Here is a 144,179-nt window from a genome sequence, read left to right on the forward strand (position 1 = left end):
ACATCGTTCTTGTGCAACGCAGCTAGCTCTTTATTCGCATGAAGTAATGGCCGCTATCGACAGGGGATCTCAAGTTGATTCCGTATTTCTAGATTTCCGGAAAGCTTTTGACACCGTTCCTCACAAGCGACTTCTAATCAAGCTGCGGGCCTATGGGGTATCGTCTCAGTTGTGCGACTGGATTCGTGATTTCCTGTCATGAAGGTCGCAGTTCGTAGTAATAGACGGCAAATCATCGAGTAAAACAGAAGTGATATCAGGTGTTCCCCAGGGAAGCGTCCTGGGACCTCTGCTGTTCCTGATCTATATAAATGACCTGGGTGACAATCTGAGCAGTTCTCTTAGGTTGTTCGCAGATGATGCTGTAATTTACCGCCCAGTAAGGTCATCCGAAGACCAGTATCAGTTGCAAAGCGATTTAGAAAAGATTGCTGTATGGTGTGGAAGGTGGCAGTTGACGCTAAATAACGAAAAGTGTGAGGTGATCCACATGAGTTTCAAAAGAAATCCGTTGGAATTCAATTACTCGATAAATAGTACAATTCTCAAGGCTGTCAATTCAACTAAGTACCTGGGTGTTAAAATTACGATCAACTTCAGTTGGAAAGACCACATAGATAATATTGTGAGGAAGGCGAGCCAAAGGTTGCGTTTGATTGGCAGGACACTTAGAAGATGCAACAAGTCCACTAAAGAGACAGCTTACACTACACTCGTTCATCCTCTGTTAGAATATTGCTGCGCGGTGTGGGATCCTTACCAGGTGGGACTGACGGAGGACATCGAAAGGGTGCAAAAAAGGGCCGCTCGTTTTGTATTATCATGTAGTAGGGGAGAGAGTGTGGCAGATATGATACGCGAATTGGGATGGAAGTCATTACAGCAAAGACGTTTTTCGTCGTGACGAGATCTATTTACGAAATTTCAGTCACCAACTTTCTCTTCCGAATGCGAAAATATTTTGTTGAGCCCAACCCACATAGGTAGGAATGATCATCAAAATAAAATAAGAGAAATCAGAGCTCGAACAGAAAGGTTTAGGTGTTCATTTTTCCTGCGCGCTGTTCGGGAGTGGAATGGTAGAGAGATAGTATGATTGTGGTTCAACGAACACTCTGCCAAGCACTTAAATGTGAATTGCAGAGTAGTCATGTAGATGTAGATGTAGATGTAGATGTAGGACAAAGAAAAACTGTTTGCAAGACTATGTTTCTAAATACTTTGTGCTTAGGTGAATGGAGTGTCAGAACATGGGCATCTAGTGCATCAGCAAGAACGCTTGCAGAAAGGGCCTCAAATGCAGGAGAGACCAACGAAAGTTTCAGGTGGACGACAATCAGCATCAGATTTTTTTGCGTAGTTGCTGAAACTGGAATCGCATTACTGCTGTCGTGCTTCCACAAAACTCTACTTGGAACCTAGCTGGCAGAGTAAATCAGAACTACACAGCGAATATATAGAATTATGCAAAAAAGAGGACAAATCCCAGCTGCATACAAACAGCTCTGCGAGGTATTCGATAAAAATAATCTTAACTCATTTTCACCTAAAAAGGACCAGTGCAATCTTTGTTGTTCTCACCAGACAGGCAATCTCTCAAACAATGAATGCTCTTTGCATATGGCCCGAAAAACTGAGGCAAGGGAAGCAAAAAACAGTGATAAATTAGGATCAGTTAGAGTGTTTACTATGGGCCTTCAAACACTTCTGCTTTCTCCCAGACTAAAAGCACCTGCACTGTACTATAAAAGCAAACTAAAGGTCCACAACTTTACCATCTATGATTTAAAAAGTAACGATGGTTATTGTTACCTTTGGCACCAGAGTGAAGGTGGACTAACAGCTTCGGAACTTGCCAGTATACTCGTGCATTTTATAGAAACGTACGTCCAAAATTATTCAGAAGCTATTTTCTATAGTGATGGATGCACGTACCAGAATCTAAAGTCAGTCATGAGTAATGCACTGGCTCATCTCACCAATCAGAAAGGCATAATAATAGTGCAAAAATTTCTAGAGAAAGGTCACACTCAAATGGAGTGTGATTCTATGCACTCCACCACAGAAAGGAAGTTAAAAAACAGACACATTTACACTCCTGCTGGCTATGTAGACGCTTGTACTACCGCAAGACAAAGTCCTAGACCTTATGTAGTCAATTATTTGGATCACACCTTTTTCAAGTCCTATGATAAACTCTCGTTGTATTCGTCTATTTGGCCAGGATCCAAAATTGAGGATCCAACAGTGACTGATACCCGGTGTCTCAAGTATGATCCCTCCGGAAAAATGGAATATAAATTGAAATTCAGCGACACATGGGAACCACTTGCAAGAAGGATGTCAAACATACCCAGCTCATTTACAGTGCCCCATCTCTACAGTTCGCCACTAAAGATCAGTGCAGAAAAGTTTACGCATTTGCAACAACTAAAGCTGGTCCTTCCGAAGGATGTGCATTCATTTTATGACACACTGCCTCACATTTGTAATGAGAGAACGTGTCCGTGCCTAAAAAAATGTAGCCGAAATTAAACTTGTTTACAGCCACCTATGACTGTGATTGTGATACTAGCGGTAGCAGTAACAATAATAAATGTTAATAAACTGCACAAATGTTTACAGTAATAATAGTTTAATTAAAACTAACAACATTGATTAAAAACATTGAAACACTGTAATTTATTAACATCCAGATTCCAATATTTTGATCAATGTGAAATTATTCATTTCACTTTATATCTGTAACAATGTATCCTTACAGATGTTGCATAACACACAAATAATGCAAAGTTTAAGTAGATATTTTTTAACATTCATTCATTTCAGTTCTTAACCGTGCACTCGTTACATGCCTCTTATCTCCATCACTACCAAAAAAATAACTGTGAAAACCTCGTAACTCCAAAAACTGGCCGACAATTTGAAGTGCATAATCAAGTCTTATGTACCAATGACCGGATCCATATTGTGTAGCAGAAACCACTACATCTGACTTATCAGGTCCCCATGCGATTTCTATGATTAGTTTTTTGTTCCTCCTGTAAACTTCGACTAATTTGAGTTACGAGGTTTTCATTGCTTAGCGACGATATTCACCTACTACTTTCCCTTCTCTTCCTTTTCCTACTATCAAATTCCAGTCTTTTATGACTATTAAATTTTTGTCTCTCTTAACTATCTGAAAAATTTCTTTTATCTCATCATACATTTCTTTAATCTCTTCCTTATCTGCAGAGCTAGTTGGTATATAAACTTGTATTACTGTGGTAGGTGTGGAATTCGTTTCTATTGTGGCAACAATAATGTATTCACTATGCTGTTCATAGCAGCTTATCTGCATTACTATTTTTTTTTATTATTATTATTAAACCTACTCCTACATTACCCCTATTTGATTTTTGTATTTATAACACTGTACTCACATGACGACATGTCCTGTTTTTCCCACCACCTAACTTCACTAACTCCCACTATATTTAACTTTAACCTATCCATTTCCCTTTTAATTTTCTAATGTACCTGCCCAATTAAAGGAACTGACATTCCATGCTCCAATCCGTAGAATGCTATTTTTGTTTCTCCTGATGATGACATCATCCTGAGTAATCACCACCCGGAGATCCGAATGGGGGGACTATTTTACATCTGGAATGTTTTACCCTATAGGATGCCATCATCATTTAGTCATGCAGTACAGTTTATGTCCTTGGGAAAAATTATAGCTGTAGTTTCTGGTGTTTTCAGCCATTCGCAATACCAGCACAGCAAGGCCATTTTGATTGATGTAACCAGGTCAGATCAGTCAGTCATCCATAATGTTGCCCCTGCAACTACTGGAAAGGCTGCTGACACTCTTCAGGAACCACATGTTTGTCCAGAATGTCAACAGATATCCATCTATTGTTATTGCACCTATGGTATGGCTATATGTATCACTGAGGCATGCAAGCCTCCCAATCAGTGGCAAGTTCCTTGGTTTTGGGGGGGGATAATTACAAGAAATAATTTCAAAACATAGTTTTTTATGAGAGCACAATAGATTCTGGGTTCATTATCTTTCAATAGTGAACCCATCAAAAAAAGTTAAGCATGTATTTGTTTCTCATATCTTAAAACGAGATAGACGTCATATACTGTATATTCTGTTGACAATACAGAAGGTTATGCAAAGGAAAACTACTTTATATGTTCTCTCTGAGCCGACTGTCAAATGAAAATTATTTGAAAAAACAAAAAGGTTGTAATGTCCCACAACATCAAAAATCATAAAATGGAGTGTTCAGTGCACTGTTCAGTAATGTATAGGTCCTCCACAAACCTGCAGGCACTCCTGAATGCGACGGGGCATCATCCGTACTAACTCATTGCAGATCTCTTGAACATATCGCCCCACTCCTCAATGGCAGCATTCCTGAGAGCTTCAATCAGTAATGGAGGATGCTTGGTCTGCCACAGGGATGTCAAAGTCAGGGATGAAAGTATAATCAAAGCCCTGATGAAGGAGATGGTTCAGTTGTTCCAGTCTAGGGTGATATTGGGTGACAAGGAGGGTGCTCCTTTGTAGTTGTACCTTGGGATGGTGTGAGGATTGGGTGTGTGTGTGTGTGTGTGTGTGATATGGCATGGGATGAGGTTTTTTTTCTTGGGGGGTGGGGGATTAGTGCCTGTCCATGATGGCCTTCGTGAGACTTTCAGCATATTGGGAAAGGGTTTTCTCGTCACAGCAGATACTTTGTCTACAAGTGGCTAGGCAGTACAATAAGGATTTTTTGGTGTGGAAGGGATGGCAACTGTCTAAATGCGGGTACTGTTGGTGGCTGGTGGGTTTAATAAAGACAGAGGTATGGATGGAACCTTGAGAGAGGTGGTCGTCAACGTTCAAGAATGTGGCACGTTGGGCTTAGGAGGACTGGGTGAAGTGGATGAGAGAGAAGGTGTCGAGGTTGTGAAGGAATGGTGTTCGGATGTCTTAGCTCTTATACCAGATTATGGAGATATCATCAATGAACTTTAACTAGACTAGGGGTTGGGAGTTTCATGAGGCTAGAAAAATTTCCTCTCGATAGGTTGGTATAGGAGGGTGCATTGCAGGTGTCCATGGCTGTGCTGCAGATTTATTTGTATACCTTCCCTTCAAAGGAAAAGCAGTTGTGAGTCAGGATATTGTTGGTATGGTGTACGAGACGTGAGATGGTGGGTTTGGAGTCTGAAGGACATTAGGGGTGGGGGAGAGGGGGGGGAAGAGGGGGGGGGGAGAGGGGGAGAGAGTGAGTGTTAAATAGTGGCAAGGCCATGGGCACAAGGGATGTTGACATATAGGGAGGTAACATCAACAGTCCCTTCACAAACTGTAATTATCCTCCAAACCTTGTACAAAAACAAATTTCCCACACCTTATCTTTCCAGTCTCTCTCTCTCTCTCTCTCTCTCTCTCACCGTCCAGACACAGAGGAGCATTCCCCTCGTAACTCAGTACCACCCAGGACTGCAGCAACAGAATCACATTCTCTGCCATGGTTTCGACTCCCTCTCATCGTACCCAGAAATGAGAAATGTCTTGCCCACTATCCTCACTCCTGCCACAGTGGTATTCCACCGTCAAACCAAATCTACACAATATACTCGTTCATCCCTGCACAACCCTTGCTCCCAACCACTTACCTGATGGTTCATACCCCTGTTATAGACTTAAATGCAAGACCTGTCCCATACATCTTACCACTACCACCTACTCCATTCCGGTCACAAACATCTATCCCCCATCCCGTGAAACCAGTCAATTGATCTACAAGTTAAGCTGCAACCACTGTGCGGCATTCTATGTGAGCATGACAACCAACAAGCTGTCTGTCTGCATGAATGGCCACCAACAAAACAAGTGAACCACACTCTTGCTGAGCACACTGCCCAGCATGACATCCTTCATTTCAATCACTGCTTCATAGCATTTGTCATATGGATCCTTCCCACCAACACCAGATTTTCTGAACTGCTCAGGGAGGAACTCCCTCTGCAATATATCCTATGTTCCCTTAACTCCCCTGGCCTCAACCTTCGTTAGTCATCGTCCTCACCCATCCCAGCACCACACAGCCCACATTCCATCATCACACCCAGTTATTTCACTTCTCTCCTTTCCCGCTACTCCCCCCCCCCCCCCCCCAACCCTCTATCCACCTTTGTCCCTGCACACATCCCAACAGCACATCACTGTCCCTCACCCCTACCCTCCTCCTCCTCCTCCTCCTCCTCCTCCTCGCCCAGGCCACCTCCTTATCCCCAGCCTGCTGCTGCTGCTCAGAGTGGCTTCAGCTGCCAGAGACTGCAGATGTGTGCGTGTGTGTGCGCTGCCTATTTTTGACAAAGACCTTGTTGGGCGAAAGATTATTCTGTGACAAACTTTTTCTTGTGCTTATATGTGACTCAGCATCTCCACTATATGGTGAGTTGTAACTTTCCTTTTCATAATTTGTTACATTCCATCCTGGATTTTCCAGTGTTTAACATTACAATTTTCTAGTAGAGAAACCCAGCATTATCCAGGTATTTATTTATTTATAGCTGTGCAACCACACCTGTAGCATGGAGCATATGGTTTTGTGCTGAATGTCTATGATGTTCCTATCTCCTGAACTGTATCATACAACGACATATCTTTGCACTTCCATTCAGAGATATATGTGCATACTGTCTGCAAAATCTATTGGGAATAAAGTTAGTAGTAAATAAGTAAAAAATTATGTCATCCCTCATGCGGTACTTTTACTGCACGGAAAGTGGAAAAATAGCAAGCAAGAAATGTGAAAATGAAGTCTTTTGCAATGGCACTGATATATAAAACATTCTCAGTTTTCTTGCCACGTCAATTTAGGATAAAATCTTGAGCTTTCGACGAAAGCCTCCATCATCATTGTCACGAGCAACTGACTGTCTTCACAGCTGCTGTGGTGGCCTTATACAGGGTGGTCCATTGATAGTGACCGGGCCAAATATCTCATGAAATAAGCATCAAACGAAAAAACTACAAAGAACAAAACTCATCTAGCTTTAAGGGGGAAACCAGATGGCGCTATGGTTGGCCCACTAGATGGCGCTGCCATAGGTCAAACGGATATCAACTGCATTTTTTAAAAATAGGGAACCTCCATTTTTTATTACATATTCGTGTAGTACATAAAGAAATATGAATGTTTTAGTTGGACCACTTTTTTCAGTTTGTGGCAGATGGTGCTGTAATAGTCACAAATGTATAAGTACGTGGTATCACGTAACATTCTGCCAGTGTGCACAGTATGTGGTTCATGATACATTACCTGTGTTGAAATAGACAGTTTACCAATTGAGGAAAAGGTCGATATCGTGTTGATGTATGGCTACTGTGATCAAAATGCCCAACGGGCGTGTGCTATGTATGCTGCTCGGTGTCCTGGACGACATCAGCCAAGTGTCTGGACCGTTCACCGGATGGTTATGTTATTTAAGGAAACAGGAAGTGTTCAACCACATGTGAAACGTCAACCACAACCTGCAACAAATGATGATGCCCAAGTAGGTGTTTTAGCTGCTGTCGTGGCTAATCCGCAAATCAGTAGCAGACAAATTGCGCGAGAATCGGCACGGCCGGGGCGGAGGCGAAGCCGGCAGGGCCGGGGCGGAGTTTCACAGTTGGTGTGGAGGTGGGGGTGAGGGTGAGGGTGAGCCAAGAGGTGGGATGGGCAGGTGAGGAAAGAGATGGTTACTGGAGCAAAAGCAATTTTTCCCCCCATATGCATGGGATATATGCTTCCAATATTAAGTTTGTATGTACTGTTATATTTTGAAAGAATAGCATGCACTCCATTTGTAATGACAAATTTATTACTGGTTTTATTTTGTACACTTACATGTAGTAACTCCCATACATCAATAACTTTATAACAATTGTAATAAAATTCCATTATTTCAAAGATATGAATGATCTGCTTGTTTAACCAGTTACATTATTTCAGACAACAGAAAATTGCAGAGGAAGTTCATAAAGTGCATACACATGTACAGAGCCATAATATTTTTTTTGTAAATTAACAAAACTTCTGTAAATTTCTTCCCTATGGTTGAATTTCCACACAGTCTTTCAGTCTTTTTTTAAGGAAACAAAGTAGAGTAACTAACAAAAATTAAATGCTGCCATTCAGTGAGTCTTGATAAGTGAGCCACCATGTTCCATGTGGCGCATAATCATGAGCAAGCAGCTTTTTAACACACAAAGAAAGAAACAAATTTAACATCAGCAACAACTATACTGAATCACTTAACGGTATTAAAATTTCTTTGATCTATTAAGATTTCCAGAATGTAAATTGTTATTTACCCTAGATAGATACACGCAGAATTTAAACAGGTGTGCTATGTGAACATGATAGTCTGTACTTGAGCACTGACTATTATCAAAATAATCACACAAAATGATTACTGTTGCATTATTTATAAACTCTGGCAACCATAAATTTAACATTAAATAACTATGGCCTCTTAGTTAAGTTTGGCTTCAATGCCACACCTTCAGTGTAATTAGTTAATATAACTGACAAAATGAAAATATCTGTCCTGTGCATTCATAACTTCTCAAACACAAACCAGTCAGCTAATAAAGTTATACAATAATATTTACAGTTATCCAAGCAACTATGAGGTATTCAGTGGAATCAGGTCCTTCATTTCTACCCAATTCCTTTTAACTTATACCAAAACAAGTTTTATTTACTGTTTAATATTTCATGGGAAAAAGCTAATACTATATTAAGCAACACCATTTAAATTTCAAAACAAAATGGAAATCTTTAGCAACAAACACACACACACAAACACACATATTGCTGTTTTACCAGGTTCCATAGCAGTACTAAACCATAACAATGCAGTATTTCCTGGCTTCTTCCAGACTTCTGTTTCACTTCATTACATGAAGTTCTCTGTACATGTTTTTCTATTAGAATATATTACAAGGAAATATTTGTTTTTGAAATTTGATTTTGACAAATGGTATCTTCATGTATCACATCATGAAAGCCCTTGAGCAATAAACTTCACAGATATTTTGCAACCAATACAGTGTTCCATTCACATACCACACAATTGGCAAAGAGGAAAAGAACATTATTGAAGGACAAACACTTCTGTTCCACTTTTAAACATTGTGGAAGTCTTATCATTCATAGAATAGTGAAATGAAATTATGCAATGCCAGGAATAGCTCATTTAATAATTATACCATCGATTAAGAAAACCATTTTTAATGAATTGTAATAGATGATTTTGGCAAATAAAGAGCACTGGAGATATTCTCACATGAATAATTAATACACAAAGATAAACATTAAATAAGAGGAGAATATGTTTACGAAATTTAAGACAAGTACTTCAGCATTTAGATGACTAAACCCCTGTTGTGTATAAATATTGATATGGATATGCTATTTTTGCATTTAACGAAGAAGCAGGGACAAGATGAAGGAATGAGGGAACAAGCATAGAGCCATCTTCCAATTTCTGTGTACCACTAATCAAATTCTGAAATCTGGAAGTAAATTTTCTAAGAAGCATAATTTTTAACATTTTCTATAGTATATTCATTTTCACATTTAGATGACCAGTCACAAAGCAGTACTTACTATAATCTAAGTATGAAAAGCTGACTTTATTGCACAGTGCATATAACTTCATTTGGTTGCACACTCTTAAAATCACCAATCTCGTGACCAAACAATCCAGTTCAGTTGAAAATCCTTACAACTGACTTCTGCATAATAAATAGAGTGAGAGTTTGTGACAATTGTACTATTGCAGAATTTTGTTCTCTCACATTTCACGTGCCTGCTCCAAGCAGGGAATACCCACTTCCCTCAACAGACGCATGCGGACCTCTGAATCTTGTGGATATTCCTCTTCCTTCTCTGTGTTTGGTTGGAAGTATGTCACACAAAAACGATCAAAGTACCGGCCAACTTCTGAGTGGGGAATGTAGGCTGGCTCCATACAGATCTCAAGATTTTCTGTAAAGGGAATCATTACATGAAAATTTGGAGACTAATAACATAACTCCCTAAATATTAACATTTCAAGTATAAAGATGCTCAATATAAAAGTGAGTGGTTTAGAATGTACAAGAAAATTTGCAATGAAAATTTACTTCAATATTAATTTATTATTTTCTTCATTCAACTACTAAGCCATCTAATTTTGAGGCTGCTTAAAGAAGGAAGTGAGGAAAGGGAGGGATGAGTTAACATTGCATACAGCAATAGTTTCTATGTAAGACCGGTTCAAAAAATTGCCAATAGCCAAAACTAAGTGCGCTAATAACTGACTAAAGTTGTAAGAATAATATTGTACATAAATGTTTTTCATTACACACACTTCCGCCTCATTTGAGATGTGCTTATCCAGCATATACAAATCAAATGCTATTCTTTATTGTCAGGGTGCCTTTTGTAACACCACCCTTGGGCTTGCTTACGGTAAAATTAACAACAGTATTTCAATTAATTACATTTTATTTAATAAAGTGCTAATACCACTTACCACCACCAACCAATATTTTGATTTTAGTGTTACCTCTGCAGTTTTATATTTTAAATTCTTGTTTCACATATGAAAATTCAATGATTTGTTTCTCTTCTCACACAGGTGGCAATGATGTTCGTTAACAATAAACAAAGAGCTAGAGAAGTAACCTTCACTCAAGACAAACAGCAAAGTAACACACAATTTTTGTGTGTCTTCATATTTTTGTGAAGGTATTGACTAATCCATCGAATTTCAGATGTGCAGCCAAAACAACATTCTTCAACTGATATTTCAGCTATATACCTTTTGGCTATCTTCTGACTGAGTTGGTGAACTGAAGATACAGCAATCAGTTCCATACTTTAAATGTAAGAGCCATGTCATTAATCTTGTAGCCACAGAATACACAAAGTCCAGAGGTGATGCTTGGTGGCAAAGAGCTTTGTATTAACTGAATCAGTGGTTAGATATTCCACCCACACTGGAATATTAATGCATCAATAGGCGTTGCACTGTAGCAACATATTTGTGGTTGATCAAAGGCATTGCCACATTTCAGGCTTTGCCCAGGGTGAAAACGCCATCTCTGTTAATTCAAACAATGGAAAATCCCAGATGAAATGTAACAATATTACGGAAATTTGCTACCAACCATATAGTGGAGATGCTGAGTCACAGATAGGCACAACAAAAAGACTCTCACGGAATACGTTTTCGGCCAACAAGACCTTTGTCAACAACAGATGACCACACACACACACACACACACACACACACTTCTGTCTTGTTTAAAATGTGTCTATGTTTGTTTATCCAGCACATGCAAATAGAGTACTATCCTTTATTGTCGGGTTACACACGCAACCCCAACTCTCACACGCAACCCCAACTCTCACAGCTTAGAGTGGTCAGTGCCAATGTAGTGCTCTGTTACTATCAATCTGTTGCATTGTAAAAGCTGGTGTTCGTTGCATCTCATGAACTATGCACATCAGTTGTCTGATGTCAGAAAGGCCACACTTAACGGTAACTTTGTAAAACATAGCATTTGTTCTCTTTGTCACAGTCCCGAAGTCCAGCTGTCTTTAGTGGAGGGCAAATGAATTATCTTTATAATTGGTGAGAATCTGAGCTATTTTTGTTAACTCACTTCCAAAGTATGGTAGGAAAGCCACGGATTTAATCATCTGAACTATGTCTTCCTCAATCCTTTCACCCACCTTAGGTTTTAGCTATCGTGCCTTGTGTATCTGTTGAGTGTACCCATATGCTTATAAAACTCTTCTAAGTGTGAAAACTCAAACTGTAGATTGTTCTTGTGAGTAATGCTATGTGCCCTATGAGCCAAAGTTTTAAAAACAGCCGTCATCTGGTGGGAGAGGCTGCTGTTATTTGCATGTAAACACAAGACCTTATCAGCGTACTTGTGAAAACTGTATGTTCCAAGGTCCATCATCTTTACATAGAACCGAAACACCCTAGAACGGAAGGCAGCTCTCCTTTTTGATTTTTACTGTAAACTGAATATGTCAATGGATGGAATTTACAATATTCAAAAATTGACGTAACTCATTCTCACCGTGGGATCACACTCCAGAGGTGTCAACATTTCTCCAAAATACTGTGGACTGTATTCTACAAAATTCAGGAGCATTTCCCTCAAAGCCTTCCATAAACTAATTTGATGTAAAACAGTCTGCCTTACTGCAAATAAAATTTTTGGAAGAGAGTGGCTAAATATTCTCTTTCACAAAAATTTTTCAAAGCAACATATTTGTTAAGAAGTACAAATGTCAATTTGGGTTGCCATATCACAAACATTCAATTTTGTCATTGTTGACAGAGGGCGGCATTTTCAGTAAGCAACCATTTCAATCTAAGGTTACAAATACTTAACCAACAACAACAACAACAACAACTAACATATACTTAAACACCTTATGGCATAATCCATACCACTTTAGGCGGGGGAAGGGGGGATGTTACCTTCATAGTCTCTGATGTTATTGAATTTAGCATACGTTAAAATTAAGGAGTAATAAGAAACACACATTTTTTTGTTTTCTCCAAAAAAAAAAAAAAAAAAAAAAAAAAATGCTGCCCCGAGATGAAGATGTTTCCGGTGATGACTTTTTGTGTTCTAAATGTTTTGGCAGAACAACAACAATGATAGTATTTGAACAAGGTGAAGCCTCCCATGGTGCAGATGATTCAGATTTTACAGCAGTAGAGGAAGAATTAAATACCCTGAGCCAGTCAACTACAGAGGTAGGTGTTAGTCCTGTTAAGAAACCATGGTCAGTGAAGTTGAGTCATAAGCTTTATGCATCAAGAAAGCGCAGAGAAATTACTAAAGCTATGGATGAATACACTACAGCAAAACTGACCACACTCTTCAAAGTAGAAATTCTATCTTCAGAATAAAATGAACCAAAGCACTCCTGCCAGGAATTTTTCACAAATATCAATTCAGCTGTTGAATATTGTGCATCCTACAGTGAAAAGCTGCAAGTTTTAACTTTTATTCCAGAGACTTTTTCAAAGAAAACAATTTTGAACCACGTTCCACAGTATCAAAGTACATGGTAGACATATCAAGAAATGTATGGTCTGTAAAAGGAGTCTTTGAAAGACCAGATCCCTATTATGGTCATCCTGTAGAAGCAGATCAGATTCAAAAACTGCAGTTACCTTATCTGGAAGATAAATGGAACTGTTCTTGCCAGAGTGCCAACAAGAAGGATACTATAACAGTAATAGCTGAAGGCCAGACAGTTGTGAAAGTGAAGAGGTACATTATTCACAGTATTAAAGAAACTTTTGCAGTTTATAGGAGCACCTATACAACTTCACATATTGAAAGATCAAAACTATATGCACTACAACCTAAGTGGGTAGTTCCGTGCCCACCTAGAGGTGTCTGTTTATGTGTGTACTGCATGAATTTTGAACTTTATGTGGTAACTTGGAAGAACTTCCTGGAGCACATGACATATGACATGACATCTTGATCGGGTGTGTGAAGTAATTAGTAGCCTGTGATGTAAAGTGAAAGACTTGTATGTTTCAAAAATGTGGTGACTGCCCTGGAAAGAAAAGACTGTCTTTACAGACATTTGGCCTGAAAGACATAGCAAAAATCACACATGAGACATAGGAGGAAAATAAACTAATTAAAAAAAAAACTGTTGCCTTTGACAGTTTCATTGACGAACTTGGTAAATAGTCAGTGAAAGCAATAACACACCAGCATCTGAAGAAATTGCAACAACACATTGCAGAAGTGAAAGAGTGTGTACAGGCTGAAGAACTATGTTTACTGCTTCATTGTGAGTTTGCTGAGAACTGGTCTGTAATTCCGCTACATGAAGTACAAAGGTATCATTGGAGACCAGGTTTCAATTTTTACAGGAGTGACATATTTTCGAAACAAGACCACAAGTGTTGCAGTTATAAGTGATGACAAAGTACATGATTCAGCACGTGCTTTGGTAGCAATGCACCAAATTCTTGAACTGCAAACAGGAGCAGAGAAGATAATCGTTCTTTCTGATGGTGCTCCTAGGCATTTTAAAAATCATTACCAGATGTTTGAATTAAGTAGCCTGTGCCAAATGGGTATAAGTGCTACTGGTCACGGGAAGGGGCCTCGTGATAGTGGAGGAGGCCTGCTGAAGCACCATGCTACAAAACAAACTTTCCAGATCAAATACAGCTGCAATTCAGAATGCTTGGGATTTTATGAGAGTCATGAAGTCTTACAGATCCACAGCCCTCATTTGTTCATCCAAAGAGGAAATCAAAGAATTTCGTAAGCAGAAAAAAGAAGAATGGTCCAAACAAACTACTCCTGTGGAAGAAATTCAGAAGACACATTTTTGGACTCAAAGTGATGGACAGATTAATACTGCATGCACTTTAAAGAGCAAGAAAGAAGAAATTTTGTTCATTTGGCCTACACCTCAGAAATAACACGATAATATTCAGATTCACAACCTGAAAAATGGATGTTTGTAATATGTGTGTATGACTCTGACTGACGGATTGCAGAGATTTTAGACATCAGTTATGAGTTAAGAAAAATTGTAGTGAACTTGATGCTGAACATGGACCAACTGCTGGATATAGGTTTCCAGCTGAAGGACAGCAACAATTCCATCAGTGCTCACTTCCTGTTAACAATGTTTTGAAAATTGTAAGTGCTCCAGTTCTTATTGGTTGAACAGGAAGGCATCATTCTATATCAAAGGAAGATAATGAAGCAGAGGAACACATTTTTAATTCAATGACTGGCTAATTTCAGTACAAAACAGAGATCACAGAGGTTGTATAAACTGAAACATTTAAGTCTTTGGACCTTTCACATACATCTTGGAACCATTTAAAATGATTGAAAAATGAGCCTCTTACTCATCTTTCAAAACTAAAATTATGTTAAATAAGGCTAGGTTTTGATTTTTGTGACCCCATTATGTGATAATGTGGTAATAAAACAGATTTTATGTATGGCAAAATTTCAATCATTTATAAGACATGTTCAACCTAGAAATGGAAGTTCTCCTTTTCAGGGAGATTATATATATAAATATGTACATACTTTTTTCTCCCCTAAGGTACATTCCCTCCGTAAACATGCCTTCGCCCTAGCCAGATTACGCTCGCATATTTTATTTTCTCAGGCTTGTCTGACATTTGGCATAACCCCCAAAGGCCTCACACTTAAAGTTCCCATCTCTGGCTGCAACCCTTCTTTCCATCAGTCCCTATACCAGTTCCAAACTGAACAATCCATTGCCCTCACCCACCTAATCCTTCACCTACACATCAACTCAGCCAATGAACACACCCGTCAACTCCTATCCCTAATAAAAGTCCTCAATCTTTCCTCTCCCGCATCCACACCGGCTGTTCAAAGCATCCTCCTACAGGCCAACCGCAAATTAGAACAGCATGCCACCCTCCACCTCAAAAAACTATCCAATCTCATGGTTTCCCACCTCCGGAAAGGCAACTCACTCACCCTTCACAACCTTTCCAACAAACCTCAACCTCCTCTCATTGCACACAAACCCAGTCTCTCCCATCTACTCAATCTCCCACTTCCAGCTCCACTCCCTCCAAAACCTCAAAATTCCAATCAACACAATCTGGAACCACAACACCCTAATTCAGTAGTTAACCTTTCCTCCAAACCTCTCTCCCAATCCGAAACCTCTGTCCTATCCAAAGGCCTCACCTTCAGCCCCACTCCCAGATTCAACCAAACAGCCCTCGTCAAAGATTTACTGTCCTACACTCGTACTCTCTGCTGGAAATATCACTTTGCCACGAAGAAAAATGATCCTACTCCTACTCCTAATGATCCAACTCCCCAAGACACTATCCAAATTGAACCCTGCCTGGAACAGTTCCGTCCTCCGTCACAGCGGGACCCACCTCCTCTTCCTCAAAATCACCCTCTCCAAACCTTCCAGGAATTTCTGACTTCCTGCCTTGCCTCTCAATCCTCCTTAAAAAACCTTAATCCTACTCCCAACATCACCACTGCTGAAGCCCAAGCTATCCGTGATCTGAAGGCTGACCGATCCATCGTCATTCTTCCGGCGGACAAGGGATCCACGACCGTGGTACTTGATCATCTGGAGTATGTGGCTGAGGGACTGCGTCAGCTTTCAGGCAACACTACATACAAAGTTTGCCACGGCAATAACATTCCTGATGTCCAGGCGGAGCTTCAAGGAATCCTCAGAACCTTAGGCCCCCTACAAAACCTTTCACCTGACTCCATCAACCTCCTGACCCCACCTACACCCCGCACCCCTACCTTCTACCTAAAATTCACAAACCCAATCATCCCGGCCGCCCCATTGTAGCTGGTTACCAAGCCCCCACAGAATGTATCTCTGCCTACGTAGATCAACACCTTCAACCCATTACATGCAGTCTCCCATCCTTCATCAGAGACACCAACCACTTTCTCGAATGCCTGGAATCCTTACCCAATCTATTACCCCCGGAAACCATCCTTGTAACCATTGATGCCACTTCCTTATACACAAATATTCCGCACGTCCAGGGCCTCGCTGCGATGGAGCACTTCCTTTCACGCCAATCACCTGCCACCCTACCTAAAACCTCTTTCCTCATTACCTTAGCCAGCTTCATCCTGACCCACAACTTCTTCACTTTTGAAGGCCAGACATACCAACAATTAAAGGGAACAGCCATGGGTACCAGGATGGCCCCCTCGTACGCCAACCTATTCATGGGTCGCTTAGAGGAAGCCTTCTTGGTTACCCAAGCCTGCCAACCCAAAGTTTGGTACAGATTTATTGATGACATCTTCATGATCTGGACTCACAGTGAAGAAGAACTCCAGAATTTCCTCTCTCAACTCCTTTGGTTCCAACAGATTCACCTGGTCCTACTCCAAATCCCATGCCACTTTCTTGACATTGACCTCCATCTGTCCAATGGCCAGCTTCACACATCCGTCCACATCAAACCCACCAACAAGCAACAGTACCTCCATTACGACAGCTGCCACCCATTCCACATCAAACGGTCCCTTCCCTACAGCCTAGGTCTTCGTGGCAAACGAATCTGCTCCAGTCCGGAATCCCTGAACCATTACACCAACAACCTGAAAACAGCTTTCACATCCCGCAACTACCCTCCCGACCTGGTACAGAAGCAAATAACCAGAGCCACTTCCTTATCCCTTCAAACCCAGAACCTCCCACAGAAGAACCACAAAAGTGCCCCACTTGTGACAGGATACTTTCCGGGACTGGATCTGACTCTGAATGTGGCTCTCCAGCAGGGATACGACTTCCTCAAATCCTGCCCTGAAATGAGATCCATCCTTCATGAAATCCTCCCCACTCCACCAAGAGTGTCTTCCCGCCGTCCACCTAACCTTCGTAACCTGTTAGTTCATCCCTATGAAATCCCCAAACCACCTTCCTTACCCTCTGGCTCCTACCCTTGTAACCGCCCCCGGTGTAAAACCTGTCCAATGCACCCTCCCACCACCTACTCCAGTCCTGTAACCCAGAAGGTGTACACGATCAAAGGCAGAGCCACGTGTGGAAGCACCCACGTGATTTACCAACTGACCTGCCTACACTGTGAAGCTTTCTATGTGGGAATGACCAGCAACAAACTATCCATTCATATGAATGGACACAGGCAGACAGTGTTTGTTGGTGACGAGGATCACCCTGTGGCTAAACATGCCTTGTTGCACAGCCAGCACATCTTGGCACAGTGTTACACCGTCCGGGTTATCTGGATACTTCCCACTAACACCAACCTGTCAGAACTCCAGAGATGGGAACTTGCCCTTCAGTATATCCTCTCCTCTCGTTATCCGCAAGGCCTCAACCTCTGCTAATTTCAAGTTGCCGCCGCTCATACCTCACCTGTCTTTCAACAACATCTTTGCCTCTGTATTTCCACCTCGACTGACATCTCTGCCCAAACTCTTTGCCTTTACAAATGTCTGCTTGTGTGTGTGTGCGCGCGCGCGCGCGAGTGTATACCTGTCCTTTTTTCCCCCTAAGGTAAGTCTTTCCGCTCCCGGGATTGGAATGACTCCTTACCCTCTCCCTTAAAACCCACATCCTTTCGTCTTTCCCTCTCCTTCCCTCTTTCCTGATGAAGCAACCGTTGGTTGCGAAAGCTAGAATTTTGTGTGTATGTTTGTGTGTCTGTCGACCTGCCAGCACTTTCATTTGGTAAGTCACATCATCTTTGTTTTTAGATATATTTTCCCACGTGGAATGTTTCCCTATATATATATATATATATATATATATATATATAAAAACAAAGATGATGTGACTTACCAAACGAAAGTATATATATATATATATATATATATATATATATAAAAAGAAAGATGATGAGACTTACCAAACAAAAGCGCTGGCAGGTCGATAGACACACAAACAAACACAAATATACACACAAAATTCAAGCTTTCGCAACAAACTGTTGCCTCATCAGGAAAGAGGGAAGGAGAGGGAAAGACGAAAGGATGTGGGTTTTAAGGGAGAGGGTAAGGAGTCATTCCAATCCCGGGAGCGGAAAGACTTACCTTAGGGGGAAAAAAGGACAGGTACACACTCGCACACACACACATATCCATCCACACATACAGGCACAAGCAGACATATTTAAAGACAAAGAGTTTGGGCAGAGATGTCAGTCGAGGTGGAAGAGTAGAGGCAAAGAAGTTGTTGAGAGACAGGTGAGGTATGAGTGGCAGCAACTAGAAATTAGCGGAGATTGAGGCCTGGCGGATAACGAGAAGAGAGGATATACTGAAGGGCAAGTTCCCATCTCCGGAGTTCGGATAGGTTGGTGTTGGTGGGAAGTATCCAGATAACCCGGACGGTGTAACACTGTGCCAAGATGTGCTGGCTGTGCACCAAGGCATGTTTAGCCACAGGGTGATCCTCATTACCAACAAACACTGTCTGCCTGTGTCCATTCATGCGAATGGACAGTTTGTTGCTGGTCATTCCCACATAGAATGCATCACAGTGTAGGCAGGTCAGTTGGTAAATCACGTGGGTGCTTTCACACGTGGCTCTGCCTTTGATCGTGTACACCTTCCGGGTTACAGGGCTGGAGTAGGTGGTGGTGGGAGGGTGCATGGGACAGGTTTTGCACCGGGGGCGGTTACAAGGATAGGAGCCAGAGGGTAGGGAAGGTGGTTTGGGGATTTCATAGGGATGAACTAACAGGTTACGAAGGTTAGGTGGACGGCGGAAAGACACTCTTGGCGGAGTGGGGAGGATTTCATGAAGGATGGATCTCATTTCAGGGCAGGATTTGAGGAAGTCGTATCCCTGCTGGAGAGCCACATTCAGAGTCTGGTCCAGTCCCGGAAAGTATCCTGTCACAAGTGGGGCACTTTTGTGGTTCTTCTGTGGGGGATTCTGGGTTTGAGGGGATGAGGAAGTGGCTCTGGTTATTTGCTTCTGTACCAGGCCGGGAGGGTAGTTGCGGGATGCGAAAGCTGTTGTCAGGTTGTTGGTGTAATGTTTCAGGGATTCCGGACTGGAGCAGATTCGTTTGCCACGAAGACCTAGGCTGTAGGGAAGGGACCGTTTGATGTGGAATGGGTGGCAGCTGTCATAATGGAGGTACTGTTGCTTGTTGGTGGGTTTGATGTGGACGGACGTGTGAAGTTGGCCATTGGACAGGTGGAGGTCAACGTCAAGGAAAGTGGCATGGGATTTGGAGTAGGACCAGGTGAATCTGATGGAACCAAAGGAGTTGAGGTTGGAGAGGAAATTCTGGAGTTCTTCTTCACTGTGAGTCCAGATCATGAAGATGTCATCAATAAATCTGTACCAAACTTTGGGTTGGCAGACCTGGGTAACCAAGAAGGCTTCCTCTAAGCGACCCATGAATAGGTTGGCGTACGAGGGGGCCATCCTGGTACCCATGGCTGTTCCCTTTAATTGTTGGTATGTCTGGCCTTCAAAAGTGAAGAAGTTGTGGGTCAGGATGAAGCTGGCTAAGGTAATGAGGAAAGAGGTTTTAGGTAGGGTGGCAGGTGATCGGCGTGAAAGGAAATGCTCCATCGCAGCGAGGCCCTGGACGTGCGGAATATTTGTGTATAAGGAAGTGGCATCAATGGTTACAAGGATGGTTTCCGGGGGTAACAGATTGGGTAAGGATTCCAGGCGTTCAAGGAAGTGGTTGGTGTCTTTGATGAAGGATGGGAGACTGCATGTAATGGGTTGAAGGTGTTGATCTACGTAGGCAGAGATACGTTCTGTGGGGGCTTGGTAACCAGCTACAATGGGGCGGCCGGGATGATTGGGTTTGTGGATTTTAGGAAGAAGGTAGAAGGTTGGGGTGCGGGGTGTCGGTGGGGTCAGGAGGTTGATGGAGTCAGGTGAAAGGTTTTGCAGGGGGCCTAAGGTTCTGAGGATTCCTTGAAGCTCCGCCTGGACATCGGGAATGGGGTTACCTTGGCAAACTTTGTATGTGGTGTTGTCTGAAAGCTGACGCAGTCCCTCAGCCACATACTCCCGACGATCAAGTACCACGGTCGTGGAACCCCTGTCCGCCGGAAGAATGACGATGGATACCTAAAACCTCTTTCCTCATTACCTTAGCCAGCTTCATCCTGACCCACAACTTCTTCACTTTTGAAGGCCAGACATACCAACAATTAAAGGGAACAGCCATGGGTACCAGGATGGCCCCCTCGTACGCCAACCTATTCATGGGTCGCTTAGAGGAAGCCTTCTTGGTTACCCAGGTCTGCCAACCCAAAGTTTGGTACAGATTTATTGATGACATCTTCATGATCTGGACTCACAGTGAAGAAGAACTCCAGAATTTCCTCTCCAACCTCAACTCCTTTGGTTCCATCAGATTCACCTGGTCCTACTCCAAATCCCATGCCACTTTCCTTGACGTTGACCTCCACCTGTCCAATGGCCAACTTCACACGTCCGTCCACATCAGACCCACCAACAAGCAACAGTACCTCCATTATGACAGCTGCCACCCATTCCACATCAAACGGTCCCTTCCCTACAGCCTAGGTCTTCGTGGCAAACGAATCTGCTCCAGTCCGGAATCCCTGAAACATTACACCAACAACCTGACAACAGCTTTCGCATCCCGCAACTACCCTCCCGGCCTGGTACAGAAGCAAATAACCAGAGCCACTTCCTCATCCCCTCAAACCCAGAATCCCCCACAGAAGAACCACAAAAGTGCCCCACTTGTGACAGGATACTTTCCGGGACTGGACCAGACTCTGAATGTGGCTCTCCAGCAGGGATACGACTTCCTCAAATCCTGCCCTGAAATGAGATCCATCCTTCATGAAATCCTCCCCACTCCGCCAAGAGTGTCTTTCCGCCGTCCACCTAACCTTCGTAACCTGTTAGTTCATCCCTATGAAATCCCCAAACCACCTTCCCTACCCTCTGGCTCCTATCCTTGTAACCGCCCCCGGTGCAAAACCTGTCCCATGCACCCTCCCACCACCACCTACTCCAGCCCTGTAACCCGGAAGGTGTACACGATCAAAGGCAGAGCCACGTGTGAAAGCACCCACGTGATTTACCAACTGACCTGCCTACACTGTGATGCATTCTATGTGGGAATGACCAGCAACAAACTGTCCATTCGCATGAATGGACACAGGCAGACAGTGTTTGTTGGTAATGAGGATCACCCTGTGGCTAAACATGCCTTGGTGCACAGCCAGCACATCTTGGCACAGTGTTACACCGTCCGGGTTATCTGGATACTTCCCACCAACACCAACCTATCCGAACTCCGGAGATGGGAACTTGCCCTTCAGTATATCCTCTCTTCTCGTTATCCGCCAGGCCTCAATCTCCGCTAATTTCTAGTTGCTGCCACTCATACCTCACCTGTCTCTCAACAACTTCTTTGCCTCTACTCTTCCACCTCGACTGACATCTCTGCCCAAACTCTTTGTCTTTAAATATGTCTGCTTGTGCCTGTATGTGTGGATGGATATGTGTGTGTGTGCGAGTGTGTACCTGTCCTTTTTTCCCCCTAAGGTAAGTCTTTCCGCTCCCGGGATTGGAATGACTCCTTACCCTCTCCCTTAAAACCCACATCCTTTCGTCTTTCCCTCTCCTTCCCTCTTTCCTGATGAGGCAACAGTTTGTTGCGAAAGCTTGAATTTTGTGTGTATGTTTGTGTTTGTTTGTGTGTCTATCGACCTGCCAGCGCTTTTGTTTGGTAAGTCTCATCATCTTTCTTTTTAGATATATTTTTTCCACGTGGAATGTTTCCCTCTGTTATATATATATATATATATATATATATATATATATATATATATATATATATATATATATATATATATATATAAGGAAACATTCCACGTGGGAAAAAATATATCTAAAAACAAAGATGATGTGACTTACCAAACGAAAGTGCTGGCAGGTCGATAGACACACAAACAAACACAAACATACACACAAAATATACGAGGGCGGTTCAGAAAGTAACCTCCGATTGGTCACAGTGCGGGTTGTGGGGGGAGTAGCGACGCCATCTGTGCGTTCACGCACTCAACAGGTCAGTCGGCATCAAGCCGTGGTCGAGTGAACGTCGTACCTGCGCTAGTTTAGTTTTTGTGGCAGTTTGAAATGTGTGCTGCAATAGAAAACCCCGTCAAATGTGAAGTGCGTGCTGTCATAAGGTTTTTTACAGCCAAAGGATATTCTGCAGCAGCTATTCATCGTGAGCTTTGTGCCGTGTACGGACCAAGAGTTATGAGTGAAGGAGTTGTCCGTGAATGGGTACGTTTATTTAAAAGTGGACGAGAAAACGTTCATGATGAAGAGAGGAGTGGTAGACCATCATTGGTGACTGACAAACTCGTTCAGACAGTTGATGCAAAAGTTCGTGAAAATTGACGTTTCTCAATGTTGGAGTTGTCTACTGGTTTTCCACAGATTTCTAACACTCTCTTGTACGAGATAGTGACAGCAAGATTGGGTTACCGTAAGTTCTGTGCATGATGGGTGCCCAAAATTCTTACCGACCACCTCAAAACTCAAAGAATGGCCTCTGCATTAGACTTTCTGTCACGTTATGAGGACGAAGGAGAACCATTGTTAAACAGAATCGTGACCGGTGACGAAACCTGGATTAAGTACGTGAACCCTGAGACAAAAGAACAATCAAAGATGTGGGCACATTCAAATTCGCCTACCAAACCAAGAAAAGCCTCGCAAGATTTTTCTGCCAGAAAACTGATGGCAACGATGTTTTGGGATGCCAAAGGGGTGTTGTTGGTTGAATTCATGGAACGTTGTACGACCATTAATCAAGACGTGTACTGTGAAACAATAAAAAAGTTACGACGGGCTATACAGAACAAACGCCGTGGTATGCTGACTTCCGGTATCGTTTTTTTGCACGATGACGCCCGTCCTCACTCTGCTCGCAGAACAACGGCCCTTCTTGAGTCCTTCAAGTGGGACGTTATCAACCATCCACCTTACAGCCCAGACCTGGCGCCAAGTGATTATCACCTCTTCATGCATTTGAAGAAATGGCTCGGGTCACAGCGGTTTGATGACGACGAAGAGCTCAAAGATGCGGTCACAGGCTGGCTCCAGGCACAAGCGGGTGATTTTTATGCAGAAGGAATTTCAAAGCTTGTGAAGAGATACGATAAGTGCCTCAATCGCTATGGAGACTATGTAGAAAAATAGTGCAAAGATGTAGTTGTAAGATGTATATATTAAAATATTTTTATTTAACTTGGTGTATTTTTTTAAATCAACCGGAGGTTACTTTCTGAACGGCCCTCGTATAATGGATTGGCATTTTTGAAAAAATTTTCCATAAATTATAAAAAGTTCAGAATGCTATAGTAAAAGAACTTTTGATATGCGAGTCCAAATTTAGGATTTCTTTGTAATCATATAGCAATTATCTTTCAAATAAAAAAACCAACAAAATATCTAGAACTGTTCCAGAGACACAGCATTTAAAATTTTTTTCCACTATTCACATCTTCAAAACAGTATGCACAGTGTGATCTTCGGAGGGCTGTATCTCAGAGCAGATTTTTTTTTTAGGGGGGGTGGGTGGGTGGGTGGGTGGGTGGGGTTGGGGGGAGTGTGCTCCTTACTTAGTCCTTCATTTTAACATATGCTAAATTCAAAAACATCTGAGATTATGAAGGTACTATTTTTCCTAGCCTGCCTGAATTGATATGGACTATACCTTATAAAATTCTCTTATGAACAGAATAATTTGCTGTTTCAAGATGTCTTACCTTGGGCTGCGTATCTTGTTGATCCATCCTCTACAAGGACATTATAAAATGGTTGATCTGCTTTCTTGCTGAGGTTATCAACACCCATCTGCGTAATCCACTCCTTTGATTCCATACATAACAGGTCCCATCCATAGATTACACATCTGTAGTTGAAGAGTCGATGCTTCATGATCATTCCAACAGCAAATTGTACAGTGGGGTCACGTAATTTTGGTTCAATCTGAAAAACAAATCATCAAATAACAAATCTCATGTGAACATCAATTATATTAGCAACTGAAAGCTTGTAAGTATTAGTAACAATGAGTATGGGAAAGACCAACCCCAGATTGTTCATAGTACCTAAAGGAAAGTTGCACTGACATTATGGCACACATGTGAACAAAATGATGATTTAGGTGCTTATTAAACAAATTATTGTATTTACAGACTTTTGTTTATGTGTCCACTGTCAAGTTCCACTAATGCTTGTGATTAAAATGTTACACTCACTAGAATTTGAGAACAAAAATGTGACACACTACATACACATCTTGAAGACTATGTAGGAGGGGCTACATAAGATAGAAACGCTGCGGTGGCGAAGTGGTTAGCACACTGGACTCGCACCTAGTAGAACAATGGTTAAAACCTATGTCTGGCCATCGTGATTTAGGTTTTTCGTGATTTCTCTAAACCGCTTCGGGCCAATGCCAGGATGGTTCCTCTGAAAGGGCACGGCCGACTTCCTCCCCCATACTTCCTTAATCCGATGAGACCAATGACCTTGCTGTTTGTTCCCCTCTTCACAAGCAACCAACGATAGAAACAGCCCTACTTGATACACAAATGCATAGAAAAACTGACAATCGTATGAAAAAATGTTACGCTTAACTGTTGCCAGCAATGTGCAAACAAACAACACTGCCACACACATTAAGCATCAAAAATTGTTTAACATAAAGTGTTCTGCCCTATTTTTGACTGGATTTTGCATAATGTGGGTAGTGAGGTCAACACATGAACAGATATGGAGCTACAGCATTAGATGGCCAAGGATAGCAGTTGACAACAGCTACATCCTTGTGTAAGTCAGTCGTCTGAAATAATTCAGAAGTGGTGGGTTCCTGACCTAATACAGTAATGCTAGTTTATGATTTTTACTTTTCTCCTTGAATACAAATATAATACTTAAAACCATTCTGTGTTACAACCACTGAATTAATGAATAGAAACAGGAAGAAATGAATCAAATGAAGTCCACAGACGAGAAACATCAAAAATACAACTAATGACACCATCCTATGCCAACTTATTCTTCCTATCCAGTCAATACCTGAAACCTCTGGTCTGATTCAGATTCACTTATGATATTTTCGAAATCTAAACTCGTGGCAGGGAAACCTCCATAAACCTCAGCACCTACTCTGAAACTGCACTTCACCTGATCCTTCTCAACTCAACGTGCCACCTTCCTAGATGTCTATCTCCAACTCTCAGATGGCTCCTTAAGAAAGTCTGTCCATATCAAACCACCAATTGTACCTCCACTCTGACAACTGTCATCCATTCCACTTCTGGAAGTCTCTTCCTTACAGCCTCACCATCCATGGACAACATATCTGCAGTGGACAAGAAGAGTTATCCATCTATACTGACAGCATTATCAAGACCTTTACTGAATCACAATATCCTATCCAGCTCATCCATAAACAGACCTCCCATGCCATCTGCTTCCTCTGATAACAGTAAAACTGCTAACCAGCCACCAACCAGTACTCTTCTGATTACCCAGTATCTCTCTAGCCTTGAAAAGCTCAACCACATCCTCCACAACGGCTACAACTGCCTCTCATCTTGCCCCGAGATGAGGGATCTACTTCCCACATCCCCAATGTAGTGTTCTGTCACCTAACCAACCTGCAGAACGATTTTGTCCATCCCTATCTCATCCTATTCCCAATTCTGCACCCCATGGGGCATTCCCTTGTGGTCAGCCCAGGTGCAAGACTTGTCCTGCACATCTACCCAATACCTCCCACTACAGTTCAGTCACAGGCATTTCCTGCCCATGTGAAAGCAGCCTTGTTATGTATAGCAATTTGTCTGGGCATTACAAGTACCTGAACTGTCTATTTGCATGACTGGCCAAGGCGAAACTGTGGCAAACCACAAACTTAGCCATCCAGTTGCCGAACATGTAGCTCACCACTGCCACCACACATTTCTTCCCCTCCATTCAGACTGTGCACCATCCTCTTCTGACTCCCCCACCTCTGATATAGTCTCTCTCTCTCTCTCTCTCTCTCTCTCTCTCTCTCTCTCTCTCTCTCTCTCTCTCCCCCCCCCTTTTTTTTCGTCTCCTCTCCCTTCCCTCCCCCTCCATTTCTGACTTTCTCTCTTCAGGCTATTTGACTGCTGACATGAAATATTAAATCTGTGCCTCACATGTGACCCTGCCTTCTGCAAACTGGAGTGTGTACTAAAAAATTTCTAAAATAAATATTTCAACATTTCTCTTCCCATCCAGTACTCACACAACCTATTTTTTTCCTATTCTGGAAAGAAACAGCAAAATCTTATTAATTATTAAATTCACATAATAGACATGAACTGAGTCAACACTAAGCAGACAACCTGAAGAGCTTCAAAAAGCAAAAATCATTGTTGATAGTTAAATGAATAATTTTCCCCACAAGTTTCCTAAAATTTACTTTAAATTTATTGTTATTAGAATTCTTCACATTCAATCTGTAACATAATTCCAAGTAGGTATTTGTTCCAATTAGCCAACAATGAATGAGTAGAATGAGGTACAAGCATTCTACAGTTGTGATGCTTTTTTTAAAAAAATAATAATTTGAGAGTAAATTAGAATAAAAATATTTGTTGATTACCTTGTGTCCTGGAATACATCATATGCTGCAAAATACTAATCTCAGAAATTTAAGTTAATATCCAATGACTAAGAAACGAGTTTGAGAAGAGAACAATGTACGAAGAAGCAAATGAGTAGCAGCTGATTGGACTTATTGGCGCATTGTGTCAAGGAATACTGATTTTCTTCATAACCAGAAATACAACCAGAAGCAACAACTTCTTATTATTTGCAATGTAAAGTTCAACTTTAGGATAAACTACATTCTTTCAATTTCCTGTGATATTCATGACAAAGACTAATGTGGATCTGAAATTACAACGAGGAAGGAATACTATTTTTTTTTAAAGCAAAAGAAATAGTCATAAAATGAGCACTTCATATTTTAGTTTTGTTAAATATTTTATTAATATTCATTGCCATTTAAATGCTTTCACGGAGAACATACAAAATATGGCTAACCTGATGCTGTGATAAATAAATGAAATTGTAACTGGTATGGTTTAATGACTGAATTCATCTTAATATAAACACGAAAAAAAATGTTACCATATTTGGTGTTCCTCGAACAAGAACAACAAGCAAATGTGGTAATCATGTTTTGCATGTCTGTGTACGTCAAAGAATTTCAGAAGTGATTTTTGAACTGCTCTTCCAAAGAGCTTATCTATACTGTTCAAATACTACTGAGCTAGTTGCCTTAATGAACTGTATTACTGAGAGGAAGGTAAAAGTTATCATGAAGCAGCCACTTATGTCAAAGTGCCCTCGTGCAGTTACACTCATGAAGGAGTAGGTACAATTATGATGTTTCCTGTTTTTAAACTATCTTTACAGCAAGCACTACCAATAACTTTCTCACCTGTCCAATGCTATAAGAGGTGCTAGGCCCTGTGTTGCAAAATCACAGTGGTGCACAACTGATACATGACCTTATGAACATATAGTAATAGAGAAGTATTAGGTAGAGGTTTCTCTATGTTTCTTTATCTTTCAAACTCTTAATTACATACTAATTAGAAAAGTAGTTTTTACTTGTGAAGGTAAAGTTCCTTCTCTTTGATTACATTTTTCAGAAAACAATAAATTTTAATGAAATAATAATGTAATATGAACTGCTCATCTCACTTGTCGCTTTTCCTCAGTGAATGCAATCAACCTATGGTATGATATGTTGTTCAATATGAATGGAACCATTCAAATTAAACTTCATTAAAAGAGGAAATAACTATACGCTACATATCCCCCCTGTTAACTTGTTGAGAAATGGAAATAAGGTATATGTCTGTTCAGATTTAGAAATTAATCAATAGCTTTGGCAGCCAGAGACTGTGTGTGTGTGTGGGGGGGGGGGGCGCACGCTATTCTGATGAAGGCATTTGGCCGAAAGCCTTGTCTAACCGTCTTTACATTGTTCCTATCTGTGACTCAGTATCTTCGCTATATGGTGAGTAGGAACTATCCTTTTCATACAAGGTGTACAACTTTGCTTCCACCGTTTTTTCCCCCCAACATTTGAGGCTTTAATGAAACAAATTGGTTACACACGTATCATTCAAAGTATTTTCCATTGCTTGCCACTACTTTCTCCCATCTTTTCGGGCAGGGTACGAATCCCGTGTCGAAGAAATTGTTCATCTCTTTAAGCAATCCACGAATCGATCCAATTTGTGACTTCTTTATGAGATCGGAAGTGTCGGTCAGCCAGGCCATGTGCCGTTGATCTAAACAGGTGATAGTCAGAGGGAGCAATGTCTGGAGAATACGGGGGTAAGGTAGGACTTCCCATTTTAATGTTTCCAAGTACATTTTGATGTCTTTCACAATGTGGGGTCGAGCACTGTCGTGCTGCAAAACCACTATCATACCTCTCACTGTATGGCAGCCATTTGTCTTTTAATGCTCTACTCAAATGCATTAATTGCATTTGATAACGAGAACCTGTGATTGTTTCACTTTGATTTAAATCCTCATAGTACACAATGCTGAACTGGTCCCACCAAATGCAGAGCATGATCTTTGAGCCGCAAATATTTGGTTTGGCCATCAAAGTGGAAGCATGGTCGGGATATCCCCATGATTTTTTGCATTTAGGGTTATCGTAATGAACCCATTTTTTAACCTCTGTCGCAATACGATGCAGAAATCCCTTCCGTTTTTGCCTCTGACGCAACTGTTCACAAACACGCAAACGCTGTTCAACGTCTCTTGGTTTCAGCTCACAAGGCACCCGTTCCTTCTTTCTGAATCATGCCCATAGCCTCGAGACATTTTGAAATGGCTTACTGTGTCACTCCCACTAATCGTGCCAATTCTTCTTGAGTTTGACCCATGTCTTCACTCAGCAATGTCTCCAATTCTGCACCTTCAAAAACATTCTCTCTTCCACCACTATGCCGGTCTACAGCGGTCATTTTTAACGTTCTTGCGTTGAAACCACTCACAACAAGTTCTTTCACTAATAGCATCCTTACCATAGGTACTTGAAAGCTTGTAAACTGACATTTTCAATCAAGAACAACTTTATCATGCAGACACAAATCGACTAATGTTTGAATGAGGTTATATTGACCGAGGTCCAAGCTAACTGCCTGACATCTGCGATCTGTTTCTTTTGACCACTACTTACCGTTGTGTCCACCTATCGGCAAACAGCGGAAGCAAGGTTGTACACCTTATAATATTGTCAATAAATGAATCTACTTAGAAAAAGTTAGTGTTTTTAAATTTCACTACTGGTTGTGATTTGATGACACGTTAACGGCAGACAGATTTGCAACTCCCAGAAACTGATGGTAGCAGATCTAGAGAGGATCACGCTGACATGGCATCGTATTTCTTAACTGTTGTCCATGTAACATGAGATTAGTCAATGTTGCAGTTTTTTATTATCAAAATATTGTATCTGCAATTTGTGCAGGTAAAGACCAAAATTTTGTGAGAAAATTTACTTGGAAGAAGCATTAGCAATTATACAACCACAAATAGCTTCAAAAATTACAGCTGACAGTGTATGGCACAGAAAGTAATGGACCAAGTCAAGACTAAAGATATGGCATAAAAATGGAACATAAATTAAATAATTAAAAATGTGTGCAGAAATACTTGTCACAAGAACCAAGCACAGTTACTGCCTGAAGATAATATAAAGAAATCCCCCCTTTTAGTTAGTATAAAGCTTTAAATGCAGAGTTACTGGAGTTGTGCTTCTGCAATGATTAATGTCAATGAGATTATGAGGCTACATGAGAGCTTTGTATTATATTATAGGACCTTTTTTCTGAACAATAATCTTTTACACATTGAAAGTGGAAGGAAGTATGGAAGCCAAATGTAATATTCTCAGAATAATTATTTTCCAAGACACAGAACTCGTAGTAGTTCAGCACTCTATCGTATTTACTATAAACAAGTTTTATCACAAGAAATACAAATAAGGACTAATGCATGAAAGCTGCTGCAGCATGTGTGGCCAACACTGGTGAAATGAAGTAGCCTTTATCCGAGAGGTTCCTTTTCTGTTTTTGATTTTGCAGTACCCAGGCACTTGAACACTACCAACAACTTGTAATAGCTTCAAACTAACAGATTTCTCCTAGAATAGAAATGATAAATTGCCCCGCTGATTAGTTTGTCTCCACCTTGAATTGGAATGAAATATATGGTTTTTTACTTTATTTTATTTTTTTTAATATGTGAAGTTTGCCTCAATAGTAAGAGGTGGAACAAATGAGAAGCACCATTTGTTACAGTATTCTGTTAGAACTGCGGAGGGGGAATCTACAAAATGTAACACAAGGTGAACAGCTTACAGATTCAGGTAAAATGTGTTTCTTCGCTTTTTCCCTTATATCGTTTAATGTGATTTCATCACAATTTCTTTACAAAACTGTACTGAACCAATAAGCCAACTATAAACTAGGTTGGTGTCACCAGAACCATCTAACTTTTAGTTGCAGAGACGACTTCGGAGTTAACTACGGGGCTGGACAAAAATATGTAAACTACCAAGAACACAACACATTACCGTGCCTAATATGGTGCAGAAAAACCAATGGCATTCAAAACAGCTAGAAGTTATCTCAGAATGATAAACACGGGTCCTGTATGACTTTCAAGGGAATCGTATGCCATTCTTCCTGCAAAGTAGTGGGAAGTTCAGGTAAAAATGGTAGAGATTGATAGCGATCATACACCCTTCTCTCCAAAGCAGATCAAAAAGGCTCAACAATACTGAGATCTGGTAACAGTAGTGACCAGAGGATATACAACATTTCATCCTTGTGCTCACAAAAATCGGTTCTGGATGATGCAAGTTTGTGAACAGGTGCCCTGTCATTTTAGAACACATCATCACCAATGGGGAAGAAGCATTATACAATGGGATGGACCTAATCAACCAAAATGGTCACATAATACTTGGAAGTAATTCAACCCTGCACAAATACGATGCACCAATCATCACCGAACCTCCGCCATGTTCCATCTTATGCTCTACACTCTTGACAGAATTTCAAATCAGTATGAAACAAGATTCATTCCATCAAATGACTTTCTGCCATTGCTCCATGGTCCAGCATTTGGTTTGGCACCACGTTTTCCATGTATGTGCATATGCATCAGTCCGAGTGGTTTTGAAATTCCAGCTCACACTGTAATTCCCGACTGGTAGAGTTCCCTTCATGTCGCTTTGGTGCCGAGAGGGTTCTTGAGTGAGACTTAGTTCTGCAGTGGCTTTTACAGTTGTATTCCCCCCTTATTTTTCACCACAATCCCCTTAAATAGCCATCTGACACTTATTGGATGACATTTTTCTGTTTTTCCTGTACATAGTATAAATCTTCAATACGGTGCCTCTTAATACATGAAACATTTTGGCTGCCTTGGTTACAGAAGCACTCACCATACAAGCACCAACAATTTCCCCACATTCGAATTTCATATTAACAGAATCTTCTGTCGGTTCTTGGTAGAACAACATTATAATAAATGAAAAGCACCAGTTTGCTTTTGTTCTACAAATGTCTGAGGATGGCCTTGTAAGCCAAAAACCAGTTTACAATAAAAGTAATATTGTAGAACAAAAGCAAACTGGTACATTTTAATTTGCTTAGCCCTGACATAATGCACTCACAACTACATAGAACACTGTTCTGACAATGACTGACACTTGCAACGTATTGAGGACATTTCACAGGTATCGTTCATGATTAAATACAACAACGCAACTTGCACGCTTCATCAGCAACTGCATGTGTGTTCTAGCATGCATTTCTTGCAGTGTTCCCATAGTTTTGTCAAACCCCTGTATTTAAAGCCCTTCAATTAAAGGTCTTGCAAAACTATTTTTACATCTTTGTTTGTAAAGTCTGATTGTGTACAAGCTATTGCACTTAAGAATTTCAATATTATGAAAACAAAGTAGCTATGTTTTGATACCCATTATCCCTCTCAGTCTCCCTACTATCTCTTGCTTCTAGTCCCTTTTCAGGCATCAGACAATGTAAGTACAACACTTACAAGCTTACATAACTTTGTTCCCTACAACTAATCTCCCCATTACTTTTGTTCACAGTAGTTTTAGGTGTGACAACCCCATCCCCACCTTTTCATACAAATCTTTCTCCGGCACTGTTTCCCAACCACATTTTCTCACTCTAACTCTCTGTTTATGGTGGCCAATATCTATGTTTTACTCCCCACATATTAATGCCACCATTGTTGTAATCTTTCTTTCCATGCAGGTACTCATTCTCAGATCTTAAATTCTGAAAACTGATCCTCCCATCAGATTTCCTACATATACCTTCAACCTATTTCTCTGAGGTTTAAGAGGGACACACTTTGGATTCAAATGTTTGCAATTAAGTATGGTATTCAAGCTTCTATCTATGGGTTTGTTTTAAATAAATTTCTGATGCCAGTAACTTGCCGCGGAGAAAATTTTATGGACAAGCCCATTATTTTCACATTTATAGGCCATTTCAAATACATAAAATAAAGGCTTCTATCAGTCCAATCATAAATTCAGTTTTTTACTCTTTGAACATTTACCTAACCCTACTTAACCTTGTGGCTTTCATGTTGGATTTTGTTTGTCACATTTGAAATAGTTATATTTAAGCACAATATTGCTTCCTGTTTACAGAATACAATGACGTTATGACAAAAGAATGTGTGTGTAAAACACTGATCATACAGACCTCTGCTATTTTAGAACAGATGTGAGCGCAGTTGCAAGTACCAAATGATTAAATGACAAAACTATTAGGTTGGTGAATAAGTTTGTAGCATTTTCTATTGGTTTAATAAACACAGCAAAACCAATAAAAGAGACTTAACAGTCATCATCAATATATTCTCCTTCACTATTTACAACAGTCTGCTGATACTGGGGTAACTTCTCAATTCTGCAACTGTGGAAATCACTTTGGTTTCAGGCGAAGAACTCATCAAGCCATGTTCAGAGCACATTTTCATCTAAAAACAAAGTTCCTTGAAACTTGTTTGATAGAGCGGAAAAGATGAAAATCTGAGGGCTCAAGATCAAGTGAGTAAATTGGGCATGGAATTACTCCGCAGCCCAACTTCCGTAAAGTGTTTTTTGTCAGTCTATTAGAATACAGGCAGGCATTATCGTGGAGTAGCGCCACTTTGCACAGTCCTCCTGGTGGTTGTCCTTGGATTGCATCTACAAGACATTTCAGTTGTTGACACCAAATTTCAGCAGTCACAGTTACACCTCAGAGAAGCAATTCGTAGTACAGCATACCGTCGCTGTTGTGCCAGATACATAACATTGTCTGTTGTACATGCATGCATGTCTTTGTACAGGGAGTTGCTGCTTTGTTTGGGCTCAACCATTCTTTTCTTTTCCTTACATTAAAGGTACCATTTTGTCAGCAGAGTAATTTATGGGCAGTTTCTGATTGGCACAATTTTTTGATACATTCAGCAAGCTACACGAGTTATACACATAAAGCTCAATACACAGAATGAAATAAAACAGTGTCCGTAATTGGCCATAGCAACACAAGATATTCACACAGCACGGAGGCATAGATTCTAAAATCCCACACCCCCACTAGAATTATGCCTGGTTCGACTCTTATAGCCGCTAGTCTCAAACAGGTCAATTGCTGCCCTGTTGTCACATGATAGTTTGACGGGGTCTTTTTTGGGGTTTGGTGGTACTTCATTGCATAGTCTTTGAAGCCATAGAGCCTCTTGACATGCTGAGGTCAGAGCCATATATTCTACCTCAGTTGTAGATAAGACCACTGTTGGCTGTTTCTTACACTGCCAAGATATCACTGCTCCTGAGATTTAAAGAGATATCCAGTTGTTGACTTCCTGTCTTCAGAATCTCTGGCCCAATCTGCGTCACAGTAAGCTACAATGCGGCAGTCCTCTGATTTAGAAAACATAAGTTTCATATCTTTAGTACCTTTTAGATATCTGAAGATTCTTTTGACTGCTTGCCAGTGCAGTATGCCTGGATTATTACAAAAACAGCTAACAATTCCTATTGGAAAGGCTAGGTCCGGCCTTGTTCCTAATTGTACATACATTAAACTATCTATTCATAGCTTCTTGCTCTTGTTGTGTTTTCGGACACACATCATGAGTGAGCATCTGATTACTGTCCAGTGTTGTACATATTGGTTTACAATCTTTCATATTAAATCTGTAGAGAATTTGTTCCATATCGTGTGTCTGATTCATCCACAAATAACCTTCTTTGCAGTTCCTAGTAATTCGGATGCCTGAACAGTTTGTAACTTCACCAAGATCTTTCAGCTTAAATTTTTCTCTGAGTTTGTTTTTAAAAGCATCTGTCTTGTGAACTGTTACTAAAAATGAACATATCATCCACATAAACAGCAACTATTAAAATGTCTGAACCTTGATTTTTATAATAGACACAAGGATCAGCTGTTGACCTTTTGAAGTTTAGATTCAATAGTGTGCCATCTAATTTCATGTTCCTTCAGCAACCACCTTATTTCAATCCATATACTGCCTTTTTCAGTCTTTTTACACCATTATCTTTCACTGTCTTTGTAACTGGATCTACTTCTGGAACTTTCACATAAATCTTTTCATGTAAGTCAACTTGTAAGAAAGCTGTGACAACATCAAAGTGATCAATGTCAAGATCATATTTAGCAGCCATAGCAAATAAATATCTTAATGAGTTATATTTATGACTGGCACATATGTTTCATCATAGTCCAGGCCTTGCTTCTGAGCACAACCTTTTATCACTAGCCGTGCTTTAGAGCATACAATGAGACCTTTCATATCTTTGTTTCTTTTAAATACCCATTTTGCTTTTAATGGCTTTTTATGTGTAGGTATTCCATGTGTGGTTCTCTTTGTGAGATTGTAACTCCTCTTGTATTGCCTTCAGCCAGTTTTCAGTATTGTCTGACATCATCGCTTCTTCCAATGTCAAAGGATCGCAGTCAGTTGACTGTTTAGACTGATAAGTTTTCAAAGTCATGCAGTTTCTCTGGCTTTGGAATTTTCGATGACCTTATTTGCTGCAGTTGCTCATTATCATTTATTGGATCGTCTGGACTTGTTTCGTCATTGCTGCTAGTATTCACTGAACTACTACTTGATGTTACACTCTCAGGTTCAGGTTCAATTTCTTCTAATTCAGTTGCAGTTACTTCATCTTGCTTTTTCTCTTTCAGTGGGAGAAACAGTCGACTTTGTTCCTTTGACTCAGTTCCCTCTTTACACTGTTTTGAAGTATCTTCATCAAAAATCAGATATCTCGTTTTTATGATTCTCTGACAGTTACGTTCAAAAAGTCTGTATGCTTTTGAATCTTCAAAGTATCCTTCTAAAATACACTCGACACTTCTTTTGCCCATTTCCTCTGTTCGCTCTTGGAATGTGAGCATATGCCTTACTTCCAAATATTCTAAGATGCTTACTATTCAGCTTCTTGTTTGTTCAATCTTTCTCAGGGGTCTTGTTCTTTAGTGCATCAGTCGAGGACCTCTTAATTAAATAAACTGCAATGGAGACTGCTTCTGCCCAGAATTTATTTGGCAAATTTTCTTCAAAGAGCAGGCATCTTGCTTTTTCTACTGTTGAACGGTTGTAACACTCAGCCACTCTGTTTTGTTCTGGTGTATATGGCGCTGTAGTCTGATGTTGGATTCATTCCTTTTTGAAAAATTTTATCAGATTATCATTTACATATTCTGTGCAATTATTGGGGCATAGAGTGCAGATCCTTTTTCCAGTTTGCTTTCTACTAGATTTTTGAAGTCTAGTATCGGTTGTGCTACTTTATGTTTATTTCTGAGGAAATATACAAATACTTTCCTGGAATAATCATAAATGAGAGTGAGGAAGTATTTGGCTCCTCCAACTGATCTAGTTTCCATCGGCCCACACAAATCTGAGTGAACTACCTAGAGAATTTCTGTGACTCTTGAGCTAGATCGTGGAAAAGGTGGTCTTGTTTGTTTTCCCTCTAAGCAAATTGCACAGGGTGTATTTATTGCTCCCTTGTATGAAATTCCACTAGCCAGGCCTTTACAAAGTGCATCCACAGCTTCAGAATGTAGATGACCTAGTCTTTTATGCCACAAGTCTGCACTATTAGCCTGCAATATGGATTTTGCCTCAAAAATTCGATCATATGGTTGGTCTAGTCAGTACATTCCGTTTGCTAATGGCGCATTAGCAACCATGAATCGTAAATATGACAACTTTGTTTGTCAAATAAAATTGAATGACCTTTTTCTACTATTTTACTGACAGACAGTAGATTTGTGCTTAGATGAGGTTCATATAGAATATCCTCTACTTTGATTCTAGCTTTCTTGTTACCAGTAAGAACATCTACAAATGAAGATCCTACACCTTTTAGGGGTGAGTTTTCATTATTTGCTATTAAAACTTGTGAGCCTGTCAATGCTTCAACACTACTTTCATTACAAGGACATTTAGACTCGTGCGCTGATGTGCCCGAGTCTGCGTACCATTCTGTCTGTGTATCTCTACCTGCAGCTACTGTTGTGAGAAATGTCTGGTAGCTGGCTGTCTTGGTCGAAGATTTTTCATTGTTTTTCTTCTTGCTGCAACAGTTTTTAGCCAGATGCCTGCACTTGTTGCAATAATAGCACCTGGGACCCTTTTTGAATATTACATCGCTTTTTTCCTTGTCGATTCGCAGAGCAGCATCACTAATCGATTGTTTATTACAAGCTTCATCGTTTATTTCAAGATTCATCGTTTATTTCTTGCAGTAATTTATTTTTTATGGAGTCTCCTGTGATCGGCAAATTTGAATTTTCTATGCTCATAACCATAGGCTTATATTCGTATGGTAATCCTGCAAGCAGAATTCACCCAATCCAATGTTCTTTAACTCCAAAATTCAAGCCATTTAATTTTTGTGACGTGGAAATTATCTTTGACACGTATTATTCTACTGACAAGCAATTCTCCAGTCTGGTTGACAGTAACATTTTTAATAACCCTACCCTTCTGAAGAGACCAGAATCTTCGTAGACTTTCTTTAGCTTGTCCCATGCTTCTTTTGCTGTAGATGTATCTTGCAAGTGAACATATATAAACGGATGGACAGAGAGTATAATTTTGGCTCTTGCTGTACAAATTTTAGTTCCATCCTGTACTTCACCACTGACACACCCCCACAATTGCTTGTGTTCTAAACATGTTCGCATAGTGAACTGCCAGGTACTGTAGTTTTCTCTTCCCATCAGCTTTTCAATCGTAGGCAATGAATTGGTATTTACTGGCACCATGATTTTAGCGATTACGTCGTTCCAAATTACCGCGCGCTGCTGCTAATTTTCCTGAGCCGGTGATCTCGTCATTTTTTAGAATATTACGCTGATTTATAATCCTGTTAGCAGAGCAATGTACGGGCAGTTTCTGATTGGAACAATTTATTAATACATTAAGGAAGCTACACAAATTACACACACAAAGCTCAATACACGGAATAAAATAAAACACAGCGTCCGCAGTTGCCCATAGCAACACAAAAGATATTCACACGCAAGGGAGGCATATTTTTCAAATCCCTCACATTTCTTGTCAATAGTAACAATACAGGATAGGAATGGTTGGTGGTGTTCACAAGCCAATTGATGATGAGGAAGCAAGGTGCACGTATGGTCGCCTACTGATTTTTGTAATTTTGGCTTAGAGCATGTGGTATCCATAACCATAATTTTTGAACCTTCCCCAGCACATGCAAACGTTGCATAGTGGTGGAATGATCACAGGTCATCACATTTGCCACTTTTTGAGTACACTGATGTGGATTATTATGGACTAACATGTTTAAACAATCTCCAACAAATCCTGTACATCTTCCAGAATGTGGAATGTCACTGATGTGAAAATGATCCCCCTCAAAATGAGGAAGTCATGCTCAAAGGCATTATCCCCATGCATGACGCAAATGTTTCTGACTGCCTCCAAAGCTGTCACCTCTCTATCGGACTCAAAGAGAAGAGTAAGTGGGAAATGTTCTGATTTCTCCACTTGAAACTTTTCTAATGTCCACAGCTTCACTTACTATCTCCAAATGACAAAAGGACAGTATGTGAACTCAAATAGCAACACTGTACTACAAATAAAAATGAGAATCTATCAATAAACCCACATCAACTGGAATACTAACATGCAAAACAGAAATGCTAAGAACTTATACACCAACCTAATATATTAAAAATAGGATATCAAATTTTTAATTTATATGACATAGTATACAAAGATACAAACACATGGAAACATATTGCTAACATAACTTTTCATATGCCATGATGCTAATAATAATAATAATAATAATAATAATAATAATAATAATAATAATAATACACAATATTTGTATTTATGGACTTCAACAACAAGACGAATCAATAAACATATGATGCAAATTAAAGAAAAATAATGAATTCAGTTCTATGTACAGTAAACTAAAAATACTTCAAATATCAATATAAAGAACACAAATTGCATTTTATTAAAAATGAGGAAGCAAAATAATGGTGAATCAAATCCTGTGAAACTAAAAAATTAAATCAGACCACTAACACACTGATTAAAATAATACCCCGAATACAGTGATAAAACAATCATCAGCTTTTGAGGACTATGTGGCATCCCGTCTATGATGTAATTTCTCAAATATAATCTTTTTTGAATGTAATCATGTTGGTAAAGGAAAAAAAGACAGTCTATATGCAATTGTTATTACTTGCCTTATTCTTGCCCCAGATGCAGTTTGCTTTGCATTTTGTCAAAGCATCATCAGTGGTCTGCAACAATTTTCATACTTTATTTTAAATGTTTCTTTCTAAAATTCTCATTAGAAGAAAACACAGTTCATGTTCGAAGCAATACTAGAAGTACATGCACTAGTCTATAAAGCCTCATTGTTTCAGTTGTGAATTGTTCTGGCTGCTTCCCAGTGTGCTTGCATGCATGCAGCTTCATTAATGAATATTCCAATGTTCCATGGCAATAACATACAAATATAGTACTAAAAGGTATTTACAACTATTTTTTTAAAAAAAGTTTTTCTACACCATTAATACTTACAAGCCAAATAGATGCATCATACTCGCTCCTATTCAACTCTACATCAACCAAGTTCTGAATGCTGTTGACAAACCAGCCTATCAGAATTGTTGCTGCAATTTACATTCTTTGAAAGTAATGTGTCATTTGTTTGGTGCTGTGTTGCGATAATGAGAGACCAGAGCTTGAGACATATGTTCAGAAACAATGGTGGCCACAGCAGTACAGTTCAGTACATGGGCATGTAGGTTATCAGGTTATCTGGTGAAGGTTGTCACGGCAACATTTAGTAGCCTCCAGTCAACTGCACATCATGAAATGCAGCAGAAATATCCAAATGCAAACTATGTTCATAATATTGTTTGTAGGATAATCTTCCAGCCATTGACACTGTGAATTAGGAAGTGTGTATCTGGGACAGTGGGCAGTGGGGAATCCAGAGCTGTTTAAAGAGGAGAAAGAATCAACTGATAGTAAGAACAGTCTTCAAACAGCATGAGGACGTTGAAAATTATTTTCTTACAAGAACTACCATAAGGGATGACAGAGTTCTACTTATTGTGAGTCAAAGTGAAAATGTAATCAACAGGACTGCAGAATGTTAATTCAAACGAATTCACACATACAACAAAAAATAGCAAATGATGCATAAAAAAGTTTCTCAGATTTTACTGCCATAGTGATTTTGAGACTTATATGGGGCGAGTCAATATGGCATTCAATCCTTATTGAAACAATCAATTTTGAGGTTTTAAGAGTAAGCTTCTCCATAATACACAGCACTTCTCTTTTATAGTAAGTTATTTGAGTTTATTCAGAATCTCCATAGCATTTGAGATGAGCAAACAAATTCATGGCGAAATGCACCAATTTTCTACAATTAATAATTAATTATAAGTTTATACAGCAGCCTGAAAAAGTTTAAAACTCAGGCAAGCTGGAGTAGGGGCAAAATTTTGTTTTACAAGCTAACCCTTCTGTCAGCCACAATGCCAATGTTACGTGACACTCAAAACTTTACCGAACTATCACCATCCTTACATTTATTAAAATTTACCACCATATTAAACCACCACCCAACAGAATTTCTTACTTAATACGCAGTCAATAGGACATGGGGTGTGCGCAGTTACAAGATGTAACACTGATGTCACAGCAAATGCTGCCACCGCTCAGCTGCCAGCCATAATTTATTGTGCTGTCATTACATTTTTGAGTGACTACGAAGTTGCTTAATGGATGCACCTGCATCCACTGTCTGTTGGAAATCATGTAATCATACAATAATTAGTATATCTGCCTATTTGTGCAGCAAAATATATTACATTTATTTATGTTGAGGGTCAACTGCCAATCCCTGCACCAAGCATCGATCCTTCACAAGTCTTCCTGTATTCTGCTGCAGTTTTCTAGCATTGAGACTTCTCTGTATATCACAGCATCATCCATAACATATGATTAAGTGTAGAGTTATGCTACCATTATCAGTACATTGGACAGGGAACTCTTGTGTTAACCACTGAAGATACTGAAAAAAGTTAGAAATTAAATATCATGTTACTCCTAAGATCAATAAGATGAAACCAAAATTGATAAATGCTTATAAATGTGCAGATTCATTTTCAGTTGCAAACATTTGTGTCTGCTCAACACATATTGCTGATTTGGTTCATGAAAGGTGTTTACTCTTCAAACTGTTGACTCTTCTTTGAAATCCAAGTTAGGGGGTAGAGCAAAATATTCGGGCACAAAAGCGAAGTTAACATACAGAAATAGGAGACATTTTACAGGTAAATGAAGCACCTGACAAAAAATGTTAAGCACTCAGGTGGCAGCCGCACCCGCACCCGCAAATATGGTGGTAAATCTAAATAAATATCTAAATAAATAATTAAATACTCTTACATGTGACAACCAAGTGAGTCACACAAAACTTAACGCCTCTTCAAATTCTTAAAAGCTAATTTATGTCCCCTACATGCCAGTCAGGCACATTACGCATTCAGAATCTCTGACTATAACTGTGCACGTCAACTTTTACTGTGTGTTAGCTGCAACAGAGATATTTTTCCCCTGTGGAAACTTAGGGACACATTTGCAGATGTTCAGCCCTTCCATCATGTGCAAGTGCTGCCAACTGCAGGCATCGCTATGAAAACATCAGCAGCGCACAGCAGTTCATGACCACCAGAATACATGGTTCACCACAGTCCACCTGGTACTGTTATTGTCTTTTGCATGGTAATTATTGAATGAGCATTTTATTTATTACAATAGAGAATATTTTATAATTAATTATTTAGTCCATAACATGAAGCCAAGTGTGCAAAGTATACTATGAAAATGGGTACATATTTTTGTATAAACCTTGCATCAAAATAAAGGGTTAAGAAACATGACCAGAAGGGGTGTTTGCATAAAATTTAAAACTGAAGTTTTTGTGCCAACCTCTTGAGTGTCAGCTGAAGTTTATAAGTTGTGGTCACAAGGTTAGAGAAAGAGCAGAAGAATAAATATCACCCACTTACAAAGGAAACTTAACAGGACTCTTCACACTGGAGGAAACACTATTAAAAGCAACAATGAAAATGATATCACTTTAAATATTTCAGTGAGAGCACCATTCTCTTCATATAAAATTATCTGAGAAGCTATTCAGCATCTATTACATCACTCACTTCATAAAGGAAGGACAGAAGTAAAACAAGGAGATGTCCACAAAAAATCCGATTGCAGAGCCGAGGTATCATACCTCTAAGTGGTGTCACACACACACTATAGATAACAAACACTTATATATTTACTGAGGAAGAGAGATCCCTCTCTACCCACCTCCCATAGGATTTCTATGGATTAGGAATACAGTTGCAGTAGCACCCCATAGTGAGTTCAATCAAAGAAGGGGGAAAAAACTGTTTTTGTACAGGCTAGGCAAGTTTTAACTTCCATACGAAGAACGGGCAACAATGTTCACATGCCTTACAAAGTGAGTCAGGCCACAGCAGATGTGAAAGATCCAGTAACTGAATGCAGGAGGAAGAATATTGAGAACAGTTGACTGAGTATGGGCGACAGCTGTGTCCATGAAGCTTGGCCAGTTACTACTACACCTCCACCTTGCTACACAAATCTTTGATAATAGACAACAACATTACCCTTAAAAACCATAAAGCTTCTCCTAATTTTTACTTAGAAACAATAAATTTCAATAGGATCACAAGATAGGTTAAATGAGTTGGAAGAGGAATTAAGAAAGATCAAATGAGACGTGACAAAGGTGATCAAATTTCATTAGAAGCAGAACATATTTTATTACAGAGAAACGGAGTAGAAAGAAATTTCATATCTATAGCTTGTTGCAGAAAAATAAATTATGAAGGATACATAGCAGACCCTGTTGAGACTTCAGGCACAACAGTAAGACTTGTTCTAAATATATATAATATGGGCTGACAACCAGGAATGATGGTCTGGGGGGTCATTTCTTTTCATAGCAGGATCACTTTGGTTCTCATCAGCAGCACTCTTGGTATATTTACGACATTCTACACGCTGTTTTGTTGCTCTTCATTACAAGCCAGACAGGGCTTACACTTCAGCAAAATAGTGCCAGCTCACACATGGCATGGGTTTCTACTGCTTGTCTTTTTGCTTGCTAATGGGCAGGGGCTTCCAAACCAACTCAAGATTTTGACAATCTAACATGTCAATTGGAGATAACTTGGCACAACATCCCTCACGAGAACATCCAACGATGATCAATCAATGCCAAATCGAATAACGACTTATATTAGGGCAGACGCGGACTCAATTTGTGAAGCTCTCTCACTTGAATAAATTGTCCAATATTTCTAAAACATTAATCATTTTCTTGTCTCTTCATGTAGAGCACTACCCATTTGCATCCCATTTGGATAATTCCTTCATGGTGCCTTTTTTTCCCGTGGAAATTATTCAACATGTTCACATTCTGGTAAAGATGTAGAAGGTACACTCAAAGAGTTACAGAAACTGAAATGACAGGAAATCCCACTACAAGATGTCTGGGTGAAAACCAAAAGAAAAATTCTTCAGATAGATACATGGAATACAATATTGGAAGTGACTGTGGTTATATGACAGTAGAATTTTTGGGACCAAAATGATCTATAAAAACACACAATACAGGAATTTTACTAGATGTGCCTGTCCTGAATCACTTTTAGCACTTCAAGTTATCACAGATAACTTTTTTTATTTTGCACATGGCAATCCATAAATCTATAACAAGTGGTCCCAGCACTGGTTGCATGACCATCTCAGAAAAAAAATTGATGTTAGTTGTGTGAATTGCCTCACGTTTGGTTAATTCAAAAATATTTATAAGATTTTTTATTGGTTATCATTTAGAAACAGCAGCTACTTTTGCTTCAGCCACAAACATTCTTTCACATTTACAATCATCTGCTGTTTTTAAATTATTCAGTAATGGGTTGCCCCAGTTCAGATAAGAAGCATTTAGTTCAGTCCACATAGACTATAAATTAAAACCAAGCTCACGTAGCTGGAAGTATTCCATAATATATTTCTAATGGCTCAAAATTACTGGTCGCAAATTAAAGTAACGCAACTTTTGAATAGTATTTCTCCAAAGAAGGAATAATTGCTCAGCAGTAATATTTTCTGTGCTATAACATTACACAGTATAGTTACTTTTTATAAAGTACCAATGGTGAGAAGCTTACACTTAAAAAGATATACTTTTTTAAATAACAGAGTTATTGAATTTTTTCGTTCTCTGGTCTGCAATTCCTTTGTTTAGGGCACCAGATAAAAATCTGAAAATTACACACTTAATAAACCTTTATGTTATCAAACTTTGGTATAAATTTCAACTTTGAGATTCAATGAGAAGTTATGAAAAGAAATTACCGGTACGAGTCGAAAATTTGTTTCTTAATATCTGCAATATCTGGGCTAATGAATACAGCGTATCAGTTACATAATTCAAATATATCTATGATAATTTTCTTAAAAAATAAGCCAACTACTTACATTGTCTTGTTCTTATATTATTTGTTTTTACCACATTGTTTATTGAACAACAGAGGAATATCTTCACTCAGTTTCGTCGTTAGGTTAAAAGTTCGCCCAGTTACAGCTGTATATTCCATGGGAGAAAACTTCTAGAGTACATTGTAACAAGCATCCAGACTTGATACTACTATTCCACATTTTTAAACAAGGTCCTAGGTCCTGGTGGGTGGTAAATTGTAACACGCACATCTTTGTTTTATGCAATCAATATTATCAACTTGGCAATCCACCACTGTTCACCACAAACACAAACCACTATGTCTTCTTTTTTTGAATTGTCAGTGGTACAAGTTTTCACATTGTGGAAGTTCACTGTCAGGGGATGTTGATGTGAACTAACACTTGGACGAGTTGTGTGACAGGTATAAAACAATGCAAAGATCGGGTGCCTTTAATCTTCTAACAAGTGTTCAACATCTTCTCCAAGGAACTGGCATAAAGTTCTTGTATTTCCTTATATTTTCCCTGTTCTTTACAGAATTCAAACATTTATTTAGGTGTAAGATCCAGTTCTCACAGGTCCGCTGCAGACTAGCTTTCAAGCTTTCGTGACAGCTTGCTTCATTGTACATGTGACACTATCTCGCACATTCTTCCCATGACATGATGCAAAAAAAGTGCCATTCTGCATCAAGTCCACGATCTTCTTTGTGAAAGGAAGTGTGTTTGTATTTGCAGCACCACCAGGGAAGTAATAAGTTTTTTTATGGAAGGAGGATGGTACTGTTTTGCGTAGTTTGTCAATTGCAGTTGAAAAGCAAGCACCACTGTAGCGTTGTGTTCAAGGTAGTCACTTATGACACTTTATCTTTATAACAGAACAAATGGATGAGCTGTGGTCCATTTGTTTACCCAGTGCTGCCCTTAAACTTCATCTCTGAAGTCTTAAGAACTAAGCATTCATCAACTGAAAAGGCTTGCTTTTCTCTTTCAGAAATTTACCTTGAGTTTTGGTAATAAAATGATACATTTTCAGGTTTACAAGGTTAGCTACCAACACTTCATGAAACTCTTCTTGTGGTTTTGTAATTGTCCCAATTTCCATTCTGTCTTGTGTCACCCATTGTTTGTATTCTATATTGTCAGGCAGCAAATCGTCTTCTTCCAATTCTTCCAACATGTCAAGTAAACCTTGTTTGGACAATCCTGTCATTTTTCCATGATCATACAATTGTAACTATCAATACTGCAAACCACAACTTCCAAAAGGTCTTTATAGTCAACTACAAGATTAGCCTCATCTATCATCAACTTTACATTATGGTGATAGAAACAAATGCAAACATTACAGGTGTCAGATGCCCCCGCAACAATACACCATTACAGTCTCAACTTGCAAAATTTTAACCTTCCAATATTATTGTCAGAATTTTCTTTTTTGAATTCAGTGAATAGTTCATTTAAATTACACAATATTAACCTCTTTTGTGTCTGAATCTTAGTACAATTTTCTTTCACAGAAAATCTTTTTTGCCAGGAATCAGACGTCGGTTATTGTCATCTTCATAAAACCTAATAACCTTTTTGGACATCTTTTCATTTATGAAATTAGATGCATATTTCTTTTGTAATGCAGGTAAAATTCCCAGCTCTTTTACTAATTACATTGTTAATTTAATCAAACATTCTGACATATTAAATTCATCACTAACTTTTGCTCGACTCCAACAATTTGGTAACAAATCTTAACTTTATCCTCTTTCTTTGAAAGACAACCTTTAATTTTTAGCTTTTCCATCAAACCATCATATTTGGTCAGAGAATTTTTAGAACTTCCATTTGGTTTAGTGCAACTTTGCTTTTGATAGCAGTTATCACTTTCTAAATTTTTGCATTCAATGCAAAAAGTATTTTCTGTGCTGAGTCTTCTAATTTTAGTAGCAGGCCATATACTAGGATTTCACAAGCTAAGTCCACTTTTTTATAGTCTCTGATGAGTTGAAAAATTCATCTAAATATCACCAACCCTTTCTTTGTTAAAGACAAAGATCTCAGAATAACATGTTGGACACAATGACTTTCCTAGTATTACATTGATAAAAGGGATTTTATTTTTAGAACACTGATCAAACATTATTTCTCTCAGACCTTTTGTAATAGGCTTCTTATGTTTCTGAAAAGGGTCCAAGCAAGACTGGTCAAATACGTGCTGAAATTAAAATATTTAATTTCATGGTATCTGCAAGCTGAGATGACCTCTGAGACAACTCTTACATAAACCAACACATTCCTCTTCAGAGTACTCTTCAATTAAAGTGGAGTCTTTAGGACACACTCCATTCACTCTTTTATGGCAAGTTTCACTAATACAAACACCAGGACCTCGAGACTCCATTATTAAACAGTACACTTCAAGAGCACATTGTTAACTGAGTGTGAGTGAACAGTTGTTGGAGGAAGGGGGAGACAACACACAGAGGATTGTTTCAACACCTATTCATACTTTAATTTCATGTGTTTTTTCATGCATTTAAATTATGTAATTGATATACTCTATTACATTAGTCTAGATGTGGCATATATTAAGAAATGTGTTTTTTTGTGTGTGTGTTTTTGGTAACTTGCCACTGAATCTCAAAGACGAAATTTATTCTGAAGTCTGAAAATTACACACTTAATATACTGTTATGATATCAGATTTTTTTTTTGTTCCCTAACAAAGATATTGCTGGGCAAAGAATGAAAAAATTCAAAAAATCCATTTTTGAAAATACACTCCTGGAAATGGAAAAAAGAACACATTGACACCGGTGTGTCAGACCCACCATACTTGCTCCGGACACTGCGAGAGGGCTGTACAAGCAATGATCACACACACGGCACAGCGGACACACCAGGAACCGCGGTGTTGGCCGTCGAATGGCGCTAGCTGCGCAGCATTTGTGCACCGCCGCCGTCAGTGTCAGCCAGTTTGCCGTGGCATACGGAGCTCCATCGCGGTCTTTAACACTGGTAGCATGCCGCGACAGCGTGGACGTGAACTGTATGTGCAGTTGACGGACTTTGAGCGAGGGCGTATAGTGGGCATGCGGGAGGCCGGGTGGACGTACCGCCGAATTGCTCAACACGTGGGGCGTGAGGTCTCCACAGTATATCGATGTTGTCGCCAGTGGTCGGCGGAAGGTGCACGTGCCCGTCGACCTGGGACCGGACCGCAGCGACGCACGGATGCACGCCAAGACCGTAGGATCCTACGCAGTGCCGTAGGGGACCGCACCGCCACTTCCCAGCAAATTAGGGACACTGTTGCTCTTGGGGTATCGGCAAGGACCATTTGCAACCGTCTCCATGAAGCTGGGCTACGGTCCCGCACACCGTTAGGCCGTCTTCCGCTCACGCCCCAACATCGTGCAGCCCGCCTCCAGTGGTGTCGCGACAGGCGTGAATGGAGGGACGAATGGAGACGTGTCGTCTTCAGCGATGAGAGTCGCTTCTGCCTTTGTGCCAATGATGGTCGTATGCGTGTTTGGCGCCGTGCAGGTGAGCGCCACAATCAGGACTGCATACGACCGAGGCACACAGGGCCAACACCCGGCATCATGGTGTGGGGAGCGATCTCCTACACTGGCCGTACACCACTGGTGATCGTCGAGGGGACACTGAATAGTGCACGGTACATCCAAACCGTCATCGAACCCATCGTTCTACCATTCCTAGACCGGCAAGGGAACTTGCTGTTCCAACAGGACAATGCACGTCCGCATGTATCCCGTGCCACCCAACGTGCTCTAGAAGGTGTAAGTCAACTACCCTGGCCAGCAAGATCTCCGGATCTGTCCCCCATTGAGCATGTTTGGGACTGGATGAAGCGTCGTCTCACGCGGTCTGCACGTCCAGCACGAACGCTGGTCCAACTGAGGCGCCAGGTGGAAATGGCATGGCAAGCCGTTCCACAGGACTACATCCAGCATCTCTACGATCGTCTCCATGGGAGAATAGCAGCCTGCATGGCTGCGAAAGGTGGATATACACTGTACTAGTGCCGACATTGTGCAAGCTCTGTTGCCTGTGTCTATGTGCCTGTGGTTCTGTCAGTGTGATCATGTGATGTATCTGACCCCAGGAATGTGTCAATAAAGTTTCCCCTTCCTGGGACAATGAATTCACGGTGTTCTTATTTCAATTTCCAGGAGTGTACTTTTTTTTTTATGTAAGCTTCTCACCATTGATACTGTATAGAAAGCAACTATACCATTTAGTGTAAAGGCACAAAAAGTTTCAGGCTGGGAAATTACTCCTCATTGGAAAAATACTGCTAAAAAATTGCATTTTTTAAAAATTCTGTGACCATTAACTGTACCGTTAAAAATATATCAAGGAATACATTCAGCTAGGCGACCATGGTTTTAATTTGTAGTCCAGTGTGTTGAACTAAAGACTTCTTATTTGAAAGGCCTGGGGGCAATCCATTACTGAATAATTTAAAAAACTGCAGATGCTTGAAATGCAAAAACCCACTTGCAGCCCGAAACAAAAATGGCAGCTGTTTCTAAATGATAAACAATTAACCCCCCTCTCCCTCCCTCCCTCCCTTTCCACCTCCTCCGAAAAACCCCCCTCCCTCTCTGTCCACCTCCTCCAAACCACACTCTCTATCCACCTCCTCCAATGGCTCAACGTTTTTTTTAAGTTGTACCTCCTCAATTATGTGTTGTGCAACGATATAATTTTGTGGGTATGTTCAGCATTGTGCCTGATGCGGCAGTTTTACTGTACCATAAGCAAAAATGCGGTAAGAGAAACGCTTTTTTTCCTTTAATCATTGTGTGGGAGTCTTCAGTGAGGAAAAGTTATGTAAAGTTTTGAAATTATGTGTAAAAGTTTTTGCAAGTCACTAAGTGCTCTCATTCTCAAATATTAGATGAAAAAATCTGGGTATTCCCGCATCTTGGGCTACACTTGTTTTCCACCTCCAACCTAACACCTTTGACTGGAAGGGTGGTTCTTTCCAGACAGCAAGTGATACATTTACCAAGTTTAGGTGAAATCAGGCCAGTGGTATAGGAGGAGATGTGCAGCACAAAAAACACACACACACACACACACACACACACACACACACACACACACGCACGCTTATATTATGTATGTATTATCTGACAGGATATAAGGAGGATATAAGATGAACATCAACAAAAGCAAAATGAGGATAATGGAATGTAGCCAAATTAAGTCGGGTGATGCTGAGGGAATTAGATTAGGAAATGAGACACTCAAAGTAGTAAAGGAGTTTTGCTATTTGGGGAGCAAAATAACTGATGATGGTCAAAGTAGAGAGGATATAAAATGTAGATTGACAATGGCAAGCAAAGCGTCTCTGAAGAAGAGAAATTTGTTAACATCGAGTATAGATTTAAGTGTCAGGAAGTCGTTTCTGAAAGTATTTGTATGGAGTGTAGCCATGTATGGAAGTGAAACATGGACGATAAATAGTTTGGACAAGAAGAGAATAGAAGCTTTTGAAATGTGGTGCTACAGAAGAATGCTGAAGATTAGATGGGTAGATCACAACTAATGTGGAGGTATTTAATAGAATTGGGGGGAGAAGAGGAGTTTGTGGCACAACTTGACTAGAATAAGGGATCAGTTGGTAGGACATGTTCTGAGGCATCAAGAGATCACGAATTTAGCATTGGAGGGCAGCGTGGAGGGTAAAAATCGTAGAGGGAGGCCAAGAGATGAATACACCAAGCAGATTCAGAAGGATGTAGGTTGCAGTAGGTACTGGGAGATGAAGCTTGCACAGGACAGAGTAGCACGGAGAGCTGCATCAAACCAGTCTCAGGACTGAAGACAACAACAACAACATCTGACAGTCCAAAAATTTGACAAAATTACCCAAAAACTGGAAAGCATTGTTGGTAAACAAAGCGTATGAGAAAACACTTCTCAAAAATGTGAAATAAAAAAAGAAGTTTAGAAGTCCACGCATGTACTGCCAGTTCATTGTGTCCAACAGGCACAATATTTCATGATCGGACCTCTTCCTATTATCAGGCGCACTATGTTTTCACCCCAGGAGGTCTTGTATCCCCTTTGCCTGTGGGCTACTCTGTATGCAGTCTATGCCTGAGAGCCCGTGAAAGTGGCTGAAGAAGCAAGAGCATCTGCATCTGCAGTTGGCGACTCCCAGTAGGACATCCCAGCTAGGGTATCATGGATTTGGGTACTCAATCTGCTCTCTCCACCAGCTCAGTGAGTTTGCTGAGTGTATTTGTAATTAGATCAAGTGCTGGTTCTTTCTGGGACTACAGTTGCAGTCCCAGTTCATGAGATTGTTCCTGGTACATACTTTGATGGCCTCTAATGACATTGTCCCAGTATTTCCACGCTGGTGCTGAAGTCCAGGATCATTCTTCTTCCACTGCCTCAGACAAACAATGTTATGCAAGTGATGATTTGTCGGGATACATCAACTGAGTGGGTCATTAGTGTTCTCCACTGCAATTTTCGATGGTGCACATTATTTGCACAACATGTGTGTTGCCTCACTGGCAGAGAATCTGGTATACCACACCTTCCATAAACAAATGTAATCTTTCACTTTCCTCAATTACACTCGTGTTATATTAGGTGGGCAGAAGACAGATCTTACTCAGGGCTCTTTCAGTACATGTGCGAGTTTACCTAATAGCACACCAGTGTGCAATATAAAAGCAGTGACTGCCTCTTTCTCCATAACTTTGTCCATCTCCACAGGTTGCACTGTAGTGGTTGGCATAGAGCATACTAATCTGCCACGCACACACTGTGTACTAATATTTTGGCAGCACATTCCTCTGCAAAAGTTGATGGCAGCTGTCTGGACGCTAATACATCTCAGTGTGCGTTCGTTTTGAAATACACTGCGACTTTAAATGCCATCTGCTCTTCACACTTGACACTATGTTCAGAACAGTGCTCTTCCTCTGCTTCAGTCTCCATAATTAATCTGATGTTGGGGAGTATAGGGTAAATAAATCTGATGTTGGGGAGTATAGGGTAAATAAATCTGATGTTGGGGAGTATAGGGTATAGGTGCATGAGGAAGTCACCGAGTTTACCTCTTCCATAGGGCCAGATGAATATGCCATCTGCAGAATGGAAAAAGCACCTAAGTTTATATTTGGACGAATTCTGGGCTTATTCCTGCAAGTATGCCATATATACATTCATAACCATGGGTTGCCCATTGTGACTACCTCCATTTGTTCATAGCATTCTCAATTAGTGTTTTCTGCTGCACAGTAATTTTATTACCATCAACCCCTCTAGTGTCAACCACTCTTTTTTCCTATTTTTGATGCTACTTACAGACAATGTGAGCTGCATTTTCACTGAAAATAATATAACTCTCAACTAAGGGATTGCTTCCTGTTACTTTGTTTCTGTTAACATCCGCAGTCACTGATGAAACATACTTTAAGCATCAGTCAACTCAACCCAGTTCTCAACCATATTAAAAGCAGACACAAACTAACATTCACACACATTCCAGTAGATACTGAGCACCATACTGGATTATTTTGTTATTTATTTGCATTTAAACATTTTTTAATTTTTTTAAAAAGGAATTTTAGGATTGGAAAATGTTAAGTGCATACATTATAAAGGTTCATTCTCATAAATTTAATAGAAAATATTCCATTAATCCCCTGATATAAAATTTTATCAGCCCATGCACAATATTATCAGTTATTAATGAACTAATAAAATAGTCCTGATAAATATAATAAGCATGGTTTACAACTCCGCAAAATTTCTAAGTAATATCATAGTTCTAGAAATTTACAGCATATTTTAAAATTCCCTTTTATCCATAGAAACAGGAATACTTAGTTTTCTTTCTATTTGGTGATAGTCAATACGACTCTCATTCACTGTCTCAGTATATCTGAACTGGAATCTTGAACAAGTTCTAGGAGTAATATGTGTGTAGCACACAGAGGCTCTGGAGGGCACTAACTGAATCTGAACATAATACACAATTGAGAAGCCTGAGGTGTCCGATGTACTGGGTGGCCCGATAGAGGACAGAAAGCACAGCAGTCAAAAATGGTGCACTGTTCTTGAAGAAAGTATCTAAAATGTTTATTGCTAATGACAAAGGTGCATTCAACACCATGGCCAGTCTCAGAGCCATCAGTGTAGACAAAGGTGCTGTCTGCAAATTGCGTGCAAAGTTTGAGAATCTTTCAGCGATTTAAGTCAAGTCTACATTAGTGTTCCTTGGAAGAAAATTAAGTCCAACCTCTGCACACAGGCAAAGTGATGAAGGGGTCTCATCCTTCAGGAACATGGTAGATAATGTGAGGTTAAGCTTCTGAAGCAGTAACCAAACAGGAGGCAGCAAAGATGCTGCACTTACTATGTACTGGCATTCAGGAAGTTATCAAGAAAGTGCGCACAGGATGGGTGGTTGAGCATACAGCACAGATGGTACACATGTCTGCTAAGGAGAAGATTAAGTCGGTATGACAGTGGTAGTTTGGCAGCGTGTGGATAGAGACTCATAACCGGGATAGTGTAGAAACTTCCCATGGCCAGTCAAATGTGTCGATGGTGGATTGCATTGAGATGGCATAAAATAGGCAGTCATGCCAATGAGTAAACGAGACAACTATAGTCCATTTTTGATTGGACAAGGGATTGGTACAAGCGGAGGATGATTTTCTGATCTGCATCTCAAGAAGTACAGTTTGAAACATGTAGATATTCAGAGATCAGGTACAGCGTGCTACCAGATAACAGATGTGGCAGGACCAACGGAGTTTTCTATTGAACATCAGCTCCAAGACTTGTGTGGTTTTGATGAAGAGAAGAGCAATAGAACTAAGGCATAGGGGCAGTGACAGAAACTTCTTCCACCACCGTACGTCACAACAGTGCCAGAGGCACCTAGTTCTCCTAAATAAAAGTGTTCAACAAAACCGAACTCACGCGTACCTTTAAAACCTGTCTTTTAAAAAAATCCCAGATAAAATGGGGAAGCCAGATCTGAAGTCCCACATGTGCATTGTTCAAAGAATGCCCACCCTACGACATATCTTAAGTCTTCTTCAAATCAAAAAACACAGCTACAGTCTGGCACTTGCAGCAGAAACTTTTTAATAATATGGGTTGACAGGGGAACAAGATGATCAACTGTAGAGCACTGCTTATGAAATCCACATTGTGCATTTGTTAGCAAATTCTAAGACTCAAGCTACCATACCAGCCAACCATCGATCATGCGTTCCATCACCCTGTCAGATTTCAGCTGCATACTACCACAGGGTTCTGAGGCTGGAGGAGCCTGTTCCATTATTTCTTCAGAGGTATCAGTAACCTCCCTGGGTCAGGTCAGCTGACTCCACACTGCAGAATCTGTTGGTGAATAGCACCTGTGAAATGTAGATCAGCCACACAGAGGTGTTGTGCGGTGTCATTGTTGCAGAGGACCTCAGAGTGGGAGAAGGGGAAGAACTTTTGTCTTTTCAACTTCTTAGTACCTTCGCATTTGTCAGATGTGGACCCAGACGCCTTTGAGGTGCACTAAAAGTCATTTCAGGAGTATTCCTTTCTGAATTTCCATTCTTCTGGTCATGTCACAAGTGACTTCAACAGTGTGGGTGAAGGTTTTATGGTGTGTTGACCAACTGTAGTGGGCAGAGGTAGTGACATCACCTCAGCACGACACGATTTCACAACTGTTGCATTGAACTGGAAGTCACAAGTTTGCACAGTCATATCTTTCATGGATCGTGATGTAATAACAACGGTACTGTAACTGCCAGACAGTGGTATACAAGGCTTTCGGCTAGCTAACATTTAATGAGCAACATTGATGGGTACCTTTTCCTTCACCTGGATCTTCTGAGCAGTTCACTAATCAAGGTTCACGGGATGAAGCAGCATGTTGAGGGAGGTTTGCAATCTCCCTCATGAACATCCCTTTCACAAGTTACTCATTTGGCCAAGTTTTTACAGGACATGCAAGTGTGGTTACACACAGTCACTGGTAGCAACAAATTGGGTTCGGTATGTAGGGTCTGATGATGAATTCATAGCCCAAGGTCCACTTGCTCAAACGCTAGGAAACGGATGCGGGTGGGCACTAATTCCGCATACACCTTCTTCGAAGCGTGATGGACTGTGTTTACACCCTGATCGAGATAACGTCGCATGTCTCCCTCTATCATAACATTACGTAGTTGAGTGTATATGACACCACCTGAAGAATCCAGTGTTCAATGAGCCTCTATACGAACAGCATATCCACAGAAGAATGTAGCTTTAAGTCGTTTTTGGGCTTGAAAAGCACTGTGTCTCTAGAATCAAAGTTGCACTGAGCAAGCAAGTGCAAGACTTTAATGCACCTGCAACTGTATCCACAACTTTCTAAATAATGAACTGGTTCACTGTAGAAAAGTTCTGGCCTCCCCCTACGCATAACATCGTAAGGTATCCAGGTGCAACTGGGAGATTCGCTGTGTCTCTGGCCCCATTTCATTTCCATTTATTAGATGGAATCCCCCATGACTGACAGCATCTCTAATGGTGTACTCCTTCCTTCCGGAGGGGGGGGGGGGGAGGGCGGGGCACACAGAGGGGAGCACACCAGCCTTAAGTGACTGTTCGCACCTAAGATCACACTTTCCATACTCCAAACACAGGGACCAATCAGTGATCGGGAAGATAAGAGCTCAGGCAATCACCCTCCCCTGGTCTTGGCTTAATGACAACAATGACTTTTGCCGCAGAACGAAATCAGTAACCAGTGCTACTGTTCTGCCAGAACAGCTGTTCTGCCTTGTTGATCCTGTACTGGATTACCATTTCAATCTGTGACTACTTTCAATAACATGAAAAAATATTTTTGTTGTGATATTTTGCTAAGCTGAAAATCTTAGAAACATTATTTTGTATTTTAGTGCAGTTTGAAAGGGCTCAGCTGAGAAAAGTTAGACACACTACTTTTTTGTTGTTGGCAACAGAGTTAGAAATCATCAACACAATATGTTCCATGCTTCATTGCAAAGTCAAAGGGTAGACCTTATTACTCAGCTAGAAGCCAACAGTGGTGGCTAGTAGCTAATTGTGTTGGTATAAACACAAGGGTACACAGTGGTTGAATCTAGACCTGCAGGTCAGTTCTAGATGCTTCTATGGTAACTTACACATGACAAATCTCATTTTTTTAATTTGCCCACTTTCAAGTAATCTTGCAATATTTAATACACCATTTTTGCATATAAAAATAAAGGAATCTAAGTTTGATGGTTTACATCTATTCTGGTAGGTATTTATGTTTTATGGGTCATAATAAAGCATCCCGCAGTGTGTGTTGAGGGACTGTAATCATTCCGCTTTGGCTGTATCAAAACTTTTATTTTTTATTACATCACAATTTCAATTTCAACATTTGGTCATCATCAGGTGGTCTGGAAGCAATCAATCCCGCAAAACACGAAGTTTACAAATTTGACCATAAAGAAAAATAAGAATTTATAATAACTTATGTGGGTCAATTGTATTCACTTAACAACAAATTTCTCATGTACGGCAACATGGTACCAAACATTATAAAAACAACATATGGTGGTATAAATCCCTCCATTCTTCTGAACACCATGCCAGAGCACATATTACGTAAGGTTAAAAAGTGACAAAAAACACTTGACATAATGATAAAACCAATGTTCACAATAGACACATAAAACAAGTCCCATGTAACCAGTATGGTGGAAGAAACACAAATGTTGGAAAAGTGACAAAGATCTCATATGCTCCAAGGATAAACCTGAGAGTGCAAAGATGCTAGTCAGTCAGAGTCTGATATTATACGTTTATGAACATATACACAGAAAGGAACAGAAATGACGAAAAAATGTGTTAAATCAAGTTGATAACTAACATTGACATTTTGTATACAAGGAAGTAAACGTAAGTACATATGCTTCTACCGTGAAGTAAGTCAAACAGCAAAATTTAAGTTGCTTGTCAGGTGAAAGAAGGGACATCCTGAACTATGATGCAAAGTAACAAACTTGAAGTGTCAAAATAAACATATGCAAAGTATGGCATGTGAAACATGCTACAAGAATCAAAACATGCACCAAATGTGAACATTTTCGTAAAAAGAAAGTAATGACAAGTTCTATTAGTACAACCCACCTGATAACAGAGAGTGAGTAATAAGATAAAAATATTAAAGTGACTTGTTAGTGTCAAAGGGAAAAAAAGAAGGGAAAAAACCCTCCAAGTAGAAAATAAAACCAGTGACCCATACACACACAAGCATACATCTGAACAGACTAAAACGTGATGAGATACAAGTTATGTACAAACAATAAGTACTATACAAAGGAAGCAATACTGGTTTGAAGTAAATGTAGCATGCCAAAATCCACTCAGGCGAAACAAACACTGTTTCCATTTTTTTAGATGATGTGATCAAAAAGAATTTTATCCAATCAGTAGCACCACTCTGAATGGTAAATCTTCAGAAAGCTAATGCAGAGGAACCCAGAAGTGCTTTTCAATTGAGCAAGATTTTTTTTCTAGCTATTTGATTTGATTTAGTAAGGAAGGAGGGAATTGTGGCATAAAAGATGTCCTTAATATTATGCTTCCACCTACAATCATAACTAACAATATACTGCAACATAAGAAAACACTACAGCTAGTTCATACTAACAAAGTTATAACAATAAATCCCGTTAAATTTCTGGTAGTGGGACTCAATATGGTAATACACATCCACTAGTTTTTAATGATGCAAAGGCCTGAGACACGTTGCTACAATATTGTGACACTTTATTGACTGACTGAATATCAGCCACCAGTCCACCCTATGCATTGATTCTTAGTTTTTGGAGTAAATATCAAATCAATGAAGCAATTAAAGAAATGGACTGTGAAGAGAGGAAATGTGTGTGCCCTGTAGTGGTAACATTCATGGAGTGTTCTTTCCAGAAGTGGAGCTTTCACACCACATCAGAGGCTCAGAGGTGCTCCAGTTGAATATGGTGAGGATTTCAACAGTTTGCCTGCACAGTCTCATGACAGCACTGCTTCCTTGAACCCAACACATAGGGCCAGACATATATTTCACTTTAGATAAGCTATGATATTGATAATTTATTTTCATTTTGCCATTTTATGAGACCACTGTTACTATTCAGTGTTACTGTGTATTTATTAACCACCTAGATACAATTATCAAATAAGTTTTGTCACATTAAGCAATGCAGATTTTTAGCTCTGGAACAGGAGTTCTAGATGAGTTCTAAGGCTCTTTATGCATTGGCCGTTAGTTAGAACATAGTAAATTCTTTGCTACTAAAAATCATTTCAGGCAGCAATATTTTATTGTCAGCATAAATTAAATAAACTTTGGCAAATGTCCCAAAACGGAGACTGATTCCACTATAATTCATTCACTTCTTCAGAAAGGCCAGTGCACAATCTAGTGTATCCCATCTTGAAGCATGTCAATGTTAAGAGAAGCATAAAAGTTTGAGTAAGGCATATTCAACCCACCACAGAAATATGAGGAAAAACAGATTTGTACTACATAATGTACTCTCACATCTATGAAATTGTTATATCATTGAATTACATATACAGGGTGTAAACTATGATTGTTTACAACATACACAGTGCTATAGGGGAAGTCAAGCTAAACAATTTGATATTTTCAATATCCTTTCATTCCCTTATGCCACCACCTTAGTTGGCTGTTTCATTACTATTATCAAGTCAAACTTTCCTGTGAGGGTAATGAAAGAAAAGACTTCTGTAAACATTATGTAAAAACTAACTGCAGTTATAATTTGATCTAGACTTAACCCTTATAAGCACAGTAGTTTTGTAGTAAAATGGCCAGACATACAAAACTTATTATTAAATTCATGCCATTATAATGCATAGTATTTTGGGGCAAAATTTACATGAAAGTCTGTTTCACATTTTGTAAGTGCAAGAACATGTTTTTAATATTTGTGGGCAATTTTATCTGATATCTTGTGGGGCACACTAGCACTGTAGCTTAGGTTGCTTTTGTTGGTCAATTTGTGGCTATTTCCCACCTTGATAGAAGTGCCCTTTATCAAATTTTTCATCTTTATTCCACATACACCACAGTGGTACATTGTGAACAGTTACCACTTAAACCATGTATACATGTGAACATGTATAAAATATTATATCTAAAAACAAAGGTGATGTGACTTACCAAACAAAAGGGCTGGCAGGTCGATAGACACACAAACAAACACAAACATACACAAAAAATTCACATACATGTGTGTGTGTGTGTGTGTGTGTGTGTGTGTGTGTGTGTGTGTGTACCTGTCCTTTTTTCCTCCTAAGGTAAGTCTTTCCACTCCCGGGATTGGAATGACTCCTTACCTTCTCCCTTAAAACCCACATCCTTACATCCTTTCATCTTTCCCTCTTCTTCCCTCTTTCCTGATGAAGCAACCGTTTGTTGTGAAAGCTTGAATTTTGTGTGTATGTTTGTGTTCGTTTGTGTGTCTATCGACTGCCAGCACTTTTGTTTGGTAAGTCACATCATCTTTGTTTTTAGATATATTTTTCCCACGTGGAATGTTTCCCTCTATTATATGTATAAAATATTATATACATAAAGTATGTTCTTGATCTTAATGGGAGTTTTTGTACATTCTTCAGAAGCTTTTTAACTGACAAGCTTACATTCTAACACTTCAATCATCTCCTGCAACAGCACTGTCAACAACTGGAGGGAGCACACTAGTCGGAAAAACAGATTTACTCACCCGTTAAAGGGCTCTGCTATACACCTGTCTCCCCCCCACCCTCCCAAACCCCACTTCTTGGTCAAATGACCATACTCAGACTGCTCAACAGCTCCAATGGCAGTACTGGAAATACCACAGGAAGCACACTGCTCTAAACTACTCCTAGCCTGCCAGTCAAAAGGACTCACTGACTAGATTAATCTGTGCAGTCTCATTTAAATGTGGACACTGCCATAAAGTCTGAACTATTTAATTATTCTCATTGCATGTTCCTACTGATTGGTATGCCATTTTACACAGCTCTCATACGAATTACCACTACAAAATTCAGTATGTGGCTATCAATCGGAAGGAAAAAAAAAAAAATGTTTTGGTGTGTGAATTATGTCTACACAATATTAAACTATTTTTCTCCAATTTGGCAGAAAAGCAATGCAATAAATAATACTTTCTGATCATAAATTACATACCTCAGGAGAACTTTGGACATAAGTTCTGTGTGTTTCATAAACTTGCAACATCTGCATTATGTGTTCAGCTTGATCTCTTAGGCGACGTTCCATATTCTGTAAAAAGGAAGGGTTTGTTAAAGTATGAACCCTTTTAGGCGCAAAGACTATAATGCAATGTCTACTTTCCATTATTAAAAATCTTGTCTTGCTAGACTGTACACATTTACTAGTTTGCAATATATCTATCACCCACACCTATCAGTAACACAATTTTGTCACTTTTTCCTGATATGACCTTGTAGCACAGCAAAGTACAGAATTTCACTGTTTTTATTTGATCAAAAAGGCTACAGGAAAATACTTCTGCACCACAACCTAGTTTGGAGCATTGAACTGCCTGGCACCAATGAAGCAAAACTGTCATAGGAAAAGAGGTGCCGTGATTATGGTGACCACACACTATGATTTAAGAAGATATATTCAGAGTGCAAGTGTACTTATTCAGTACGCCAACACTGCGACATACATCTGCTACCACTTCTGAAAAGCAAAATTAAAGACACCTTTCAGCTATGGCAAAGCAGCATGAAGAATTGATTGGACGAGAAAAACAGGCCATAGTGACGAATGGGGACGCTAAATTAAAAAGGTTTCCGGGCTAAAATGCTGAAGAGGAGAGAACAACATTAGCCAGCTGGATTCGCATAGTTATCACTTGAGTCAGATATGCTCATTCATTGTGCTCAGATGTTCTCAGACAGTATCCAGGTGTGTGCATGATGCCGAGCTATGACACTGGGCCAACCTCAAACTTTAAGACTAAGACTGCGTGCAGCCCATCACCTACTCTGGACCTCTGCTCCGGAAGCTGCAGTCACCTGCATGAGCAGAACATTTTACACAGACTATGTGGCGTCTTCACACTGCCGAGTTGTCTACTGGGTGATTACCACCTCGAGGCATTCAAATACCAGACAGGATGCGTGTCTGAATCTGGACTGGTAGCTGCCTGGCTACCCTGTCACTGCAGTACAGTCCTTGTGGACAAGTGGCCTTTGAAGTATATTGTGCTGGGGGACTACAGTTTGAGTACTGATCTTCACTGTGCTATATTCTGTGGCCTGAGCAGAACAACATAGCCAGTTTGGGGCTGCCATTCATCAGGTAGGGAACACAGTCTCTGCCAGCTACTGCTGTTTTGCTGATATCAGCAGATGATGCTGCCTATGCGAGCCACTTCCCGGATACATCTGCAGATGGCCACTCACTACATCATCTTGGGGTCAGTGGCCTCCTCTCCAGTGACAACCACAACTCTGTACCTAACAGTAATAAAAGTAAAAGTATTATTTCTAATTATGTTGAAGTTGCAGTGAGAAAAAACCTTTATCTGTGGTGACTAGTTTTGGGCATGGCTTCCATCATCAAACCACCAACTTCATGTCAACATGAAGGATTTCTCCCACTGCAACTTCGACAGAATTAGAAATAATAGTTTTATTAAAAGTAAGTTTCTTACCCGTTTTTCCTGCACCACACTGGACATTGATGAATAAAAATGTAAATCAATCAGAGATATCTTACTAGTGATCCAGTACTCACTTCCAATCACCACCACCACTTTTAACCTGTGTCCAGATGACGGAAGTTGTGTCTCATGTTCACCTTCACCTTCACCTTCACAAAGCTGTTTCCCTCCATCACTATTGGCGTTATCATGCAGCCTCACCAACATTGAGTACAAATTTGGAGTCTTCCAGATAAAGCAACTTGGCTCAGGGAGAAATTAGACTTTGAACTCCTCTTGATTACAGGAACTGGTATGGTTCACCGATACTTTCAATGGTTTCACCCAAATTATTTAAATAAGAATGATCATTCAGCAAAATTTTTTTAATAACTTCTACATATGACAACAGTTTTAAAATATCAGCTGAATTAATGGACTGAAAGTACTAAACATCAAACATATATCTGAGCATGAACAATTCAGTTTCCCAGAGGAAAATGACGAGAGTGAGGGATGGGGGATTGGGGGGGGGGGGGTGAAGCGGGAGTGAGGGATGGGGGATTGGGGGGGGGTGAAGCGGGAGTGAGGGATGGGGGATTGGGGGGGGGGGGTGAAGCGGGAGTGAGGGATGGGGGATTGGGGGGGGGTGAAGCGGGAGTGAGGGATGGGAAGGGGAGAAGCGGGAGGCGGAGAAGCGGGAGGCGGAGAAGCGGGAGGCGGAGAAGCGGGAGGCGGAGAAGAGGGAGGCGGAGAAGCGGGAGGCGGAGAAGCGGGAGGCGGAGAAGCGGGAGGCGGAGAAGAGGGAGGCGGAGAAGAGGGAGGCGGATAAGAGGGAGGCGGATAAGAGGGAGGCGGATAAGAGGGAGGCGGAGAAGAGGGAGGCGGAGAAGAGGGAGGCGGAGAAGAGGGAGGCGGAGAAGAGGGAGGCGGAGAAGAGGGAGGCGGAGAAGAGGGAGGCGGAGAAGAGGGAGGCGGAGAAGAGGGAGGCGGAGAAGAGGGAGGCGGAGAAGAGGGAGGCGGAGAAGAGGGAGGCGGAGAAGAGGGAGGCGGAGAAGAGGGAGGCGGAGAAGAGGGAGGCGGAGAAGAGGGAGGCGGAGAAGAGGGAGGCGGAGAAGAGGGAGGCGGAGAAGAGGGAGGCGGAGAAGAGGGAGGCGGAGAAGAGGGAGGCGGAGAAGAGGGAGGCGGAGAAGAGGGAGGCGGAGAAGAGGGAGGCGGAGAAGAGGGAGGCGGAGAAGAGGGAGGCGGAGAAGAGGGAGGGGGAGAAGAGGGAGGCGGAGAAGAGGGAGGGGGAGAAGAGGGAGGCGGAGAAGAGGGAGGGGGAGAAGAGGGAGGGGGAGAAGAGGGAGGGGGAGAAGAGGGAGGGGGAGAAGAGGGAGGGGGAGAAGAGGGAGGGGGAGAAGAGGGAGGGGGAGAAGAGGGAGGGGGAGAAGAGGGAGGGGGAGAATAGGGAGGGGGAGAATAGGGAGGGGGAGAAGAGGGAGGGGGAGAAGAGGGAGGGGGAGAAATACAAGAATTTTGCTGGTGCTACAGACAACTATGAAAACCTGTTAGAAGCTAAGAAATTAAGTAATTTACTCACATCTCTAACAGCTTCAATGGTTTCTGTTAGATCACCTAGATCCATATTATACAACATATAGTAACGAGCCAGATGCAGAATGCAACTCAGGTCACTAGGGCTAACCAAATGAAGCAGCTCCAAGTTACTCCGCATTCGCATGCGGCGGCAACTGCTGTGAGTGCGTTGGCGGCCAGCCACTTCTAAGTTGTTTGCCATTCGTTCGACAACCTAAAACAGAGTTATGATATGATTATAAATGTTTCCGGTATTATAAGGTAGCAATATTTTTTCACACTAGAGAAAGTTGGAAAAAGTTTCACATTGGGATGAATTTTACATGTAAAATCTTTAATTATTTATCCACTGCTCTAACATTTTTTCTATGTAAAACAAATCAAGTGCCATGTAATGAGCCTAACTGGAAATTACAGATGTGCAGTTGCAAATAACAATGAATGTAACCAACGCTGTTTTATTTTCTTTGCCACTGTATCTGTCACTGGACTTATCAGATACAAAGTAATAGATTAGGACAGTGAACGAAACATTGGAAATTTGTGAGGAGCTGTTACCCTTCATCCTACTGAAGGACTCAACAGGGAAAGATATATTTGATGATGTCCTTGAAGTAATTATGGAGAAGTCTTGTGCGGCTTAAAGGTTATTAAATTCTGTGGCAACAGATGGTGGTACAGCTGCCGCCTCCTCCTCCTCGCCCCCCCCCCCCCCCCCTTCTGCTGCTCCCTATGAGCAACAAAAACTGTAGGTCATGTCAAAAAACAAAACACAGGATTTTGCCCCTTTTTGCATTACTATACACTGCACAATTCACAAGGAAAATGCTTGTTAAAATTTCTAATGGTACCTGAGTGAAAGCATTTAATCATCTGCAGTACAAGATTTTTCTAGATCTCATTTGTGAATATGGAGATTTACCATGTCTTTGGGAAGTTCACTAGCTGAGCCATGCCAAACTGTTGGAGCAGTTCATCGAACTTTGCCAAGAAACAAGTTTGTTCATGGAAATGAAGTGAGAGTGTTCTCAAACTCCAAGACGATGGATTTGTGACTAACATTACAGGAGATCTTCATAACCACGATCTGTACTTCAAGCCAAAATTGTTTGCCTGTACGAGAACAATTTTGGCTTTGAGTACACATTCAGGTCATGAAGATCTCCTGTAATGTTAGCTGCACAGTTAAATGTTTAAACACACACACAAAATTTAAACAAAGTATTACCAACTGACATTTTATGTGACTTGTTGGAAGTAATTCATTGTGCAGTTCACAGTACACTCCTTGTTAAGCCCAAAAATATTATATTATCAGAAATGTCCTATCTAACTAAAAGCATGCAGAATATTGTGTTACAAAATCCTAGGACTGTACACAATAAAACAGCATCTTCAGAATCAGAAATAATCACTACATATGTACCATAGGTGTAGATTTTGGGTTCCACTCTTATTTCACTATCCATCTGAAAGTTCAGGTATCATGTAAAAATCTGAAGTAAATCAGTCAAGATCTTTTTGACATTTTTGATAACTGCATTTCCCTTTTATATATTAATATATATTACAAAAATATTCAGCCTGTCCGCCTATGTCTGAATGTTGAAGTATTGTGAAAAATTTGAAGTAAAACGGTCAAGTACTTTAAGATTTTCTGTAACAATATTTCCCCTTTATATATTATACGTGTATTTATATGTAGGGTGTATCAAAAAGAAACATCAGAATTTAAAAAATCATAACTATTCTGTTATTTGAGACATGTGCGTGAACATACTTTTGGAAAGAGCAAACTCTTGAGTTTTTCATGGTTCCCACTAGGTAGCAGCAGTGTGCGCCCACTTCATTTCTAATAAAAATAGTGTCAGGTCAACAGCAAGTGTTCTACATTTTGCTCAGTGCAGGTCAGTAATAACTGTTCAGCGTGACTTTTGTATTAGGTATGGTGCGGATCCTCCAACAGCACAGAGCATTAGACGATGGCATGAATAATTCCGGGGAACAGGCTGCTCATGTAACGGCAAATCACTGGGGCCGTCCCCTAGTGTCTGACACAGACGTCTAACACATCTGCCATAGTTTCACAAGGAGTCTGCAGAAATCCGTTCACTGTGCAGCTCGACAGCTCAACATAGCCTCTATGTCCCTCTGGAGTGTTTTGTATTTACATTTGCACATGAAACCATACAAAATGCAGCTACTGCTAGCTCTTCACGAAGGTGACATACAACAATGTGTGGAGTTCTGCAATTTCGTTCTTGGCAAGATGGAGGACAAGTCTCCTGCCACACTTGAGGCAGCATTCCATTTAAATGGAAAGGTGAACCATCAATGTGAGAATATGTAGTATGGAACATCCACATGAAGCTGTACAGCATGAGAGGGACTCTCCAAAATTTAATGTGTTTTGTGCAATTTCATGGGAAAAGGTGTATGGTCCATTTTTCTTTGCCAAGAACATTGTTACAGGAAGTACATATCTCAATATGCTTGAGAACTTTCTTTTCCCACAGTTGGAGACTGATCCACATAACTTCATTTACCAGCAGGATGTGGCACCGCCACACTGGCATTTGAAACTGTTGGAATTTTCAAAGTAAAGTATTATTGAACACTGGATTGGTCGCACTGGACCAAATGATTCAGTTTTACATTACTGGCCTACAAGGTCACTGGACCCTACTGTATGTGATTATTTCTTGTGGGGGTTTATAAAAGACTGTTTATGTGCCTCTGCTACCAACGAGTGACCTGAGACATTGCACAACAGCAGCTGTGGAAGCTGTAACTCAAGACATACTTGCTGCAGTGTGGGGACAATCTGAATACCGCATTTGCATATGCTGCGCATCTCAAGTGGGCATATTGAACAGCTATGGAAAGGTATGAAAAAATATTTTTGAGTTTCCCACATTCATCAAGAAACAAAATTCACCGTTTTTGTTTTGTTTTTGTTATGGAAACATGCGACACCAGAACTGTCAGACCGAATGCAAAAAACCTATTTCCTTTATCATATCAAAAATGCCATTACTATAAAAAAGTTTGATCAACCAGTTACCAAGTGATGACCTTACACAACTGGTGTAATAGATAGACTTATTCATGAGGAACCACTGTGGGCACAGAAGGTAGGTGTAGGGCTACCCAACTGTATAGCCAGGCTGGCAGAAGCTACCACTACTGAGAGGCTGGCACAAGCTACTGGAATGTTTCCTTGGTCTTTATTTCCCCAGCAGGGCTGTTAGGAATAGGCCATTGAAACAGTCCAGTTGTCAATCTGTAGCTTTAGTACCTTCCTAGGTTTCGTACTTCTCTTACTTTTTTTTCCTTTCTTCGCAGTCGCCATACAATACCAATGCTGTAAGGGTCCTACTATTCAGTACCCTCGAATTATGACAGCTTCTCGCTCATGGACTTCAATCCCATGTGTTGAAGATGCTGGAAAGAGACTTTTCTTGTTCCAGTGGAGTAACACACTCAGAGGATGAACTCTGTGTATTTCCTACAATGTACAACTAACTTCTCTTAATGAATTCACTACACATGCATTACATTCCATGTAGATGTTGTCATGCATCCATCTCTCACGAGGCTCAGAACGATAGTACAATCAGAAACAGAACATCAATGTTGTTATGATTTCTTTGGCATCATGAAGGTCACATGCACTCCATGCCTTTCCTTCATGGCTCCACAGACCAAACTCCACCCAGCATGTAGAAGCACTGGTCTGGGGCTCACATCACTGGTAGCACAAGATTGGTACAATGCTTATCTGCAAAAACTATCAAAAAACCTCCCAAAAGTGGGGTTCTTCCTACTTACTAACTACCTGAACCCACTAACATCTTTCATCAGCCAACAGATATCAAGGACACGGAAAATCTCACTCTACAAATGACACACTGACTTCATGAATTATCTGTGCTCAATGGCATATCAGAAATGAAGCTGATAATACATTTTCTGGCATATATGAGCCGTGGCAGCATTGTGGTATCTTTGGATTCCCTGACTGACTGACATCCTGGTAGGAGGCATGAGTGTCTCACTGATTCACTTGGTTTATTGCTGTTTGCAACTGAGGAAAAGTTGGTATCCATGCCGCAGACAGTGAGATGGTGTTGGTACAAGGTGGCAGCAGGTACGGACTGAGGGGCCAATCTGTTGTCATGGTAGCTGTTGGGGCCTCTTGTAGTTGTGGCTGATTTCTGGGTTTTAGAGAGAGAGAGAGAGAGAGAGAGAGAGAGAGAGAGAGAGAGAGAGAGAGAGAGAGAGAGTATGTCAACAAGTTGCCTTCTGGAGTGTTCTCGCTGTGTGCAGTTTGGATGTTGGTGGCCGAAATAGTGCTTTGAATGATGGCATATGGAGTACTAAAGAAGTTACGGTACATACTGTATTTTTTCCCCTCAGTGAACCTTGACTGTGGAGTTTGAAAGATTAGGTTTTCCACAACTACTGGAACCTATTTGAAACCATAAGTGTAACTCTCCTGAATTGCTTAGTGATTTCTGTTCATTTATGTGTAAGAAGTGTTGTACAGGCAGCCAATCTGTTAGAACCTCGTAGTCAGTCTCAGCTTACATGAATGTTTTAGATGGGCTACTGACTGAAGTGGTAAATTTGTCTTTGAATTATCCTGCCCAATTCTGCCAGCGATACTTAATGTGTACTGGTGTTTCCATTTATTGTTCCTCAGCTTTTGATGTTTAAACTAAAGTTCTTTTAAATTTAACAGTATTATGAGAAGGAATGTGCTACTCACTATGTAGTGGGGATGCTGTATCGCAGACAAACACAACAAAAAGACTCACACAATTATAGCTTTCGGCCATTGAGGCCTTTGTTAACAGCGGACATACATACAGACATACATAAATACGCACACGCACATACACAACTCACACACACAACTACAGTCTCAGGCAACTGAAACCACACTGCAAGCAGCAGCACCAATGTGTGATGGGAGTGGCAACTGGGTGGGGGTAAGGAGGAGGCTGGGGTACAGAGGGGGATGGCAGACAGTGATGTGTCGCATGGTAGACAGAGGGCAGGGGAGAGGTGGGGAGGGGGAGGTGGAAGTAGTAGAAAAGGAGAGAAATAAAAAGCCTGGGTGTGGTGGTGGAATGAAGGCTGTTTAGTGCTGGAATAGGAACAGGGAAGAGGCTGGATGGGTGACGACAGTGACTAATGAAGGTTGAGGCCAGGAGGGTTGTGGGAACGTAGGATGTATTGCAGGGAAAGTCCCCACCTGTACAATTCAGAAAAGCTGGTGTTGGTAAGAAGGATCCATATAGCATAGGCAGTGAAGCAGTCATTGAAATGAAGGACATCATGTTTGGCAGTGTGTTCAGTTACAGGGTGGTCCACTTGTTTCTTTGTCACAGTTTGTCAGTGGCCATTCATGTAGACAGATAGCTTGTTGGTTGTCATGCCCACATAGAAAGCAGCACAGTGGTTGCAGCTTAGCATGTAGACCACATGACTGGTTTCACAGGTAGCTCTGCCTTTGATGGGATAGGTCATGTTAGTGATCAGACTGGGGTAGGTGGTGGTGGTGGTGGTGGTGGTGGTGGTGGTGGTGCGAGGATGAGGATGTATGGGACAAGTCTTGCATCTAGGTCTATTACAGGGGCATGAGCCATGAGGTAAGGGATTGGGAGCAGCAGTTGTTTAAGGATGGACAAGTATATTGTGTAGGTTCAGTGGACAGTGGAATACCACGGTGGGAGGGCTGGGAAGGAGGATAGTGGGGCAGGACATTTCTCATTTCAGGGCAAGATGAGAGGTAATCATAACCCTGATGGATAATGTAATTCAGTTGCTCCAGTCCTGGATGGTATTGAGTTATGAGGGGAATGCTCCTCTGGGGCCAGACGGTGGGACTTTGGAAGGTGGTGGGAGACTGGAAAGATAAGGCATGGGAGATTTGTTTTTGTACAAGGTTGGTAGGATAATTATGGTCAGTGATGACTTAAGTGAGAACCTCTGTATATTTCGAGAGGGACTGCTCATCGCTGTAGGTGTGACGACCACGCGTGGCTAAGCTATACAGAAGGGACTTCTTGGTATGGAATGGGTGGCAGTATCAAAGTGGAGGTATTGCTGGTGGTTAGTAGGTTTGATATGGACGGAGGTACTGATGTAGCTATCTTTTGAGGTGGAGATCAACATATAGGAAGGTTGCTTGTTGGGTCGAGGAGGACCAGGTGAAGCAAATGTGGGAGAAGTTTAAAACTCAAGGGGAGGGGGGACACCAGATAGACCTAACAAAGATGTAGATAAAATAAGTAAAAAGGTTAGATGTCTTTGGACAAGCCAGTAAAAGTTATAAAACGCAGAACACGAGCAGCTGCTCGAGCGTCATCAGCTAAAATATCCGGTAAAGTGGATGGCAGGGACAGGACAACACGAGATTGACTAAAGCGGGGACACGGCAATAAAACATGGCGCACTGTTAATGCCTGACCACAAGGGCACTGCGGGGCAGGGTCACCGGAGAGCAGGTAGCGGTGGCTAAACCGGCAATGCCCAATCCGCAACCTGGTCAGAAGGACCTCCTCTCGCCGAGATGGTCGGGAGGAGGTTGTCCAAGCAGTTGGGAGCGGTTTTACTGCCTGGAGCTTGTTTCCTTGGAGGGATGACCAAGCATCCCACCACGACGACACAAGCCTCTTACAAACATCCCCACGAACGTCAGATGACGGGACACAATGGGAGGCTGGCCGAGGCAGGAGGACTGCAGCCTTGGCTGCAGCATCCGCAGCCTCATTCCCAGGCACTCCTACGTGTCCGGGAACCCACAGAAAGCTGACAGGAGAACCATTATCAGTGAAAGAATGGAGGGACTGCTGTATCCATTGAGCCAAGGGATGGACCGGATAGAGAGCTCCAAGGCTCTGAAGAGCACTGAGTGAGTCAGAGCAGAGTACATACGATGAATGGCGATGGCGGCGGGCATACTGAACGGCCTGATGGAGAGCAAAAAGCTCGGCCATAAAGCTGGAACATTGGTCGAGGAGCCGGTATTTAAAGGTGGCGGCCCCGACGACAAAAGCACAGCCGACACCATCGACACTTTTGGAGCCATCGGTATAAATAAAGGTGTGACCGGCAAGTCGAGCACGAAGTTCGACAAACCGTGAGCAATACACTGCAGCCGGAGTACCAGCCTTCAGGAGTGGGCTGAGGTCGAGATAAATATGAACCGGAGCCTGGAGCCAAGGTGGTGTCGGGCTCTCGCCCTCTCTGAAGATGGTAAGGAGGGCAAAATCCAATTGTCGAAGCAGGCGACAGAAGCGGACTCCGGGGGGCAGCAGGGCAGACACATACAACCCGTACTGACGGTCGAGAGAATCGGCGAAGAAGGACTCTTAAGAGGGGTGGTCGGGCATAGACAACAGCCGGCAGGCATACCGACACAGCAGTACGTCGCGCCGGTAGGTCAATGGTAATTCGGCAGCTTCAGCATAACGACTCTCGACAGGACTAGTGTAGAAGGCTCCGGTCGCAAGACGTAACCCCCGATGGTGGATGGAGTTGAGACGGCGTAAGAGGGATGGCCGAGCAGACGAAGCTCCCATAATCCAGCTTCGATCGGACTATGGACTGATACAAGCGAAGCAGGACAGTGCGATCCGCTCCCCAAGATGAACCACTAAGAACTCTGAGGACATTAAGGGAACGTGTACAACGGGCCGCCAAATAAGAGACATGCAAAGACCAACACAGTTTCCTGTCCAACGTGAGCCCTAGAAACTTAGTTGTTTCCACGAATGGGAGAACAACGGGACCGAGATGTAAGGATGGCGGAAGGAACGCTTTATATCGCCAAAAGTTGATACAAACCGTCTTCTCTTCAGAGAACCGGAAGCCATTTGCCACGCTCCATGAGTATAGGCTGTCTAGACAACGCTGAAGGCAGCACTCCAGGAGGCACGTTCTCTGGGCACTGCAGTAGATCGCGAAGTCATCGACAAAGAGAGAGCCTGAGACACTAGGTGGAATGCAGTCCACAATTGGATTGATCGCGATGGCAAAAAGGGCTACTCTCAAGACGGAGCCCTGAGGCACTCCGTTCTCCTGGAGGAAGACGTCGGACAATACGGAACCCACACGTACCCTAAAATTTCGATCCGTTAAAAACAAATCAATAAAAAGGGGCAGGCGACCGCGTAGGCCCCACCTGTGCATAGTGCGGAGGATACCTCCTCTCCAACAGGTATCATAAGCCTTCTCCAAATCGAAGAACACGGCTACCGTTTGGCGCCTTCGCAAAAAGTTGTTCATGATGAATGTCGACAAGGTCACAAGGTGGTCAACAGCGGAGCGGCGGCGACGAAACCGCATTGGACATTGGTAAGTAGCCGTCGAGATTCAAGAATCCAAACTAACCGAGCATGAACCATGCGCTCCATCACCTTACAGACACAGTTTGTAAGAGAAATGGGGCGGTAACTAGAAGGAAGGTGTCTATCCTTCCCGGGTTTGGGTATAGGAACAACGACGGCGTCACGCCAACGCATGGGGACCTGACCTTCAGTCCAGACGCGATTGTAGGTACGAAGAAGGAAGCTTTTGCCCGCCGGAGAAAGGTGTGCCAGCATCTGAACGTGAATGGCATCTGGCCCCGGAGCAGAGGACCGGGACAGTGCAAGCGCACGTTCGAGTTCCCGCATAGTAAAGGGGGCATTATAAGTTTCCAGATTCAGCGAGTGGAAGGAAGGTCGCCGAGCCTCTTCTGCCTCTTTCCTGGGAAGGAAGGCAGGGTGGTAATTGGCGGAGCTTGAAACCTCCGCGAAAAACCGGCCGAAGGTGTTGGAGACAGCCACAGGATCAACGAGGACCTCATTACCTGAGGTCAGGCCAGGTACCAAGGAGTGGGCCTTAATGCCCGACAGCCGGCGCAGGCCACCCCACACGACAGAAGAGGGAGTAAAACTATTGAAGGAGCTAGTGAAAGAGGCCCAACAAGCTTTTTTGCTGTCTTTGATGACTCTACGGCATTGCGCTCTGAGTCGTTTGTATCCAATACAATTCGCCAACGTAGGGTGGCGGCGAAAGGTGCGTAAGGCACGTCGTCGAGCACGGATAGCGTCTCTACAAGCCTCATTCCACCAGGGGACAGAAACGCGACGTGAAGAAGAGGTAGTACGAGGAATGGAACGTTCGGCAGCATTGATGATAACAGCCGTGAGTTATTCGACCTGACTGTCACAACTGAGAAAATCGTGGTCTGGAAAGGTCGCCAGGGAGGAGTGAAGTCCCCAGTCAGCTTTCGGTATGTTCCAGCTTGAAGGATGTGGGGATGGGGAGTGGTGCAGGAGACGAACGACACAGGGGAAGTGGTCGCTCGAATAGGTGTCAGAAAGGACATACCACTCGAACCGACGGGCAAGAGTGATAGAACAGATCGAGAGGTCCAAGTGGGAGTAGGTATGAGTCGAGTCAGAGAGTAAAGTCGGGGCGCCAGTATTGAGGCAGACAAGATTGAGATGGTTGAAGACATCCGCGAAGAGTGAGCCTCTTTGACAGGATGCAGGAGAGCCCCAAAGGGGATGATGGGCATTGAAGTCGCCAAACAATAAAAACGGCGGGGGAAGCTGAACAATCAGGTGCATCATTTCAGCCCAACTAACAGCGGATGACGATGAAGTGTAGATGGTACAAACTGAAAAAGTAAAAGCAGAAAGAGTAATACGGACAGCTATTGCTTGGAGTGGGGTGGTCAATTGGATGGGATGGTAATAGACATAGTCCTGAATGAGCAACATGACCCCACCATGAGCTGGGATACCGTCCACAGGGGTGAGGTCATACCGCTCCGAGGTATAGTGGGTAAAGGCAATACAGTCAGTCGGGCGCAACTTGGTTTCCTGGAGACCAAGGATGAGCGGACAGTGCAGGCGGAGGAGCAGTTGTAATTCCTCCCGATTAGATCGAATACCTCTTATGTTCCAATGTAACAAGGCCATCGCTATTCAAAAAAGAGGGGGAACGAGACGGGGGAAGAGCTGGTCACCTCGACGGCCGCGGAGGGCCAGGTTTCGAGGGAACAACGCTACAACCGGCCGGAGGCGGATCCTGTTCTATCGAGTCGTCGCCAGCTGCAGCCGCTGTCCTTGGTGGTGTAGGAGGGGCAGCATCATTTGCCGACAAGAGGCCAGCCGAGCGCCTGGCAGCAGAGCGTCCCGGCGAAACTGAGGACGGCCGGGAGCAGCGACTCACGGATGGAGCGTCAGACGGAACGCGCCGGGGTGGAGAGGGGGGACTTCTTCTTGGGGGCCTTCTTGGAAGTCCGAGGAGGCACAGGGGTGGTGGGCTGGACCCGAAGAAGGTCCTCACGCGCGGGGTCCGTTTTGGAACGCCGGACCTTGGAAGCTGGGGTCCGGAACGTTTCCCCGATGGACGCCTGAGAAGAGGATCGCTTCTCAGGCGGCGGGGGGGAGGGGGGGCCAGGGGGGGGGGGAAGTGTGGCCCCCTGGGGCAGAGGGGGCGGGGGGGACGGGGGAGGAGGATTTGGAAGGGAGTGATTTGGGAGGCGGAGGCAGAGACCCCGGATGGGGGGAGGAGGCGGAGGAGGGACAGGATAGGGGTGAGGATACCGCGGAAGGAGGGGACACAACTGAGGCAAACGAAGTGGTCAACGGCACGGGATGGAGGCGGTCATACTTCTTCCTGGCCTCAGAATAAGAGAGACGATCCAAAGTTTTGTGTTCTTGTATCTTCTTCTCCTTCTGATATGCCGGGCAGTCTGAGGATCTAGGCGAGTGGATGCCAGGACAATTAACGCACCGAGGTGGTGGGGTCCATGTATGTTCCTCACGAAGAGGACGTCCACAATCACCACAAAGGGGCTCAGCCTCACACCGAAAACAGCGCATAGGAGGCGGGACGTAAGGTCGCACGTCGCACATCACCTTTACCTTCTCCGGGAGAATGTCCCCCTCGAAGGCGAGGATAAAGGCCCCGGTGTCGATGCGACGGTCTTTGGGGCCGCGCTGGACTCGCCGGACGAAATGCACGCCTCGGCGCTCCAGGTTGGCCCTGAGCTCCTCATCAGATTGCAGCAGGAGGTCCCGATGAAAAATAACCCCCTGCGTCCTATTTAGTGCCAGTTGCGGGACAATGGACACTGGGATATCCCCTAGGTGGTCGCACGCCTGGAGCGCCGCCGACTGTGTGGCGGAGGTGGTCTTTATAAGAACGGACCCCGAACGCATCTTACCGAGAGCCTCGATTTCCCCGAAGATGTCCTCAATGTGCTGAACAAAGAACATGGGCTTGGAGGTGGCGAACGTCCCCCCCATCGGTTCGAGAACAGACCAAATAGCGGGGGAAGTACTTCGCCCCAAGCCGGCGGGCCTGTCCCTCCTCCCAGGGAGTGGCCAAGGGGGAAAGGGCAGGAGAACCAGAACTAGAGACAGTACCTTTCCATTTGAAAGACTCGACCGCAGAGCGACCTGATACGTGTTGACGTTTCATCTGCGAAACGTCCGCCCCGATACCACCCACTCCGACCAGGGGCTCTCCCCACGGGCGCCACCCAGCCTCAGCAAGGGCCACCTGGCAGGATGACCGTTGCCGGGAGTCCTGATGCCCCAAGGAGACGGGCATCTACTCCTTGGCCGACGTGGGGAGGGTGCAGCTCAGGTATCGGCAGTACGATCCCTGTGTTGTCAGGGGGCTACAACCTAGAGGGTACATGACGACCCCACCACAACGGGCTGGCTACCGTGCTGGATTTCTGGTGCCATGGAAAGTCCATCATGATCGTAGGTGCAGATGGGGATGCACTATGGGCGTAACTTGTACAACCCATCAGGCGTTGAGGCCCAATTTGAGGAATAGTGGGTATGGTTACAACGCCGTTACAATGCTGAGTGCCAAGGTCTTAGTGCACGGAAGACCAGTGGTACACCACGTAAGGCGTCCTTCCCCAAAAGGCTCGTACTTCTGTAGAATTTTGAAAAATGGAGGTCAAACCCCAAGGGGGACCATCACATGGAAGCCCGAAACGGTTGAAACTCCTTTTAGTCACCTCTTACGACAGGCAGGAATACCTCGGGCCTATTCTTACCCCGGACCCGCAGGGGGTGTGAGAGAAGTTGCCGAGGTTCTGGATGAATGTGGATAGGGTTTCAATCCATACAGCAAAGATGTCATCAATGAATCTGAACCAGGTGAGGGATTCTGGGGTTTTAGGAAGGATTCCTCTAGATGGCCCATGAATAGGTTGGCATAGGATGGTGCCATGAGGGTGCTAATAGCTGTACCCCGGATTTGTTTGTAGGTAATGCCTTCAAAGGAGAAGTAATTGTGGGTGAGGATATAGTTGGTTATGGCAACTAGGAATGAGGTTGTTGGTTTGGAATTCTTCGGGATTTGGGAAGGTAGTGTTCAATAGCGTTAAGTCCAGGGGCATTAAGAATGCTGGTGTACAGGGAGGCGGCATCAATAGTAACAAGCAAGGCACCGTGTGGTAAAGGAAGAGGAAGTGTGGAGAGTCGGTGGTATCTTTTATATAGGAGGGCGGGGTCCAGGTAATAGTCTGAAGGTGTTGGTCTACAAGAGCAGAGATTCTCTCAGTGGGGGCACAGTAACCAGCCACAATGGGGCATCCTGGGTGGTTAAGTTTATGAACTTTAAGGAAGCATGTAGAAGGTCGGAGTGCAGCGAGTGGTATGGGTGAGTAGAAAGATGGACTCTGGGGAGAGGTTCTAGGATGGGCCTAAGGATTTGAGGAGTGACTGGAGATCCTGCTGGATTTCTGGAATGGGGTCATTGTGGCAAGGTTTGTAGATGGATGTATCTGACAGCTCTATGAGTCCTACCAGGTAATCCTTGCAGTTCAAAACAACAGTGGTGGAGCCTTTGAAGTTTTAGTGGAGGTGCTGGACAGTGGTACTCCAAGGCGGGAGCAGGAAGTGAGCAAGATGGAGGGAAAGTGTTTCAATGTGCGTTATGAGTTCAAGGAATTTGGAATTGAATAGCAGGAGAATTTTGTGAATGAGAGAAGGTACTGCAAGGAGGTTTGGGCTTGGTTGATATGGTTTTGCAGCGCTATGTTTGTGAGGGCTAAGGATTAGTGAAACCTGAGAGGTCATTTTGGAAGTAGGGGTGGCAGCTGGAGATGGGTAATTTGATGGTGAGGCCATTGGGAGAATTCCACGAACTGGGCAATAACACAGGAACAGTATACGAGTCTGGCTAAGGATAAGGAAACTTTTCTGTATTGACACAGATGGAAGGAGCAAGGATCCATGGTGGGGGGGAAATGTGAAAAATTACGTAAATAATGTAGAATTACATCCAAAAAATTTCGCAAAAATACACCCAAATGCATGTGAAAATTCAAGAAAAGGATGAAATGGATGCAAAAGGGGGAACAAGGATGAAATCTGAGGGAGTCACCCCAGCTTTCGATAGCGATAGGCGAGCCTGTGCCATATGGATCCTTCCCACCACCACCAGCTTTTCTGAACTGCGCAGCTGGGAACTTTCCCTGCAACACATCCTACGATCCCGTAACCCTTCTGGCCTCAACTTTCGTTAGTCACTGTCCTCACCCATTGTCTCCCACCCCCACCATACTATCCCTCCCCCTACCTGCCCCAGTCGTCTCCTTACACCCACCCAGTCGCCACTCCCATCACACTTTGGTGCTGCTGCTTGCAGTGTGGTTACAGTTGCCTGAGACTGAAATCTGTGTGTGTGCGTATGCGTGTGCGCGCACATGCGTATGCGTGTGTATTGCTCACAAAGCTGGCCAAAAGCTATAATTGTGAGAGTCTTTTTGTTGTGCCTATCTGCAATTCAGCATTTCTGCTGTATGGTAACAACTTTCATTCTCATAATATTGTTACATTACATCCTGTATTTTACATCGTTTGGTTCTTTTAAATTTGTTTTAGATGCGTTTAAATCTTGAGGATCTGCAACCTCAAAGTTATCTATAAATACTAAGCCTGAAGTCCGTATTAGGCAGGCAAACTTGTATCTATTGTGTAGTTTCAGAAGAGCAATCTGTGTCTGTTGCTTAGTCTGCTATTGATTATCGTAAGCGTCTTCTCCTCTTATATTAACATCTTTGGTAAAACAATCTAAATTTCTGTTTATAATTAATAGGTTTCAGTCTCATTCACTTCACTTAAGAGTTAAGCAATTGCTTAGCAAATGTTACGTTACTTTAAGGGCTTTATTCGTTTTTAAAGATCTGAACAGCTTATTGCCAGAGCTCTTTAATTTAGTGCCATAATGTGTATGGTACTTGTTGGCAGCCTTGGCTTCTGAACCATGACATCTTAATCAACACAGCACTCGCCCTCATGTATGTACTCTTGTATGTACCCAGATGGCATCTCCAGTGGCCATTAGCTCTCGCATGGAGTTTTGATTCCAGCTGCAGCTGCTAACCAAATTAAGTTTTATGGATATTCTAGTTGATGGGTGGTTTTCAGCAACTGCCTTTTCAAGCTTACCCTGCCTTGGAATCTAACGTAATGAAGCTAAGAATCTGTTTTCTGTACTTGCGTTTATGAACATATACTGTGCTCTCCAACTCAAGTTTTTGAATGTTTAAATTCCATCTGCACTTCACTGTCCTCTACTCTTGATAGTCAGCTTGGCGTAACTTAGTTGCAAACTTCTTATAACCCACTGGAAGATTACCAGAATTAAAGTTGTAAATTTGCCCTCTTTCTCAGGTGATTGATTTTTGGTCTTGGTTAATGTGTAATTTAATTTAGGAATCTTTACTTAATACCACTATTATGTGGGCGTTTTATTAAAAGGCCTTACAGCCGTTTAAAATTGTGTGTGACTAACTTGTTGTCCACTGAGTTTTAAGAGTGGCCCCTGCAGGGGTAAGGGTGGTTTCGGCCCACTTATTGTGATGAACATTAGCTGTTTCAACTATTGTTTCTCCATTTTAAATTTGCTTGTGTAATTGAAGTTTGTTATTTGAATTGATACTTCTCCTGCCTTAAAGACTGCTTACATAAGAGCAACTTTCTGTTCATTATTACACATCAGGTGCAAGAAGAAGACTGCAGTTTTAATTATCATTCTGACTGTTGCCATATATTGAAATAAATTTGTAATTTTCAAGGAAAACTGATGTGTTTCAAGGAAAACTGATGTGTTTCAAGGAAAACTGATGTGTTTCAAGGAAAACTGATGTGTTTCAAGGAAAACTGATGTGTTTCAAGGAAAACTGATGTGTTTCAAGGAAAACTGATGTGTTTCAAGGAAAACTGATGTGTTTCAAGGAAAACTGATGTGTTTCAAGGAAAACTGATGTGTTCGGGATGGGTCTGCTCTTCCAAGTCTCCTATCCTTTGTCCAACCTATGTTCAGACATTTAAATATACGTGATGTTTAAGAGGTGTAAAGATAAATGCAGAGAAAGGTCACACACAAAATATAGCTCACACCAGACTGGTGCTGGACTTGGGCAGCCAGTTAGTGTCCATAGCTCACACCAATAACAGTTGGGTGGACTGTGTCATACTGGTGGTGAAGCTGGGCAGGTGGAAAGTCATGGCATGTCATTTCAAATGCCAATTAAATATGGAGCAGGTAACATTCTTGTCCCCTGAGAACTTTCCCTCATACACATTGTGTAAATAATTTAAGTTATATTGCAATGCATTACACTACCGCTGATTTCTACCTGGAGAGATCAACCAACAGCCATGTTTCTGGTGGGCGAGCACACAACTATTTAGTACATTTAGTGGCTTGACTACTTGTGTTGGGGCTGGTTGTGTGCCGCTGCTTTGTTCCCTGTACAATACACATAAATAAAGGACTATACTATTGTCTTATTTATATGTATTGTACATACAGAACAGTGAATGGACAATTTACAGCACAAATATGAAACATCAAATAAGGAACTGGGAAAGGCTTGTGTGGACAATGATGTATCCTGACACAGGTTTTGACTGAACTTTAGTTTTATTACACTCATCAAACATAGTTTTATTACACTCATCAAACACGTTCCGTCAACCGGTGGCCTACAGGAATTAATATTCACAATAATTAAACACAATTTTAGCCTATAGCAACAGAAGCAAACAATTAGTTTCTACACAGGTAATTTTTTTATTTCAGCACTGGCATCATCCAGTACTCTAAATCACTAATGTCGATAAGTTCCCCACATTTATCTAGTTCACACATCTCTTGAATAACAGTCTCGCAATTGCAAACCGTTTTCACTGAAAATGAATAAGTTCAAACTGCCTACCAGATTATCACTACCACCAATGGCTCTTAGGCCACACAGTTCTTATCCCAACCAAGAACACTGACAAAATACCCTTACACCTTCCCTGCTCTCTTCCTCTTCACCTTTATCACCTGATCACTACTTGAATTATATTAATTCTTAACTTCTAGACCACCATTTGAAATTATTTAGGTTTAACATATTTCATATTAAACAAATTAAATATATTTTTACTTTTCATTTGAATTCCGATATTACACATATTAATTTTCTATGTCACTGAAAGTATCCCGTTTAGGTAAATATTTTACACTATGAATCTGGACTGTTGTAACCTATCCAAGTTCACAACTTAATTCTTCATGTTTACAATTACTGATTTAGTCAAATGATACACTTACAACATATTGCAATTTCTTACCAATACATATAAACTGAAGACTAAACTGTTGTTTTATCGTATTGTATTGCGCAGAGGTTAATCTTTTTCTGTTGCTGAGGCAGATTTTCTGTTCTGGAACACAACCACTGTAGTACAAGTTATTGTGCTGTCTGCTAGTGCTCTGCCATGTGGTGTACTTAATGGTCTGAGATTTCCTGGACACAGTTGCCACCTGTGGCTCTGGGGCCCCAACCTTCCTTTGGGCATATGTATCACATACTTTATATGGGCATCTTGCTAGCCACTTATATGTTGTTCAACCCAGTCTTTGCTCTCCATCATCAATTATACATATAAAACCTATAGCTTGTAACATCACGATATGAAAGTGAAAATATTCAGTTGCCTAACTTTGCTGTCTGAATTTTAATCATAACTTTACATAGCATTCCAAAAACACACATCTATGACAGACATATGGCGGACCACTTGTCTAGTGTAGGGATACTAAATTGTGTGCACGCGCACACACACGGGCGTGCGCGCACACACTCTGGTGTGCATTATCCATAACACAAGACAAAAAGGTTGCTTCTTCAGAAACAGAACTAAACTGAAGACAACATATTGCGCGCGCGCGCACACACACACACACACACACACACACACACACACACACACACACACACACACACACACACACACAGGCGCGCGCACGCTCTGGTGTGCATTATCCATAACACAAGACAAAAAGATTGCTTCTTCAGAAACAGAACTAAACTGAAGACAACAGATCATAGTCCTTGGATTAATGGCCACATGTGGTTTAACAAACTGCCAAGTGCTATAAGATGCCACAGAGGTAAGGTATTCAAAAGGGAATTAAAATCATTCTTAACTCTCAAATGTTTGTACTCATTGAATGAATACTGATATTAAAATTTAGCTATTCTTAAATGTAGGTCTAACTCTTGTAAATTCAAATACCTATACTATGTAACAACTGTATGTTGCATGATGAAGTACTGCACCATATATTGCCAAGTGCATCACCCGTAAGATGACTTCTTGTACATCTGAATTGCAAATTCCTACTGTCTGTACAAAAATTGTATAAAAATTGTATGACATTTGCAAAAGTCACCAGTTGGTGACTATGCAACAAAAGACAATAAATAAATACAAATAAAATAAATATAACTATTGCAAAATGCTTCATCCACAAGTAAAAGTAATGCGTGAGAAAAATCAATAAATGTTCAATTGTTAAAAACCATTCAAAAGCCAAGATAGCACAAAATATTTTTATTTAAGACAACGGGTTTCAAAAGTCATCTGTATTTTCAGACCTTAACTTTTTTTAGTAAAACATTTTCATTTTACACAAACTCATGCACAAGAAGTCAAGTGGATAAAACCCAACACATTAAAAATGTTTGTCATTTCTAAAATATTAAAAACACATAGCACATTGTCCAGAGGGTCATGTCCATATACATATTGCTCGCAGATGCTTGTTACACAATACAAGTACTGCACACAATACAAGTACTGCACACAATAGCACATCTGTTTACAGACACTGGACACATACTAAACAGTGTAAATCCACTTTAAATGGCCTATACGCCATTTAAAGTGATTTGCACTGTTCAGCATGTGTCCTGCATATGTAAACAGATGTGCTATTGTAGGCCATTTAAAGTGGATTTGCACTGTTTAGTATGTGTCCAGCATATGTAAACAGATGTGCTATTGTGTACCATATTTGTATCATGTACAAGCATCTGTGAGAAATATGTACACGGACATGGCCTGCTGGACAACGTGCTGCGTGTTTTTCAATAGTTTAGCAATGACAGACTGGTGCTGAGTTTTATCAACTTCACATCTTGTTCATGAGGTCCAGCATAAAGTGAAAGTGTTTTAGGCCTACAAAAAAAAAATTTTTAAGTCCAGAAGTTGACAGCTATGACAGTTTAAACCAGTTGTCACGAATAAAAAATATTTTGTGAGATCTTTGCTTTTGTATGATTTTTAACAATTAAAATACACTGCCCTTCAATATTCTCATAATGAGAAAATTAATGACAATGTTAAATGCTGACAGGAATGAAACTGGAAGTCATATGTTCTAGATCTTATTTAAAACTAAGCTCGCACCTTGTTCACTACATAAGAAGATTTTGGAGATTAAAATGTCAAGAATATGAAATGGAGAGCATACCAGTGTATCTAAATGTATCAAGTACTTCAGGAAATGTCAATTAATTCAGGTGTTAAAGAAACCTGCTTTGAACACTCTTACCATTTTATGGCCTGTATTATACAGAGGCAGCAGCATTTATATCATGTATGCTGATGGCTATCAATAATCAATAGTTGATTTAACAGACCTGTTGAGCAGTAGCAGCTTGAAAGGTAAGTCCTCCCATGGGACAGGGGACGTCTGATGAGTATCGAGGGCAGCTGCGCTTCGTGAGGAACTGTCCACCATTGAAGACATCTATGTAATAGACTGGGCTACCACCATCTGGTGCAGTATCAGTTCTGTAAAAATCCAAATTACCAACATCCCAGACCCACAATGCAAGAATGTCAAACCATATTCATATTATTTGGTACTGTGATATCTAAAGTGGAATACAAACAACAGATTCCGTCACGAAAACTCACTCTGTAGTGGAGGACTAAGCTGGCACTCTATAACATCTATGTATACCCACACTCACATGTACATCTAGATCACCCCCCCCCCCCCCCCACACACACACACACACACACACACACACACACACACACACACACACACAGAGAGAGAGAGAGAGAGAGAGAGAGAGAGAGAGAGAGAGAGAGAGAGAGAGATCCTTACAATGTTCCATATTCAGTAATGCCTACTGCAACTGCTTGTTGTGTTTTGCAATGCCACAAACAACAGAGTGCCGGCTCAATTTCTACTCATATCTAACACAACCAATTCAAAACACTAGCAACACAAAACCTTCACATTAAAGTGACTCCACAATAATCAATGTAATATCACCACTGACGTTAATATGACATTTTAACTACTCGCAGAATATAAAACACAATACTGACCCATAATGATCTCTCCATCGCAATAAGAAATGTGCAGGAAAACTAACTGGTTCACACCTCACACCCAAGCGTCTCGCAATACTTTCAAACAGAATACTCAGAGTAATGGGTATGCCACGTCGATACTGCAGCACCTGGTTTGTGAAAAAGCAATAATTATATATTAAGAACTGACAACACACAATTATAATATCTAAGCATTGTGAGTACCATTTATAAGTAATTCAAAGACATGGACACATTACCTGATCGAAGCAAAAAGTATCCTAATAGTAATAGAACATCACAAATATACCTTAAGTTCTGCTTATGGGCTGATCTGAGCAGCAGTTATATAGTATCAATCACCTGCACTTTTAATAGAAAGATATTTAAGGAACATCCTATTTCAATTTACACATTTTCCATTCCCTTTACACTAAATGCAACTGTGTAGATCTGAACTGCAATAGAAAATCAAAGGATGGCCCCAATAATAAAGGTTTCTAATTTGTGTCTGAAAGAAGAGGTATTTTGATTTTCTCTTTTCACTGGCAACGGTACATGCATAATAATACACTTTTGTGCATTATTTTCAGAACTATGCAAAAAAATTACAACTCTCTTCTCATTAAATAAATAATCCAGGTTCTAGGATAGGCAGGATACAAAACTAAATGTTAATAGCATCCATAAAACAAATTTTTATTTTCTAGAATACTGATTGTGTGAACTGTGTATTACATTTAACTAAATCTTAAGTATATTTGAAAACACCACATACAATCTGAAAATTAAATTAAAAAAGCTAGTTAAAATTGCAATATCAGAGAAGGAAAGTTGCTGCTCACCATACAGAGGAGATGCTGAGTCGCGATAGGCACAATAAAAAGTTTCACTCACTTGTCAGCAGTACACACACACACACACACACACACACACACACACACACACACACACACACACACACACACAGTCTCAGAGAGCTGAAACTACACTGCAAGCAGCAGCACCAGTGCATGATGGTAGTGGCAACTGGGTGGGGGTAAGGAGGAGACTGGGGCGGGGAGGGGGAGGAATAGGCGGAGGGCCCTCCGTCTAAACCGCAACACTTCACTGTCTGCCACTCCCACCATACTATCCCTCCCCCTCCCCACCCCAGCCTCCTCCTTACCCACACCCAGTCGCCACTCCCATCATGCACTGCTGCTGCTGCTGCTCACAGTGTAGTTTCAGCTCTCTGAGACTGCAGACGCGTGTGTGTGTGTGTGTGTGTGTGTGTGTGTGTGTGTATACACTACTAACAAAGGCCTTAATGGCCGAAAGCTAAGAGTGTGTGAATCTTTTTATTGCGCCTATCGCGACTCCGCATCTCTGCTATATGGTGAGTAGCAACTTTCCTTCTCTGGTATTGTTACATTCCAGTCTGGATTTTCCATTGTTTAATTTTGCAAAGAGACAGGAAGACTGGTCAGTACTTAACCTTCAGGAGGCACAACTCTCAATATTCCTAATAGAAACACTTAACATGGGGAGCAGTATGTCTCGCTACTATAACTATACACTCCTTCCTCAGGGAAGGAGGGGGGACTGGTTGAAGTTCAGAAAGGATTGATTGGACAGGGGAGTGAATTCAGGTCACTCAGTCCTCGCACTAAGGTGTAAGAGCCCTTTCCCTTTTCCCCCCACTTCACTCATACAACCCCCTCCCCCCCCCCCCCCCCAAAAAAAAAGGAGGAATGTATAGCTTCGAAAGTCACAATTATTGTTTTCTACTTAAAAAGTTACAATTATTGCTTTCTACTTAAAACATTTCTACCATATTTCTACTGCCAGTTTGTAATTGCACTACTGAAGATAAGCATGATCAGCCTTGCTACCTCTGTAATTGTGGCAACTATCTGAAATATCACTGTTTGCCTTTTATCTGCATGCATAATAAGCACACAGATGGCCTACAATTCTACCAATAAACATTAATATCTCCATCCTACCAGATCAATGAGGCAGACAGGGGGGAGGGGAGGGGGGCTGCGAACAGTGAAAGTACATCGACACTGAGGACAATCAATTAAGAAATAAAGCAGGTGAATGTCACAATGGGTCAGGACATTGTGTAGGTTGGGTGGATGGTGGAATATCCCTTCAGGAAAGGTGGGAGGATCTTGAGCAGGGCAGCCCTCATTTGGGCATGGCTCCAGAAGTATTTACATCAACATTAAATGTATGATATATTTTTTACTCCTGACTAAAATGTCCTGTATTAAAATGGGAGGGGGTACCTTACACAGAGACACTGACAAAGTGCTACACACCAAAGGGTGACAACTGCAAATCCCTTTTCACAATAATTGTGCTCGTTTAACTCCATGAATGTGATTGTAGCACCATAAATAATTGTCTTAATAGTTGGCTTTACAGGTGCAACTTGTCTGTTAGAAGTATGAAAACCAAAATCTTTAGCAAATTGGTAATTTGAATGTTCAGAGGAACATTCTCAATAATCCTCATCACACACACTCAAAAAGGAAAACAAGACAGACCGACATCAAAGACGTCGAGTAGATGAGAATCTTCCCCTATAGCTGCAGTTCGTCACCTCATGCGCATTTTGGATGTTCTACATCCTGTACATTATTCATTTCATCGCACTGAAAAAAACCTAGGAGATAACTTCATTTCAGAAACACCGAATTTGGATGAAAGTTCTGCTGCAGTTAGATATAACGATTCATATAAAATCATGGTAAACATCTGAAATACAATTAAAAATAGATTTATAATTCTTTACTGTGAGAATACAGTACCTCGTTTTGTCATTTCTGACAATGTGTGATTTTTTAATGACAAAAAGCATCTACCTACATGATTCAGATAAAAATTGGTATGGCCTTCCCGAGTATGGATTCTAAAAGTTTTTGTTTCATGCGAGTTATTTACAGACAACCACAGAAAACTATTTCCAGAGAAACCACCTCACAGAGTGGGGACTCATAGGTCTGTACTAGACAGGTTCAAAAAGCACAGGTTATCAGGATACTTCCTTGTGTATGATTGAACACCACTTCACAAGAGGTGGGAAGGATTTTGTGTAGGATGTCCCTCAGTTTAGGGCATCATGATAGGTAATCAATGCCCTGACAAAGGATGTGATCCAACTGTTCCAGTCCCAGTGGTATTAGGGTGACAAGATGAGTGCTCCTTTGTAGCTGGTTCTTGGGGGTGGTGGGAGATTTGGGAGTGTGTGGGGATGACTTGGGAAATTGTTTGCGGATTAAGTGTGGGGGATAGTCTCTGTCTATGAAAGCCTTTGAGAGACCCTCAGCATACTGGGTAAGGGAGTTCTTGTCGCTGCAGATATAATATACCTGGATGGCCAGGCTGTATGGGAGGGATCTTTTGGTGTTGAATGGATGGCAGCTGTTGAAATGCAGATACTGTTGACGGTTGGTGAATTTAATGTGGGCAGAGGTGTGGATGGAACCATCAGAGATGAAGAAGTCAACATCCAGGAATGTTGCACACTGAGTTGAACAGGATCAGATCATGAAAACAAGGTGTTTGGGATTTTGGAAGGCTAGGAAGGTTTCCTCTACATGACCCATAAAAAGGTTGGCCTACAAGGGGATCATTTGGGTGCCCATGGCTGTGCCACAGATTTGTTTGTATACCTAGCCTTCAAAGGAGTAGTAGTATTCTGTTACAATTAAGTTGTTAAGGTGTACAAGGCATGAGGAACTGGGTTTGTAGCCTCAACGATGCTGAGAAAGGTAGTGTTCAATAGTGGCAACACAATGGACACAGTGTATGTTTGTGTATATGGAAGTGGCATGAGTTTGCACACAGGAGGTGAAGGGATGGGGTTGGCTGAGAGTCTGTGAATTAAGTGGTTCTTATACTTGACATGGGAGGCTACATTTCGGGCAACTGGTTGGAAGTATTGGGCAATGAGGGACGAAATGTTTTCAGAACGAGCACAATATCCAGCTACAATAGCAATTCCAGGAGTGTTGGGTTTGCAGATTTTGGGGAGCATGTACAAAGCATGTATGTGGGGTTGTGTTGTATGAGGAGGGAAATTTTATGTTGTACTTCTGGAATGAGATCACTATGACGGAGTTTACAGGTAGTAGACTCAGACATCTGGCAAAGGTCTTCTGCCGGGTAATCACGGGAATTCATAATGACCGTAGTGGAACCTTTGTCTACAGGTAGAATGATCAGGTCGGTATCTGTTCCGAGGCTGTGTATGGCTGTCCTTTCTTCTTCTGGAAGCTTAAGTGTTCTTAGGAAGGGTCCTGAGGAAGGACAGCGAGGCCCAAGTTGGAGGTAAGAAATTCATGGAACGTGACCAGGGGGTGGTTACGTGGGGGTGAGGGGAGAGGATCAAGCTGGATGATGGTATGAACTAGAAGAGGTAGGGTTCATTGTTGGAATTAGGTTGGCTTTGGATGGAGGGACTAATGGCAGAGAAGCGTTTCCACTGCAGGGGTTAGGAGAAGGGAGGTAGAGGTTTGACAAGTCCAAAATGGTTAACCTTGGGTATGAGGCTAAATGTTAGGCCTCTGGATAGGACAAACTTCTGTGGGGCTGAAGATTTTGGTGGAGATGTTAACAACAGTATTCTGGGAATGTTTCAGCTCTGGATTTAGTCAAGTATTGGTAGAAAGTTTTGGGGAAGCAGCAAGTTGAAAACGTCAGTTAGGCAGGTGTTATGAGAGGTTGATGAGGAAGAACACTATGGGTAGGATAGGGACTGGATAATGGTGCCTCAAGGCAGCAGCAGGATGTCAGCAGGCTGAATAACTTATGGATGGAGGTGGTATCTAGAATGTTCTTCCAGGTGCTGAAGAACACGGGACTCAATTTCAGAGATGGGATGTATGTAGTAGGGATTACAGAGCAGCAGTATCTTAAAGAGGGGGCAGAAAAAGTTCTGGGATTCCTGGATCATGGATGTGTTTTCGCAGAACCAGGATTGCGAGGGACAGGGTTGGCAGAAACTGGAAAGGTGAAGGTCATTGTGAAAGGAAGGGTGGAATCCAGCTAGGCCTTTGGGGATTCATGCTTTAAGCAGATTTAAAGAACAAGGGTTATGATTATTTTAGCTAGGGAAAGAAACATAGAAAAGGGATCCACTGAGGCAGGGATGGCATTGGAGAAACAGGAAATGATTTAGGAAAGGGGCAAATGAAGGTGTAGCAGTTGTGAGGGAAGACGGAATAACAAAACGACGAGTAAAAACACATACAGATACATAAAAAGACACAAATTCGTAAAAAACATGGTAAAAGTGGCAGAACAGATGAAGTATGGGAATATGTGCAGGGTGGGATAAGTGAGGAGGAAGAGAAGGGGTGAGGGAAATTGGTTAAGGCAACATTCACAAATTAGTGTGGCACAGGTAGGAGAGGAAAATAACACACAACAACAGAGAAAGATGAGGGAAGAAATGTGATCAACAGGAATAATCATGACCATCAGCTGGCAGAGATACTGCCCTGACCATCCAAATGGTCACACAGCGGTGTGTTGAGTGTAGACGAGACTGTTGGTACAGTGTTGCTTGGACATCAGAGCAATTCCAGTTTGGAAAGAAATTAAAATACACAGGAAGGAAGATAATGAACAGACAGTGAGTAATAACAAAATAAACATCACTGGGTTGTGGAATGGAAGGACAGCTGTTAGGCAAAATCAAACAATGTAATACTGTTACATATTGAGCATCATGCACCATGACCACTCTCTCCAGCCAGAAATGAACTGTGTAACTGAAGCAGCAGGAAGAGTCCAGTGGGTGTATTGGCAGAGAATGGTGTACAATGGGAGTGAGGAGACATGAACTGGGAGGGGTTGATAGGAAAAAGGGTGTGGAAACTGTTGGATGGAAGATGTGGTGACAGTAAATACTCTTACGTTGACACCACAATGATTCTGGAAGAGGAGAATGTGTTGTAAGGATAACTCCAATCTGCACAGATCAGAAAAGTTGGTAGTGGAGGTGAGGACCCACATTGCCCAGGTTGTGAAGCAGCCACTGAAATCAAGGATTTGATGTTCAGCTGTATGTCGTATATGCTAATAACCCACTATGAACTCCATGCCCGTGACTCCAATTCCAATTACATTTCCATAATTAGCACATTGCAACTTTATGTCTAAAATTCTGATAACATTCTTGGGATTAACTCACATCATGTTAATGACGTACACTCTTTTTACTCTTAATCCGCAACTGAGCACTCCAGAAGATAGCCTCCTACTGCAGGTATACTATCCATACAACTTAAGTAAATACTTACCACTGCAGGTACAATATGCCACCGTCTAAAGCTGGCATGGCTATGAATTTGGCTCATGAGTCATGCCCTGAAATGAGTGTCATAGCACTCAGCCTTGCTGCACACTTTCCCCAACATCATATCATGCTGTCTGAACCTGAGGGGCTTGAGAAGAGGGGGGAGGGGGGGGGGACCATTTAAATGCCAATGCAGTCGCACTGTATACAACTTTGTTTTATACTTCACATCCTCCACAACATAGGTCACAAACTAAAAAGATCTTCAGTATTATTTTCAGTGCACTGAAAGCATAACATAATTTTTATCTGGTACAAACTGTCGGCATATGGGCAGCCATAGGCAATTTCTCTCAGGTTGTCATGTATGATTAATATGGTTTCATAGTTGATAAAAGGTCTTTCATACAAATATGTTGCTCAAAATATTGTAGCACATTTGCAACCTCATTATGGAGAACTGGAAACTGTACCTGAGAAAAGCAATGTGGACAGTTTTAATGCAAAAGGATTTGTCATTAAAATAGGAATTACTTAGCAAGTCAATCAGTTATATCTGCAATCCACAGGGACACCTTCAAGTGGAACAGCAAACAGTCTCAAAAAAAACTTGATAACAGCCATCAGAATGGCAGCGACACTCTTTATTATGCTTATCTGCGACTCAGCATCTCCGCTATGGTGCATAGGAACTTTCCTTTTCATCATTCCATGAACAAATAGCTGAGGGTGAACAGTGCTGATAAGACAATTCTCCCAGACCAAAGAGTGTTTTCTCACTTGAAAAATCCCATACCACAATACTAAACAAAATGTTGCACTGTAGCAAGTATTTCCAGGAAGGAACGAGCAAAGCCGACAGGCTGAGCCAGGTCCATATGTGGCCTGCAGACCCAGTCTGTCTGAAGTTTGTTACAGTGTAGCCAGGCCTGGCCTACAGGCACTAGCACACAACAGCTTCATTTTGCTTGCAAATGGCTCATACCAGTGTCTTTGGGATGAGTGATTTGTATTCTAAGTGCATTTTTGAGGGGTTTTAAGCATTCAGCATCATCATTAACTTCCCTTGTTAGTATTTCTGTTGCAATTCATTTTTCCTCACCCTCTTAATTCTAAACACTGCTAGAGTTTTTCTAAATAATGCTAGAGTTTCTCGAGAAAGGGTGATCTGTATCTTCACAGTGACCTTTAAATTCAGACTGACAATCTTTGTTCTCCAATGAACAAGCTGCCCTCTGTGTACCCGCCAGCAGCTTTGTGACTCATCATAACCAATTGTCATTTCAACTGTCCATTTTTTGGGCAGTGGCTGTCCACCTTAGGAGAAATTACCATCCATAAAACTCCACAACCTTGTTTTCCCAATCTTCACTTCAGCTTCCTGATGTTCATGAAGCCCCAGTGAATGTTTTACTTTTAACAGTGCTAACAGTGCCTTTTTTCAACACCGATAATAATAAAATGAGGTGGCACCACAGGTGGATAAGTTAAGCACAAAGCTCAGTTCTGATTTGTTTCCACTAAGAAATATCCCATTCTGTTGCCTGCTGGTAGGGCTGCTAGCACAGGTTGCATACTTTCGCTCAACACTGCCCACAGGAATACTCTTCTTGGGCACTATAATTATGGTCAAAATCCATTTTACAGAAATGTGCAGTAAGAATATTGCATGAAGTTTATAACCAAACTGTTGATGTAGTCTCTTCAAGGCCTCTGGTGAATAAGTTGAAAGTTGCAATTCAGAACTTAAATACCAGTAATACAAACATGGAGATCATGTAACTGTATTTAGTGTTCAGAATACAGTTTTATATTATAGTGCAAAAGTATACACAAAAGGTTGCTGTATACATCAGGCAGGAACACCCAAATATTGAAAAACGAAGTAACAGAATATCTGATTAGCCAGCCTTATAATTTACGAGAATAATTAGCCCCTTGATTGTCAAATTTCATTTAACTATAATGATATGTACTGAGCAGATCTTGACTTTACCAGTATATACACTATTTGATAAAAAGAATCTGGACATCTATCTATTAGTAGACCTTAACAAGGGGTGTGCCCACCCTTCAACTTTACAACAGCTTGAACTCTACTGGGAAGCATTTCAATTAGGTGTCTGAATGTACGTGGAGGAATGGCACTCCATTCTTCCTCAACAGCCAAAGCCAGAAAAAGTAGTGATGCCCAATGCCAGGATCTGAAGCAAAGTTGACGTTCTAACTCATCCCAAAGATGGTTCACTGGGTTCAGGTTGGGGCTCTGGGGGAGGCCAGTCCATATCAGGAACGTTATTATCCACAAACCATTGCTCCGCAGATGCTTTATTGGATAAGATTAATGTTTAATGTCCCGTCAACAATAATGAGGTCATTAGAGATGGAGAACAAGCACGGATTAGGAAAGGCTGGGGAAGGAAATTTGCAGTGTCCATTCAAAGAAACCATCGCAGCATTTGCCTGAAGCGATTTAGGGAAATCACGAAAAACCTAAATCAGGTTGGCCCGTTTGAACTATCATTCCCTCGAATGCAAGTCCAGTGTGCTAACCAATGTGCCATCTTGCTCGGTCAGATGCCTTATTACAGGCTGCATTGTCATGCTGATACAGTCATCATCTCTGGATTGTTTCTTTACTATATGCAGCACACAATATTATAAAATGTGTTCTTATCCTTCCTCATTTAGCATTTTCTTAATAATATTAAAAACAGACCACATCACAGCCATGAAGAACACTCCTATAAAGTAACACCAAAACCACAATACTTCACTGCTGGCATTACACACGATTGCAGGTAATGTTATCCAATCATTTGCCAAATCCAAACCCTTCCATTCGATTGCCACAGGGTATTGCCCAGTTCATCGCTCCAAATCACACTTTCCCTGTAATCCACTATCGAGTGGCATCATTCTTGACATCACCTCATGTGTTGCTTAGCACCAACTATAGAAATTTGTGGTTTATTGTACCACATTCCTTTTAGCTCTTTACAGTCTGTGTCAGCTGGATTGCTGGTAGCACTTTGGAACTCTCAAGCAATTCCTTTAACCAATTTCACGTGATTTTTTTTGTCACCCAATGCAATGCTTGGCAGTCCCTGTCCACTAGTGTACAAGGGCTGCTGGGTCTCTTTTTAGCTGTAATTGTTCCTTTGCATTTCCACTTCACAATCACATTACGAACAGTCTATTTTGACATCTTTAGAAGGGATGACGTGTCGCTGACGGATTTGCTGCTCAGATGGTATCCAATGACTGATCTACATTCCAAGTTACCGAGACCTCCTAATTGACCCAATCTTCTATTACCGCTTCTCTATTGGAAAAACAATACTCTCAGCCTCTTTTTTATATGGGCGGTCTGCCTCAAGACATGCAGTGGTCAACTGCGCACTACATCGGAGCGTCTGGATTGTAGAGGTCTGTGTTGCATAAATGCTTTGTCTGAACTATTAGATAAAAACAGCTGAGCAGAATAGGTAGAAGAGCAGTACATTTCTTTCAAAGCTGTTCTCCTAGTATTTATAAGCATGTACAAAGTAATCTAGCAGTAATTCCCATAATTATCACTGTGTAAGATCAGCACTGGTCATAATTTGTCATTACTATATTTGATAGAAGTAGCTAGTAGTTAATGTGTCCACATCCCTGAAGATATCTTTCACAATGAAACTGACTGAGCACAAAATACGAAAGAATCTACGAGTGAGTGAGTACGCTTTCAGGCTGAAATCCTTACACCATTATTTGGCATGCAGTATATCTCTTGTGTAATATTCCCAACAAATTGCAGATGACAAAATTTCTATGGCTGAGCTGCTGCCTTTTTTGTAACATGGCTGAGAGCTAGGTGGCCTAACAGAGACTCCGTTCATAAAGCAGAACATCTTAATCTTTTCCTTTTTTAATGGAGAATTAGCCAAAGCATCATTAAGCAAATTGCTGAAGGTAGTTAATTTGAGCTACATTTTACCAATAGACTTTGCAAGTTAATTTCAAGTTATTTGATTCTAGAGATGAAAATGCTTTAGAATAAAGAGTAATTAAAAAAATAATAATTTTTTTTGTCCTCTTCCCTCTCAACAGGTTCTAGGAACACACATTAACATTTATAACAAAAATATTCAATATTTCATAATGACCAGTAACTGTAACTGTGAGCACACAAAACTCACTAATTATAACTGGAGCAAACCACTTGTCTCTAAATTTGCACCTTTAATTTTTGAGTTGCAGCCTTCTGCATGTGAAGAAAAACCTCAAATATTTACCTTGTCAATGTAAGAATTATCTGCAGAATAATACATTGTACTGTTGCCATGGAATCCCATCTCCTGGAACAGAACATGGCATACAGCACTGAGGACTTCTTGTGATTCACTTGGCTTCCACTGATTATCTGGAATATTGCACTCTCGGAAACGGTGCAGGTCCTCAACAGATGCTGATAAAAGGGGATGATTTGGGTGTTGTTCTTGCAATACTTCTTTAGCACGAGCAGCTATTGAATCAAGCTGTGTAGCTATAGACTGGTATGGAACCTGTATTACAATGTAAATCATGGAACATGAATAACATAAAATGCAGTCAAATAACAATCTGATTAAAGTGAGTTAAAAATTCAACTAAAAAATATATGTGTATAAAACAGTCCTCAAGATTACACATTACAATGCATTTATTAAAAGAATAATGCAATGTTCCTGGTCTTACATTCACTAAAATACACTCCCACGGTGCACAATGAAAACACACTTTACATATGGAGTACAATATAGATAGAACTCTTTCTTGTTTAAATAGCGGCGACAAATATAGAGGACCAACTTTGTTTCACCATAAAGGTTTGCTCAGGATTTCCCAGATGAAATTCCTAACTCCAATATTGTTGTATGTGAACTCTAGTTTTACTTCAGTAGTTTTCGTAGCTGCAGATGACTTTTTCATTTACCACAGTGTTTAATGATTATTCCACAGTTAGCTAAAATTTACTGTTTGATCAACAATTCAGTAGGTTATAAAGTCTTGGCACCCCTGGACATTCCTTCATTAGGATCATCCCTCACCATTTCATGCCATGTCATTTTCTCTTACAATACCCTCAAATATAGATAAAACATCACAAAAACATGCTTCAAATTTTCACCCGAGTGTACTATCCACAGACTTGATAGCAACAACACATCACGTTTCAGCCCATATAACATAAAGTATACTTAGCTCCATACATTCATAATGAGGAGATCCTCAAAGACAAAGAACATGTCATAAAACAAGAATATGTAACACCCTTTTAAAAGAAAAAGTTATCCTAACATTCCTTAAACAATCCATAAGTGAAATAAAACTCACAGCTGTGGAAAAAGGCAAAAATCTGAAACATTTTCATTTAAGAAGCAATAACAAATGTGTGATAGAATATGTAAATGTACAATACAGTATAGTTCATATGATACTCTTAGGCTATTTGAACAACACAATATCAAACAGAAAGCAGTCTGCGAGGCTTAGGAGATGTGCGGAAATCAGGTTTTACTTAATACTCATCTTATTTCAAATTTAAAACCACACACACACACACACACACACACACACACACACACACACACACACACACACACACACACACACACAGCCGCTGTACATTAAAGCCCAACTGTGTGTGATCTGACTGAGCAGGAATCTGCTGGGTTGGGTGGTGGGGTAAGGAGGCGGAATGATGTGTGGGGAAGGGATAGCAGGGTATGGGTAAGGGAAGATACTAGCACTGCCTGGTGGTACATGCAGGGACTTGGTGGGGACAAGATAGAGCTGTTAGATGCTGTGTCAGGAGGCTGCACTGAGTAGAGAAGGGCATTGGGGGGGGGGGGGGGGGGGGAGTCAGAAGGAAAGGGGAGAGGAAAAAGGAGAGAAATGTGGGAAGGAGAAGGCCTTTTAGTGTGTTGGTGGGATAGAGGATGCGTGTAGTACTGGAGTGGGAGCTCAAAGGGGAACAGATAGGTGGGGACAGACTAGCGAAGGTTTAGGCCAGAGGGGCTTCACAAACAATATGCTGTAGGGAAAGTTCTCATCTGCACAAAATTTGGAAAAACTATGGTTGGTAGGAAGAATCCAGATAGTGTGGGTTGTGAATTAGTCAAAGTGAAGCATATAACATTGGCAGCATGTTCAGCAACAGATAGTTCAGCTATCTCTGGGCCACAGTTTGTCTGTGGGCATTCACGCAGACAGACCTTGTTGGTTGTCATGCCAATGGAGAGGGAGACAGCAGTTGCAGCTTAGCTGGTCAATCACATGGTTGCTTTCACAGGTGTCCCTGCCTCTCATGGGTAAGACATGCCTGTGACAGGATTGGAGTTGGTGGCAGTGTGAATATGTAAGGGACAGGTCTTGCATTTAGGTCTGGTGCACAGATATGAGCCATAAAACATCGGGTTGGAAGCCGAGGCAGAGTAGGGACAGTAAAGAATATTGTGTAGGTTTGGTGGGTGATAGAATACCACTCTGAGAATGGAGGGAAGGATAGTGTAGAGGATATTCCACATTCCAGGGCACAGTGACACGTAGTTAAAACCCTTGGGGAGAATGCAATACAATTGCTCCCGACCTGGATGGTACTGAGTCATGAGAGGAGTGCTCCTTTGTGGACAGACAGTGGGTATGTGGAAGACAGTAAGTGACTGGAGAGATGTGGCATGGGAGGTCTGTTTCTGGACAAGATTGGGAGGGAAATTTTGGTCTGTGAATGCCTTCACGAAACCCTTGGCATGTATGGAGAGGCCTGTATCGCCCTAGATGCGAGAACCATGGGTGGCTAGGCCATATGGAAGGGACTTCTTGGTATGGGGTGGATCGCAGCTGGCCAAGTGGCGATTTGCTAGTGGTTAGTAATGCTTGATGTGGACAGAGGTACTGATGATGTGGAGGTCAACACTGAAGAAGGCGCACATAACAGCCCCATCCTGTCCCTGTACACTCCACCAGGCAGCACTAGTATCTTACTCCATCCATATCAGCCATCCCTCTCCACCTCATCCTGCCGTTTCCTTACTACTATCAACACCCCCCCCCCTCCCCTCCCAGCAGATTGCTGCTTTGTCAGACCTAGTCACAGCTGCACTCTTGTGGCCTGAGACAGTGACCATGTTTGTGCAAGTTGCACTTTTTGTGTGTGCGTGTGCGCCCTTTCCCTATTGTTAATGGAGTATGAGTAGATGGCCACTGATAAATCATTGAGGCTTCTCTTAAATTGAGCTTTACAAGTATTTTAACTTTTTATGGCTGTGACAAGTTATTGAAAATGTGTTTTCCTGATTAATGGACACAATTTTGGACCAAAGAACATGAATGTAAATCTTGTAAGTCTTTTTTTTTTAAATTTATAGTATTAATTCCATTAATTAACCTGTTGGTATGAAAAAGAAAAGATATGTTTCATTACACAATAAATACACTGGGAAGCAGTTGTTAGTATCCCCTGTTTCTCTAACAGACCACTGCAGCAAGTTCTGAGTTCACACCACAAATCATCTGTGTTACATGTCTTTGGACTTTGAGAATCATTGCTTGGCATGATGACTTGTCCTAAAAATGATCCTGCAAGACATTATGTACTGAAAGTAAGTGAATTATGTTAGTATTTCTTTTTATAAAAAAATCCCCTACATCTGATAATACCTGCACTGCCAATGATGATCTGTTTAAGAACGCCAGCAGTTCTGTGGTATGCTCCTCCCAAATTAATTTACTATGAAGTGGTTTATCCAAAAATTTAACACTGTCGACCTCTTCTATCTTGTTAAAATCAAACAATGGAAAATCCAGGATGAGATGTGAATATTACAAAAAGGATATAGTGGAGATGCAGAGTTGCAGATAGGCACAACAAAAATGTTGTCGCAAAGTAAGCTTTCAGCCAAGGCCTTCATTGGAAACAGACAAAAAACACACACACAGTTTCTGGCTGCTGAAGTCAGACTGCAAGCAGAAGTGCATGATGGGACAAACAACCAGGTGGTGGGGGTAAGGAGGAGGCTGGGTCATGGAGCGGGAGGGATAGAAGAGTAGGAGTAGGAGACAATGAAGTGCTGCGTATGTGGGAGCAAATGGGGGTGGCATGATGAGAGTGCAGGGCAGCTAGGTGCCCTACACCATCACCCACAATTACTTATCCTTTGAAGGCATCACCTACAAACAGTTCCAGAATACAGCTATGGGCCCCACATGGTGTCATCCCATGACAACCTATTCATGGGCCACCTAGAGGAATCCGTCCTAACCACCCAGTATCCCAGATCTCGCACCTGGTTCAATTCACTGATGACATTTTCGTGATCTGTATTGAGGGTGAGGACACCCTATCCACATTCCTCCCAAACCTCAACACCTTCTCTATTCTTGCTGCTACATTTAGAAAGTGATTGTTAAAAGTACTCTCAACTTGGGAATTATCAGTCACAACATTTTCATTTAGCTTAACTGTTATGGTATCTTGTATACTGATTGGTTGTCCTGTGTCTAATTCGACAATATCCCATACAGTTTTAATCTTATTACCTGCATTATTTATTTCTGTCATGACATGCATACTTCTGGTTATTTTGATGACTTTCCTTTAAATGCTACAGTATGTTTTGTAGTATGCAAGTAATGTTGGATCTTGACTTCTTCTGGTCTTTATCCCTCTTCCCTTAGTTGGACTTTAATAACTTTTAGGAAAGCAATTTTCAAATACTGACACAAATTTACCACAAAATAAGTTTGACATTATCATCTCTTTCTACACATGCCTCACCCCATACCACCTATTAACTTAATCTTAAAACACTGTATCCTGTTCTCATTAATTACCCTCAATTAACTTTAAAAATGTTTATGAAAATCTAAGACTTAAATATTTTTTAAATAAATTCTCATAAAGTAAGGATGTTTTCTTACGGACAAATGGTAGCACAAGTTGGGAAACTTCATGGTCTGCCCACATGTGGCAGAAGGCGAGCTGTTTGCAGTTACACAGTAGTGTTAATGACTGATGTAGCTCAGATTGCATTTTAGAGTCATGAGAATATGGCTTTAAACATGTACCATTGCTAAGTATGACTTCTTATATTAATTAAAATTGTACAATAAACAATTTTTATAAACTTCTATGGGAAACTGAAGTGCAGAACATTTTTACAACCCATTACGGATTGAGAAGTCATTGATTTACTTGTACATGTGCATATGTAACCTAACATTTATATATGGTGATTGGAGGAAAAAAAAAAAAAAAAAAACATTAAATAGAAACCTTTGAGGCCAGGGATGTATCTCGTAACACAGAGATGCCTAAGTGGTGCAGAATAGAGGGAGAAAAAGCATCAGATGTTTCTAATTCAACACAATTACAACATTCTTAGCATTGTAGTGGCTTTCTTTGAACTTAATAAAAGAATTCAAGCGGATTGCTAAAAAATTGGGCTGCTATACTTTCTGAAGTTCTTAGTTTTGTCCAATTAAGCTATTAGAGAGAGAGAGAGAGAGAGAGAGAGAGAGAGAGAGAGAGAGAGAGAGAGAGAATCTTCAAGACATATTGAACATGCACACATCAGATAACAACGTACAAGTATTTCTACCAATCACATAATAAACTTTTTTTATAACGACTTTTGATTAAGAAATATGAATAGCAAGAGAGAAGCAATGGGTCAACCTAAGTTCGCACTACCCTCCATCGGCTTTGATGCACGACTTAGCTATGATTTGTTACATGACTACATGTTTGTGTGGCAAATTCAAATGCATCATGTTTGGATATGACATTTTATCATCTGTGGTCCACACTAGATTTGAACGTCTATGTTTCAAAATTTTAAGTGAATAATGTTAGTGAAACATTGACTTAGTACTGTCTATTACTGTGTTCTGGAAGTTTGTTTTTGTTGGTTTATTCAGAGTTACTTTCATGTCATTAGTTATTGGCTACTCATTTGTTTTTGGTTTCAGAATTTAAGTTCACTGTGTGGTTATTAGCTGGAAATTTAATTTTTTGCTTTTCCTATGTTACTAGTTATGGATGTTATGATGAAATTCACAATGCATAATTTTTATGTTGCTATGGGCAACAATATGGCCTCTACAAGCAATTTTCTGCATTTGTATGGTACGGCAGAATGTTTTTAAGTGTCAACGGCACGGTGAAGTAATGACATTGAGAAAAGGTGTTGCATCTCTAATGTGGTAAAACATGTACATGGGGCAGAATTATTATGTTAGTGTGTTTTGTTTCGATTGTGTTTTTCTTCCCCTCCCCCCCCCCCCCTCCCCATCTGCCAAAAATATTATAACTTAATTTCTTTATTTATTATATTTTCATTTGGATATTGTGTTGGGGACAGATGTTAATTGGTAGGCCAGTGGTTGGTATTTATGGGGCTAGGGTTAGCTAGATATTGATTTAATAAACATTTGTTAGTTTGTTTCCTTTAGTGATCTGTGTGAGGCTGGGAGGAGGGTGGACAAGAGGGGGGAGGGTTTCTTAGTTGAAGCTCACAATATTCAGTTTCCCCCCCTCCCCCCCCCCCCCCCTGTTGAGGATTTCATCTCAATTTTTGTATTATTCTTTTAGTACACCTTCATTACAAGGATTCTCATACATTTAGTATGGCTAAACCCCTTAATTCCCACAGTTGTCCCATTAGTTCCATGTTATTTCTGCTATTAAACATTTTTCGCGTTATTTGTGTATGTTCACATGTGTAACGAATGATGTCATGATTGCCAGGTTGTACAAGCTCAAAACAGATGTGTGTGCTAGACAGATGATGTCACATGTCAAAGCCGATGGGTGGTACTGCAATTTTAAGTTAGGTCAGTGCAACTCTCTACAGTTTTGACACTTGCAGGACTCATCTGTTCTTAGTAAGAAACTTGGGAAATTAATGCATCTCCCAGAAATTTATACTAGTTCAGAAATTTGTGTCCACCTCTGTTTACACAATAATATCAGAGTTAATTTATATTATTAAATGAAGAACTCAACTACTGACCTCTATAAGAGGTTGACACCATTGTGCTACCATTGTTGCCCCACGCTCCAGGATCTGGCGCTCAGGTGGTAATGCAATGAAATTCTTCCACTTCTTAGTCAAATGTGCTTGGCGTACCAAGCGAGTAACCTTCTCAGCATAGTACTTCAAAGTCAGATCTGTGCTACTGTAATAGAAATTCAGTATACGGTAACTTACGATAAGTGCAAGATGTCTACGATGGCTGTTTTTTAATTTAGTGTGTTCTGTCACTCATATGAAAGTTACTTATCAGTGGGAAATATGCAAGGCAGTCGTATAATATCAAGCACAATAACTCCAAAGCACAATTTCTTTTGTTACTTTAAATTCATTTATGTATAGTGCATACAATGATATAAATCAACCATGTCAATAATTTACTAAAGCTACATTAGCTACAGAAATGTTTTTCTACTTACACACTATGGTCATATAGTATCAGCATCAGTTCACTGATCATGAAAGGATACGCATGTGGATGATGTTCCAGCAAAGCCCAAAAATCTGACAGCTGTGCATGAGAAATGTCCTCTTTTTTGTAAAACTTTGCAGACATTTGTGATAACAGTTGTCTAACCTTCCACCCAAAGTGGAGTCTGGTTTTAAACTCCGTTCTCCAATCAGCAACATAATGCCGTTTCGAATTGCAGACAAGTCGTGGCCACCTTCACACACATATACCACTAATTATACACAAGATTCACAAGAACCCGGAATTATAAAATTTCACAGATGCCATTAAATATAATTTAATCCTACAACCTTATGTTTTTTACCGTTGAAGAAAGTAATATTGACAACAATGTAACATCACTGAAAAGAAGCTACCATATTATCAGTTCAACTCTATGAATTCTTGCATAATTAAAGAGCTTAAATCAGCATCAGTACTTAGGTAATAATTTTGGATGAATACAGTTAAAATATTTAAATGTTATGTTTTAATGGTGAAATATATAAAAATGTTAGTTTCATAAATTTACAACCTATCCCAAAATTCAGAACAATCACTACGAGAGCTCAAGATTAACAAATGCGCAGACCCAAAAATTTCTTCACATCAAGTGTCATAGACTTTATTAGGAATGTGGTTTCACATTTGGGGTTTCTTGAATCTTAAATATGCAGGAGTACATTGTTGAGTGCTCAAGCAAAATATGGTATCAACCAATCACTGACAGTTAAAACTCTGCTCACTTTCTATTTTAAGGGAAAGTACGATCCAAATAAATATTAAAAATATACACTACACTCTTTCTACTATTATCTGAAATGGCAGACTGGTTTCTATTTAAACCAGTGAAATACACCCGATATGGATGCAGCTGGATGGAGTTATGCCACAGCCTGTTGTAGCCTCACATAACATAAGTTGTTGCTCACATACATATTTTCAGGTAATGTAACAGTTCAACGCCAAGCTAACCGCTGGGTTCAGCACTCTCAGAATCTTGTCAAATGGAGAATTCACATCCCAATCGCATCTTATCTACTGGATGAAAGGTCTTGTCATTATCCGAATAAAATCTGCCTTAAGATACTTATGCTTCTTTGGCATACTGAAGGTTATAACAAATCCTGCAATTCGAAGAAGTATGATATTGACCTCTTTCATTAGATTATGTTCTGTGACACCTAGTTCTCCTTTCTGCAGATCTGACTGCATCCACACCAATTATATTTCAGTATGTCACAACGCATTTACTGGAGTTATTCCAAAAATTGATAGGTTCTTCCAGTTGCTGTTTCAAGACATTCAACAATAGCAAACATATGAGCAAATCATCTAGTGTTTGGACTGTGATATGACAATGATAATCCTAAAGTACTCAAACGGAACAGTAACATCATCTTCTGACGTAGTTCAGTGATGATCCTACAGTACTTGAGTTGAACTTATTCTTCAGGGCAGACTTCGAACTCTCCTAAACAGTCTGATAGCTAGAAGTTATTTTAACTGAAGCCTTTGATACCACTTCGCCTAGTCCTCTGGCTACACTAGAAATCGGCCAGCTATCAAAATATATATAGCCAAAAAACACATTATTCCTTAACTTATTCTTCAGGGCAGACTTCGAACTCTCCTAAACAGTCTGATAGCTTGAAGTTATTTTAACTGAAGCCTTTGATACCACTTCGCCTAGTCCTCTGGCTACACTAGAAATCGGCCAGCTATCAAAATATATATAGCCAAAAATAAAGGATGCCAAAAATTTATCACTGTTCTGTTCTCTTCCTGTTTGCGCATCTACAATATCACACACTATAATGGAGTTACACCACAGAACGAAGCCGATATCCCAAATCAGCTTAACTTTTGATTTCTGAAAGTGTTCTAAGTTCTACAAAACAAAAAGACAATGTTAATACCACAAAATAAACTGTGATGGTGCAGATAATATTCGATTTCCTAGAGGTCTTTGTAAACTCTAAAATTTGTGCAAGAATGATAATGAGTGGAATTTCGCTGGTAAAACTACATTAAATAAATAATTTTTGCTTGTCATTTGCGAACACTCATTCTTATAACATTTAAATGTTACTTGGAGGATGCGTGGGAACACCATGGTAAAATTACAAGCCACGTTTAGCCCAAAGAAAACTGTATCAAACTATTCAAAACAATGTTCGATTCTTCAACTTTAATGCGGCCACTTGGTGACTCAAATGATGGAATAGTGTCCTTTTTAGTTTTCTTCCGTATAGTTTAGCTGCTTCCACTATACGACGTCTATCACTGATTTCTGCAATACAAATTATTCTGCGCCTCTAAATTCCAGCGAATGATGAAAACGCTTTTACTAAAAACTGCTGCATTATTGCAGCTCATCAAACAATACATTAACATCAGGACATACGTCTCCGTTAAACACATTGTGTGCAGGAACTACAAAATCACTAAATGTATAATTATTGCACTCACATTCAATCAAATTAACACGTAAATATACTGCACTAAGTGGGGAAAATAATATAATCATTCCTTGACTTACTCATTACACAACGGACAGGAAAACAAAAATATTGTGAATCGAGTACAAAAATAGATCTTGTAACACCATTTAAATAAGACCTGTTGTAATTTAAGGACTGAAAATCAGCACCCGTGCTTCTAAATTGAATGACAGTATATTTCGCTTAACTAAATATTTGACTTTTATTACCAAAAATGGTATCTATTACAGTTCGAAGCGATGTACTCACGATTGATGAAACTTGATTTTCCACAGCTTATTGTTGTTGATGAGTAGGTTTCTGAATTTGGTACATGTTGCTTCAAAGTTGCATAAATCCTTCGCCGTTAAACATTCACTTTCTAGGATATGTTCTATTATCTCATTGGGTAAGTAAGTTATAGACAATGCACCATCCATGTCAACTGACTTCAACCACTCATCTTCCCAATATTTACCCTTCTCAATCGCCCTGTCAAAGCTGCCTACCAAAGAACTTCAAAAGAAGATTTCATACTATCATAGTATCTCTTATTAAATCCGGCTAAGAGCAGTAATCCCACAGACAACGAAAAGTTGCACATGCATCCTCTGAAGTAATTCGTGCAGTCATACATGTACCCCAGCAGATTGTATGTTGCGAGCTTACAGAAACGCTAGAGGTGATTTACACATGACGTAAGTGTCAGTGGTACAATGTTAGTGTTCTTTAATTTTCTTTACCCTATGTATGCATTATTGTCGTCTGCCATTGAGTTACATATTACACTTTTGAGAGAGTCTGTACGAACAGACTTACAATAGAGCTTCATTTACTGCACCTGATAACAGGTTATAGGCGCGGGTGAATAAGTGTAGTGGCAGAGTTTTTTGGTGATACAGCGAGTAACAGCAAATTTGACTTTACCGCCATAGTGTTGGCATTACACAGTGGAACAATTAACGCGTAAGTATTTGAAGTTGTCTGGAAGGGACAATAGGGTTGTGTGAAAATTCCAAATGGAAGTAACATTCCGAGGAAGAAACCTTCTAGATATTATCAATGACATAGCTATTAAGCCTCCGAAACAGAAAGAATGCGAGGAGAAAACATTACTGCATAAAGACGTAAAGGTAAGATACTTATTGTGATGCAGATGAAGGTATCGCCACTCACTCATATAATTTCATGTACGACATCACTGGCATGTGGACTAAACTGAAAACAGTGTACAAGAAAGAGTCAGCCGTGAGCATCCACCTACTTCCGTATGATTTTCTTGCTCCAAGTGCTAACTCGGTGGTTGCAGTTATGCCGAAAATATGAGAAATCAACACCAAATTAAAGCAGGTGATTTCAGAGAAAATAATAATAACCAAGTTAGAATGACATTTTCACTCTATAGCGGAGTGTGCGCTGATATGAAACTTCCTGGCAGATTAAAACTGTGTGCCAGACCGAGACTCGAACTCGTGACCTTTGCCTTTCACGGGCAAGTGCTCTACCAACTGAGCTACCCAAGCACGACACACGCCCCGTCCTCACAGCTTTAATTCCGCCAGTACCTCGTCTCTTACCTTCCAAACTTTACAGAAGCTCTCCTGCGAACCTTGCAGAACTAGCACTAATGAAAGAAAGGATATTGCGGAGACATGGCTTAGCCACAGCCTGGGGGTTGTTTATAGAATGAAATTTTCACTCTACAGTGGAGAGCACTTGCCCGCGAAAGGCAAAGGTCCCGAGTTAGAGTCTCGGTCCGGCACACAGTTTTAATCTGCCAGGAAGTTTAATAACCAAGTTGTTGATGTCATTGCTGGAGAGATATTAATATTTCTGTTCAGCATGGGAGTCTGTCCCCTTTGAGAAGCAAACACTTAACGAATTAAGTTCAAGATTGCTTATTGAAGAAGAGAGAAACAATGTCTGATCGGCAGGAGGCACCTTTGGACAGTGTAAGCAGGCAGAAAAAAATTACTTGTTATGTTTGTGGCAAGGAGCACCAATTTGTAAAGGATTGCAAAAATACAGCGAAGAGAGAAAAGGGAAGCTACAACTATTGTAAGCAAAGAGGCCATTTGAAGTCATATTGCAGGTTGTTGAAGTCCAAGGAAGGCAAAAAAGGCTCAGGATATAAATGCCTTTTGCGTGTGAGTCAAGGAGTTAACCTAGAAGATTATTGGTTCATTGATACAGGAGCTAGAGAGCATATGTGCAGTAAGAGAGAACTTGTTAAGAAACCTGACAGTGTGCAAAGATCAATGAAAGTGACTGTGGGTAACAGTAAACTTGGTGGTAAAATTTGGCATGGTACTGTGGAACTGTATGCATGGAACGGGGCAACAGTGCTTGGTGGAGTGCTTTTTGTGCCTGAACTGAAATTCAATCTGTTTAAGCAGGTACTGCTTTGGACAAAAGTATGTGTTTAGTTTCAAACAAGGAACGACGTGAATTCTTGAACAGTGAAGTTTACCATCATCCAAATACGTCAATACAATGTATCGAGGTTGTTTACCCTAACTGAAATACAATCATAACTGTCAATCGTTACTCTCACGTGTGCTGTTGCACACACTCTGTGGTTGACAATAATGAGCTTCCATTGGTCAATATTGATAGTGGTCTGGTGAATTTGTGTAAACATGTTAAAAACTTGAATGTTTGGCATAGAAAAATTGTGCCCTCAGAGCATTATACATGTGAGGGACTTCTTGTCATGTATGGGAATGGACTTCGTTATCGACTTTGTCACTTGTTAAGAGTGTTCGGTGGGTAAATAACATCGCTTGCCTTTCCCCATCAGTTCGTCCAGAGGTAATGCTCCACTTGAAATGGTTCATGCAGAAGTCTATGGACTGATAGAGATGCATTCGCCTGGAGAAGTGAGATACTTTTTGCATTTGAAGGATGAACACTCAGTTTACCTCAAAGTATTTTTTAAGAAACAGAAGGATGAAGTTAAAGCTTTGAACAAGAACTTTACTGGAAAAGCTGAGAGAGAAACCAATCTGAATATTAAACATGTAAGGAGTGATAACATTCTAGAGTTTATGAACTCTGACAGGTATATATTTGAGTGAAAATGGCATAACCCAACAAAGAGGTGCTATGTACACATCACAGAAAAATTGAAGAACTGAGAGAAAAATACCCATCTTAATGAAGCTGCTCATTCAATGAATTCACGAATCCCCAGACATTTTTGGGCTTAAGCACTTAACAAAGTAGCTTTTGTACTACAAGTGAACTGGTCCAAGTCGTGTCAGAGGTAAAACTACATTTGAAGTATTTTATGCCAGAGAATTGCACTTGGAAGATTAGAAAATATTTGGGGTTTGTGTGTCTGTCCTTGTAACCAAAGAAAAGACACTGAATCAAGAGTACCAAGAACAAGATAGGTTTATTTTTTTAGGTTATGATAGTCATGTGAAGGGGTATAGAAAATCTGTACCTTTCACAAAGAAAAATGGGGTGTACCAAGATGTAGTTTTCTTGCTACCAGCAGTATCTGAAAGTGAGAAGAAAACTATTGTTCCTATAATAGTATCAGCCACAGTTTTTTGGTTGAAAAGAACATAAACAAAATTTCAGAACCAGAGTGGGAGAAAGAAGAAATGAGGATTAGGATTGTGGAATAAAACAGAAGTCAGCTTAGAGCAGAACAAGAAATCAGTGCAGACAAAGAAAACACGGAAGTTTCTTTTGAGGATGCAGAGGAAAATGTAGACAATGAGGACAAAATGGTATACAATCTAAGATCCAGGCAGAATATTCAACACCCAAGTTACCTAGAGGATAAAGAGTTGGGCCTGTGTATTGCACGGAAAGGTGATGACCGCAGCACCTACATTGAAGTGATGTCTCATAGTGATGATGAAAATGGGAAAGATGAGATAGGAAGGGAAAATAATATGGAAGAAAATAATATGTGGGATCATACATTGAAGCCAAATGATTGTAACGTTATTGACACAAAGTGGGGTTTTAGGCATAAAGAGATGAGAAACGAAATGTTGTTTCTTATAAAGCTCGTCTTATAGCTAATAGTTTCCATCAAAGATTGACTTATTCAGAAATATACAACCAGTAACAAAATTAACTTCAGTGAGATTTTTTTTGTATTGAGGATCACTTTACCACCTATGTGTTTTTTTCTATGGAGAGATAAGCGGAGACATTTATGCTGAATTACCTACTGGGTGTTTCAGTAACATGAATGGTAAATTTTGTGATCTTAGAAAGGTTCCGGACTCACCTAAAACTAGGATGTTAAATCCCACACAGTTATAACTGCCTCAGGATTGGTAAGAACTGATTTTGAGTATTGCTTGTATATAAAGATAGAAAATAGTCGTAGAAAATACCTATTTGTTTACTCTGATGACCTGCTAATAGCTTCAAATTCCCAGACTGAAACTGATAATTCAAATCAGTTATTAAGTGAACACTTTAAAATGAAAGATTTAAGTCTGATTAGGAAATATTTGGGCATGAATATTGTTCAGAAATTACAGGAGGGTACTATTACTATTTTTCAAATTATCTATCTTGAAAAAGTGTTGAATGTGTTTGATATATTTGAATGTAACTCCGTTTTAGCTCTTATAGAGGAAAATTTTGATCACAGTGTGTTAAAAAGAGAAAAATCTGAAAATGAAGATGTTGAGAAAAGATGTAAAAATTAATATTGCACCGATGTATGCCATGTTAGGTTCCAGCAAGATATTTGTGCAGCAACAAGTATTTTAAGCAGGTGCCAGTCATGTGCAAGTCTGGATTTATGAAAACGTTCAAAACATGTGTTATGTTAAGGGACCCCTAAGACTTAGTCTGTTATATGCTTGGGAGAAAAATTGTACCAGTCCCATAATTGGTTACGTTGACTGTGACTGGGCTGGTAGCAGAGTAAATAGAAAGTCCACAAATGGTTATCTTTCCAAAGCTTTGGATTGTAGCGTTTCATGGTTATCTAAGAAGAAACCCACAGTGCTTCTGTCATTAACAGAATAAGAATTTGTAGCCTTAAGCATGGCAACTAGCGAGTAATTTGTATTGTAGTCTTTCTGACAGTCAAAAAGCTATTGTACTTTATGAAGACAATTTGCCAGTAACAAACGTTTGCAAGAACCCACAGTTCCATCATAAACTAAAGCATATAGAAGTCAAAATTTTACTTGTGATTGGGAAATATTTTACTATGAAAGTTCTGTAAAAGCACTTTAGCACAAATGAGCAACAAGTTGATGTTCTGACATAGTCACTACAAAGAGTAAAATCTGACAAATTTAGAGCCTTGTTAGGACTTGCTTAAAGTTTGTAATTTTGTTTTTGTAACACCGATAACTAACATTGAGAGAGGGTGTTAATGATACAACGTTAATGTTCTTTTGGCTTGTGTTAACTTACATTTGTCAGGTGCTTTTTTTTACACTCTGTGTGTATTATCGTCATCCACCATTGAGTGTAAACTATTTCATACCGGGTAATTATAATTGAACTTTCCCTATTTAACACATTATAACGTGGACTCTAATTACCTTATGAGGACCAAACTTGATAGCATTAATGTCAAGGACATGGGAAAGAGAAATAATGCAGAATCAATTCAATTGAAACACTTTTAATGTGTTACTACAGTACATCATACCATTACATACCAGTACCATTACTGCTACAAAACGAGCTCAAATGGCGCCCATCAGTGTCCAGAAGAGTCTGAATAGGCAGAATTGCATTCTACACAACATAACAAATCATATCCGTAGTTATGCTGGCTACCTCTCTTGATATGCTGCACTTGAGATTAGCATATGTGTGAATGTTTCCCTGGTAAACCTCGTCCTTCAGGTAGCCCCACAACCAGAAATCACAGGGAATGAGATCAGTTGATTGTGCTGGCCAATCATTTGGAAACAATCAGCTGATAGTACGATCATTTCCAAATGTGTTTTGGAGAAGCAGGTGAACTGCATGAGCGATGTACAGTGGGGCCCCATCTTACATAAAAACTGTTGAGTTCAATGTCTCTCCTGTAGTATGGGTATGACATGCTGGTGCAGTAATCACAGTGATGCTGACCAGTCACATTGCACATCTTTGGTAACTGAGCGTCAACCTGCTCAAAGAACAACGGGCCAATGATGAACATAGCAGTGAAGGTACACCATACAGTGGTACATTCACCATACAGAGAAACATCAAGCGCCTTTACTGGAAGTGAAGAGCCCCACACTCAGCAATTCTGTGTTCACCTCACCCATCAGAGAAAAATGAGCTTCCTCTGTCCATAGGATGGTCTAGGACCAGCGCTTGTCAACTTCAAGCCTTGTGAGAAAGTGGAGAGCGAAGTCAATACGCGTCCTGTGGTGCGAGCTGCTGTACAATGTGGACCTTGTACAGATACCATTTGAGAATGGTTCGAAGTATCTTCCATACAGTGGACCACAGGATGTTCAACTGTCGTGACACAGCACGCACACTGCCTGACAATCGGGAATTGCGCGCAGCGTTGTCTGCCATAGCAACAGCGATTTCATCAACCACCTGTGGTGCTTCCTGGAGCGAGACCTCTTCTCCAGTTGATTCGAAGTTCCTCACCATGCACCACACAGCAGGTGGAGAAAGAGGACTCTTCCATAATCCTTTCAGCCAGTGATGTTCTCGAAGTGCAGCTGCAGCATTACTGTTATTTTGATAACACGCCACCTTTTAGTGTGTGGTATTGAAATCACTCTACAGAATTGTTATATCCTTAACCCTCAACAAACATACTTCTGTGTATAAAATGATATCATGTTCCTATTATTTGTATATCCCAACAAAAGCAACAAGAAGCATACTGTTTTTACAATAATCAGAATGAATCACATTCAGTTACCGTATTCGATATGTAAGGGCCTTTAAAATGGATCTGAATCGTTCATGTAATAGAGTAACTAACAACAATAAAATAATATAAACTGCTTGAGTACTTACTAATCACTGTAGTGTGTATGTTTGTGCAGAGGAGTACTCCTTAATAATTAGATGAGATTTATTGTGCAACTGCTGTACACACCATTCAGTCAAAACTAAGGAATACAAACACAAAAATAAAGACTAGCTAAGGCAAAGGATAAATGCCTCTTAGTTTAGAATCACTTTCTCACTCAATCCTGTCGTTTTCTGGACGAGCCATTGGAACTGTCCAAAGATATAATTATATCTTCATATTACTCTCGACATTTGCTTCACTTTTCCATGCTTTTTTAACAACTGTTTCTGTGTGGCGCATATTTCTCCACTTCTCTGGCGTTATTTATGGCACTGCTTCCTCTAACAGTCTTTGAATTTTTGTGTCAGTGAAACTTTCGATATTTGTTGCCGTGTAATTTATTAATATGTGTCCAAATCATTTCGATGGCGTTAAAGAGGCGTGGTATGGTGGAAGCCCAAGAGCCCTGTGGCCATGTTCTTTAGCTAGCTCGTCCACAACACACTGTCGAAACTATGGCTTATTTTTCTCTACTATTTCCATGAGCTCCGCCTTACATAAATCGTACTGAATTTTCACATTGTGGCGTTTCAACCACTCAACAACGTCGGATTTTTTCGTTGCCATCGCTGGAACTTTTTCTTTTGTAACTGAATGGTACGGGGCATTATCCATTACAGTGACAGATATCCGATTTAAGTTTTCCAGAAAACTATCGCGGTTCATCTCCTCATTGTAGTCGTTTGTTTTCCTCGATTTGTGAACAAGGAGACAGGTACGAAACCAGATGAAGTTCCAGCATGCAAGACAATAAGTCCTGCGCCCTTTCCCACTGGAACAGCAGATCTTCCACGTATGCTATCATCTGTCCAGTCTTTTCTGACTGAATGACCAGAGTTTATCAAGGTTTCGTCGAGCCACACAATGTCTTCAAATGGCACTTTAATGATATTTCTTAAAAATCGGCACCGTCAAACTACGATGTCACTTCTTTCCATTATAATTTTCGGTCCATTAACATTTTTGTACCGAAAAGGAAGGGCTCTGACAACCGTTAAAAACACGTTTTGCAGCTGTTGAATAACTCTGCCTCACGAAGAGTAACTCACAGATTTATATATATATACAGCATTTTATTGTAAAGAGTAAAAGTTTGTTACATGTGGTTCTGTCCTCCTCTTCTTTCCGGCTGTCCGCAGTTTCGATGAACCAGGCTCTTCCCCTTCTGCACAGTATTTCTCCTTACAAATTTTGACGATAGTATTTTTGTGTATCTCCAAGGTGTCTGCAGTTCTTTCGACTACCTTTGTTAAATGCAATAGAGTTACACCATTCTCTCTCTCGTCTTCGAAATATTGCCCTCACCAAGCACACAAACTCACGTGTCTGACCACATGAAACATGTGTAGATCGCTGAACTTCCCGTTTAGCAGCCACACAAGCTTCAGACATTCTGCAGCGCAAAAAAACTCACCGCACATAGAAATAAAGCACATAACAAAAAGGACCACAGCTGTTTACGTTTCTAGTCGCTAACGTCGTCTACAGCTGGCAACAGTAGCTGTTACCTGCTATACCGATGCTTCTTAGACTGTTTCTTCTTCCTGTTTATCCCAGCTTCTTGGGATCTCTTCTGAAGAGACTCGATACAACAAGTTCCGTAGTGGTGTGGGACAATCGATGAAGTTACACAACAGTTAATAATTTAGCGTTTGAAACTGCCAGTTTATTGGCATTTACGGAAAGAAAAACACTCTCATACTTTCATGCGGTCTGCAAACTTCGTGTAACATTTTGTGTGTGTAATGGGCCTTACTACGTCGCAAATCGTTCTAATGAATTAATTAAGCTGCTGTACAGTGTTGGTAGGCAACGTAATCAACAAGGTGATACATGTCTCAGTTCAAACTGGACCCCAATATTTTGAATAAACTTCCGGTTCAATTTTTGTCAAAATCAGCACTTGTCTCAAAACTAATTTCCAACTTCGTGCAATAAGTCCAAACGCATTTGCAATTATTGTACGCGCTTTACTGGACAGCTCGATCACGCACTGGTGTGTAGCGTATTTCAAATCAAGCAGGCAGGTTTCAGTTTTTCCTAATGGGCTTTTGATATAACATGATGTGTTTATCTCATGTATAGGTTAAATGAAACTGGATTTACTCTCCATTCGGGTCAAGATCACAAATAAAATTCACCACATAGGTCAGCGAACTGTACATGTGCACTTTTAGAACTCTAAGTGATGACTTGTCTCAGAGTAAAAGCCACACATAAATTGACACTTTTTTTTGCATACAAAATTCAAAACCCTTTATAATACACAAATAAATTATGGCATGTAATTACTAATTAAATATTTCCAATTATGAATAAACATCAAGAACTTGTATTTCATAATCAATAAAATTTTATTGCCTGAGAGAAATTATTATTTTTAGTCAACTAGTGTCTGGACGGTGACGTCACGAATCGACACTTGGTTGGAATGAACGAAATACCTGTACTGAAAAATAATGTCCTTTGAGTAATTTACTGACTTTTATAACAAATTTGGTGCCCCTTGCATTGCTAAACTGCCTTCTCCCCCCCCCCCCTCCCCATTTTGTAATGTCGCGATAAGATCGAAGACGTTACAGTATTCACTGGAGCGTACTAGGGTTGTGTACTGTGCCGTTATACCTTAGTTCAGCCATCCCAAGATTCGTACCACAAGTTGTAACATATACTTTACATCAAATTTTAAATAATAATTGTAAATTTGAATTTAAATTTAAATTATAATTGTAAATGGGGGCCTAACAGAAATTGCCCGTTTAAATGAATCTTCAAATGTCAATCAATCTGTTCGAATTTCACTTTATGACACGATGCACTTCACACTTACTACACAACACACACACAGCTATTCACTATTTGGTGAGAAGCCCTTTCAACTGCCAGCAGCCGAGGTCGAGTGGTTCTAGGTGCTTCAGTCCGGAACCACGTGGCTGCAACGGTAGCAGGTTCTAATCCTGCCTCAGGCATGGATGTGTGTGAGGTAGTTCTAAGCCTAGGGGACTGATGACCTCAGAAGTTAAGTCCCATAGTGCTTAGAGCCTTTTGAACCATTTGAACCCTTTCAACTGGCTGCAAAAGGCAGGGATTACAGCCAGTTCTGATAGAAAATGTATACAACTGTGACCTCCACCGATCTGTATACACAGCTATAGTCGGCTCGGTCGTCTTCTTTCTTGGGATGGCTGAACCGTGTACATTGTCGGGTCGCATGACATATCAGCTGGTAACATCATCTCTGCTTCTCCACTGCGTGTCTTGCGATTCTCTCTGGAGAAAGTGCTGTGTCTTTGCCTGAAATTGTTTTGTCAACAAGAAAATGAAGGCAATGCGAAATTCTTCCAGTTATTTGGCGAATGTGTTTCATAATTGTTTCAATAAAGATTATTTCCTTGGAATTTGGATTACAGCATTCCTTGTCTGTTTCACGGCTTGAAGCTGCTTACTGCAGGTTAGGAATATTCTCGTTGATATGTGTACTGTAATATATTCCTGGGTTTAAAATGTTTCATTCATTAACTGTCAAGTGCTGGTTTATTGTTATAAAAGTGTGCTACAGGTTTGCTTATGCGATTTCCCCTTATTGTGCAGATTTGCGTCTTCATCATAAATACTGTGGGTATTGTTCACCTGTGCTTGTTTTGGTGCCTTTTTTTTGTCGTATACATTGTCATCCAGTATTGAAATTTGTTCCGTCACATAATTGTCCTATGTTTATATTTGACAATAGTTCTTGCATCTTCCTACCATTGTACGTTCATTAGATTTGTATTCATTTTCCTTACCATAATGGTTATCAGTTCATCATGAAATTCAAATAATTATTTCCATATTCTTTGTATCATACTTTCATTGTCTTCAACACCTGGTTTTCTTCTTATTATGTTTTCCAGATTATAACATCGATTAGACAGTTACATCAGCTTCCTTTTCATTCCTTTCTCATATTTCCTTTAGCTTTGACCATGCCGATTACTCATACATGAAATATACTTCTATCATTAATACATATAAAATTTCTTCAACAATTCATAAACATAAAATACTTATCCCTCTAGGGTAGCATTCCTTTAAATTTAACTATCATGAAATCAATTAATCTTGGCTTCTCTTGTTCTTCAATCTATTAACTGCTTCTTTCTCTTTTCAGAAATTATCTTTCCTGCAAACTTTTTCATTTTAATCTTCTAAAATTATATTATTGTGGCATGTTTGCCATAACACATACATTATATTTAATAATAATTGAATAAATTAATCCTCGTAACTATATATAAAATAATGAACAAAATAATGCATCTTGTAGTTCATCCTGTGTTTCAAGTCTAATATCAGTGTCCCATTAGTAAACACTCTTCTCATTCTCTTTTCCTTCATTTTCTCTTCATAAATGGTACATGTCTCCTCATTGATAATATTTCTTTATCTCTGCGTGGTGGAATAAACCTTTTATCACATCAGAGTTACAACAGCAAGTATATAACTTCCTTCATGGGGAATTTGTATCATTCTGTTTGGTCCCATATGTAAATATTGCCGTTTCTTATTTAACGTTTTCTTTATCGAGGCCTTTGGATGCTTTTTCACCAATATTTCTTCTCCATCAACATAGGTTAATACCTTCTTCACATTTTTATCGAATTTTGCCTTTCATAATTGAGCTTGCTGTTGTAGATTTAAGTAAACTTTCTTCAAGATGTCCTTCTTAGTGAGATTGTCTCCTTCAATTTGTGGCCAAACCTTTAGCCAGTCTTGAGAATCATACTTGCCATACATCACTTCGTTGGGAGAATATCCTATAGAAGAATGAGACAAGTCGTTATAAATCCTATCAAATTCTGATAACCACTCGATCCATTTGTAATGTTGCTGTGTGGCATAGGTATGTAGAAATCGATTTAATTCGTGGAACAATCTTGCGATTGGATTCCTGCAGGGATAAAAACGTGACGTATATATATGTGTGTGTGTGTGTGTGTGTGTGTGTGTGTGTGTGTGTGTGTGTGTGTGTGTGTGTGTAAAACAGAAGTAATATCCGGCTCAGTGTTCCCCCAGAAAGTGTTACAGGCCCTCTATTGTTCCTGATCTATATTAATGACATAGGAGACAACCTGAGTAGCTGTCTTAGATTGTTTGCAGATGATGCTGTCATTTACCGTCTTGGAAAGTCATCAGATGATCAAAATGACTAGCAAAATGATTTAGATAAGATATCTGTATGGTGCAAAAAGTGGCAATAGACACTGAATAAGGAAAAGTGTAAAGTTATTCACATGACTACTAATAGAAATCAGCTAAATTTCGATTACGTGATAAGTCACACAAATCTGAAGGCTGTAAATTCAACTAAATACTTAGGGATTACAATTACAAATAACCTAAATTGGAACGATCACATAGATAATATTGTGGGTAGAGCTAACCAAAGACTGTGATTTATTGGCAGAACACTTAGAAGGTGCAACAGGTCTACTAAAGAGACTGCTTACACCACGCTTGTCAGCCCTATTCTGGAGTATTGCTACATGCTGCGAGATCTGCATCAGGTGAGACTGACGGATGACATCGAAAAAAGTACAAAGAAGGTCCGGTCGTTTTGTATTATCGCGAAATAGGGGAGATAGTGTCACAGACATGATAGTGAATTGGAGTGGCAATCATTAAAACAAAGGCGTTTTTCGTTGCGACGAGATCTTCTCATGAAATTTCAATCACCAGTTTTTTCCTCCGATTGTGATAACATTCTGTTGGCACCCACCTACATAGGGACTAATGATCATCACGATTAAGAGAAGTTGGGGCTCCCACAGAAAAATTTAAGTGCTCGTTTTTCCCGTGTGCCGTTTGAGAGTGGAACGGTAGAGAGATAGTTTGAAGGTGGTTCATTGATCACTCTGCCAGGCACGTTATTGTGAATAGCAGAGTAATCAGTTAGATGTAGATGTAGAATATTGTATTCCTTTGTAGTCTCTCTCCAGATTCTGCTGGTGAAATAGGCAGCATTGTCTGTTAATATTATCTTTGGTTTCCCAACCTCTGTTTTGAAATCATTGACAAATTTCTTTAACATAGGATGCACATGTAGATACAATTTCACATACTTCAAAAAATATTGTGGAATGCCAGAATATACTTAAATCTGCCATGAGCAGTAAGAAATGGTCCACACTCATCACAAGATATCAGTTTCAAAGGGTGGGGTGGTATGACTGGATGAAATTCAAATTTTCGGCAATAGTTAATGGGTTTAGTTTTCTGGCAAATCTCACCCAGGAGGATTCCCTCTTTTATGGGTCTATGGAATGAATAATTAATCCAATCTAATTTAATCTAGACAAGCGTTTCTAAGTTCAGATGGTAGCAATATTGGGCCAACCTGGCTTTGCATTTTAAAGATCCAAACTGTCCCCACTTCAGATGTGTATACCACAGTAAAGATTCCAGATGTTCCTTTGGAATGCATACTTACCATGGTTCGTCATGAGTTTTTCTTCGAAATAGTATATTAAATTGTAAAGTATATAGACTACCAGAATAATTAGTAGGTCCTTGGCTGATTACATCTCGTATAGTTATTGTGAAAGAATATCATGTGTAAATGGACCCCTGAGTGTAGTCAAGAATTTGACAAAATCTGAGACGCTTTAGTTAATGCCCCGTTGTTATATCATCCAAAACTTGAACAGGATTTTTGCATTGCCACTGATGCTTCTGAAACAGGTCTAGGCGCTATACTTTTCCAAATGGGTGATCCACAAGATATGAATACCATTAAGTTTATAGGATGCGCAAGTGGAACGCTCTCTAAATGTGAAAGGGCATACTGTACCGCAGAGTTAGAGGTGCTAGATGTGGTATGGGCGCTTAAAAAGTTTAGATATTTTGGTTATGGAAAAAGAATAACCATATTTTGTGACTGTAAAGCTTTGTTTTGTATTTTAACGGGAAGAATGTTAACTCAGGGTTAACCAGATGAGCCTTGTTACTTCAAGGATGTAACATTTCAGTGCAATATATAAAAGGGAAGGACAATGTTGTGGCAGATGCTCTATCTCGTATGCCTAGAAGACAGGATTATGAAGAATTTGAGGAACAGGCTTTCGATTTCAAAGTAATGAATTTGTCTACTGCATCTTGTAAGAAACAAATATCAAAGTCATGTCACAATATGTCGCAGTTGCAAGAACAAGATCCTTATTGGAAATCTATATGAGATGTAATCAGCCAAGGAGCTACTAATTATTCTGGTAGTCTATATACTTTACAATTTAATATACTATTTCGAAGAAAAACTCATGACGAACCATGGTAAGTATGCATTCCAAAGGAACACCTGGAATCTTTACTGTGGTATACACATCTGAAGTGGGGACAGTTTGGATCTTTAAAATGCAAAGCCAGGTTGGCCCAATATTGCTACCATCTGAACTTAGAAACGCTTGTCTAGATTAAATTAGATTGGATTAATTATTCATTCCATAGACCCATAAAAGAGGGAATCCTCCTGGGTGAGATTTGCCAGAAAACTAAACCCATTAACTATTGCCGAAAATTTGAATTTCATCCAGTCATACCACCCCACCCTTTGAAACTGATATCTTGTGATGAGTGTGGACCATTTCTTACTGCTCATGGCAGATTTAAGTATATTCTGGCATTCCACAATATTTTTTGAAGTATGTGAAATTGTATCTACATGTGCATCCTATGTTAAAGAAATTTGTCAATGATTTCAAAACAGAGGTTGGGAAACCAAAGATAATATTAACAGACAATGCTGCCTATTTCACCAGCAGAATCTGGAGAGAGACTACAAAGGAATACAATATTCTACATCTACATCTAACTGATTACTCTGCTATTCACAATAACGTGCCTGGCAGAGTGATCAATGAACCACCTTCAAACTATCTCTCTACCGTTCCACTCTCAAACGGCACACGGGAAAAACGAGCACTTAAATTTTTCTGTGGGAGCCCCAACTTCTCTTAATCGTGATGATCATTAGTCCCTATGTAGGTGGGTGCCAACAGAATGTTATCACAATCGGAGGAGAAAACTGGTGATTGAAATTTCATGAGAAGATCTCGTCGCAACGAAAAACGCCTTTGTTTTAATGATTGCCACTCCAATTCACTATCATGTCTGTGACACTATCTCCCCTATTTCGCGATAATACAAAACGACCGGACCTTCTTTGTACTTTTTTCGATGTCATCCGTCAGTCTCACCTGATGCAGATCTCGCAGCATGTAGCAATACTCCAGAATAGGGCTGACAAGCGTGGTGTAAGCAGTCTCTTTAGTAGACCTGTTGCACCTTCTAAGTGTTCTGCCAATAAATCACAGTCTTTGGTTAGCTCTACCCACAATATTATCTATGTGATCGTTCCAATTTAGGTTATTTGTAATTGTAATCCCTAAGTATTTAGTTGAATTTACAGCCTTCAGATTTGTGTGACTTATCACGTAATCGAAATTTAGCTGATTTCTATTAGTAGTCATGTGAATAACTTTACACTTTTCCTTATTCAGTGTCTATTGCCACTTTTTGCACCATACAGATATCTTATCTAAATCATTTTGCTAGTCATTTTGATCATCTGATGACTTTCCAAGACGGTAAATGACAGCATCATCTGCAAACAATCTAAGACAGCTACTCAGGTTGTCTCCTATGTCATTAATATAGATCAGGAACAATAGAGGGCCTGTAACACTTTCTGGGGGAACACTGAGCCAGATATTACTTCTGTTTTACACACACACACACACACACACATACACACACACACACACACACACACACACACATATATATATATATTTATTTCGAATTCTGACATATTTTTAGACAGATCCTAAAATTGCATATTAGCCTTCAAGTAACTGCTTTCACAGTTACAGATTTTATTCGACAAATCACTATGCCCCTTTGAAATAGTTCCATATTTATTTTCCATCTCATTAATTTTATCCATAAATTCGGTGTGTAGGTTAGTCATATCCATGGAAACTTTTATTTCTAATTCACTAAATTTAATATTTAATCGTTCTTCCCACTCTACTTTTAAGTAATCGAATTTCTCATTTAATTGTCTATTTGCATTTTAAGTGACTCAAACTTGTTATGAAATTTTTCATTGAGTAAACCCATTTGGGTGTCGAATTTTTGAGTTTGGGAATTAAATTTAGTATCAAACTTATTATTTAAACGTCGCATATTCTCATTTAACTGACGTTGCATACTCGCCATGAATTTAATAATAATATCATCTTTAAGCTCTGTAACATTTGATTTAAGTTTCACACTTTTCTGTGTAACTTTGGTGTTTATAGACTCCTGTATATTACTATTTCTACTTGTACTTGGGTCTGCTTCTACTGTCACCCTACATCAATGATGTTACTATAACTTAAATTATGTGATTGCTGTCCTACGTTTATTACATTTGGGACTCTTTCACCAAGATTTTCCTCACTCAATTATGCGATTGCTGGTCCATAATTGGTTCCCTAGTTACCTCCTCATGAGGATTATATCCACTTTCACTCCCCTCACCTGTCACTTTCCAACTCTGGGTTGCATTATCTCGTGCTCTCCTTGTTCGGGTGTACATTTTTCCTAATATCTTGTCAGCCGCGATCAGCTGACGATACGCAAGTGTCAACGAGGTTAGCGTGCCGGCCGCCAGGACCGCTGACATATACGTACTCCTTGCCGTGGCGCCCTAGCGTTCCATGACTCTTAAACTATGTGCTACGTTATAATTGTTCCGTTGTTGATTTCACGTTTCTTGGGAGTTCTACCCAAGTTTTCTGTAACGTTCCATTGGTTATTATAGTGTAATCACTGCCTATGTTATGTGTTCTTTCCTGAGTGATCTTCAATAAAAACATAATAAACATAGAAGACCTACTTCTTCCACAATAAAAACAACGCGATAGTTAGTCGCGAACCTAACGCACATTAGCAACGTGACTTCTGATTTTCGCGACGTGATTGTGGTAAGAAGACGATTCATTAGGACCTAGAAAGTGACATTCGTTATCGGGAATATGACAGATACACCAGAAACTCCCTGGAATTCGAGACTGGCAGTACGACTACTGCCATTCTGGCCTCACAACCCTGCGTTATGGCTCACACAAGTCGAGGCGAGTTTTCTTTGTGCAGGTGTGACGTCGGATTCCACCAAATTTGCATTGGTAGTGAGCCAATTAGACCATCGATACGCTGCCGTAGTACAGGATATAATAACTTCGCTGCCCAACACAGAGACCTACACGAAACTCAAGACCGAGGTAATTCGACGAGTATCCGCCTCGCACGAGGAGAGGGTACGGCAGGTTCTGACAGGTTCTAAAACCGTCCCAATAACTGCGTCACATGAGGAGCAAAGTCGATGCAGATACGGTCCTGGATATTCTACTTCGTACATTATGGAGCAGTAGATTGCCGGTTGAAGTGAAAGCCCTCATCATGTCACAAACCGATATGCCGCTTGGCGCCGTAGCCGATCTCGCCGACCATATTCAAGACGCAATTGTGCCCGATTCCTATTCTGATCCATCGACGGCGTGTTCCAGTGCTTCGATGGGAACTAAACGTGACTACAATAATCTCACAAATAAAGTGGAAACACTTAACAAACAGCTGAACGAGAACTTATTAAGCAAGGTTAAAGGACAGTTCCGACGGAGCTCTAGACTTGCACTGCCGGCCGGGGTGGCTGCGTAGAAGAAGGTGGCTGTTTTTAGCAATCTTCCTCTTTATTGTTGGTTCTCCAAATACATTTTCCGGTGGTTCAGCCCCACCGCTCGTGTCGTGGTGGAGACGAGCTGATGCACGCAGTCCGGGGAACGCGACGCCGCGCTCGGTCAGCGGCTGTGCAGGAGGTAGGAGGTTAGCAGCACGAGGCGCGGCCCAGCTCGCAGACGCGGCGTCTTGTGACGACGCCGGGAGTCGCCGATGCAGCAGCGGGCAACGCCCACCCGCCGACCGGTCCTCGGAGACAGTGTCACTGATAACGACGACGTGACAGCGACCGAACGCCCAGTCGGTCGAACCGAATGCCGACGCCCACCTCTAATGCCCTTAAATAGTGCAGGCCGCTGCTGAATCCGCCAGTTACGCGGCAGCGAGTTTACTAGAAGGTTCTCGATGAGTTGGCTAGTGCAACCGCGCCACACGCAGCCCGCGCATGCGTAATTCTGATAATGCTGCGTTCTGATGGCTGCCGCGCATGTACACACATGCCGATGCTCGTTGCTAAACTGTGTCACCTGCATAACGCGCCAGCCAACCTTCGTCCGCCGTTTGCCGTGAGGCTGGCACATCGCGCACTGAAACACACTAAATCACAGTTTCGCACCGTATTTCCTAAAAATAACTCCTTGTCCTCTACTATCGCTAGGGTCACAGGTTCGAATCCTGCCTCAGGCATGAATGTGTGTGATGTCCTTAGGTTTATTAGGTTTAAGTAGTTCTAAGTTCTAGGGGACAGATGACCTCAGAAGTTAAGTCCCATAGTGCTCAGAGACATTTGAACTTGCACTGTTAATTTCGAAACAGTGGAGACTGTCTCTCAGGGAAGTGTCAGGCGAGTTTTTGTCTTCTTTTTTGAACATATATATCTTTCGTCTTGTTTTGGTGAATTTGGGAGTTACAGTATACAGTCTCGCTATGACAACCCTGTGTTCTCTAATCCCTGGATCCGTTTTGATGCTCGTAATTAGCTCAGGATTATTTGTTGTAAAAAGATCAAGTGTGTCTTCACAACTGTTTACTGTTTGAGCGGGCTCATGAACCAGCTGTTCAAAATAACTTTCTAGCACAATTTCAGATGATGTTTTATGCATACCTCCATATTTAAACACGTATCTTCGCCATCATATCGAAGTAAATTGAAGTCACCACCAAATATAATTGCATGAGGTTCGGTATGTGTTTGAAATTAAACGCAAGTTGTCTTTGAAGGTCGGTAAAAAGTATCGAATTATTGTTTTATTTCAATTATTATGTGATTGAGGTAGCCAATAATGTCTTTACTTCTATTGCACTACAAAATAAACTACTTCTAACAGCAACAAAAACGCCACTGCACTTGTATTTAGCCTACTCTTTCTGAACACCATTAGGTCCTTCGCAAAAATTTCCCCTGGACTTATCTCTGGCTTTAGCCAGCTTTAAGTGCATATAATGATTTAAGCATCAGTGCTTTCTATTAGTGCTTAGAGCTCTGGTACTTTCCCAACTTAGCTATGATAATTTCCAGCTGTTATACTGATGGTTCCTAGATCTATGTTCTTCCTTTGTTCAACTTGCACCCTTTGAGACTGAAGGCTTTTTTGGTTTGCCCTGAGACCCTCTAACCTAAAAAAACGCCAAGTGCATAACACACAGTTCCCACTACCTGTGTAGCCACCTCCTGTTTGTAATTGACTCCTGACCTGTTTAGTGGAACCCAAAACCACATTACCCCATGATACAAGTTGAGGAGTCTGCAGCCTACAGGGTCACAGAACCATCTGAGCCTCTGATTCGGATCCTTCACTGAGCTCTGTGCCAGACGACTGTAATCAGTCCTGTCGACCATGCAGCAAATGGTGAGCTCTGCTTTCAACTTGCAAGCTTGAAACCAGAGAGAATCTCTTCTGATCCGAAGCAACACACATCATCATTACTGACGTGAGCCACCACCCACAGCTGGCTGCACCCCATGCACTTCATGGCATTTTGAAGGATCCATTCCATGTCTGGCATGACTACCTCTGGTATGCATATGGAGTGCTCACTGGCTTTCTTCCTCTCCTTGGCAACAATGTACCTAAGTGGCTCCATAATGGGCCTAACATTGCAGCTCCCAGCTACCGATAATCCCACCTTAGTGGCTGCCCAAATCATGCAGGTTGGGAATTTCCTGTGGAACAAGGCAAGTGACTGCACCTGCCTGAGGAGCCACAGACAGCACCTGGAGGCCTTACGTTTGCCCCTCCCCCCTCTCCCCCCTCTAGGAAGTCATTCACCTCGTGGTACAGCCTGAGGCAACCTCACACTTGACCACAGGTGAGAGGTCAACCTCCATTTGAGCAGTAACTAAGCTGGCCACCTGTATGGACTGACCAGCCAACTTCTGGGTCATGCTAGATGTCCTATGGATCTCCACAGCCAGTCCTCAACAGTTATGCCCATCCACTGCAGCCGCAGGTTGTGTAACCGAAGCCAACACAATCTGGAGCTAAACAGCAATTGCAGTCCCTTCTCATATTAAAGAGACTGGAAAACTACACTACACAGACAAACAAATGATTATCAACACACAGTGTGGAGCTCTCCTGTAGACACTGAAGAAAACGCAACACCTGTGTCTAATAATTTAGATTACATGCTGAGATTAAAAAGCTTAACTACCAAAGCACACAGGTGAAACTATACAATTCGCTTTCGAGAGTGGGACTGCTGTTGTTAGAGAAAGATTAAAGAGCCAACTCACATATATATCTCCACCCCAAATCAGACGTCCATTCTCAGATGTTCATTGCACCCTGCAGTATACCAGTGAGTACAGTATGTTGCGCAACACAGTATACAAAAGCTGATGACTCCAAGATGGAGGCTTCTTGCAGTAACAGAAGATGCAGCTGTCTATCATCCCCAGACTTTGCATTCAGTAGCTGCAGGCTCCCTCCTGAGCTGAAGTCTGCATGTGGTCTACTTGGTGCCCTACTTGGTGACTACCTTCTGCTGGCGATCATCTGCCTGGTTGACCATGAATATGAACCTTGGTCAGCTACCTGCCCAGCTACAATGACACTATCATCTGGCACACATGGTCATACATTATGTCTGACCATCCCCTGCGGCATGTGTAAGCCATGGCCCTTGGTCATACCGGGCACATGGTTTAAACACTGCCTATCCTGGTGTGTTGTCACTGCAGCCACGGAGCAGCAGAGCAGTGAAGGGGCTCTCTGTCCTCCATTGCCTATGGCAAACCACTTGCATCACGCCTCTATGGCTAACACTGCCATCATGAACTGCTGATTCCCAAATGTTTTCCTACCTGGAATGCAAATCGCTGACACTGTCACCCATGGCCATCTATGTCACAGAGGACAACACCCTCCTCTCCAGCTATGGTTTCATCTGTATAACCGACATAAATAAAAGGTACTATAATCAGAAATGTTTTACAGAGGGTTCGTCATAGGATTCCAGTCACCACCATCCCCACATCCCATGTTCTGGCAGTGAAACTGTGGTCCATACTCATTTGCCTGAAGTCAATTCACCTGCCACTGTGCGTCACGTCCCAGTCCTTACAAAAATTAATCATTACTAGTTCCTTAGTCCTGATACTGTATCCAGACTGTGGAAAATAGATTGTTTCAGACTGGATGTAAAGGATGTATCATCTAAAACTTGCACCACAGATATTGTGGAAATGAGAAGAGGTACTGATGTGCAGTTTTCACAGAATGGATTGGTAGTAAGGGTCTCGTATTGTTAGGCAATAAACAGATTGTAATAATAGTTAGAAAGTGTATTTTTGTGTAAACATACACTTTGTAAATGGAACAATGCCTATTGACACTAACAAACTGAAAGTAGAGTAAATTAGAATGTCAGTGGTGTTTGTTGCAGGAGTGTAGCATCGTTCAGCTTTCCCCACAGAAAAAAGGCAACAGGTGATAAATTTGGGGAATGGACTGACCAAGCTCCAGGTCCTCTGCGTTCAATCCCACAATTTGGAAAGAATTCGTGAAGATATGCTGTAGTACTTAGTGTGCTATGGGCTGGACAGCCATCACGTTGGTACCACAATTTCCTCCTAATCTGCGGAGGAGCATCTTCTAGCATCCGTGCAAGATTGCAATACTTGTGTATGTTCATTGTTCCATCTATGAAAAACAAGGTAAGAGCTAATGGTTGACTATCGTACACCACACGTTTACACTCCATGGACGCTGTTCCACCTGACGAAGTCAATGGGAGGATGTTGAAAGACCAATAGTGCATGGGCCTTGATTGGTAGATATGGCTTCATCACTAAACATGGTACAGGGTGGATCTGGAGTACCCCATCTTAATACCTTTATACAGAAGTTAACATGGTTTTCATAATCGTTTCCTTGCATCTCTAGATGGAGAGAATAGTGTTAGGGATGAAACCTTTGTCAATGGAGAATGCGTAGATCACTTGCCTGACTCGTGCCAGTTCCTCGTGCAGTTGCGCAGGAACTAACGTGCGAATCAGTGTGGATCAACTGAAACAGCAACTTCTGTCGTTATTTGTTTCTTTCTCTTACGTTGTCTAGGTGTTACACTACCATTTTCACATATCTGGTTGAAGAGGTTGATAAATATTACTGAGGAGGTTGACATCTATTGGGATATCTAGCCACATACACTGTACAGGAACAAACTGTACTCTTCCTACTCTCTCTATGCACCATGACCATGTCGGCTTTCACTGCATTGGTAAATTCCACCGTCCACTCACAGTCTATTGCTTCGACTGTCGCACACTGACTAGCAATTCGTGATGCACTCAAGGAACACGTAAGCACACTGTAAACAAACATAACAACATCGTACCCAGCAACTACGAAGGCTGAATGGCACCAGCAAGTGTCAGTGTGGAAACTTTTAGAAATCAGATACTTCGTAAATCCTGCACAAACACTACTGAAATTCTTATTCATCCTACTTTTAGTTTATTAATCTCAACAGGCATTATCCTATTTAGAAAACTGTATGTTTGTACAAAAAGTACACTTTGTAAGTATTATTACAATCTTTTTATTCGCTAACAGTACGAGCCCCTGACTACCAATCCATTCTGTGAAAACAACACATCAAAGCACTTCCTATTTCCGCAATATTTGCAGTGCAAGGGTTAGGTGATTCACCCTGTATAATGCTAAGAGATAAATTTCAAAATCACATTTGAAACTGTAAGGCGTTTTAGGGGCAGATGCAGACTCTGGCCAAACTTGTTGGTTATGAACTGCAGATTAAAGACAATGTTAATAAATTAAAGACAACAGATCTCGAAAAATTGAAGTAAACATTAGCTAATAGGCAATGTTTGACTGAAACAAGGAAAAAGAATACAATAGAAGACAAATCAGTAACACTGAAGGATGAGATACTGATGGCAATAGAAGATCACATAGGACAAAGGAAAAGGTCTAATGGAGATCCCTGGGTAACACAGAGACTGAATTTAATTGACGAAGGGATAAAATATAAAACTGTGCAAATAAAGCAGGCAGAAGGAAATGCATACGTCCAAGAACTGAGACTGACAGAAAGTGCAAAACGACAACGCAGAAATGGCTAGAGAACAAAAGCAAGGCTGTAGTAGAGTGCATTACTAGGGGCAAGACAGCTGCCACCTGAAACGAAATTAAAGAGAACTTTGGAGAAAAGAAAAACACATGCCTGAATATCGAGAACCTAGATGGCAATTCTGTACGGAGCTATGAAGGGAAAGATAGTGGGAATATATGAAGGGTCTATATAAGGGGAACAAACATCATGATAATTTTATAGAAAAAACAGAGGAAGAAAACGAGACAGAAAAAGTATATCTATGCCGACTATTGCACATTTCTCGGTGCATAAGTACCATACTGAGCTTTGTATCGTACCCATGACATCACACAGGCAGGTTTCCTATACACAGGGGCAGGAGAGTGGCGATATACTCTATCAACAGTAAACTGTCACAGATTCACCAGCAAAGCACACACACACACGCACACATACACACATACACACACACAAGCGCACGTGCTCGCACACAGAAAGGTACATACAAAATTAAGTGTCGCAATGATTTTTCCATACCTGAAATGTCTTTGACACGAATGAGCTGAACTGCATAAATGAAACAACCAGTCAGAATGTAACTCTAGAGCAGCCATCTTGACAATGTCTCCAAAAGTATCCACACCATCTAAACTGCAAAATTCGCGCTATTTTCAAGGGCATCCAAAATATACACACAATCGAAAAATTTTAGAACTTGTAGCTTCAAACAGACATGATCTTATCGATAATGTCACTATTGAGACAGGCATTAGTGATAAGGATGACATCATAGCGACGATGGTTACTAAACTCAATCAACCGGCCAAGAAGGCTAGAAGAGTATTATTACTAGAAAGAATAGATAAGTAGTTATTAGTGTCCCGCATAGAAAACGAATGGACGCCATCTAGTTCCAGTGTAATGGATGTAGAGGAATTATGGACAAAATTTAAGCAGACTGTAAATCGTGCTCTTGAGAAGTATGTGCCGAATAAATGCATTAAGGACAGAAAAAACCATCCACGGCTTAATAACAGAATTCGGAAATCGCTGAGGAAGCAGGGACTGTTTCACTCTCGTATCAAAAAGAAGGTGAAAATGACGACAGGCATCAGTTGGCAGAAATTAGTGCATCTGTGAAAAGATCGATTGACAAAGCATCATTCCTTAGCACAAGTCCTTGACGAGAAATGGAGAAAATTGTGACCCTACGTAAAATCGGTAAGAGGGTCGAAGTCTTTTAACCAATCACTTATTGACCAGTCTGATGTGGCAATAGTAGACAGCAAAAGGAAAATCGAAGTTTTAAATTTCGCATTTAAGAAAACATTCGCACAGGGGGATCATACAACATACCGCCGTCTATCATACAGACTTCCAAATGGAGGACATAGTACCAGGCATACCTGTTGTAGAGAATTACCCGAAAGAGTTAAAAAAATAAGTCACCAGGTCTGGGGAAAACCTCAGTTCAGTTTTACAAAGAGTATTCTATGGCATTGACCCCTTACTCAGATCGTATTTATCTCGCAACTGGTGCAAAGTCCCAAGCGTCTGGAAAGAGTGTAGGTGTATAAGGAATGTAAAACAACTGTCCTGCAAAATTATAGACCAATATCCTTAACATCATTTTGCTGCAGAATTCTTGAACATATCCTCAGTTCGAATAAACTAAACTTTCTTGAGACAGCAAAGCTTATGTTCACAAATCAGCGCAGATTTAAAAAGAATCGCCCTTGCGAAACTCAGCTTGCCCTTTTCTCACATAGTATCTTGCGAATGATGGATGAAGGACAACAAGCAGGTTCTATATACATGGATCAGGTTCCCAGATACCTGAGTAGCTTGAGGACTTCTTAAGCAAAGGATTCATTATCTGGTCGTTCATGGCAAGTATTCATCAGAGACAAGGGTACCGTCAGGGGTGTCCCAGGGAATTGTGATAGGATAACACTTATTCTCTGTATACATAAATGATCTGATGGGCAGAATGAGCAGCTATCTGCAGCCGTTTGCAGCTGATTTTGTGGTGCACAAGATGATGTTTTTATCAAGTAACTGTAGGAGGATAAAAGACAACTTTCGAAAAATTTCTAGTTGTGTGATGAATGGCAGCTTGCTCTAAACGTAGAAAAATTCAAATTAGTACAGATGAGTAGAAAAAACAATCCCATAATGTTCGAACATGGCTTCAGCTGTTCGCTGCTTGACTCAGTCATACGATTAAACATCGATGTGCAATGTTACAAACTGGTATGTAATTGAACAAGCTAGTGGTCGACTTCAGTTTACTGGAAAAAGTGCGGTTCTTCTGTAAAAGAGACCGCTCAAAGAACACTACTACAACCCATTCTTGAGAACTGCTCGACTGTTTAGGAACGCCACTAGATCTTCTTATGATGCTGTGGTATACAGGAAGATGCTATTGTTGAGTGTCTGTAGGAAGATACAAGATAACTTAGACAACATTTCCAGTTGGTGTCATGAATGGCAGATTGCTCTAAATCTAAAAAAAAAAAAAATAAGTTAATGCAGCTGAGTAGGAAAAACAATCACCTAATGTCCGAATACAGCACTTGTAATGTGCAACTTGACACAGCGATGTCAATTAAGTATCCTGTCATAACATTTCAAAGCTATATGAAATCGAACAGGCACGTGAAAAAGTTAGTAGTGAAGGCGATTGGTCGAATTCAATTTATTTATTTTAGGAAAGTGTGGTACATCTGTAAAAGAGACCATGCAAAGAACACTACTGTGACCCATTCTTGAGTACTGATTGAGTGTCTTGGATTCTCATCAGATCACATTACAGGAAGACATCGAAGCAAGGCAGAGGTGGGATGCTAGATTTATTACCAATAGGTTCGACCAACAAGTGAATATTACTGAGATCCTTCACGAACTCAAATGGAAATCTCTGGGAGAAGACAACATTATTTTCCTGTAACACTACTGAGAATATTTAGAGAACCTGCATTTGAAGCTGACTGTAGAACTGTTCTACTGCTGGCAATACATTTCGCATAATGTAACGTCAGATTCATAAAATTAAACTTTCTTCTGCATCTGGTGACCCATTTTGACAACATCAGACAGTTAGCCCATTTCTGTGTAATTCACTACACCAATTTTGCTCCTCATTAGTTTTATCTGATGTTTACTTTTCCTTCATCTCAAGTACGCATGTGAGGGAATTGGGTGGTATCCGAAATTGCTCTCCAACAGTATTAGATTCAAAACACATTTGATTTGATCTACCATATAGATACGTCAGGCGCACAGGCACTATTGTAAAAAGGTATGTTACATGCCATCTTGCATTCTGAGAAGAGAATTAAAAAAGAGATACAGAATTGTCCTGTGTTACTTATTTTTAGATAGATATCATGGAATGCACTCACCTTTTTACATCTGATCTCTTTGGTTGAGTTTATATCTATTGCAAGGTGCGTGTTTCTAAGAACGAGGTGTAGTGAAAACATCATGGAAAGTACAATGTCGAAAAACACACATCTACACCCATTGTCAAGCAAAATAATGAGAGAGCCTAAAAGCAGTCTTTGTTGAACATTTATCATTATAGTTCTGGTTATAGAACTGTAATACAACAATTAAGTTTATATTACTGAAGTCAGAATACTATATATATATTCCCAAACATCAATACTACTTTATAAGGCCAGTCATTGTTTAATCTTGTTACCAAAAATCTCGAAAATACTTGACCAATTAACTTTAAGTTTTTACACGATGCCCTAATGAATATTCCGACGAACAAAGGCTATATATCATAAATCTGTGTATTATGTAAAGAATATGTAATAAAGGGGGAATGTTGTTAGCAAAAATCTCAATAGATTCTTGATGAGTTTACTGGAAAATTTTACATGTCACTCTGATAAAAATTCAGAGACATAGTCTGCAGATTTTTAATGGGGAAAATATATCAGCAACAATCTCGAAAAGTTCTTGACTAATTTGCATTAAATTTTTACAAAATACTGTAATAAAAATTCAGATGGATTCAACCCTTACAATACCAGGAGGGGCAGGGTGGGGTACTTTGTGCCCTCCCCTTGAAAATATCGTAATGTAGTCTGGTACTTTCTGCTTTAAAATTTTGAAAAAATATCCATTGTTTTAATGATTTCTTATGTCAATTTCGTAATTGTTTTAAATTTAAGTGTCAATGATAATGTGGCATTTCACAACAGATATATTCTTACTTTCAGGTTCAGGATCTTCGTCAGACATCTATGTAACTTGAAAAGCCATGATACAAATGAAAATCAACGACGTTTAACGAAATTTGTATTTTTTTGAAATTTTAATGGTGATCATAAATACCCCTCCACACAGTGTAAACATTATGGAAAATGATTTTCAGGTTCTCTACCCTACTTATACATCAGTATGCATTTAAAAAGTATGTTTTTAATAATAGTTAAACATGTTAAAGAAGGTTCCTTTTATTTGAGGTCTTTTTGGTGGTTGGCACAAAGTAACCCCCTTCTTACTTTTCATTATGGAAAATTCGATGGTACTCCTAGGGTTAAACAAGGATGTACACGTTTTCTGTTAAAACCGATTATAAGATAGAAATGCTGTGAAAATCTGTGATTTTATTTTCTGCCTCACTGTTGATTTCCACAGGAAAGGTGAAAGTTGCATTTATGTCTTATCAGCTTATGATTATGATACCATTACCGAATCCGAATTAGCAACAACAAGAAGCAATACTCAAGGCCAGAGAGAAGGGAAAAAGAGATGGATAGAGAAGACGAGAGGAAATGGACATAGAGAGGGGGAACAAAAAGATGGAGAGAGAGAGGAGGAGAAAGAGATGGACAGAGAGAGGGAGGATAAAGAGATTATATGGGGATTAGGACACATATCTAATTTCCACTCATATTAAGCAACTGAGAAGCATTACCAGGGTTGCTAGCGTTTCTGTATTTTTGATCAATAAGAAAATCATATCACCTTTAATATACTGAAAAGACATTGGTCACCATGTTAAAGAACTCGATTATTGTTTATTAGTCTTTTTGTTATTTCCAAAAACCACAATTCCAATCGTATTGAGCTTATGGAGATATACCAATCTGTAAAAAGTCAGAATTTTCCCTTATCACTAACCACTGAAAAGATTCTCTAGGCTGAGATCAAATAGTTGAAAACCAATTCATACACTGTATTTAATAAAATTACTCAATTTATTAATGCTATAACAAAGATTCTTGAAGATACCAGTCAACTATCAGTATCCGCAGAGAATGAATCGGTGTGTGACGTCTTTGAACATACACTTAACGTGAGTTATTGGCATCATAAAGGTGACTTGTTGCTGTAGAAAGAAAAGTCCAAATCCTGATACAACAATTACAGACCTAAGTAGACAAAATACTCACATTAATTCATGCCACACATGGTTTCGAGTTTCAATGTGATGTATTTCCTAGAAGTTACTCAAGTAATGAAACAAGCCATGGAACAACTGAACTAAACTGACTCAATGTGTGCCTTAAATAATCGATTAGATATTTACAAATCAGATTGGCATGGAGGTCACCTCGAAAGATTGAACAAAACTGGCATCCAATAGTGGACTCACAAGGCCTAATATAGATTTTTCTACAATGCTGCTGATTGTTATAACAGAAAATCAATGAAAGACAATGAATTTTCAAAGATATTGGAATAGAAAAGAACATAGTACAAATCATAAAAGAAAATGACTTTACACATTATATGAATCTTGTTACACAACAGTCTCATTTACGATGAAAATAGATATGTAAATATAACAATATGTACCGCATTATAGTGGATTACATAAAACATATCAAAAGTAAATTCTTCCTAGCATGTTTTCTAGCTTCAATAAAAATGTGCTTCATTTTAGTAATAACAATCTTTCGAAAAATAGTCTGGAAGTTCCTTAAAGAAGTTTGATAACATTATTTGCAGTTATAGTTCCTGTTAATTACAATAATTAAATTTCACACAGGCAGGAACAAATTCTGCAGTTACATAGTGAGACTCAGATTTTAATTTAATTCAATTTTCTACTTTCAAATAACATAGGAATTACAGCATCTGTCATGGACATGATAGTAACTTATTTCATCGCTTTTAAGTAAATAGTATGGTTTCAAACATTCCTACCGAATACAGTGTCTACTTGAGGCATAAGGAATACTTGGTAAAGGTTTATTTTACGATAACAATTCCCAAAGTGTGGTATTACTTATGTTGCCCATATTTCGCTATGCTTATGATTGTGGTTGACTTGTTATAATCTTTTCAATTAATTAATGTGGGTGAAATTCTGGTGGTAGCAAACTTTAAAGAAGAGGAAAGGTCTACCTGTTACATTTCACCACATTTCTACACAGAACAGTAGTATTTTTTTTCGAAATTTTTCTGCATGGGGAGAGTTACTTATAGACATCAATTTGAGCATTTATGTGTGATAGTAGAAGTAGCACGCCTAATGTAACCAGCTGTAATGTTAGAAGCGCCATTAGCTTGTTTCATTTTGTAACTAGGCATCATTATGTGGTATTTGGCTACAGAAGAGAAGATTTCTCATGAGAAAACATAAAGCAATGTAGATCTGAGTATTGACAAGTTCGAAAATTAATTTTTATCGTCATTTTGTAGAATGTTAAATTTTCATTTTTTTACTATTATACATAATGGAATCTGGTTCTGAAAAACAGTGACAGGTTACACACTCCCATTAGTCAGAGAAACGAAATGCTAAGAAAGCTCTTAACACTGACTCTATCCATGAGTAAGGTTCTGCAAAAGCAGCAACAGACTAAATCAGAATTAGTTTCAAACATTAAGATATTTGTATTGCTCAGCAAGAAACTGGGGATTCAGGACGAGTTGTTCACCGTGCAAGCTAATTTAGTTACTGAAATTAAGGAAATCGTACACCCTCCGCACATGTCAGCAGCACAAGTGCACTTAATTATTTAGATAAACGAAATTTCTGTTGCTCAGGAAAAACAGCAAATTCACAAGATCAGAGCAAAGGCGAAACTGAAAAAGCAGAGTGTGAACTTATAAATAAATTATGGAATCTTGCTACTGAACAGGAGAAAATAATAACAGTGCTTGCAGTTTAATCGTCATCATGAGTTGGTGAAAGGAGAAACAGCCAATTGTCTGGAAGAAAAAAAAAGAACAATTTGATCGAGAATAAGTTTTCTGTTGGGAACAAAAGCAGCCAAGATGGAATACATCTGCATGCCATGTATTTATCCAGGAAGCTAACAAGTGCATCAGCGAGAGAGTTTACTACCATTAAACGGGACATAGAAAAAATTAATCAGGTAACAGATGATGATGACTCATCCTTTATTTCAGTTAACAATGCATCTGCATCGACCAATATTTCTATACTATGTGCTGGACCAAGCGCAAAGCAGTATCCTAACACTGCTAGTGATGTAGTGCACAAACCAGAAAGCCCTCCATTATTTGCGAGTACAGTGCTAGAGGAGAACATGATGCGACTTTAGCATATTGATGTGTTTTCGCCAGAAAAGAGGTCAACACACCCCATTGTATTAATTTGCTCATTTAGTGGCATATTACTCACTTATGGAGCTATGTGTAAAAGCTAAAAATTCGTTGGGGGCCTTACGCAAAATGACGCAGCCGTCTGGATGTGGAAGCTGCACTTATATGTCAGACACATGAGTCTGAATGTTCCTTCTTAACCAAAAAGTGGTCAACTTGTGTTCAAGAAGGATTGTGGAAGAAGTATTTGAGCATGAACCTTACAATGAACATCGAGGAAGTCCAAACCAGTAAGCAGAAAAATATGCAAATAAAATGAAGTACAGGAACGAGACGATTCGGCTCGCAATGTGCCTCGAATTTTGAAAGCCAATTTGCAAATCGGGGTATATGAGAAACTCTTGAATGCTCTGGATGATGCGGAGATAGGCATGATCGAAACCACAATTTGAGACTGCCAATCTGACAGTGGTATGATCGCCGTCTGGATAGGAGCAAAAAGGGGTCTTGTGGCTGTGAACTAGGGATGAACATAACTGAAGTTCACTGTGCTGATTTTGACACAAAGCGGTCAAACTAATTGAGACCAGCGGAAGCCCTGTTGGTTGGTCTTGGCAATCTGTAGGGCGTGAATAATAGTCGATATCGTTTGAAGTTTAGTGATGGAATTTGTATGACAGATGTCACAAGAATGCAGTGGGTGCGGTAGCCATGTAACACATGATATACATGTCTCCATTCACACCATGGTAAATAATTTAATGGTAACTATTATTTTGGTATTGTTCCACAATTGAGTGCCCCATTGGCCGGTATTTATTATGAAATCAGTGAGCCTACACAAACACAGGCGCTTAGGGTAAGTGAGTGCAAGATTCTTGGAGCTGTGACCTGAAGATCTAAACCTATTATGTTCCAGGCCATGCTGCATGTCATGATGGGAGAAATGAATTGTGAATACCTGTTCATCTACACAGGTGGACTAACAACCAAATGCATAGCACATATAGAGTCTTGCCCTAGATGGGTGCAATAAAGACCTGGCTAGCTGGAAGCTAAAGTAGATTGTAACTGGCAAGTAATGCAATGAAAATCAGTGCACCCATCTACAGCAAAAATATCCATTCGAAAATACAAGAATCAGAATATCTGACTTCAATATTAATTGTATAAGTGATTGTGCAAGGAAGAGGATGCTGGTAGACCTCTTTAATTCATATAATCTTATGCAAACCGTATTCTTTCCAACGAGAGTGCAAGGGAACAGTAGAACAACCATAGACAACATTTTTGTTCATTCCTCATTACTAGAAGGGCATTCTGTTAGAAAAAAGGTGAATGGCCTTTCAGATCATGATGCGCAAATTTTAACTTTAAAAGATTTTTATGCTGCAACTCGTGTTAAATATAGTCATCAGCTGTTCAGGAAAGCTGATCCGGTTGCTGTAGAGACCTTTGTAAACCTTATAAAGGAACAAGAGTGGCAAGATGTTTATAGCGCTGAGACAGTAAACGATAAATATAATGCTTTTCTAAAGACCTTTCTCATACTCTTTGAAAGTTGCTTTCCGTTACAACGTTTAAAACAGGGTACTAGCACAAACAGGCAGCCTGGGTGGCTGACTAGAGGGATAAGAATATCTTGTAGAACAAAGTGGCAATTATATCAAAACGTTAGAAACAGTCAAAATCTAAATGCAGCAGCCCATTACAAACAGTATTGTAAGGTGCTTAAAAATGTTATTAGGAAGGCAAAAAGTATGTGGTATGCAGATAGAATAGCTAAGTCTCAGGATAAAATTAAAACCATATGGTCAGTCGTAAAGGAAGTTGCTGGTCTGCAGAGACAGGTCGAGGATATAGAATCAGTGCGTAGTGGGAATGTCCGTGTTACTGATAAGTCGCATATATGTACAGTATTTAATAATCACTTTCTGAATATAGCAGGTGAGCTAAATAGAAACCTAATTCCAACAGGGAATCATATAGCGCTCTTAGAAAAAAGTGTTCCGAGACTGTTACCTGAAATGCTCCTCCATGATACTGACAAGAGGGAGATTGAGTTAATAATTAAATCACTAAAGATCAAGAACTCTCATGGATATGACGGGGTATCTAGCAGAATACTGAAGTATTGTTCTATGTATGTTAGCCCAGTACTTGGCCATATCTGTAACTTTTCCTTTAGGAGTGGTCGGTTTCCTGATCGATTAAAATACTCGGTAGTGAAGCCACTTTATAAAAAGGGAGACATTGATAATGTTGACAATTTTAGACCTATTTCTATGCCATCGGTGTTTGCTAAAGTTATCGAGAAGGTTGTATATACAAGGTTACTGGAGCATTTAAATTCACATAATTTGCTGTCAAATGTTCAGTTTGGTTTTAGAAATGGTTTAACAACTGAAAATGCTATATTCTCTTTTCTCTGTGAGGTTTTCGACGGATTAAATAAAAGGTTGCGAACGCTAGGTGTTTTCTTTGATTTAACGAAGGCTTTTGACTGTGTTGACCACAAAATATTACTGCAGAAGTTGGACCATTATGGAGTAAGGGGAGTAGCTTACAATTGGTTCGCCTCTTACTTTAAGAACAGAAAGCAGAGGGTAATTCTCCGCAATATTGAGAGTGGTAGTGATGTTCAGTCCCAATGGGGCACTGTTAAGTGGGGCGTTCCCCAAGGGTCGGTGCTGGGGCCACTGCTGTTTCTTATTTATATAAATGATATGCCTTCTAGTATTACAGGTGATTCAAAAATATTTCTGTTTGCTGATGACACCAGCTTGATAGTGAAGGATCTTGTGTGTAATATTGAAACAGTAACAAATAATTTAGTTCATGAAATAAGTTCGTGGCTTGTGGAAAATAATTTGATGCTAAATCACAGTAAGACTCAGTTTTTACAGTTTCTAACCCACAATTCAACAAGAACTGACATTTTAATCAGACAGAATGGGCATGTTATAAGCGAGACGGAACAGTTCAAGTTCCTAGGCGTACGGATAGATAGTAAGCTGTTGTGGAAAGCCCATGTTCAGGATCTTGTTCAGAAACTAAATGCTGCTTTATTTACCATTAGAACAGTATCTGAAATAAGTGACACTTCAACACGAAAAGTAGTCTACTTCGCATATTTTCATACGCTTATGTCGTATGGTATTATTTTTTGGGGTAATTCTTCTGATTCAAAAAGGGTATTTTTGGCTCAAAAACGGGCTGTTCGAGCTATATGTGGTGTAAGTTCGAGAACCTCTTGTCGACCCCTATTCAAAAATCTGGGAATTCTGACATTGCCCTCACAGTATATATTTTCTTTAATGTCGTTTGTTGTTAGCAATATTAGCCTATTCCCAAGAGTTAGCAGCTTTCACTCAGTTAATACTAGGCAGAAATCAAATCTGCATGTAGAATGCAGTTCCTTGACTCTTGTGCAGAAAGGAGTGCAGTATTCTGCTGCATCCATTTTCAATAAGCTACCACAAGAACTCAAAAATCTTAGCAGTAGCCCAAACTCTTTTAAGTCTAAACTGAAGAGTTTCCTCATGGCTCACTCCTTCTATTCTGTCGAGGAGCTCCTGGAAGAGCTAAAAAATTAAGCAAATTCCAGTGTTACATTGTTGATTGTCTTCATTTAAACTTATGACTTGTCACCTGAATATGTTTTTTTTTCTATATTTCATTTTATCTGTTTCTAATATCGTGTTATAATTTCATGTATTGACTCGTTCCATGACCATGGAGATTTCTCCTTAATTTGGTCCCACGGAACAATAAATAAATAAATAAATAAATAAATAAATCTTCATACCACCCAATAATCATACCTAGAGCACCTACTAACTGCCTAAATCGGTCTTTTCGATTAGTGTCCCAGAATTAGCTAAGGCAATGAATGTAAACCTGATGTTCACCCCAATGAAATGTACTGCCACGCCTCATACAGTGTCCCCTGGACTAAGCAGCCAGCTGTTACTAAGGAAATGCACAAGTTGTTTGACTGGGATATAACTGAGTCTCGAAAACGTCACTACAGCAGTTGGCTCTTTGCTGTCATGAAACCAGATGGCAATGTGTGGCTGCTACTCGATGCCGAATCTATTAATAGAATATTAGTTCTGGTCAGAAGTAGAGTGGAAAACCCAGAAGGGAAGTTTCAGTGTCTAACACAGACCTCCAATCGTAATACTGGCATATTTCTCTTTCCAAAGAATTGTGCAAATTTGCTGATTGTCACTTCCCCCTGGCAAGAACACATTGATATTTTACAACAAATGCTACAAAGGTGCAAAGATGCCTGTGTTTTTGCAAATCCACAAAACCAAAGATCAGACATAGACACAAAGAATCCCTTGCCCATATAGATGCATAAGAGGAGGCTATACTAAAGACATAACAATTAAATGCTGTATTGGATTCTCATGTGCCTCTATCACTAAAACAACTAAAATCATTCCTGGGTCTATTATCATTTTATCGTCATTTATTACCTGAACTGTTGTTGAACAATGAGCCATTAACCTAGCTGCTGAAAAAGTACATACAATGATACTGGTAAAAGGAATGTTAGTGAGATTTTGAGAGCATAAAGCAAGTGCTTTGTCAAGCTGACGTTTTTTACCACCTAGATATGGCTAAGGATTTCTGCTTGTCAACAGATGATTCTAATTTTGGTGTGGGGTTGGTTCTATTTCCAATGTACAGTATAGACTGTGAGCCCACCATGTGCACCATTGAATCTGCAAGTAGGGTACTCACAAATTGTGAGTCATAAACAACCATAGAACTTGAATATCTGGCTGCGGTATTGGCATTCAGACTTTTCCATTACGATTTGTAAGGCCACCACACTGAAGTTTATTGTGACCACCAGGTGCTCCGTTTCCTACTGAGTTGAAAGGTTCGTGAGATGTCTCGTGATATGGTCCTTATACTCGCAAGAAAACAGTGTTGAAATTACTCATGTCAGGAGCTAAGAGAATGTTGTGGCTAATGCTTTGTCTTGGCTATCTGAAGGCTTACAAAATATAACTCTTGCCGTAATCAAAGATGTGATATTAATACTTAGCTAATGAAAGATGAAACCATAAAGGATATTTCCTACATCTGTGCAAAACGTTGTCACAGACACAAGAAGCTGATTTAAACTGGTTTCCAGTTGGGATAACTTACCCCTGACAACCCACCTGCAAAGCTTCATGACCATTATCAATTGCACAATAGAGTGCTATTCTATAAAAAACATCTTAACTCAGATTCATGGTGTGTGTACATACTGATGAAGCTATAGAGAAAATCATTTGGTATACCCATTACACCTGGGGCCATTGTGGCCTAGTAAAATATACTAACAAAATCAGAAAATACTTCTACTTTGATAACCCGAGGCACAGGCTAAAATAAGCGTTATGGGCTTGTCTCCTTGTCAAAAGGCAAACCCCCAAACACATGATAGAAAGGATAACTACATTCCATTTCACTGATTAAACCATTGCAAGTCTTTGCCATTGCTGTTATGGAACCTCTGTTGGAGAGTAGGATAGATGTAAAGTATGTAGTTTTATTATAAGACATCTTTTGGAAATATTTGCAGATATACAACATGGACAACTATTAGCAAACTGGTTATGAAAAGAATGCAGAATGATTTCATTCCCAGATTAGACAAGCCAGATGGAATTTTATTGGACAGCGTACTCCTTTCACTAGTCACCTTCGAAAGAAGTTAATGCAACAAAATGGCATTAGGCACATTTTATTGTCAAAATACCGTCCTGGAGCAAACCCCGTATCATGGTGTTTGCAAATTTAATCGATTCACGCTACTACCATCAGAAAAACAGTACCTGATTCCATCACCTTTAATTTCTTGAAGACGTTGTAAATGATCAACCACATACATCTACTAATTGCAGGCCTTAGGAACTAATGCTAAATCGTCCAAGAGAGCAAATGAATAGAGTTCACCTACTCGAAAGATACCATATAAAAGTGCTGCATGGAAAGAAATAGTACACCAAGCTGTCATAACACTAGCTGAGAAAGCCAGTTAGTGAAAGAAAATTTTTGACTCAAGAATAAATCAGAAACATATCTGTCAGCCTGGTAACAAGATCTAAAAGAGATAACACCACAGGTCATGACTCCTGACGAAGTGTAGTAAGAAATTGCAACCGTTAGATTCTGGGTGCGACATCATAGCCAGAATACCAAAACCTGGCTGCTATTTACTAGCCTGTCCTGAATCAGGAAAGGTAAAGGAACTACATGCTTTTCAACATTTAAAACTGTTCCACAGATAACACATGTAATACACACAGAGAATATATGTACACATTATGCAAAGAGATATGAAGATATGCATATAGTTAGTGGCCCTACATGATTATGTATGCCATTTATAACATATATACACATACTGGAAATAATTTTTCTTCTACAATTATAATGTAATGTAACATATTTCACTTATCAAACACTAGTCTTCAGGTCTTCGTTTAGTGATACACACAACTGATAACTTGAAATATTTATTACACATCTAATACTTACACATTTTAATCAGACACAATCATGTCGATCAGTGGCGAATTTCAGTTAGCATTGCTATAAATAAGATAGCTGATAGGTTGAAATTTGCATCCATGAAAATTTTCCTGTGTCGAAATACCATGAATCGTTTTCATCATCTTGAACACTTTCCTTCTGACAGATATTACTCAGATATTACCAGCTGTGTGCAGAGATTTAATGTATCAGTGAAGGCTAGCTGTGATGTTCTGTTTCTAAAACAGATCACAACTGTGTTGACTGCAGTTGTGAGGCAGCTGTAGTGATGGCATGAGCATTCATTTGTAATTTTATGGTTCAAATGGTTCAAATGGCTCTGAGCACTATGGGACTCAACTGCTGAGGTCATTAGTCCCCTAGAACTTAGAACTAGTTAAACCTAACTAACCTAAGGACATCACAAACAGCCATGCCCGAGGCAGGATTCGAACCTGCGACCGTAGCGGTCTTGCGGTTCCAGACTGCAGCACCTTTAACCGCACGGCCACTTCGGCCGGCTGTAATTTTATGTGTTTAACAACTAATTAACCATAGATGTACCTAGTTAAGTATTGCTATTGAACTTGAGGGCGTTAACAACTATTTTTATTGTCATTATTATTAGTATTATCATTTCTCTTAAAGTCAATGACATTAAAAATATTCATTGCAAAGATTTGTCTCACTAAGTTTAGTGGTAAGCTGTATATACAGACAAATTGTGGTGTGAAGTTGAAGAAACTCTGGTACTCTATGCTGCATGTCATAATGCGTTTATCTAAATCAACTGTGAGCAGTCCTGGAACGATGAGTAGACTTTGCTTCATTCTGTTGCATGTGAAAAATATGAAGGTACTACGCACTCAGAGAAGGATGTGTGGTGTACAATCCAATGTGCAGTTGACGATTTTCTGTGGAAGGTTATCCATATTTGGAAGAGTCGTGGAATCACACACAGATATGCAGAAGATGCTACACGCCCATAAACGACAACCGAAATAATTGTTTAACTGCTAATTCATTCTTGTGAGATTGATATCTCGGCGCAACAGAGTCACAAAAGCTGCACGATTTGGTGTGAAATCTGTGTACTACTTCGATCAAAAGATTATAAACAGCTGATCTCAGTCCACATCTACATACCTAACGCCAGCGCTTTGTGCATGGAATGCAAATTACGTTCAGCTTCCAGTGCTGCAGAGGGATGTGGCTGTGGCGTACTTCGCTGTGTTACAGCACGTATTTTAACTGATATGAAGGTATAATCACATGTGTAAAAACGTAGTGTCACTCCTGAAACTTTAAACAACGTCCTCAGTGTAAGTGACCAATAAACCAAGTGAAACCCAGACACTAGTATTGAATAGCACTATTCTTTTACTAAATATTGTGTGGCTGCTGGTGCACCAAACGATTATATATCAATATCTATGGTATTTTCCAATGCTCTTTGTTCATCTCTGATTATAAGAGACAATGTTCTAACCAAATGAACTTTCCTTTTAAGAAGAAAACAACGTTTTATGCATCTAACCATTGTAATACGATTTATTCTTATATTTCATGTTATGTCATCTCTGAACCACTGCACATAAACAGTCCACTCACTCAGTTTCACATACCTGATGTTATTCCAGTTACTTTGTCAATGACTGCTGTTGGTGTACCCCAGATGCACACAATCTCAGAATCTCCAGACACAACATATTCCAAAACTGAGATAACTACATTAAGAATATCCTGTCCGAGGCTTTATTGGCTTTTCTGTGGGACTTGGAAAAATGCCACAATATAGCCTTTCCAACATATGCTTCAAGGCATTTCCATCATTTGGTGGCATGAGGAAAGGTGATTTTGTTACTTCTAAGTTACCTAGAGTTTGATGTAATGTAAGAAAGGAAAGAAAATAATTTTTACCTTTTTTTATTGGAATGTTATAAGAGATAATTTTTTTTAGTTCTTACTTTTATATCAACACGGCTATTCTATATGATCGAACTTCAATATGTAAATAATGGCACCTATAAATTATTGCTCATTATTCAAGTTATTTCTATATTGTACAATTCTAAATGTTCTCTGTACATATATATTATAGTTACTTTTTTCATATGTGTTAACAACTCAGATAGAGGCACAAGGTAATTACTCCACTTGCTACAGTGTTGCAACTTGTGTGTAAAATCTTTGTTTTGTCACTAGAATAATTTATGTAAATCCACATTTATTTTATTAAGTAGTGAACATGTATGATTATCTTCCTACCTTGACACCCTGATAGGTACACTATAGAGCACACCACTTGTTATACTGGTAGTTACAATGTGTAATGACTTCAATTTGCCTATAGGACAAATGAATTTATATGAACACTGTAATTCAATATGAGTGCTGTTGATCCTAAGTTACTTTTACTCTTTTTACCCTCCAACCAGAAGTTATTAACATTGCCTACTGCACTTTCTGTATTGACATGAAGTTTTACATGAGTAACAAATGCGATCCACGTAGCTCTTAGGTGTATTGTAAAGCCAAATCCATAAAATTAAGTAGCTTTCTTCTCTGTCCAGTTCCAGCAATAGAAGACAATTAGCTTTTTTCTGCACTAAGTGGATCACTAACACTTACATATGGGTCACATCGTGGCTTGTCACTGGGATACAGTGTCCAGCTCTGTCTCAAAAAGCGAGTTCTTTCTCAGTACCGTTTCTGCACTAAGTGGATCACTAACACTTACATATGGGTCACATCATGGCTTGTCACTGGGATACAGTGTCCAGCTCTGTCTCAACAAGCGAGTTCTTTCTCAGTACCATTTCAAGAGGATGTCGTTATCAGGAGAAAGAAAACTGGCATTCCACGGATCGGAGCGTGGAATGTAAATTTACACACAGAAACTCAAGGAACTAAACAATTAAAGCACACAGATGATATAATAAAATTCACTCGTGGTTAGGAACTCGTAAATGACAAATGCGGTTACTTATCTGTTGCTGTGTCTGTCGGCTACTGCTGCCTGTCTGTAAGGAACCCTCTCACCATGCAAAGCTTTAATGTCCTTGAAATCTGAAAAACCCATTCCTCTAAGATGTAGAGGATTACCTTCTTTTTTGCATTTTGGATGATTGATATGTATTGATTGGGTACATAATTTGGACCAACTTCTTAGCACTCTTAACTGATCTTTCAACAATCCTTTGAATTGTGTCTCCCTAGTTTTGGGTATGAGCATGAATCAAATACTTGTGCATAATGGACCGAATATTCAGCCATTTTAAAGCATACAAATACACAGCCATCACATATCTGTAATAGAAAATGAAAATTTTAATCAATATGATTTTTACAACAGAAACATTTTGTTACACACTTTCTCCGAATCACAGTCTGAGTTTTTGGTACTTACTCATTCTTCTATTGTCCTCCACAGCTCTTGAAGTAAAACACAACGTTTGTCCTAGGAAGGTTCTCAGATAACTCTTCAAGATATTGTAAGACACAACTGCTGTTTCTATGATGCCTCGGCTCCCAGTTGCCTCATGCCAAAAAATAAAAAAAATAAAAATTTAAAAAAAGCGAATACTTT

At 40.4% G+C, this 144,179-nt stretch overlaps 1 protein-coding gene across 2 annotated transcripts; it reads right to left on the minus strand.

Moving 5' to 3' along the window:
• Positions 1-7,840: 7,840 nt before the first annotated feature.
• LOC126250618 (F-box only protein 21-like) lies at positions 7,841-103,658 on the minus strand. Of its 2 annotated transcripts, XM_049951574.1 has the most exons (11): positions 103,429-103,658; positions 100,644-100,889; positions 100,204-100,369; positions 93,445-93,714; positions 82,885-83,018; positions 82,182-82,335; positions 63,162-63,371; positions 60,091-60,186; positions 39,482-39,538; positions 24,359-24,581; positions 7,841-10,034 (listed from the first exon to the last, which is right to left on the minus strand). In XM_049951574.1, the coding sequence occupies exons 1-11, from the start codon at positions 103,596-103,598 to the stop codon at positions 9,841-9,843; spliced, it is 1,920 nt and encodes a 639-aa protein (XP_049807531.1). In that variant the 5' UTR covers positions 103,599-103,658; the 3' UTR covers positions 7,841-9,840. The 2 variants fall into 2 exon arrangements, with proteins under 2 accessions (XP_049807531.1, XP_049807532.1); XM_049951575.1 differs by lacking the exon at positions 39,482-39,538.
• Positions 103,659-144,179: the final 40,521 nt, after the last annotated feature.

This window comes from Schistocerca nitens, chromosome 1 (assembly GCF_023898315.1).
Source record: "Schistocerca nitens isolate TAMUIC-IGC-003100 chromosome 1, iqSchNite1.1, whole genome shotgun sequence".
Classification (NCBI taxonomy): domain Eukaryota; kingdom Metazoa; phylum Arthropoda; class Insecta; order Orthoptera; family Acrididae; genus Schistocerca; species Schistocerca nitens.

Coding starts and splice junctions, on each gene's coding strand:
- LOC126250618 (XM_049951574.1), bottom strand. CDS start 103,598: ATGGATGGTGCATTGTCTATAACTTACTTACCCAATGAGATAATAGAA. Junction 82,336..82,884: donor CGATGGAGAGATCATTATGG/GTCAGTATTGTG, acceptor GGATTTTTACAG/AACTGATACTGCACCAGATG. Junction 60,187..63,161: donor CCATTGAAGCTGTTAGAGAT/GTGAGTAAATTA, acceptor TCCTTTTTACAG/AATATGGAACGTCGCCTAAG.